Genomic DNA, 144,179 nt, shown 5'->3' with positions numbered 1-144,179 from the left:
AAATTCTATATTACACCACCTGCAATGTAGCTGTGTCTGCCACAGAGGGAATTTTAGGTATTCACTTTATTTTTGATCTTTTTAAACTGAACTATTATTATATTGTTTATTTTAATTCATTTTACAGGATATGAGCGTCATTGGCTAGGCCAGCATTTATTGCCCATCCAATTACCCTTGAAAAGATGGAGGTGAGCTGCCTTCTGGAACTGATGCAGTCCATATGCTGTAGGTAAAGACACAGTGCTGTTAAGGAGGGGGTTTCAGGATTTGGGCACTTGTGTGGCGCACTTGTTATTTCTCACTTGTCAGCCCAGGCCTCGATTATGTCCAGGTCTTGCTGCATTTGGACATGCTTCAGGTGGAGTTTATAATGGTGCTGAACATTGTATAGTTACCAGTGAACAGCTCCATTGTATTGTCTGTAAAGAACTAACAACTAATTATAATGTGTAAGTCTTCCAGGGGGCCACTTTACACAGCTGCACTTGGAGACTTGTGCATTTTTAACAGAACCAGTGCAAACCAGTCCTCCTTTTGCAAAATGCAGGATGGCAAATATTAAACATAAAGAGCTCTTATCTTTCCAAGCTTAAAGTGTGATCATCAGCAACATCAGGGATCCAAAAGACAGTGAGACAATTGACATGTGAGAGTACCTTTAAGAAATGGGTGTTTAAGAAATGTACCTTTAAGAAATGGGTGTTTATCAGTGATGTCAGAGTGTGGGTGGAGCTGGGCTGTCTGTCAGCGTTTTACTTTTGTTTTAGGCTGTTTGCTGCAGGGTGTGTTTTAGTTTAATTTTCAGAGCTGGATAGCTGCAGTCACAGCCAGAAGGTGTATTAGTCTCTCTCTCTGTAATCTAAAGACTGTAAATCGATCCTTTGGTGATTTAAAATTAATAACTGCTCTCAGTAGTGACTTTAACCTGATGTGCTTCTGTTAAAAGTTTTTTTAAAAAGTCTTATGGATGTTAAAAGGACAGCTTAAGGATTACTTAGTGTTGTCTTCTTAGGGGGTTATATTTGAATTAATGGTTGCTAAGATGTTCACTGTGTATTGCAAAAAGGTTAACTTGAGTTCATAGAATAATCATTGTTTTGCTTTAAAAAATACTTTTCCATTTCTGCTGTACCACACCTGTAGAGTGGGCCATGTGCTCCCCAAACCACAATCTATTAAAAGTTGTGGGTCAGGTGAACTCCATGATACACTTTGGGGTTCTCTAAACCTTGGCCCATAACACAACATAGCACCGATCTACATTTTCAAATGAACAAGTAATCAATATGTATCTGTGAATAAACGTGTTATCTGACCATGGAACATTGTGGAGCATGTGGTATAACTCAGCATTGCTGACCATAGCTGTGAGCAGGTGTTCGTCTCAAACCACTCATGTAGTTTGTTTGTACCCTTCACTATTAAGACTAGATGTGGAGATGCCGGTGTTGGACTGGAGTGGGCACAGTAAGAAGTCTTACAACATCAGGTTAAAGTCCAACAGGTTTATTTCGAATCACTAGCTTTCAGAGCGCAGCTCCTTCCTCATTCACCTGAGGAAGGAGCTGCGCTCCGAAAGCTAGTGTATTCTCAGAGAATTGCTCAACTCTTACCCTTTGTTCACATGTGTGAATGGGGCTAAAGGTAGACAAGTCTCCTGGACCTGATGGAATGCATCCCAGAGTGCTAAAAGAGATGGCTAGGGAAATTGCAAATGCACTAGTGATAATTTACCAAAATTCACTAGACTCTGGGGTGGTCCCGGTGGATTGGAAATTAGCAAACGTGACACCACTGTTTAAAAAAGGAGGTAGGCAGAAAGCGGGTAATTATAGGCCAGTGAGCTTAACTTCGGTAGTAGGGAAGATGCTGGAATCTATCATCAAGGAAGAAATAGCGAGGCATCTGGATGGAAATTGTCCCATTGGGCAGACGCAGCATGGGTTCATAAAGAGCAGCTCATGCCTAACTAATTTAGTGGAATTTTTTGAGGACATTAACAGTGCAGTAGATAACGGGGAGCCAATGGATGTGGTATATCTGGATTTCCAGAAAGCCTTTGACAAGGTGCCACACAAAAGGTTGCTGCATAAGATAAAGATGCATGGCATTAAGGGGAAAGTGGTAGCATGGATAGAGGATTGGTTAATTAATAGAAAGCAAAGAGTGGGGATTAATGGGTGTTTCTCTGGTTGGCAATCAGTAGCTAGTGGTGTCCCTCAGGGACCAGTGTTGGGCCCACAACTGTTCACAATTTACATAGATGATTTGGAGTTGGGGACCAAGGGCAATGTGTCCAAGTTTGCAGACAACACTAAGATAAGTGGTAAAGCAAAAAGTGCAGAGGATACTGGAAGTCTGCAGAGGGATTTGGATAGGCTAAGTGAATGGGCTAGGGTCTGGCAGATGGAATACAATGTTGACAAATGTGAGGTTATCCATTTTGGTCGGAATAACAGCAAAAGGGATTATTATTTAAATGATAAAATGTTAAAACGTGCTGCTGTGCAGAGAGACCTGGCTGTGCTAGTGCATGAGTCGCAAAAGGTTGGTTTACAGGTGCAACAGGTGATTAAGAAGGCAAATGGAATTTTGTCCTTCATTGCTAGAGGGATGGAGTTTAAGACTAGGGAGGTTCTGCTGCAATTGTATAAGGTGTTAGTGAGGCCACACCTGGAGTATTGTGTTCAGTTTTGGTCTCCTTACTTGAGAAAGGACGTACTGGCACTGGAGGGTGTGCAGAGGAGATTCACTAGGTTAATCCCAGAGCTGAAGGGGTTGGATTACGAGGAGAGGTTGAGTAGACTGGGACTGTACTCGTTGGAATTTAGAAGGATGAGGGGGATTCTTATAGAAACATATAAGATTATGAAGGGAATAGACAGGATAGATGCTGGCAGGTTGTTTCCACTGGCGGGTGAAAGCAGAACTAGGGGGCATAGCCTCAAAATAAGGGGAAGTAGATTTAGGACTGAGTTTAGGAGAAACTGCTTCACCCAAAGGGTTGTGAATCTATGGAATTCCTTGCCCAGTGAAGCAGTAGAGGCTCCTTCATTAAATGTTTTTAAGATAAAGATAGATAGTTTTTTGAAGAATAAAGGGATTAAGGGTTATGGTGTTCGGGACGGAAAGTGGAGCTGAGTCCACAAAAGATCAGCCATGATCTCAATGAATGGTGGAGCAGGCTCGAGAGGCCAGATGGCCTACTCCTGCTCCTAGTTCTTATGTTCCTATGTTTATATGTAAATATCACTGGTAAGGAAAATTAAAGGGCATTGTTTAATTTAGTCTAGACTGGATTTGCTTATTTTTCTGTCCACTTCACCAGCCTGAAAATCCTGCAGTCTAAGGAGATCCATCAAAGATGCCAAAAGACAGTACCGGACCAAGCTCGAGTCCCAGGCGAGCCACATGGACCCCGGTTGACTATGGCAAGGTCTGCAAGACATAACGGGCTACAAGATGAAGGCATGTAAAATCACCGGCTCCAATGCACCCCTACCGATGAGCTAAACACAATCTATGCACACTTTGAGCAAGAGGTCAGCGAGAGCAAGCCCTCCACCCCAGAAGCCTTGGATGAACTTGTATCTGAGATCACCATTGCAGACGTCAGAGCAGCCTTCTCGAAGGTCAACCCACGGAAAGCCACTGGCCCGGATGGGGTACCGGACGGGCACTCGGGTCTTGCGCGGATCAGCTGGTGGGGGTATTCGCGGACATCTTCACAACCTCTCTTTACAACAATCTGCTTCAGGAAGATGACCATCATCCCTGTACCAAAAAACAGCCAAGCAGCGTGCCTTAATGACTATCGTCCAGTGGCTCTGACATCCATCATCATGAAGTGTTTTGAAAGGTTAGTCATGGCACCAATCAACTCCAGTCTCCCGGATTGCCTCGATCCACTACAGTTCACCTACCGCTACAACAGGTCCACAGCAGACACTATCTCCATGGCCCTGCACTCTACTCTGGAACACCTAGATAACAAGGACACCTATGTCAGACTCCTATTTATCGACGACAGCTCAGCCTTCAACACCATCATTCCTACGAAACTCATCTCCAAATTCCATGGCCTTGGCATCGGATCCTCCCTCTGCGACTGGATCCTGAACTTTCTAACCCACAGGCCAAAATCAGTAAGGATAGGCAACAGCACCTCCTCCACGATCATCCTCAACACCGGTGCCCCACAAGGCTGTGTCCTCAGCCCCCTACTATACTCTTTGTACACCTATGACTGTGTGGCCAAATTTCCCTCCAACTTGATTTTCAATGACGAGACAGAGTACAGGAATGAGATAGAGAATCTGGTGAACTGGTGCGATGACAATAATCTCTCTCTCAATGTCAACAAAATGAAGGAGATTGTCATCGACTTCAGGAAGCGTGGTGGAGAACATGCCCTTGTCTACATCAATGGGAATGAAGTAGAAAGGGTCAAGATCACCAACAACCTGACCTGATCCCCCCCATGCCAACACTATAGTTAAGAAAGCCCACCAACGACTCTATTGTCTCAGAAGACTAAGGAAATTTGGCATGTCACCTACGACACTCACCAACTTCTACAGATGCACCACAGAAAGCATTCTTTCTGATTGTATCACAGCTTGGTATGGAGCCTGCTCTGCCCAAGACCGCAGGAAATTACAAAAGGTCGTGAATGTAGCCCAATCCATCACGCAAACCAGCCTCCCATCCATCGACTCGGTCTACAATTCCCGCTGCCTCGGAAAGGCAGCCAGCATAATTAAGGACCCCACGCACCCCGGACATACTGTCTTCCACCTTCTTCCGTCAGGAAAAAGATATCAAAGTTTGAGGTAATGTACCAACCGACTAAAGAACAGCTTCTTCCCTACTGCCATCAGACTTTTGAATGGACCTACCTCGTATTAAGTTGATCTTTTCTCTTCACCTTGCTATAACTGTAACATTATATTCTGCAGTCTCTCCATCCTTCCCTATGTACGGTATGCATTGTTTATACAGCATGCAAGATACAATACTTTTCACTGTATAGTAATACATGTGACAATAATAAATCAAATCAAATCAAAAAAGACTCAGAATTGATGGGAGGTGACTCAAGACCTGACCAAAACTTTGAATGCCAATACACACAATTAAGGGAATGATGGGGTGGTCATTTAAGTCGCAAAGCTCATGTTTTCATATATCAAAGCTGCTCTTGAGTTACCAGCTGTGTTCGGAACTTGAAAATCCTTTGCCTACTTATTACTCTATTTCTGGTTCAACATCTGTACCTCACATATACAGAATAAATGGTGAAATTCTCCGTTCTTGAGACTAAATATTGGCCCCAGGGCAGGATTCATAGACTTGCATGACAGCAAAATTGGCGCCACACCTGGAAGGATTCAGAGACCATTAAGGGGCTAGCACCGGCGCCACATGGAACACAATCAATTCCAATGAGAAATGGTGCCGGATTCGCCAGACTCATGATTGACATTCAGAAGGCTGACAAGCTGCAGCCTCATATACACACTTCACTCCCCACACACACACTCATCCCAGCCAACAAGGTGGCACTGGAGTGCGCCCATCCTGCTGATGAGTCGACTGGGGCCAGAGAGCACCGAGGGGGGGTGGCTTGTTTCCCCTGACATTTGTATTCTGGCAACTGTTCTGGTGAGTACAAGATGAAAAGTTTTGACAAAATGTCTTTTTTCAGTAATAACTAATAGCTTTGAAAGCTAACTGGTTACAAAGTCATTTTGATTGTGCCTCTGGCTTCCACCACCATCTAAACTAACAAATGGAACATGCAAACTTGCTTGTAGAATGCAGACCAGCTCAGGAGCAAATATTGCACTCTTACTTTTGCATCGTTCTTAAAATTATTCTCTCTCTCTCTCCCTGTCTGTTTCTCTTTACCTCTTTCTCCCAATCTGTTCCTCTCACCCTCTCTCTCCAAATCTGCTTCTCTCGCCCTCTCTCTCCCAATCTGTTTCTTGCTTCAGTCCTTCAGTTGCTTGTAATAGGCAGAGTTCAGACTGTATTCAACCAATCATTCCTGCAAAACAAAGCATCGACTGTTAGATGTGACTCTGCAATCTATGCAACAAACTTTCTGTAGCGACAATGGAATCAGACAGTACTGATTAAAATGCAAAACAGATTGAGTAATTTGACACATGACCTGTGGTAAATGTAACATTGAAATGGGCAAGTGAATTAGAACCTTTACTTCCTCGGGCTTTCCATCACTGGGGTTTTCGTTGTGTCATGTGTAGATCTGTTGTAGACTAATTGATGGTGATTTATTACTGTAATTAGTCAACAAGCCCATTGTCTTTTTGATCACGCAACTCGTTGGATGGGAGAAGACCAAACCAGCTAAACTTTGGTCTTGCGAGCAACACCTAAGGTTCTCTGACAGTACGCCTTTAACACTGATTACTGCACCTTTGCAATGGAAGCTCATGTCTGCTGCCAACCACCATGTCCTGTGCAGTTGACAGGCTGCAAACCTGAGTTATTGAAACTGCCCACAGTGTGAGCAGCTGCTGTTTACAAAAGTAAATGCTTGCACTGTAATTGCCAGCTACTGCTTGGAACTTATTTCATGATTTGTTTCTTCAGGCAGTGATGGTGTTGCGAGGTCTAATAATGCAATTTTAGTGCTTTCTATCACCCTGCAAAATGCAACGGGTCGGTCTCTGGACCCAGATAGTAGCAACATTCACACTGAGAATCAGCTTTTTGCCACCATTTCAAATATTTAAATCAAGAGAAAATGTTTCCAAATATTGAAGATCTGAAATATAAACAGCAACTCTTGTAAATGGGCAGCATGTCGGCCAAGAACTGTTTTCTCCTTTCTGTCTGAATGACTATTCTCCTACCATCATATGGTAATGATAAGCTAAGACATTAGACATGCACCCTCGTCCAAGGTTTCTCGATGTGGAGATACAGTGGCAACCATCAGGTTCCTGCCCTCACTAGCCAATTTGCACATGGCAACCTTGACACTGAGGGTATAAATTTAGCCGAGGCAATGCTTATTAAGAAACTCACAGGATTGAGTGGAATGCCAGTTTACACACTGCCCAGTGCGAAGTCAGCATTGCACCCGATCTGGTCAGATTCCCGATGAGAAGGTTGTCAAAATTGCCTCCCAAGTGTGATCAGGCTTGGGTAAAATTGGATTTTGCTGTCTGTCTCATCACCGAATGGCGCGAATTTCCCGTACCAGCATCCCCGAACAGGCGCTGGAATGTGGCGACTAGGGGCTTTTCATAGTAACTTCATTTGAAGCTTACTTGTGACAATAAGCGATTTTCATTTCATTTTTTCATTTTCATTTGCAGTATTTGCGCGGGAGATACAAACTGAACTTGCCACAGAAAGTTATGCCATATATACATTTTTCATTCTAAAATCACCTTTTAACAATGTGACAAGTATTAATCACTCCTAAACCAACTTCTCTGACTGGAGCTCTGTGTCCATCCCTTCTGTCGAATGGCATGTGCCTGAGGAGAAACGTTGCTACTACTGGTATCGGAGTTGCGACTAATCTCGTTGTTCCCCATCATCAGACAGGTCCAAATTGGCAGTGCTTCAACGTGCTCCCATGCTGACAGCAGGAAAGAGCAGGTCAAGCTAAGTAAAATGCAATGCAGCAAAAATGACTTCCACAAAGTTGGAAATCGGCAGTAAAGCTGTGAAAACACCTACCCAGGAGAAGTGAGCATACATCTTCCAACGAGGCACCGGAGCAGTGTGCTTACAACATTTAAAGGTTTCCCACGCTGTCAGTTTCACTGAGCAATGACCTCCTGCTGCACTCACCTTATTGACCCTGAACTGTTTCACCCACCTCAGGGAACCCGGCTTAAAGTCAGATTTGCTGTACATCCCCAAATGCGTTGCAGTCATAGCTGGAATGGACCAGACCACTGGGTCTCTGAGCCGCTGGTAGATTTTGCAGATTTAATCACTCGGTTGCACATAGTTCCACCACCAAAACCCCATTGTCCCTCCCCCGCCTTGTCAGTTCAAATTCTGCCCTTTTATTTCTCGTCCCGAACCTGATTTCACATTGCATTCACCTTCTTTTGATTCATCTCCTTCTCAATGCTTGCACCACTAATTTCACAGTCCTTCAATATGTCTAAGTAAGAGAAGGTGCAGCGTCGAATTTTCCAGGCCCGTCGAAGGGTTTGCAGTTATTTGTGTGTGTATGTGTAGGTGGCTGCTGTGTGAGAAATTCTCCTGGTTGACTGCCATACATCTAACTGATCAAAAGAAACAGATTATTTCACGTAGTTTCCATCACTCGAATTTGAGGAGACTTTCCCTTTCACTTCCCACCAGGGGATCCGACAGATGTGCCGTGGCCCCTCGTTGCTGCATGGCGCCAATAAGACCATAAGACAAAGGACCATAATACAGAATTAGGACACTTGGCCCATCGAGTCTGCTCCACCATTCAATCATGGCTGATAGTTTTCTCATCCCCATTCTCTTGCCTTCTCTCCATAACCCCTGATCCCCTCATTAATCAAGAACTTATCTATCTCTGTCTTAAAGACACTCAACCATTTGGTCTCCACAGCCTTCTGTGGCAAAGAGTTCCACAGATTCACCACCCTCTGGCTGAAGAAATTCCTCCTCATCTCTGTTTTAAAGGATCGTCCCTTTAGGCTGAGATTGTGTCCTCTGCTTCTAGTTTATCCTACAAGTGAAAACATCCTCTCCACGTCCACTCTATCCAGGCCTCACAGTATCCTGTAAGTTTTAATAAGATCCCCCCTCATCCTTCTAAATTCCAACGAGTACAGACCCAGAGTCCTCAACCGTTCCTCATATGATAAACTCTTCATTCCAGGGATCATTCTTGTGAACCTCCTCTGGACCCTTTCCAAGGCCAGCACACCCTTCCTCAGATACGGGGCCCAAAACTGCTCACAATACTCCAAATGGGGCCTGACCAGAGTCTTATATAGTCTCAGAAGTACATCACTGGTCTCGTATTCTAGCCCTCTCGACATGAATGCTAACATTGCATTTGACTTCCTAACTGCAGACTGAACTTACATGTTAAACTTAAGAAATCATGAACAAGGACTCCCAAGTCCCTTTGTGCTTCTGATTTCCTAAGCATTTTCCCATTTAGAAAATAGCCTATGCCTCCATTTCTCCTTCCAAAGTGCATAACCTCACACTTTTCCACATTGTATTCCATCTGCCACTTCTTTGTCCATTCGCCTAGCCTGGCCAAGTCCTTTTGCAGGCTGCCTGCTTCCTCAATACTATCTGTCCCTCTACAGATCTTTGTATCATCTGCAAACTTAGCAACAGTGCCTTCAGTTCCTTCTTCCAGACTATGAATGTACATTGTGAAAAGTTGTGGTTCCAGCACACGACTAGTCACTGGCTGCCATCCTGAAAAAGACCCCTTTATCCCCACGCTCTGCCTTTGGCCAGTCAGCCAATCCTCTATCCATGCCAGGATCTTACTCCTAACAACATGGAGTTTTAATTTATTTAACAGTCTCCTATGCGGCACCTTGTTAAAGGCCTTCTGGAAATCTAAATAAATCACGTCCACTGTTTCTCCTTTGTCTGACTTCCTTGTTACCGCCTCAAAGAACTCTAACAGATTTGTCAGACATGACCTCCCCTTGATGAAGCTGTGCTGACTCAGTCCTATTTTATCATGCACTTCCAAGTACTCCGCGATCTCATCTTTAATAACGATCTCTAAAATCTTACCAATGACTAAAGTGAGGCTAATTGGCTTATAATTTCCCATCTTCTGCCTCCCTCCCTTCTTAAACAGGGATATTACATTAGCCACTTTCCAGTCCTCTGCGATCGTTCCTGCCTCCAGTGATTCCTGAAAGATCACCACCAATGCCTCCACAATCTCCTCAGCTATCTCATTTAGAACCCTCGGGTGTAGTCTATTTAGTCCACCTTCAGACCTTTCAGTTTCGCCAGTACCTCCTCCATAGTGATGGCCACTGCACCCACCTCTGCCCCCTGATTCTCCTGGAGCTCTGGCATCCTACTGGTGTCTTCCACCATGGAACCTGATGTAAAGTAACTATTCAGTTCCTCTGCCATTTTTTGGTTTCCTATTATTACTTCTCCAGTCACATTTTCCAATGGTCCAATTTCTATTTTTGCCTCTCTCTTACCTTTTATATATTGAAAAAACTCTTCCTAAATTCCTTTATTTTACTAGCTAGCTTGCACTCATAAGGGGCAGCATGGTAACACAGTGGTTAGCACAGTTGCTTCACAGCTTCAGGATCCCAGATTCGATTCCTGGCTTGGGTGACTGTGCGGAGTCTGCACGTTCTCCCCCGTGTCTACGTGGGTTTCCTCCGGGTGCTCCGGTTTCCTCATAAAGTCCCACAGTCCAAAGATGTGCAGGTTAGGTGGATTGGCTATGCTAAATTGCCCTAAGTTTCCAAAAACGTTTGGTGGGGTTACGGGGATAGGGTGGAGGTGTGGGCAAAAGGGTGGAGGAGTGGGCTTAGGTAGAGTGCTCTTTCCAAGGGCCGGTGCAGACTCGATGAGCCGAATGGCCATCTTCTGCACTGTAAATTCTATGATTCAATGATTTCATCTTCTCCCCCTTATTGCTTTTTTAGTTGTCCTCTGCTCGCTTTTAAATGATTCCCAATCCTCTGTCTTCCAACTAAACCTTGCCACTATGTATGCTTTTGCTTTTTCTTTTATGCTGTCCTTGACTTCCCTCATCAACCATGGATGCCTTGTCCTCCCCTTAGCATGTTTTCTCCTCCTTGGGATGAATTTCTGTTGTGCCTCCCGAATAACCCCCAAAATCTCCTGCCATTGCTGTTCCACTGTCTTCCCTGCTAGGCTCCTTTTCCAATCAACTCTGGCCAGCTCCTCCCTCATTTCTTTGTAGTTATCCTTATTTAATTGTAATACCATAACATCTGACTCCAGTTTCACCCTCTCAAACTGCAGGGTAAATTCTATCATATTGTGGTCACTGCTCCCTTAGGATTCCTTCACCTTAAGTTCCCTAATCAAGTCTGCCTCATTGCACATCACCAAATGCAGAATTACCTGTTCCCTAGTAGGCTCTGTCACAAGCTACTCCAAAAAAACATTTCTTAGACATACCACAAATTATTTTTCTTGGGATCCACAACCAACCTGATATTCCCTGTCCATCTGCATATTGAAGTCCCCCATGATTATTGTAATATAGCCTTTTTTACATGCCTTTTCTACCTCCTGATTTATTTTCTGCCCCGCATCCTGACTACTGCTAGGGGGCCTGTACATAACTCCCATCAGGACCTTTTTACCTTTGCCATCCCTTAACTCTACCCATAGAGATGCTATGCCTTCAGATCCTATATCGTTCCTTGCTAGCGATTTAACTTCATTCCTTACGAACAATGCACCATTGCACAGAATAACCTCTTAAGATCTTGTTCATTTAATAATCTATGACAACCTAAACAAAGCAGTAAAGCATTGAAAAGTTGGAAAGAATGGTAATAAACTGCTTCATTTGCCTCCCAGCCCTTTCTTGGCTTCTGGTTAGCAGAATACAACCATTTTTATTACCTTCTCAGACAGCCATAAATATGTCAGGATTTTGCTGCAGTGGCCCGCATTTCACTTTTATGCCCTGTGAGAAATTTTCAGTAGAATTTTAATAATTCCACATATATATGTGTTTTATATTAAAAATACATCGATGTCTGTTTAATTTAAGCAGAAGAGGTGTATTTGGTTGCCTTGACTTAATTCATCAGTATTGAATGTGTAATAGAATTGCCAATGATGCCCAGTGTCTCTAGGGAGATACTGAGGGATTTAGTAGAACCCAAGCAATCAAGAATTTATCTGCAGTAATCAAGCAATCTCTCTGCTTGCTCACACTCAGCACTCTGAAGTAATGTGCATAATACTAATTAAAAGCTATGTATATGAAATCACCTTGAATCAGACAACAGGGATGTAGGAAGATTGCAATATCTATGTTTGTGGGTTAAAACAGTGATGGGGATAAGCTTTTTTATGTTCATGAGTTTTTAGAAAAGATAAAGTAAACCTTTTGTAAAATCTCTGTGCAGATGTCACATGGTAGACAACGTTGGGAATCACAGGTTTATTGGCACAGTTTTCCCTGCAATGCCAGATCTGTAGGGATAATTTTTGATATCCCAGTAATTGGGTGAGGTCAGTGGCTGTGGCAAGGTCTGTGCATTTGGAAGGCAAGTTTGTTGCATTTGTGCCCATTGCAAGAGGATTGTTCACTTGCGATCCAATTTGGACTTGAATCTATGATAATAAGACCATAAGACACAGGAGCAGAATTAGGCCACTCTGCCCATCGGGTCTGCTCCGCCATTCAAGCATGGCTGATATTTTTCTCATCCCCATTCTCCTGCCTTCTCCCCATAACCCCTGATCCCCTTATTAATCAAGAACCTATCTCTCTCTGTCTTAAAGACACTCAGTGAGTTGGCCTCCGCAGCCTTCTGTGGCAAAGAGTTCTCCTCACACCTCCAGGGAGCCGGGTTCAATTGAAGCCTCTGGTAACTGTGTGGAGTTTGCACTTTCCCCCCGTGTCTGTGTGGGTTTCCTCCGGGTGCTCCGGTTTCCTTCCACAGTCCAAAGATGCGTAGGGTAGGTGGATTGGACGTGATAAATTGCACCTTGATGTCCAAAAGGTTAGGTGGTGTTACTGGGTTACGGGAATAGGGTGGAGGCGTGGGCTTAAGTAGGGTGCTCTTTCCAAGAGCCGGAGCTAACTCGATGGACCGAATGGCCTTTTTCTGTACTGTAAGTTCTATGATTCTATAAGTGCAGTGTGACATGTGGGCTGCGAGAATATCTTTACCTCTGGCTTCATATATTACCTACCCTGGCTGGCCTTTGGCCAATACATGCCACCGCCATGCTTGTTGCAAGGAGGGTAACATTTCATTAATGTCAGAGAATGGACAATCTTGCAATTTGAAATGATAAATGTTATTAGTCTTTGTGTTGCGTTTGGGTGAAGGCTTAAGGCAGGGTCTGTATAGGGTGACAAGAGGGGAAAGAGAAAACCTTTTAGCAGTGGTGTATAACCTATGGCCCGGGGACCAAAGTGTAAATATTTCTTTTGTTTTTAACCATTTGACGTTGATGATCAGAGAATCATAGAATTTACAGTGTAGAAGGGGGCCATTCGGCCCATCGAGTCTGCACCAGCCCTTGGAAAGAGCACCCTACCCAAGCCCATACCTCCACCCTATCCTTACACCTCCGCCCTATCCCCGTAACCCCAACTAACCTTTTTTGGACACTACGGGCAATTTAGCATAGCCAATCCACCTAACCTGCACATCTTTGGACTGTGGGAGGAAACCGGAGCACCCGGAGGAAGCCCACGTACACACTGGGAGAATGTACAGACTCCGCACAGACAGTGACCCAAGCCGGGAATCGAACCTGTAACCCTGGAGCTGTGAAGCAACTGTGCTAACCACTGCAGTACCCTGCTGCCCTCTATTAATATATAAGTGTATGATAGTTCTATTAATATATAAATGATTAAGTATCTTCTGTAACTCGTTATGAAATATTGACATATTGACATTTGGCATGTATTAAAAGTATTTAGTCTCATTCATGGGGTCATGATTAGTGAACAAGCCCGATTTAAATTTTGCGGCCCATGGACATGATAGAGGGCCACCCATGTGGCCCATTCACCAACCTAGGCTGCCCATCACTGCTTTTAAGGCTGTGAGCCTGCCTTCCAAATGGCTATATTATAACAATGAACATCCCAAGATGTTTTACAAGAACATATTGAAACAACAATTGGCAATGATCTAATGGCTGAGAAAAGGGAATGGGGACAGATAAGGCCAGAGTTGTCGGAGAGTACGCCGCGCCGCATATCCCCTACCTGCAGCCATCCTGGGAGGTTTGCAGGGTTGCAGAGGGTTAGAGATGGGGAGGAATGAGGCCATGGAAGGATTTGAATGTGAGGAGGAGAACATTAAACTTGAAACTTTGGCGGACCGGGATCCATTCTCACTGAATGGCGGAATAGTTTGAAGGGCCAGACGGCCTATTCCTGCTTCTGATTCTGGGTATGTTCTTATTATTGGCAGCAAGCACAGAGATGATGGATGCATGGACCTTAGAATGGATTAAGGTAGGACAGTTGTGATTTCAATGAGCTAACATTCATGTAGGATGATAGATAGGGAGGCCAGCGTAGAGAACATTGGAATAGTTGAGGCTGCAGGCAACCTGGACATGGATCTGGTTTTCTCAATCATTAATCAATTCAATTTGCATTTGAATTTTTCTATTATACTTTACCCGTTCGCATGGCATGTTGGATAACTAGGGTTGGATTCTCTGTTTTTGGGAAACTGGCGTGAAATGGCCACATATTCCTCACCCTGCAGGGGGCCAGCAGTGAACCAGCATGAAACTCGCAGCTTTTGCTGCAGATGCGGGCCCACACACTTCCAGGTCAGAGGCCACGCATGCGCACGGCGGCGACCTCCGGCGGCCGCGCCATGCTCCATGGCAGACTCAGGCCGCAGAGCTTGACCTTAAACATAGTGCCCCCAACCCGGGCCGCCCGCCCAAAGATTGCCCAGTCCTGTATAAGGCTCCCCCTGCTCTCTGACCAGGGATGCCACGGACTGACTCCGCAGTCGCTATGCTAGTATCCCGACCGGCAGGACCATGTTAGATCCACGCCATCGGGAATCCGGTCGGATGCGGAGAATGGCAGGTGGGCCTCCAGCAATGGCCGCAGGTAGGGGTATGCTGAGAGTACGCCGCTTTTCGGGGCCCGGGGAACCGGCGCCGGTCCCAATTCCATGCGGGGAAATAGATTCTCCACCCCGCCATGGCCGCGATTTCGGCATCGGCCTGCAGAGAATCCAGCCCCCGATGTTCCTTCTGTAAATGTTGGTTTGATCATTTACCAATTTAATAAAATCAATAATAGAGAACATTACAATTCATCAACAAGACACTGGGTGAAATTCTCCAGCCCTTCCCTCTGGCATGATCTTCCGGTCCTAACAATGGTGACCCCTCACGGTGTGTTCTCCTGCAGCAGAGGATGTGGGGCACACAAAACCCCATAGATGTTTGATGTAACCCCATAGATGTAAAACTACCCCTGGATTGTAGTTTTAGGGTAAGGGAGAATGAGAGTATAGAGGTCAGGAGCACAGATTTGACGTCGCAGGAGGGGGCCAGTGTTCAGGTAGGTGGTTTGAAGTGTGTCTACTTCAATGCCAGGAGTATACAAAATAAGGTAGGGGAACTGGCAGCATGGGTTGGTACCTGGAACTTCGATGTTGTGGCCATTTCGGAGACATGGATAGAGCAGGGACAGGAATGGATGTTGCAGGTTCCGGGGTTTAGGTGTTTCAGTAAGCTCAGAGAAGGAGGCAAAAGAGGGGGAGGTGTGGCGCTGCTAGTCAAGAGCAGTATTACGGTGGCGGAGAGGATGCTAGATGGGGACTCATCTTCCGAGGTAGTATGGGCTGAGGTTAGAAACAGGAAAGGAGAGGTCACCCTGTTGGGAGTTTTCTATAGGCCTCCAAATAGTTCTAGGGATGTAGAGGAAAGGATGGCGAGGATGATCCTGGAGAAGAGCGAAAGTAACAGGGTAGTTATTATGGGAGACTTTAACTTTCCAAATATTGACTGGAAGAGATATAGTTTGAGTACATTAGATGGGTCGTTTTTTGTACAGTGTGTGCAGGAGGGTTTCCTGACACAATATGTTGACAGGCCAACAAGAGGCGAGGCCACGTTGGATTTGGTTTTGGGTAATGAACCAGGCCAGGTGTTGGATTTGGAGGTAGGAGAGCACTTTGGGGACAGTGACCACAATTCGGTGACGTTTACGTTAATGATGGCATGGTATAAGTATACACCGCAGGGCAAGAGTTATAGCTGGGGGAAGGGCAATTATGATGCCATTAGACGTGACTTGAGGGGGGTAGGGTGGAGAAGTAGGCTGCAAGTGTTGGGCACACTGGATAAGTGGAGCTTGTTCAAGGATCAGCTACTGCGTGTTCTTGATAAGTATGTACCGGCCAGGCAGGGAGGAAGGCGTAGAGCGGGGGAACCGTGGTTTACCAAAGAAGTGGAATCTCTTGTTAAGAGGAAGAAGGAGGCCTATGTGAAGATGAGGTGTGAAGTTTCAGTTGGGGCGATGGATAGTTACAAGGTAGCAAGGAAGGATCTAAAGAAAGAGCTAAGACGAGCAAGGAGGGGACATGAGAAGTATTTGGCAGGTAGGATCAAGGAAAACCCAAAAGCTTTCTATAGGTATGTCAGGAATAAGCGAATGACTAGGGAAAGAGTAGGACCAGTCAAGGACAGGGATGGGAAGTTGTGTGTGGAGTCTGAAGAGATAGGCGAGATACTAAATGAATATTTTTCGTCAGTATTCACTCAGGAAAAAGATAATGTTGTGGAGGAGAATGCTGAGACCCAGGCTATTAGAATAGATGGCATTGAGGTACGTAGCGAAGAGGTGTTGGCAATTCTGGACAGTTTGAAAATAGATAAGTCCCCGGGGCCTGATGGGATTTATCCTAGGATTCTCTGGGAGGCCAGGGAAGAGATTGCTGGACCTTTGGCTTTGATTTTTATGTCATCATTGGCTACAGGAATAGTGCCAGAGGACTGGAGGATAGCAAATGTGGTCCCTTTGTTCAAAAAGGGGAGCAGAGACAACCCCGGCAACTATAGACCGGTGAGCCTCACGTCTGTAGTGGGTAAAGTCTTGGAGGGGATTATAAGAGACAAGATTTATAATCATCTAGATAGGAATAATATGATCAGGGATAGTCAGCATGGCTTTGTGAAGGGTAGGTCATGCCTCACAAACCTTATCGAGTTCTTTGAGAAGGTGACTGAACAGGTAGACGAGGGTAGAGCAGTTGATGTGGTGTATATGGATTTCAGTAAAGCGTTTGATAAGGTTCCCCACGGTAGGCTATTGCAGAAAATACGGAGGCTGGGGATTGAGGATGATTTAGAGATGTGGATCAGGAATTGGCTAGCTGAAAGAAGACAGAGGGTGGTGGTTGATGGGAAATGTTCAGAATGGAGTTCAGTTACAAGTGGCGTACCACAAGGATCTGTTCTGGGACCGTTGCTGTTTGTCATTTTTATCAATGACCGAGAGGAAGGCGCAGAAGGGTGGGTGAGTAAATTTGCAGACGACACTAAAGTCGGTGGTGTTGTCGACAGTGTGGAAGGATGTAGCAGGTTACAGAGGGATATAGATAAGCTGCAGGGCTGGGCTGAGAGCTGGCAAATGGAGTTTAATGTAGAGAAGTGTGAGGTGATTCACGTTGGAAGGAATAACAGGAATGCGGAATATTTGGCTAATGGTAAAGTTCTTGGAAGTGTGGATGAGCAGAGAGATCTAGGTGTCCATGTACATAGATCCCTGAAAGTTGCCACCCAGGTTGATAGGGTTGTGAAGAAGGCCTATGGAGTGTTGGCCTTTATTGGTAGAGGGATTGAGTTCCGGAGTCGGGAGGTCATGTTGCAGCTGTACAAAACTCTGGTACGGCCCCATTTGGAGTATTGCGTACAGTTCTGGTCACCGCATTATAGGAAGGACGTGGAGGCTTTGGAGCGGGTGCAGAGGAGATTTACCAGGATGTTGCCTGGTATGGAGGGAAAATCTGATGAGGAAAGGCTGATGGACTTGAGGTTGTTTTCGTTGGAGAGAAGAAGGTTAAGAGGAGACTTAATAGAGGCATACAAAATGATCAGGGGGTTAGATAGGGTGGACAGTGAGAGCCTTCTCCCGCGGATGGAAATGGCTGGCACGAGGGGACATAGCTTTAAACTGAGGGGTAATAGATATAGGACAGAGGTCAGAGGTAGGTTCTTTACGCAAAGAGTAGTGAGGCCGTGGAATGCCCTACCTGCAACAGTAGTGAACTCGCCAACATTGAGGGCATTTAAAAGTTTATTGGATAAACATATGGATGATAATGGCATAGTGTAGGTTAGATGGCTTTTGTTTCGGTGCAACATCGTGGGCCGAAGGGCCTGTACTGCGCTGTATCGTTCTATGTTCTATGTTCTATGTCAGCTGGACTGGAGGCAGGCTGCCTCCACTGCGGGAATCTACCCCGCGGAGGGGGGGAAGAGTGCCATAAAATCCCATGAACTGCATATTGGGTGCAATCAATCAGCCACGTCCCACCGGAACCAGGCAGGGACGCAGCTGATAAATAGACTCATAGAATTTACAACGCAGAAGGAGGCCATTCAGCCCATTGAGTCGACACCAGTCCTTGAAAGAGCACCCTACTTAAGCCCACACCTCCATCCTATCTCTGTAACCCAGTAACCCCACCTAACCTTTTGACATTAAGTGGCAATTTAGCATTGCCAATCCACCTAACCTGTACATCTTTGGACTGTGGGAGGAAACCGGAGCACCTAGAGGAAACCCACGCAGACACAGGGAGAATGTGCGGACTCCGCATAGACAGTGACCCAAGTTGGGGATCGAATCCGGGTCCTTGGAGCTGTGATGCAATAGTGCTAACCACCATGCTACCATGCTGCCCCCCCCGGAGGAGAGGCCTCACCCGGGATTCCAGACGGCCATTCCGCCTCATGTGATCTAACCAGATTGCGCGTGATGCAGTGATCTGGGCAGGACCCAGTCTCGCACGTTAGGTGAGTTTGAAAACCCACTTACCACGCTGATGCCGGATCGAACCGTCACCAGCCATTTATCGGCCTCGCCGAGGAGACCCCCAACCCAGCGCTGATTAGTACTGGTCCCCACAAACTGGGACTAGGCATCTCGGCACTTGGAGGGGGAGGGATCTCCCAGGCAATCGGAGGTCACCGAGCGGTAGGCCTCTGGCCAGGCTAGCACCCTAACACAGCTGTTGCCACCCAAGCACCCTGGCATTGCTATCCTGGCACCCTGACAGTGCCCCTGCCTGCCTAGCACTGCCAGGGTGCCCACATGGCATTGCTAGGCTGGCAGGGCCACTGTCAGGGTGCCAGGCTGGTAGTGCCAAGATGCCAAGCTGACATTTTGTCCGCGCTGTGGATCGGGCCCAAGGGTTCCTTGCTAGTGTGTGGTGGGGTGCAGGGGGCTCGAGGATCCCCAACAGGTGAGTTGGGCATTGGGGTTCCGGGGGTTGCGCCAGAGGATTGAGAGATCATTTAAAAATAGCATCCCGATCTCTTCCTGCACTGAATCCGCTCGTTGGGGCTCCTCAGAAAAGAAAATGACGCTGAGTGGGGCCTCAGGGGGTGTTCCCCGCTTGGACCCAAAATAGCACAGAACGCCGTTAGGTAGCAATCCCGCCCAGAAAGGAATCTTAATTTATTTGGTTAGATCGTGCCCATTGGCTAAACTCAATTTGTGCTGTGGCTTATTTTTCATTTTGATTCTTCAACTATTGACTCCTCTTTCTATCAAAGACATAAGAAATATTTAAACCGTGTATTGGTTTCTGTGGTCAGTTAAATGTGAAAACTGTAAAATTACTTTCCAGATAAAATTTAGTTGTGAAGTTTCAAATTTTCCTTGCATCTTGATCTGATCCTTGCCTTCTCTCCTACTCTCCACTTCCTTCATCTCCCTTACAGCACTGTGAAACACCTCGGGACATTTTACTAAGATGCTACATTGATGCAGGTAATTGTTGGCTATGTGATTCGGATCTTCACATCTGTACCATTCTTGTTAATTTAGCATTTTAATCGAGCTATTTAACTCTTGGAATTTTATTCAAATGTTAAATCATACAGTACTATAAAAGGTGCAGAGAAACAATCTTGAGAATCACCTGGTATGATAATCTAACTATCGCAGCAAATATTCATAGAAGAGAAACATATCGTTTGACTGACCTCCTTGATTTCTTTTTTGAGGATTGACATTTCAAATAGTCTTTGAAGTAGTTGGTTGGAGGGAAAATTTTAATTCATTGTGTATCCAATTAATTGATGGGTGGGATGGATCAGCTAAATGGTCTTTATATATGTATTTATTTTGATGGCGTGCATTAGAATATTCAATAATTTGTTTCACATTTGGTAGCTATTGGCATGTAACTACAGACTATTGGACTCTGCAGATTTTGACTTATAATTTACTGGACCATTATCAAAATAAAATAGTTAACAGTTCTGAAAGTTTGTGTACATAATAGAATTGAGTTCAGGTGATAAACATTAGCTCTTGACATATTAAACTTAATTAATAATGTGATGATTTAACAGTGCATAGCTTTGCACGGTGGAATCTCTGCATAGAATAACTATTGTGGGAACCAATTTGTTCCATTTATTTTGTTTTTGTTATAAAACACACAATGTGAAGTGCAAATTCTCTTTGTGATCCCACATGTAATTGGTGGTTGAACACCATTATTGCATTTACTCTGTCAATAACCACTTTTTTTTAATGACAGAATTCTATGCTCATCAAATGTATATTAGATGTTAGGTCATGTTTGTACATGACTTTTTGGGACAATTCTGGATCAGGCATACTCCTCGGATGATCACTCTCACTTAAAGTTGAGAAAGGCAGACCTCACAGACGTATAAATGGTTCTGAATAATCGATCTAACTCTCCCCGAAGGGAAGGAACCAATAGAGAATATTACTCTCCTCCAGATAGCCTTTTTAAGTTTTAGCCATATTATAAGGGCAGCACGGTAACATAGTGGTTAGCACAATTGCTTCACAGCTCCAGGGTCCCAGGTTCGATTCCCGGCTTGGGTCACTGTCTGTGCGGAGTCTGTACATTCTCCCCGTGTGTGCGTGGGTTTCCTCCGGGTGCTCCGGTTTCCTCCCACAGTCCAAAGATGTGCAGGTTAGGTGGATTGGCCAGGCTAAATTGCCATTAGTGTCCAAAATTGCCCTTAGTGTTGGGTGGGGTTACTGGGTTATGGGGACAGGGTGGAGGTGTGGACCTTGGGAAGGATGCTCTTTCCAAGAGCCGATGCAGACTCGATGGGTGAAATGGCCTCCAGCACTGTAAATTCTATGATAAAAACCAGAATATTATAAGGGTTCAGGAATCTCCCCTCAATAATGTACCGCCCTACTGATTAGTGTATGGAGATAGGTTCATTTGTTTGGATAAATAAGAATATATATTTTTAATTTATTCATTCATTGAATGTGGGCTTCACCGGATAGCCCAGCATTTATTACCCATCTCTAATTGCGTTTGAAGGGGCAGTGAACCACATTCTGTGGGTCTGGAGTCACATGTAAGCCAGACCAGGTTTCCTTCTCCAAAGGACATCAGTGAACCAGATGGGCTTTTACAACAATCGACAATGATTTCATGGTCATCATTGGAGTTTTAATTCCAGAAAATCATTCAATTCAAATTCCATCATATGCTGTGATGGGATTCGAACCTAAGTTCCCAAAGCTTTATCCTGGGTCTCTGAGATTACTAGTCCTGTGACAATACCATGACACCACTGCCTCCCTTGAGGGAATATATGAGAGAATATATTTTCTAAATTATATAGAAGTTTGTTAAAGAACCAAACATGCAATTCACATTTGAAGGGAATGACAATCGTAAAGTTCATAGATCTAAGAAAATAAAGTGTAATCATGGGCGACATTCTCCGACCCCCCGCCGGGTCGGAGAATCGCCAGGGGCTGGCGTGAATCCCGCCCCCGCCGGTTGCCGAAGTCTCCGGCACCGGATATTCGGCGGGGGCAGGAATCGCGCCGCGCCCGTTGGCGAGCCCCCCCGCTCGATTCTCCGGCCCGGATGGGCCGAAGTCCCGCCGATAAATTGCCTGTCCCGCCGGCGTAAATTAAATCACCTACCTTACCGGCGGGACAAGGCGGCGTGGGCGGGCTCCGGGGTCCTGGGAGGGGCGCAGGGTTATCTGGCCCCGGGGCGGGTGCCCCCACAGTGGCCTGGCCCGCGATCGGGGCCCACCGATCCGCGGGCGGGCCTGTGCCGTGGGGGCACTCTTTCCCTTCCGCCTCTGCCACGGTCTCCACCATGGCGGAGGTGGAAGAGACTCCCTCCACTGCGCATGCGTGGGAAAATGTCAGCGGCCGCTGACGCTCCCGCGCATGCGCCGCCCGGAGATGTCATTTCCGCTCCAGCTGGCGGGGCAACAAAGGCCGTTTCCGCCAGCTGGCGGGGCGTAAATTCCTCTGGCGTCGGCCTAGCGCCTCAATGTTGGGGCTCGGCCCCCAAAGATGCGGAGCATTCCGCACCTTTGGGGCGGTGCGATGTCCGTCTGATTGGTGCCGTTTTGGGCGCCAGTCGGCGGACATCGCGCCGTTTCCGGAGAATTTCGCCCCATGTTTCTAATAGACAATAGAGGTATTCGGTCTAACTGATGTTACAATAAAAGATTTAAAATATCCATCAACTTTTGAAATTCTATGGCATTACCATCACTGAATCCCCCAGCATCAACATCTGGGGTTACCATTGACCAGAAACTGAACTGGGCTAGCCATACAAGAGCAGGTCTGAGGCTGGGAATTCTGCGATGAATAACTCTCCCCACTCCCCAAAGCCTGTCCACCATTTACAAGGAGCAGGTCAGGAATACTCGCCACTTGTCTGATTGAGTGCAGCTCCAGCAACACTCAAGGATCTTAACATCATCCAGGATAAATCAGCCCACTTGACTGGCATCCCATCCACCACCTCCAACGTCCAGTCCCTTCACCACTGATGCACAGTGGCAGCAAGTTGTGCCATCTACAAATTGCACTGCAGAAACTTGCCAAGGCTCCTTTGGGAGCACCTTCCAAATCCTCATACCTCTACCACCGAAAGGACAAAGGCAACAGATACAATGGAGCAACGCCACCTGGAAGTTCCCCTCCAAGCAACACACCATCCTAACTTGGAAATATATCACCGTTGCTTAACTGCCACTCAGTCAAAATCCTGGAAACCCCTTCCAAATGGCACCGTGGGTGTACCCTACACTACATGGACTGCAGTGGTTCAAGGAGGCAGCTCACTATCGCCTTCGTCAGGGCCATTAGGGATGGGCAATAAAAATGCTGGCCTAACCACTGATGCTTCCGTCCAATGCAAGAATAAAAAAAGTAGCATTTTCCTTAAATCCGTGAGCAGAAAGCCACAGAGTCCAGCAAGGTGACTCTATCCGTATTAAGTGATTATTTTCACTGAATTACAATATCTTTACAATGAGAAAAGTTGGAGTGAATGTAATGAATATAAAAACCCACTGTATGGTTCCAATATTTTACTGTTCTAAACAGTATAACTAATCTTTTTTTCACATATGGGGGTGTTATCTCTTGACAAGTAGGTTCATCCCCTTCTAGTTTTCGGTTAAAATCCAAATGATTTTATTATTTTTTATTAAAGTATCCAATTCTCTTTTTTTTCCAATTCAGGGGCGATTTAGCGTGGCCAATCCAACTGCTCTGCATATCTTTGGGTTGTGGGGGTGAGACCCACGCAGACCTGGGGAGAATGTGCAAACTCCACATGGACTGTGACCCGGGGCTGGGATCGAACCCAGGTCCTTGGCGCCGTGAGGCAGCAGTGCCACTCTGCCACCCCCCCCAAATCCAAATGATTTAATGCATAAGAAAAAGCTGACTCAGCAGGAAGCTGTGAGCACCTGAGCTTGTCAACATGCTTAGAGATAATAGGTTACTGAGAGTTGCAAATGGTGCTAACGTCCTCACCACACAGTTATGTGTGAAGATTAGCACTCAATTTCCTGAATTCAGTTGACAGGAGATAGAGAGGCATCTGTTGAAAACCAGATTATCCAGTGTTAGGATGTGGTAATTTACTATGGTTATTTACAATATCTGTATTATCAACATCCTACTCAGATTTTCAGGAGGCAATTCCTGCTTTTCAGAAACTGCCTTGTGTGTTAAGGGATGTGAGTTAGAGAACAAGAAGAGCCACAGGATGAGAACACTAGGGCGCGATTCTCTGGCCGCATTGTGAATGCCGGAAATGCCTTGTTGCTCGTTTTAGCCTTCGGTTAATTGCTCTTGTTCTATCACCTTTGCTCTTGAGTCGCCAGGTATCTTTCTGATACCGCCACGTGGTTCAAGTCCGAGTAATGATCAATAATCCAACACACCGCTTAGTAAGAGTTAAATCAATGCACATTTATTATCTACAGTAATCAATACCTATACATTAATTCTACTTTTAAGCTACTTAACTTTGGAAATGGCCCACCAGGTCAGGGAAATGAATGGCCTTTCATATGGGTTCTGAGCCTGCGGGATTCAAAGCTGGTACAGGTCGATAGTCAGGAGTGCCTATCTCGTAGCAAGCGTTGGAGTAAGACTTACTGTTTCTTGCGGCTGTTGTAGAGGGTCAGCAGAAGGGTCTCGAAGGGTGCGGAGAGGAGAAGAAGGGAAAGAAGGGAAGAAGGGCCGATTTGAACTTGGCCCCTATTCTTATAGTCCCCAGGGGCTTCCCACCTCTCAGGGCGGACCTTGTACCTGGTTCCAAGTGATTGGACTTGGTCCCAATCACTTGGTTCAATATTCTGCAATGCTGGAGCGATTCCTTGATCGAGGGGTGGTCGTTTACCTCTCTTTGTGTAAGCTCCTGCGGGCGCCGAAAAGTCTGGGTTGGCTTTGTGTTACTAATTTGTAGCATATTGTTCCCGGGATTGCTACTTACTATGCAGATGGCTGGTGTGTTGTTGTGTTGATGGCTGCAGGTATCGGTTTGGTCTGGCTTCCCCATGGGCGAATACACTGTTTTACCTGCAGCTGTCTGTTTGAGTCCTGTTGGCTGATTTTCCCATCAGCCTCTTCCGTTTGCCATTTTAAATCGGGGTTTGGCCCTTCTAATCGGGAGTTAGCCATTTTACATGGCTACAGCGTCCAGAAAACTTCCCAACAGGGTCCCCGCCTCCTGGGATTCTCTGAAGTCATGCCAGGCGTCGGAGTCGGAACCCCATCCCAAATGGGTTAGATGGAATGACGCTCGTGGAAGTAGGTCGTAAACCTACTCATGACCTACCTACATAGGATCCAGCGGCCTCCCTTGATTCTTCAGCCTCCTAAGGGAGGCTGCAGCCGGCGCCTATCAGTGCTGGTCCACAAAAATGTGGACCAGGCGGAACGGCACCCGGGGGGTGTCTCCCGGGCCACCGGAGACTCCTGGGTGGTTGGGGTAAGTGCAGGGTGGCTGCCTGGCCCTCCCACTGGAACGTGGGCACCTTGGCACTACCTAGATGGCACCTTGGCACTGCTACACTGGGTGTCCAAGTGCCAGGATAGCACTGCCAAGCGCCATGCCCACAAAATGAGTGTGGAGGGGGGAGGTTAAAAGGGTGGGCTAGTGCAGGGCAGGTAAGTAGGGGCGTGGGTGATGGGTGGGGTCCTAGAAGGGAGAGGGTGTTGTAACTCTTGGTGTGACTGAAGAGGGGAGACCCCAGGGACCCCATAGTGGGGTGTCTTCACTTGGGGGAGTGGGGTAATGTCCATATGTGTGGGGGGGTGCCATTGCCCATGGAGAATCGTGTATGCCACAAGATGTTGGTATCCCAGTACACAAGTGTGCCCAGGCATATTTATGAACTTCTTTTAATATTTCAGGCAGATGAAGCTTGCTTTTAATTTTCTAATCCCTCTATTAATTTTATAATCCTTATTATAGCTGGATTCCTTCACACCGTTTCTACTGTCAGCAGCCCCTCTGATCCATGCTAACCTGGAACAAGAGTCATAAAGGTACCTGGTTCACAATCCAGCAGAAACTAAGGAGACTGCAGGTTGCTGAGATTTACCACCTTAAATTGCAATGAGTACGATCCAATAACACAGTTTGATTATTCTACCAAGGATGAGAGGTATTTGAGTAGAATGCAAAACATAATCACCAATCTTGCCCTTCAAAGCTGTCTGTTGAGAATTAGAATATGATGCTATGGAGTAAAACCAGAAGGCAAGGTCTTGTATCCTTGTTCCCACTCTATCCAGAAAGATTCAAGATCGTTAAGCTGCACTGAAATGGGAGGAAACCTAGTGAAATAAAACTGATTGCAAATACCTGACACAGAACATCAGCACGGTAGCACAGCAGTTGTCACTGTTTCTTCACAGCTGCAGGATCCCAGGTTCGATTCCCGGTTTTGGTCACTGTCTGGTGCGGAGTCTGCACGTTCTCCATGTGTGTGCGTGGGTTTCCTCTCACAGGTCCAGAAAGACGTACTGTCAGGTGAACTGAATATTCTGAATTCTTCTTCTGTGTACCTGAACAGGTGCCAGAATGTGGCGACTAGGGGCTTTTCACAGTAACTTCATTGCAGTGTTAATATATGCCTACTTGTGACAATAAAGAATATTATTATTGGAGGACAGATACCAATTACAAATATTAGTTCAATAAATGTTGCATCAGTTCTGTTACATTTATCAGTACAGGAGTCCAAGTACTAGACCAGCTACTGGAAGCAAAAGTATAATTTGTGATGTTGTTTCCCTCATGCAAAAGCTATTTGAGGCCAAGAGTTTGCACTGGGCAGTGTTGCCACCAAAAGATAGGCTTGGTTAATACCTTGCATCCTATTACAATATCCTTGACGATATTGTCAATATTCCAAAAGCTTCCCAGTAGGTTGTTCATTTTGTTGAAATGCTGATATCTTGAGTAATTATATTTTTCTGGAGGTATTCCATCTTTAATGAGATTTTTCTTAGGTTTTTGGTCTGCTGGCATAGAATTAAAACTTACTGTGATGTCAGTTGCCAATGTGAAAGAACTTCAATTCCTATCAATTATCAATTGCACAATTATTATGCAGGTGTCAAAGAAATTCCTCACTGGCATGTTCAGTCATATTGGGAGGTAAATACTCTCCAAGAAGACTGCCCTTCATAGCTTCATTTGTGAGAGGTTTATCTATTGAACAATGTCATGATTACTCATTTGACAACCTGAGATCAAAGTTGAGTTTAGCTCATTAGAATAGCATTACACAAATTTCGAAAGACTATTTGGGAATGCAATTTTGGTTTGGATTACTAAAGAAGTTGTTTTATGCAGTGGTCAATATTTTCTGTTGAAATTGTTCCTGCATTCGAAGACTTATGGCTGCGATTTAGTGGCCACATTAGCCACGGGCGCAAATCCTGTAATGGCCGCTAAATCTCGCAAGGGGCCAAAAATGGGATTTGTGCAGGCGAGGTCTTCTGGAATGCTATCTTCCCAGATCCTTTCCGATGATGCAATCAAGTTCCTTCCCTGGAGCGTGTGATCCTGAATAGCATGCATTAGCATTTCATTAGCGGGCGACACAAAGCAACCTTCGGGCCAGATATATCTTCCCACCCAGCAGCCGTGATATCACGCTGATGCAAATTACTCCATATGCTTCACCCGATTCTATGTCTACGTATTTACATTTGTATTTATCATATGTCCTATTCTTTTCATCTATGGAGTGATCTGCTGGACTGTACGCAGAACAATACTTTTCACTGTACCTCGATACACATGACAATAAATCTAAATCAAATTAAATTACGACTGATTTTTAAAAGTGGGAACCTGTTGCCATGACTTCCGAGAGGGAGATTGGAGTTACCTTTGGCGGGCATCCTCTGAAGTGACAGGACCTGGAGGGCCCTGGCTTACTTGCGGATGGCACACGTATTGCTGTTCCACCTTGTTCTGGCCACTGTCCTGGAGATGCCTGGTCTCTGGCAGGGGGGATTCAGATGGACTGGACACTCCCAGGATCGCCTGGATGGGATGCCCCAGGCTGTGCACTATGAGATCCTCCTCCCTTTAGATGCGCGTGGGCCCCTGAGCTGCTCCAGGGGATACAGGGCATCTGGAGTGAGATCCAGAAGCCCTGCCATCCTCTGGCATTGTCACACATGGATACCCACCAATGTCTGCACCACGCAGTTGATGACCTGAATCTTCAAGTTCGTTCGCTATTCATGGTTTGAACCATGGAGTTCATGGATTGAGCCACGATTTGAACACCTTCTGCCTTGGATCTGATGTTCAGCCCTACTGCAGAAGCCACCCTTGTGCAGTGTTGGCCTGGGTGCCTTGCAAGAGAATGCTTTGAGACTCCTTCAGTTGACCTTCCAATTGCTGGAGTCTCCCTGACACCCCTTCCTGCTATTCCCTACTCTGCTTTTTCATATCCAGCAGCTGAGGGACAAATGATGCCAGAGGCATGGCACCTGGCTGGGGCACAGCTGTGTCCTGAGATTCTGAAGACCTTCAACTGTCTGATCCCTGAGACGTTCCTGTCGCCACCTGATGTGGATCCGGAGCAGCAAGGTGCTTACCAGGTAGTGACCCAGAAGCCTATCTGCTAAGGTCACCCATCAATGTATGTGTCTGCGCTGGTGGAGGGTGCAGGTGGTCCTTCACCGACATTTATTTGGGAGAATGTTCGTGAGTTGGCACTGGATCCTGCTGGCGGATGGGCCAGGCTGATCTGGGAATTTTCCTGCAAGGGAAGAGACATCGTATTAGTGCATGGCAAGGATAAAGGTTTGGGAGATACAGAACTCACGGGGGTTTGATCAGGTGGATGAAAATGCAGAGACTCCTCACTTTTCTCTCTCCTGCCCACCTCACTCCCTGCACAGACCCGCTCCTGTTCTTCTCCTGCCAGCCCCAGTGCTCGCGCCTCTAAAGGGGTCAGGAACCTCAGGTCTGTCATGCCATGCCCGTCTTTGCCCCCTAACGGTGGTTATGAGCCAGCTTCTCATGCAGGGCTACAGATGGGGATCAGGCCATGTGCTGGGTCAGAGGGTATGATGCCTAGAATGTGCTGGCCCTGTGTGCTAGCAGGGAAGAATTGTGAGGCGACGAGTCTTGGGGAGATGAGAAAGCGTGTGGGAGGTTGGGCGGTGGGGCTCAAACAGATGGCAGCATGTGGGGTTCATGTGTTACGGTGAGGGGTATCTGAGAGGGAGAGTGGTGAGAGAGGACAAGAAGCAAGAAGCACTTACCCTGGCAGCACAGTGGACGTCATCCATTTTCTTGCGGCACTGAACCCCCCATCGACTTCTGGAGGTTGCTAGCGCCCACCAAAGCGGCTACGGTTTCCCATGCAGGGTTGGTGACCTTACTGGAGTGTATCCAGTCCAACAAACAGTTGAGGGCCCCCTCTGTAAATCGTGAAGCTGGCTTCTAGGCTGCCATCCTCATGGCTTGACTGTGATTAATCCCTGTGGAGCCGTTTTAATGCAGCACTGCCTTGATTGCACTGCTCAGATTTCCCCAGAGCGGGACAATCATATGTTTTGTGCAACAGGTGTGTCGTTTTCCACATGGGGAATTTTTGTTCCCTCAAAATGCCGAATGATTGTAGTCCAGATTACATCAATGGGGCCGGTGGGGTTTGCATCCTTTTTCGTGCTAAATTAACATTTAGCCTAATTTCAGGAAAACTCCCACCTAAAAAATACTTCAGGTTCTTTCTCACACGGTTTGCAATATGAGATACCCAAAATATTTTTGACAACAGTATTTGTATATGAAAAGAAGGCTGAGAAAAATTAATCGGGCCCAACAACAATATTTGTCTTGCACGCCATGCAGATGTTTCTGTAACATTCACTGGGCTATGGGGAAGGAACGTAACTGGATTACACTTTAAAATAACTGGCACAGGCTGAATGGGCTGAAAGGCCTCATCTGCTTTGTATCATAAGACCATAAGACATAGGAGGAGAATTAGGCCACTTGGCCCATCGAGTCTGCTTCGCCATTCAATCATGGCTGATATTTTCTCATCCCCATTCTCCTGCCTTCTCCCCATAACCCCTCATCCCCTTATTAATCAAGAACCTATCTATCTCTGTCTTAAAGACACTCAGTGAATTGGCCTCCACAGCCTTCTGTGGCAAAGAGTTCAACAGGTTCACCACCCTCTGGCTGAAAAAATTCCTCCTCATCTCTGTTTTAAAGGATCTGAGATGGTGTCCTCTGGTTCTAGTTTTTCTACAAGTGGAAACATCCTCTCCACGTCCACTCTATCCAGGCCTCGGAGTATCTTGTATGTTTCAATAAGATTCCCTCTCATCCTTCTAAACTCCAACGAGCACAGACCCAGAGTCCTCAAACGTTCCTCATATGACAAGTTCTTCATTCCAGGAATCATTCTTGTGAACCTCCTCTGGACCCTTTCCAAGGCTAGCACATCCTTCCTTAGATATGGGGCCCAAAACTGCTCACAATATTCCAAATGGGGTCTGCCCAGAGCCTTATACAGCCTCAGAAGTACATCCCTGGTCTTGTATTCTATAGTATCATTCTATGATTCTATACTGGAGACTGGAAGCCAGATTTCCATGGCACCCATTGTGGTGAACCACTGTAATAGGAGATGTAAGGTAGGACCTACACTACAGGTTCGCCGGTAGCTCCTGCCGGCTGGCTCCGCCCACAGAGTACTGTATAAATATGCATGACCTCCAGTGCCCTGCCATTTCGCCAGCTGCAGCAGGAGGCCACGCATCTGACTGTAATAAAGCCACAGTTGTACCCAACTTTAGTCTTTGCGCAATTGATCGTGCATCAATTTATTACAGTCAGAGTTTCCACAGAATGGATATCCGAATTAAGCACGATCGCCTGCAGCTGGATCCGCACTCGCCCGACGCCAGGAAAGACTTTGCTCACTGGCTAGCATGTTTTGAGGCCTACATCAACGCGGCGGACCCCGTGCCAACGGAGGCTCAGAAGATAAACGTCCTGGACTCCAAACTGAGCTCCAGCGTGTTCCCGTTGATCCAAGACGCCACAAATTACACAAAAGCAATGGAACTCCTTAAGGAACATTACGCGCAGAAGGTAAACACGCTCTTCGCCAGGCATGTACTTGCCACCCGCTCACAACTACCTGGTGAGTCCATCGAAGACTTCTGGCGGGCCCTAATTCCACTCGTCCGTGACGGTGACTGTTGGGCCGTTACGGCCGCTGAACACGCACATCTCCTCATGCACGATGTCTTCGTGACGGGGATTGCATCGGACCGCATCCGAGAACGATTACTGGAAGGGACCACCCTCGAACTGGCGGAGACGAAAACCTTGGCACTCTCCATGACTGTCGCATCCCGGAATGTACAATCGTACCCCTCCCATCACGCTGCCCACCCTTCAACTCCTTCCTACCCCTCCTGGACCCCGCCGACGACCTCCTCAGCCAGGGCCCTGCCTTCCCAATACACCTGCGCCCATCCGCGCACCCTGGGGGGTCCCCACTGCTACTTCTGCGGTCAGCAGAAGCACCCCGCCAACACTGCCCGGCCCGCACTGCAGTTTGTAAAGCCTGCAGTAAAAAGGGCCACTTTGCGGCTGTGTGCCAGGCCTGCGCAGTCGCTGCGATCGCGCCCGCTATCGCCCCACGCCAAATGCACAATGGGAACCGCCATCTTGTCCCCCTTCGGCAATGTGCGCCCCATGGGCGCCGCCATCTTGTCCCGACCCCGCAATGTGCGCACCATGGGCGCCGCCATCTTGTCCCGACCCCGCAATGTGCGCACCATGGGCGCCGCCATCTTGTCCCCCACAGGGTCTCCGGACATCCCAACATCGGAACCGCACATGCTCGCCACCCGAAGCATCTGATGGCTACCCACAGCTCGCTTCGATGACGCTGGACCAATCTCGCCCGCACAACCTGGCTACCGCGTTGACGATGATTAACATCAACGGCCACGCGACCTCGTGCCTGCTGGACTCCGGGAGCACCAAAAGCTTCGTTCACGCAGATACGGTAAGGCGCTGCTCCCCGCGGTCCACCCTGACAATCACAGGATCTCCCTAGCCTCCAGATCCCACTCCACCCCAGTCCGAGGCTTTTGTACAGTCACCCTCACGGTCCAGGGCGTAGAATTTAGTAACTTCCGACTCTATGTCTTCCCTAACCGCTGCGCTGCCCTCCTGTTGGGCCTGGACTTCCAGTGCAACCTCCAGAGCCTCACCCTCAAATTCGGCAGGCCCTTACCCCCCCTTACCGCTTGCGGCCTCGTGACCCTCAAGGTCGATCCCCCCTCCCTTTTTGCCAATCTAACTGCGGATTGCAAGCCCGTTGCCACTAGGAGCAGATGGTACAGCACCCAGGACAAGGCCTTCATCAGTTCCAAAGTCCAGCGGCTGCTTAAGGAGGGTATTATCGAGGCCAGCAACAGCCCCTGGAGAGCCCAAGTGGTTGTGGTTAAAACTGGAGAGAAACACAGGATGGTTGTGGACTACAGTCAGACCATCAATCGGTACACGCAGCTCGACGCGTACCCCCTCACACGCATATCTGATATGGTCAATCAGATTGCGCAGTACCGGGTCTTCTCAACAATTGACCTGAAATCCACCTACCACCAGTTCCCCATCCGGAAGTCAGACCGGCAATACACTGCCTTTGAGGCGGACGGTCGCCACTACCACTTCCTAAGGGTCCCTTTCGGTGTCACAAATGGGGTCTCGGTCTTCCAAAGAGAGATGGAGGGAATGGTCGACCAGTACGGTTTGCGGGCCACCTTTCTGTACTTGGATAATGTCACCACCTGCGGCCATGACCAGCAGGACCACGATGCCAACTTTGATAAATTCCACCGCACTGCCACCCTTCTCAACCTGACCTACAACAAAGAGCACGACCCGGTTAGCCATTCTCGGCTATATAGTCCAAAACGGACTTCTCGGGCCCGACCCCGACCGCATGCGCCCCCTCATGGAACTTTCCCTCCCCCACTGCCCCAAAGCCCTCAAACGCTGCCTGGGGTTCTTTTCCTACTATGCTCAGTGGGTCCCAAACTATGCAGACAAGGCCCGCCCACTCATTCAGTCCACCCAATTCTCCCTCGCGGCCAAGGCACAACACGCTTTCACCCGCATCAGAGCAGACATCGCCAAGGCCGGGATGCATGCAGTGGATGAGCCACTCCCTTTTCAAGTAGAAAGTGACGCTTCAGACGTCGCCCTTGCCGCCACTCTAAACCAGGTAGGCAGACCCGTGGCATTCTTTTACCGCACCCTTCATGCCTCTGAAATTTGACACTCATCCATCGAAAAGGAGGCCCAAGCTATCGTTGAAGTGCCCATTCACTCTCCTTATGGACCAACGGTCGGTAGCCTTCATGTTCAATAACACACAGCGGGGCAAGATCAAAAATGATAAAATCTTGCGGTGGAGAATCGAGCTCTCCACCTATAATTACGAGATCTTGTATCGCCCCAGTAAACTCAACGCGCCCCCAGACGCTCTCTCCCGGGGTACATGTGCCAGCGCACAAGTGGACCAACTCCGGGCCCTACACGACAGCATTTGTCACCCGGGGGTCACTCAATTGTATCATTTGGTCAAAGCTCGCAATCTGCCCTACTCCGTCGAGGAAGTAAGAACAGTCACCAGGGACTGCCAGGTCTGTGCGGAGTGCAAGCCGCACTTCTACCGGCCCGACTGTGCGCGCCTGGTGAAGGCTTCCCGCCCCTTTGAACGCCTCAGCGTGGATTTCAAAGGGCCCCTCCCCTCCACCGACTGTAACACGTACATTCACAGTGTTGCCGATTAGTACTCCAGATTCCCCTTCACCATCCCATGCCCCGATATGACGTCTGCCACTGTCATCAAGGCCCTCAGCACCATCTTCGCTCTGTTCGGTTTCCCCGCCTACATCCACAGTGACAGGGGATCCTCATTCATGAGCGATGAGCTGCGTCAGTTCCTGCTCAGCAGGGGTATAGTCTCCAGCAGGACGACCAGCTACAGCCCCCGGGGAAACGGGCAAGTAGAACAGGAGAATGGGACGGTTTGGAGGGCCATCCAGCTGGCCCTACAGTCCAGGAACCTCCCAGCCTCTCGCTGGCAGGAGGTCGTCCCTGACACTCTGCACTCCATCCGGTCACTATTGTGCACCGCCACTAATAACACACCCCATGAACGTGTTTTTACCTTCCCCAGGAAGTCCACATCCGGGGTGTCGCTCCCGACTTGGCTCGCTGCTCCAGGACCGGTCCTTCTCCGTAGGCACGTCCGACCAAACAAGGCGGACCCCTTGGTGGACAGGGTTCACCTGCTCCACTCCAACCCTCAATATGCCTACGTTGAGTTCCCCGACGGCCGCCAAGATACTGTCTCACTCATTGACCTGGCAGCATCTGGTTCCACCCCAATACATCCCCCCACCAATGCACCCCTCCCCCCCCCACCTCCCACCGCGCAGCCAATATTGACCCCACAAGACCACTCCCCCTCCCCTTTTCCGCACAGGAGGACAAAGAGGAATTTGGCATGCTCCTGAGGTTCCCCGATGACTGGCCAGCATCAGCACCGCCATCAGTGCCACCTCCACCACCGCCAGCACCGACTTCGCCGCCACCGTTACGCCGCTCCCAACGAAGCACCAAAGCACCGGACCGGCTGAACCTTTGACGGACTCCGGACCGTCAACATGGACTTTTCTTTCCCTACCACTATACATAATTGCACTAATTGTATATAGTTTCACGTCACCCCCGCCGGACTCATTTTAACAGGGGGTGAATGTGGTGAATCACTGTAATAGGAGATGTAAGGTAGGACCTGCACTACAGGTTCGCCAGTAGCTCATGCCGGCTGCCTCCGCCCACGGAGAACTGTCTAAATATGCATGACCTCCAGTGCCCTGCCATTTCGCCAGCTGCAGCAGGAGGCCACGCACCTGACTGTAATAAAGCCACAGTTGTACCCAACTTTAGTCTTTGTGCAATTGATCGTGCATCACCCATCAGGCCCAAGTGAAGGCAGAACTAGCAACAAAATGGCTGCCGAGGTGGGGAAAAAGAACAGGCCTCAGATTAGGCTCACTCGTAATAGGAAGTCAATAAAAATACTGTGAGTTTATTAAGAGGCTGTCTCCTATAAGTATTTTTATTTTCAGGGAGGTGGCTGGACTTTAGCAGGTTTTGGGTTTTACACCAGCTGTTTGGAGGCATAAAGCACGGATTGGATGCAGGATTGTGCCTCCTTTACAATTCAGCAGCTGTATCTGTGTTTATTAAGGTGAGTCACATCTGTACTGTGATTGGAAAATGTAACTACCCATGAAACAATCTGCTTGCCAGCTCGTTACTTATGCCAACTAGCAAGCTGTCAAATAAAAGAAAAACATTGGAGATGTGGAAAAGAGTTCAGATGTATTAAAAAGATCATGAAAAGGGTCGAGTATATTTTACAGTATTACAAGCATAGCCTAGATAACAATGTCTAATTGGTAAAGTTTTTTCCATTATTTTAAGCATTCAATCAGTTGAGGTAACATCAGTTTGTTTAGTTTGGGACTTTATGGGATCTGGGCTACAATCCAGCTGTCTAATTATTTCAAAGATGCTTGACTCTGTTTGCACAGCAGGCTGGATGAGTCAGTGTGTTTACTTTGGTAGAGCTGTGGGCTATTCAATGGCATCCAAGTGAGATTGAGAGAGGTGAGGGTGGGTGTTAAAATGATCAGAAGATATATAAATTTCTATAGATTGATTGGTCTTTCCAATAAAGTTTATTATTAACTGCTGGTTCTATTGGAAGGACAGGACCGATGCTTCTTTGGGAACAGAAATGGAGCTTTTAACCATTTTGCCTTTAGTACCTTCGGACTGCTGTGGCAGGCAGAAGGCCTTTTCTCAGGCCAATTAAAGTGACAGTGGCAGGATAAGTACTGCCATCTGATTCCCAACTCCAAACTGAAAATCAGGCCCCAGGAGTACAAATTGTTTGAATGCCTTTGAACTCCATTACTTCATATGGGCAGCACGGTAGCACAAGTGGATAGCACTGTGGCTTCATAGCGCCAGGGTCCCAGGTTCGATTCCCTGCTGGGTCACTGTCTGTGTGGAGTCTGCATGTTCTCCCTGTGTCTGCATGGGTTTCCTCAGGGTGCTCTGGTTTCCTCCCACAGTCCAAAGACGTGCAGGTTAGGTGGATTGGCCATGCTAAATTGCCCTTAATGGTTAGGAGAGGTTATTGGGTTATGGGGATAGGGTGGAAGTGAGGGCTTAAGTGGGTCGGTGCAGACTCGATGGGCAGAATGGCCTCCTTCTGCACTGTATGTTCTATGTCTATAAGGTGGAATCTTACGCATGGCAGCGTTTCCTATCCAGTCACCTGATGTATTAGCGGGGAACTTTAATTGGCTGGAGGTGATTTCAAACCCAGCAGTCAGAAAGAGGTCTAGTCCCAGAAGTGTTACGAGGAGCACTGGCCACTGCCAGTCCCACCAGTCCGAGTGCCTGATCCAATGGGATGAGGTAGGTGCAGAGTCTCACGGCAGGCATGAGAGAGGAGGTTTTGAGGAGATGGCGCTCTTGATAGAGAGGACAGGCAGAGAGGGAACCCCTGGGCGGTAGAGGGTGGGTTGTTGTGGTGTCCAAACTGGAAAGGGGATTAGTGATGGGGGCTCCCTCCTCACCTTTTCACACAAGGCCTCAGCAGGATGATCTGCTGGGCATGCCTCCGTCCCTGAACTCTCTCCCTGGCAGCTGAAAAATTGTGTCATTTCAGGGCTTCAATTGGAGCAAGGGCCGATAGGCCACCTAGGCCTCACCCACCTTTTGTAAAATTGTGCACAGGTCAGGGAGGGAAGGTGGCAGGGAAAAACATGGGGAAATGTTATGGTGCCCCCCTTCCACCCCACCTACGAACCTGCTAGCAGGGGACAATAATTTTATGCCCATTTGACTTTTTCCATGTGGTGGAACTTTTTCGTCTTTTAAAACAACAGAGTATCCATTAGAACGTTTCCTTGGATTAAAGGCAGAATGCAAATACACCAAGTCTTTGCATGACAGCTGACTCCATGTGGATGGACAGTAGTTCTATAACAATGATTGTACTGACTGCTGTAAGGTCTCGGCAGCTATGATGCTGCACTCTTCTTGAACCTTTGGTAAAGTGTCTGCAATACTGGAGCACCACGGAAGTTGAAAAGTTATCAGGGGAGGCAGTGGTGTAGTGGTATTGTTACTGATCTAGTAATCTAGTTAGGGAAGGAAATCTCCTGCCCTTAACTGGTCTGGCCTATATGTGATTCCATATCCACAACAACGTGGTTGATCCTTAAATGACCCCTCAAGGCCAATTAGGAATGGGCAATAAATGCTGGCCCAGCTAGCAAAACACACACCCCATGAAAGGATAAAAAGAAATTGACAACAATTTTCAGGATGAAGTTTATGCAATTGAGCAGAGATAGTCTAAATAGTAAACAGATGTATGTTGGGTATTCAAATGATCCAACTGGATGCCAATGTTAATCGTTTGCAGAAAAGCTGTAATCCACCACAACTGGCAGTTTGAAGTCTGATGCTTGATAGTCTGCAAAAATCACAATGAAATGGGCCCGAATTTACTGTAGTCAATATGGAACCATGCCGCGGAAACATTTGACTTGCCCTTATCTGTTTAACTTCCCTAAGACCATCAGCAGGAGTTGCCGTATGTTGGAAATGGGAACAGTGTGGTACCCTCTACAAGGCATCTGCGATCTCGGTGAATAGGGCAAGCAACTTTGTGTGTCCTTAACCAAGCAGATTGAAGTTATTGTAAAACAAACAGTGGAGTCCAAAGGAGCAAGTGTAAGTTAGAATGATACATTCAATGTCAAATTGGATGCAGAAAGAGAATTAAACTGAGGGAAGGAAAGATTGGCTTAAAAGACAGAGAAAAAAAGAGACAAAGAGAAAGTTTAAAAACTAAAAGAAAATGTACATTTTTAAAAATCTCCAAAAATTAAAAGCTGAAAGAATGAGACTACACAGTTGGAATAGTTCATTTTAATTGCCAAATAAATTGTTTGGCAGTAATGAACACTTCATAGAATCCCTCGTGCAGAAGGAAACCATTCGGCCCATCGAGTCTGCACCAACCCTCTGAAATGGTAAGATGTTAAAACACGTTGCTGTGCAGGGGGACCTGGGTGTGCTGGTGCACGAGTTGCAAAACATTGGTGTGCAGGTGCAACAGGTGATTAAGAAGGCTAATCGAGTTTTGTCTTTCATTGCTAGAGGGATGGAGTTCAAGACTAGGGAGGATATGCTGCAATTGTATAGGGTGTTGGTGAGGCCGCATCTGGAGTATTGTGTTCAGTTTTGGTCTCCTTACCTGAGAAAGGACATATTGGCACTGGAGGGAGTGCAGAGGAGATTCACTAGGTTGATCCCAGAGTTGAGGGATTAGAATATGACGAGAGGTTGAGTAGACTGGGACTGTACTCATTGGAGTTTAGAAGGATGCGGGGGGATCTTATTGAGACATATAAAATTATGAAGGGAATAGATAGGATAGATGCGGGCAGGTTGTTTCCACTGGTCGGGGAAAGCAGAACTAGGGGGCATAGCCTCAAAATAAGGGGAGGTAGATTTAGGACGGAGTGTAGGAGGAACTTCTTCACCCAAAGGGTTGTGAATCTCTGGAATTCCTTGCCCAGTGAAGCAGTTGAGGCTCCTTCTTTAAAAGTTTTTAAGAAAAAGATAGATGCTTTTCTAAAGAATAAAGGGATTCGGGGATATGGTGTACGGGCCGGAGAGTGGAGCTGAGTCCACAAAGATCAGCCATGATCTCATTAAATGGCGGAGCAGGCTCGAGGGGCCAGATGGCCTACTCCTGTTCCTAGTTCTTATGTTCTTATGAAAGAGCACCCTATCTAGGCCGACGCCCCCATCCTATCCCCGTAAACCCCACCTAACGTTTTGGGCACTAACAGGAAATTTTGCATGGCCAATCCGCCTAACCTGCGTATCTTTGGACTGTGGGAGGAAACCAGAGCACCCGGAGGAAACCCATGCAGACACTGGGAGAACGTATGAACTCCACACAGACAATCATCCGAGGCTGGGATTGAACGCGGGCACCTGGCGCTGTGAGGCAGCAGTGCTAACCACATTTTATGCCAAGTTTACTTGATAGAAACAGTACAGGAACTTGACATTGTTCAGTGCTTTAGAATGGTGAGTCAGACAGTGAGATTCTCTGTTCTCATTCAGCTAATGGTGAGTGGGCATGTCTTGGACAGCAACTCCTCAGCTTTCATGCTTAACTGTGCATATGCCCTCCACTAAATAATGGAGAGTGCTGTCAGCCAAACAGTTACTTTTGCAGTAAATTCTGGTCCAATGTAAATTCTGACCATCTCCTAAATAATTTTGGTTGCTTGGACCATTTCATTGCATTTATCTTTCAAGAGCATTCTATGTTGGCGTCCTTTGCTCTTCATTGAGGATTGCTGTTGGATAATTCAGCTCCACGTAAGGTTTACTCCCAACAATGAGACGGGAACAGAAACTGTCTCAATGTCCTCGCTCCCTCCGCAATTTCTGGCTGGACTGAGGTGGACAGCCTCAATGTCTATGAGCTCCGTCAATCTCTCGTCCATTAGCTGGCAGTATCTATTGGGGATTGCTAGCTAGCCAGCAGGCCAGCTAAGCATGGATTTCAAATGGCAAAAGGCTGCAGCTGGCCATCCCGAGCAGCCAGGTGTGTGGCTAGAAATGTGGGAGGTGTTGAGGGGGATGGGGGAGTGGCGAGTGTCTCACCATCAAGGATGGGGCTGGGATCCTTTCAGCAGGGGACGGCAAATACCCGTCGGGTGTGTTCGCGCTCTGAATATGAATTTCACCAGCATGGCTTGCCAAGTGAATCCCAGTGGCTTCCCTCAGATTTCCGCTTCAAATTGCATTCAGCCCCAATCCCTCTCTCTTCTTCTCTTTTCAGCTGTCCCTCAAAAACAGAGAATGGATGCTTCTACTCCGGTTTGATGGATAATGAGATAGTTAAGTCCAAGGCACAATCTACAGACTCTGCCACATGCAGGCCAGCTTGTAGAGTTGAGTGTATGAGCTGTTTGGATTCCCTCTGATGCCTTGGCTTCACTTCTGCACCTTCATGGCAAAGTTTTTTGATGTGTTTGTGGTGCCTTCCCAACAGGCCTTCTCCATTTTGGTCGGCTACAAGCCAGGGCCTCCCATGAGTCGGCAGAAATATTTGATGTTTCCAGGGACGCTTTGAGGACATCCTTAAAGTGTTTCTGCTGCCTGCCTGGGAGTCTCCTGCTGTGACTAAGCACCGAGAAGAGCAGGTGAAGTGGGAATCTGGTGTCAAATGAACGAACCAGCAGATGAAAATGAAATGAAATGAAAATTGCTTATTGTCATGAGTAGGCTTCAATGAAGTTACTGTGAAAAGCCCCTAGTCGCCACATTCCGGCCCCTGTTTGGGGTTTGAGTGATTAGTATCTCAATGCTGGACAAATTGGCTTGGACAAAGATGCTCCAATTGGACTGCCTTTCTAGCCATCGGATAAGGAAGGTGATGCCACTAGAGCCTTATTTGCGTAATTAAAGAAGGATCACACCGAACCAGGGGATGTCCCATCCAACTCCTCAGAACCATAAGATTAAAATTGCAACCCATCAGAAATCTGTGGGATCAATGTACATCACCAATAATGGCTTGGTAGCACCAGTACAGACTGAGCTGGTGGAGTCCTAAAGGACATAGCTGCTAGACTGGGTTTGCGACAGGTCCAGAGGGAACCAACAAGAGGGAAAAATATACTTGACCTCATCTTCACCGACCTGCCTGTTGCAAATGCGTCTGTCCATTATAGTATCGGTAGGAGTAACCACATCACAGTCCTTGTGGAGACAAACACCGGTCTTCACATTGAAGATACCCTCCGTTGGGTTGTGGTGGCACTACAGCCTTGGTTCAAACATGGCAAAAGAGGTGAGATGAGAGCGATTGCTCTTGCTAGTAAAACCACTTCTGGTAGAGTTGACATCAAGGAGCCTTGGTAAAATTGGAGTCAATGGGAATCGGGAGGAAAACTCTCCACTGGTTGTAATCATACCTGGCACAAAGGAAGATGATTCTTGTAGGGCATCATTGTAGGAGTTCCTCAGGGTAGTGTCCTCGGCCCAACCATCTTCAGCTGCTTCATAAATGACATTTGTTCCATCATAAAGTCAGAAGTGGGGATGTTCGTTGATGGCTCACAATGTTCAGCACCATATGTAACCTCTCAGACACTGAAGCAGTCCCATGTCCAAATGCAACAAAACATGGAATACATACAGGATTGGGCTGACATCGTCAAGTAACACTAAGGGCATTCAAATGGTCGTTGGATAGACATATGGACGATAAGGAAATAGTGTAGATGGGCTTTAGAGTGGTTTCACAGGTCGGCGCAACATCGAGGGCCGAAGGGCCTGTACTGCGCTGTAATGTTCTATGTTCTATTTGTGCTACACAAGGGCCAGACAAGGACCATCTTTAACCAGAGTTGATCAAAGTATTGCCTCTTGAGTTTCAATAGCATTACTATCGCTGAATCCCACGCTATCAACATCCTGGAGGGGGGGGGGGGGTTACATTGACTAGAAACTGAACTGGAATAGCCATATAAATACTGTGGCTTCAAAAGCAGGTCAGAGGCTAGGAATCCTACGGCAGGTAACTCACTTCCTGACACCCCAAAGCCTGTCCAGTCTACAAGGCACATGTCAGGGGTGTGATGGAATACTCTCCACTTGCCTGGATGAGTGCAGCTCCAACAACACTCAAGAAGCTTGACATCATCCAGGACAAAGCAGCCTGCTTGATTGGCACCCCTTCCACAAACATTCACACCCGCCACCACTGATACATCGTAGCAGCGTGTACCATCTAAAACATGTACTGCAAGAACTCACCAAGGATCCTTGTACAGGACCTTGCAAATCTAGAAAAGCTACTATCTAGAAGAACCATGGCAGCAGATACATGGAAACAGCACTACCTGGAAGTTCCCCTCTAAGCCACTCATCATCCTGACTTGGAAACATATCGCTGGGCCAAGATTCTGGAACTCCTTCCATAACAGCACTGTGGGTGTACCTACACCACTTTGACTGAAGAGATTCCAGAAGGCAGATCACCACCATTTTCTCAAGGGCAATTAGGGTTGGCCAATAAATGCTCGCCCAGTCAACAAAACCCACATCCCTTGAATGAAGTTAAAAAAGTAGCCAAAACAAAGTTTTCAACATTGCTATGAGCATTAATTCCATCCAACCCTCGCCGACCCCACACTAATTTGGTCTCTTGGATGGGGGGGGGTTGTCCTATGATGAGAGGCTGAGCAAAGTGGATCTTTTTGTCTCTGATGCATGATCAATTGCACAAAGACGAGAGTTGAATACAACTGAGGCTATTGCTCTAAGATGTGTGGCTTCCCACAGCAGCTGGTGAAATCGCTGCTGCATGGAGGACACACATATTTATACTCCACCTACTGGGTGGAGCCAGCAGGAAGGGACTACCTTCGTACCTGTAGTACAGGTTCTTCCATACATCACCTAATATAGGTGCAACAGTGCTTTACCACAGTCTCTGAAGTAGAAAAACGCCAGGTGAGCTTATTGAAAGATATGAGATGTTGAAGGGGCTTGATAGGGTAGATACTGAGAGATAGTTCCTGCTAGATGCTGTCTAAGGATCCTTGGTGAGTTCCTGCAGTAAAACATGTGGGACAACGGACTGATCATTTCAGACTGAGGTGAGGAGAAATTACTTCACTGAAAAGGTGTTCAGTCTTGGAGTTCTCCAGCACAGAGACTTGTGGATGCCCCATTGTTGAATGCATTTAAGGTGGAGTTAGATGGGTATTGGTCTCTCAGAGAATCAAGGGATATGGGGAACGAACAGGAAGGTAGAGCTGAAGGCCGCAATCAGCAATGATGGTATTGAATGCCGAAGCAGCTCGATGGGCCGTGCGGGATACTCCTCCTATTTCCTGCATTCTCGTGACATCTCTGGACTAAAACCTGATGTTCAATTAAAGAGAAGTAAACACAAGATTTAGCTCCTTTTGATTTTCACGAATGGGTGGTGAGGACGACATTACCCTTTTTTGAACCAGCTGAGCTATGAAGTGAAGGTACAGAAACAGCACCTGACTTTTGATGGCAGGCAGTGAAATCCACGCTGATTATATTGAAAATGAATGTAGAAGGGAATTGTCCAGTTGCTTCATTTTTTTTCACTTGATGAGGCCGCATTGATGCAATTTCTTCAGTACTAGGAACATTCTGCAGAGCACTGTTCAAGTGATGCAGTACCTTTCTTGTCCAGGAGATGGAATATGAGACTAATGATACATTTTTACCTTCAGCTTTCAAATGCAGTACGGTACATCTGCAAAGCAAAATTTGCATTTCTTGTGCCCGGTATAGGTTGGATAATAGGTGACTGTGAATTTACAGGGTTGTAGTTCCATTGGCTGGTTCTGATGAAAGATGGCCCAGATTTATGGATAGCAATAGGCCTGTAAATTAAGTTGCTCTTTATAAGCTCACTGCAGTATCTCCTTGCCTTACTTGTCAGCACTCACAAATCTGAAGATTGTGCATTCAAGCTCCACTTACAGGACTTGAGCTTATGGTGAAAGTTGAGTCATTCACAGAAGAATTAGGAGCAGGAGTAAGCCATTCAGCCCCTCGATCCAGTTCCATCATTTGATCAGATCGTGGCTGACTTGATTGCCTCAAGAGAAGGACTGCTGCATTGTTGGGGATATGTATCCCTCAGACCAAGGCATCAAAACCATCGCTCAGATGGCTGTCAAAGCTGCTGCAGTACTTCTCACAGGAGAATGGGAAATTCTCCTGGTTTCCAGGTTATTATTCCTCCCTCATTAATAACAGTTAAACTGAATTAGTTTCTATACATGCCATATGACTAACTGCTTCCAATAGGTTGATCATTACTATTAACAGCTTTGACATCTGTAAAAAAAAGTAATTACACTGAATGTGGAATTGGATGAAGGCTTGTGAATTCAGCTGGAAAGATACTCAATAACTATTCTCACAGTCACAGTAGATAATGTTGGCAGAATAAAATACATTAGGCTGGATTCTCTGATTTCCAGACTAAGTACTGACGCGGTCATGGGAATAGTGGTGTTTTACGCCAGCTGCACCGATTCCGGGACCGTTGTGGGAGGGGTGGGGGGCGGCTAGGGCGGCTAGCAGCCGCACAGGGCTAAGGTCTCAGCTCCCATGCCAAAAACGGCTGGAGAATAGCCGGGTCCATGGTTGCACATGCGCACCAATTATTGACCACTTAAGGACAGATTCCCGACCAGCCTCGATTTAGACTGGCGGGAGGAGTTTCCAGGTGCGGGGAGAAGTCCCCAAAAAATTGTGTTTAGGTCTTGGGCACGAAGGCTGGGATCGGTGGGGGGTCGGGGTGGTTTCCTCCATCAGAAGGCATTTTTAACTTTGGGCATCCTCACCCCCCTTAACTCAATCCACCCTCTCCTCCGACACCCCAATCTCTCAGTGCCACCAGCCCCAGGCCTCCGCACCCTGAGATCCCAAAAACATATTTTTTCTTGGAAGCCTGGGGTTTGGATTAGAAGGAAGTGCTTGCCGTCTCAAACCTGGTCACATCAGTTTTTGGTGCTGAAAGGACTAGAGAGCTGCCGGCCAGTTAGATTGACCAGTAGCTCTCTGAGACAGGACATCCTCCCAAGTGAGGAGCGGGTGTCCCAGCTACAGCCAATTAACAGCCATTGGAGCATGAGATAGCAGGAGTAATGGGGTGGGAGCAGGCAGTGTCGACAGGCAAACCATGCCATCCTAAAAATCCTGACTTAATTAATTTCATTCCTGTCACTGTGCAAAAAATAATGTTCTTCAGTTGTGGAGTGCTAGTTGAGTACAATTCCAAGTTTCTTTCATCACTACGGATTGCGCATTCACACTATGCAAAGGACTGTATGTTACTTTATTTTAGATTTGCTTTTGATTTGGTAGCGTAGACTTCAATGTAGACTTGTTGGCATAACTTACTAATCAACAACCCACATAATTTGCTTTAAATATATTTGGCAGCTGTGTTGACAGAACAGGATATGGCTCTGGTTTGTATTTAGTTGGTTGAGCTTAGTGCCTCCAGTTTAGGTAAGAAGAAAATAGTTACAGATTGGGAAGGGAGAAATTGTTTGGGATTCTTCCTGCCTGATTGCTAGGAGTTTCAATTTTCATTGAATATGTGGAGTTCAGGCTACAATCATATCGGCTCTGATGTCTTCAAATGGCAGAGCACACACACACACGATGAACCAAATGACTTAGTCCTGCTCCTGTTTATTATGATCAAGCCCATTTGGATATTGATCTGTGGAGGAATCAGTTCAGGATTGCTAATCATGATTACTGTCCGCTGAGCACTGCTGGAAGGTGTGCTTGTGGTCATCAGGTGAAGATACTTGTGATGGTCAAGATTGATTGGAAATCCCATCACTGCTGCTATCTACCTGGCTCTCTTGTGAAGAATGACCACGTTGGTGAGCTTCTGACATCTGTACATCTACACCAGAGCTTAATGTTTTATAGAAGAAAGAATAGAGGAGAAAAAAAGTAAAGAAAACCAGTCAGCAGTGGCAATCAGGTTCACTATAGTTGTCCATTTTCTAATCTGGGGAGCATGGGGATGTCTACCTGTGTTAATAGTAGCATAGTAACATATTCAGGAGATTGGACAGTATTAGCTGAGAGAAACAGAGTTTATAGTTTCAGGATAATTACCTTTTTACTTTTTTACGTTTTCCAGTTCTGATTAAATGGTTTTAAAGCAAGAACTGGGATAGAAAAGATCAAGGACCGAGGCATGGGGTGTAGTTTCGGGGTGGTTGGAATCAAAAGGGACAGTGTGATGGGGTGACTGGCAGGGAGTCCAAGCCATTCAATACGGCCATGACCTTGTCCACCTGAGGGAAAGGCAAGGCCTTGGTTTTTAGGGACAAACGGCTCAGCCCGTCTGCATGTGCTATGTGGGTCTGCGGCCGATGTTCAAAGGGTACTCATATGCAGCCAGTAGTAGTACCCAGTGCTGGATGCATGTCGACACAATGGGTGGGATCGCTTTGTCACCATGAAGGATGTCCAGTAGAGGCTTGTGGCCCGTAATGATGTTAAAGTTGGGACCATATACGTACTGGTGGAATTTCTTATCACCAAACACCACTGCCAGACCCTCTTTCTTGGTCTATGTGTACCTTATGCTAAGCTGCAGTCAGTGTCTGGGACATGAAAATGATCAGTCGTTCTCTACCATCTGGCATCCGATGGGCCAAAACGGCTCCAATTCCACAAGGTAACGCATCGCAGGTGACGACTAAAGGCTTGCCTGAGTCGTCGTGCATCAACACACCGGAGCAAGAATCTGTCTCTTGATGCGCCAAAAAGGCGCCTCCTGGGTCGCACCCCAGACTCAGTCCTGGTGCTTCTTTAGGAGCAGGCGCCAGTAGGGCTGCAAGGTTTGGGAGAAATTTCCCGTATACTTCACCAAGCCGAGAAACGAGCAGAGTTCCGTCGGAGCAGGGGTCAACTGAATGACACGTCTCTTTTCCGCCACTAGATGCAACTCATCACGGTCCACATGACAACATAAATGAACTACTGCTTTGGCCTAGAACACGCACTTTGCCTGACCCAGGCGGATGCCAACCTCCAAAAGCGATTGCAGCACTGCCTCCAGGTTCCTTAAAAGCTCATGGTTGGTATCTCTCGTGACCAGGACATCATTGAGGTAGATCGCAACACGTGGCAAACCTCGCAGGGTATTTTCCATGATGCCCGTAAAAATTTCACATGCCGTCGAGACCCCAAAAGGCAATCGAATATATTCATAGAGGCCCCGTTGTGGCCCCTCTACATCCACTCCGAAAGAAGCACCAGGACTGAGTCTGGGGTGCAATCCAGGACGTGGCTTTCTGGCGCATCAAGAGACAGCTGTCATCCTCCAGTTTTGAGGCACTATGACTCAGACAAGTCTTTAGTCATAAAGAACAAAGAACAAAGAAAAGTACAGCACAGGAACAGGCCCTTCGGCCCTCCAAGCCCGTGCCGACCATGCTGCCCGACTAAACTACAATCTTCTACACTTCCTGGGTCCGTATCCCTCTATTCCCATCCTATTCATGTATGCACCTTAAATGTCACTATCGTCCCTGTTTCCACCACCTCCTCCGGTAGCGAGTTCCAGGCACCTACTACCCTCTGTGTAAAAAAAACCTGCCTTGTACATCTACTCTAAACCTTGCCCCTCGCACCTTAAACCTATGCCCCCTAGTAATTGACCCCTCTACCCTGGGGAAAAGCCTCTGACTATCCACTCTGTCCATGCCGCTCATAATTTTGTAGACCTCTATCAGGTCGCCCCTCAACCTCCGTCGTTCCAGTGAGAACAAACCGAGTTTATTCAACCGCTCCTCATAACTAATGCCCTCCATACCAGGCAACATTCTGGTAAATCTCTTCTGTACCCTCTCTAAAGCCTCCACATCCTTCTGGTAGTGTGGCGACCAGAATTGAACACTATACTGCAAGTGTGGCCTAACTAAGGTTCTATACAGCTGCAACATGACTTGCCAATTCTTATACTCAATGCCCCGGCCAATGAAGGCAAGCGTGCCGTATGCCTTCTTGACTACCTTCTCCACCTGTGTTGCCCCTTTCAGTGACCTGTGGATCTGTACACCTAGATCTCTCTGACTTTCAATACTCTTGAGGGTTCTACCATTCACTGTATATTCCCTACCTGCATTAGACCTTCCAAAATGCATTACCTCACATTTGTCCGGATTAAACTCCATCTGCCATTTCTCCGCCCAAGTCTCCAAACAATCTAAATCCTGCTGTATCCTCTGACAGTCCTCATCACTATCCACAATTCCACCAACCTTTGTGTCGTCTGCAAACTTACTAATCAGACCAGTTACATTTTGCTCCAAATCATTTATATATACTACGAACAGCAAAGGTCCCAGCACTGATCCCTGCGGAACACCACTAGTCACAGCCCTCCAATCAGAAAAGCACCCTTCCATTGCTACTCTCTGCCTTCTATGACCTAGCCAGTTCTGTAACCACCTTGCCAGCTCACCCCTGATCCCGTGTGACTTCACCTTTTGTACTAGTCTACCATGAGGGACCTTGTTAAAGGCCTTACTGAAGTCCATAAAGACAACATCCACTGCCCTACCTGCATCTTCTTTGTGACTTCTTCAAAAAATTCTATCAAATTAGTGAGACACGACCTCCCCTTCACAAAACCATGCTGCCTCTCATTTGCTTCCAAATGGGAGTAGATCCTGTCTCGAAGAATTCTCTCCAGTAATTTCCCTGCCACTGACGTAAGACTCACCGGCCTGTAATTCCCTGGATTATCCTTGCCACCCTTCTTAAACAAAGAAACAATCTGAGTGTGAAAGTGATGCCTGTTTCCCACCGCACCAGATATTTTATTGAATTTAAATTTCACCATCTGCCCTGCTGGGATTCTAATCGGGTCCCCAGAGCATTACCCTGGGTCTGTGGATTACTAGACCAGTGATAATCCCCCTACGCTACTGCCTCCCCCCACTAAACATCATCTGAGATTTGTCACCTTCTGGAATTGGGGCTGTTGTGTTTTAATTATGACATATTGGCAAGAGGACCTGTCGAGTTCTAGTTGTAAATATGCATTGCTCATGTCCAGCTTGATGAAGGAGCACCCACCAGCCAGCTTTGCATACAGGTCCTCTATACGAGGCTTGGGGTAGCAGTCCATCCTCGAGGTGGTATTTACCGTCAGCTTGTAGTCTCCGCTAAGGTGGACAGTCTCATCAGGTTTCAGGACAGGGACACCGGCGCTGCCCAGTCGGTGATGCGAATGATGTCCAGACTCTCCAAATGGTCGAGTTCAACATTCACCTTGTCTACCAAGGCTTGGGGAACAGGATGCGCCAAGAAATTGCGCATCTGAGCTGCCGGGTCAACCTGCATTTTAGCCACGGCACCTCTGAGCGTGCTGGAAATTTTCTGGAAACTTCTCAAGTACTTTGTTCAAGCCACCGGACCTTACCTGCAGAATGCGTTGCCAGTCCAGGGGCAAGCAGCGCAACCAGTCATACCCCAGTAGGCTGGGGCCGTCCACTTGAACTAGAATAAGGGATAGTTGGGTCAACTGATGGCCATAAACAATGGGGACCAACACCGCCCCTATGATCTGTAGTCCTTCCCTTGGCCCTTTTTAGGTCCAAAGTTGGTTCAGGCAGCAATTTCCGCTGGGTGGCCATGTTGTTGATTCCGCACACAAGGTAATCAACATCCCCGGTAGGGATGGCCCGTAATCACAATACTCATCCAGCGTGTGTAGGTGTGCCAGAAACTCTGTGACAGACTGTCCTAGGATTCTCTTGGCTGTATTGAACCGGTACATTTGGATAATGACCGACGGTTTGGGGTCATAGTGGTCCACCATGAGCGGCACCAATTTGTCAAACGTCTTGGAGTCTGGGGCTGCGGGGGGAGATTAGATGTTTTATGATGCTAAAGGTAGGGACCCCAGAGGAGGTGAGGAGTATTACCTTCTAGTGATCATCCCCTAAAATGACATTTGCCCTGAAAAGTAATGCATCTGCTGTGTGTACTGGGCCCAATTTTCTGCACTCGCGTCAAAAGCATTGAGTCTCCCGAAGAGCGGCATTTTCAAATCTATTCTAATCTTGCTCCTCTGTAGCGATATGCAGCATTCGTCTGGATGTCCAGCAGCATCGCCTAGCGTTCAGTTTTGTCCTCGTCTCCAACATAATAATCGCTTATTGTCACAAGTAGGCTTCAATGAAGTTACTGTGAAAAGCCCCTAGTCGCCACATTCCGGCGCCTCTTCGGGGTGGGTGGTACGGGAATTGAACCTGCGCTGTTGGCCTTGTTCTGCATTACAAGCCAGCTGTTTAGCCCACTGCGCTAAACCAGCCCCTAAACATAGTAGTCAAGTGGGGTCCTGAAAATGTTAGTCTAAATAGTTTTCTTTCCAACACAAAGTAAAGCCACAAAGTGGCAGGGAGCACAACTACTCCCAGTCGGGACCCTCCGAAGATGGTGGTTCCCTTCTGGGCTGGCTTTTGTTGGGTGAAATTGGCGAGCCCTGTTGTTGGGCCTCTGCCGCGTAGCGGGGAAACTCCTATTTCACAAGCGCCATGGGGAAATCAATCGGGTCATCCACGTGGGTCTCCTGGGAGCTACAACTGTCACCTAACAACCACATAGGAGGTAGTCTTGAAAGAGACCAAAGAGAAGATTGCAGAGCTGCAGGCATAAATTAAGAAATGCACAGCCCCCAAGAGTGGAAGGTTTATGAACAAATGGAGCATCAGTTATTGAAAGAATGTTTGTTTTCCTTTGTTATGACATGACCTGCATATTCCTTCAGGAAGGTTAGGAATGGACTGTTGATAAAATAGACAAACAGATTTCTACTTTGTCAATAATTCTGGAGCAAGCTTATTGGTTAAGAACACCATTATTCTGATAAAATATATGTCCCACTAAACTAACCTGGTTGTGTATCTTAATGTTACGAGTCTATCTCTTCGGAGCTTGATGATGCATTGGGTTAAAACGTGGTCCTTACGAGGGACTACAGAAGGTTGTGTCAGCAACCATCCAGCACCTGCAGGTGCAGGTGGAGGAGTCGAACCACCTGTAGGAGCAGGAGGCTGTGCCAACCATGAGTGCTACCTAGGCCAACACTGAACAGGTTGCGTCCGCGGGGGAAGCTGGCTGAGAAGATATTGGCCATGGGTCAGAATGTTGAAGGCCTGATACACAGTGTGCAGGCGGTGGCTGAGATACAGGACAGTGTGTCCCTGTCACAGGCAGCCATGTACCAGGGCCACATGGATATTACTCCAGAGCGTGGCCCAATGACAACGGGCCATGGCTGCGAATGCTGAGAGACTGGGCTGGGCATTGCCTGGCCTGAGCCAGTCATAGAGGGACATGGCACTGTCGCTGAATGACCTGGCACAGTACCAGAGGGACATGTGCTCCATGACCGTGGACATGGAGACTCTGGTCGACACAAGAGTGGGCCTCCAGGACTGGCAGAGCCAGCGACGACAATGCCCCTGCAGCTCTCTCTAGCTGGAACCCCATCCCAGTGAGTAGCCTGGGGGCTCTTGGGCACCCCAAAGGAGGAGGAGGTGGTGAGGCCCATGCCAGTGATCCTGCAGAGGAGGTGCCGGTGCACCGCAAAGCCTCTGAATCCCCCCCACCTGTCCCTGGCACATCCAACGGGCAGTGGGAGAACAGGGTGGCACCATACCACCTCTGACGCCCGAAAGACTGCCGGGCTCATCGAGGTCTAACGGCTCCAGAGGACGGCTGCCTAAGAAGACCGAGGTCACAGAGCGGGAAACGCAGCAGGCCGCCTTCACTTCTCATGTACTGCCTGGGGTGATCTAGAAGGAGGTTCGGCCACGTAAGGTTAGAAAGTTAGACACCAGTTAAATTGTCATGGTTGCAGCACATAGGCCCAATGCATAGTTATTCAACATATAATTCTCACCAATATATTGATTTACACCATCCGTCCGAACCGCCTTGGCCCTCTGTCCTCAGGGTGTAAGTGATAGGCTGAGCGCAGAGGGTGTGCCAGTTGGGTGTGAAGGGATGGGGGTGGAGACCTGGGCACAGATGCTGGTGAATGGCACAGGCCTGAACCTCCGATGACGGGACCTACCCGCTGGGTGACCCACCAACGCCCACTGCACACCTCCCCCCTTGGCCCAGCCCCACCCTCCGACCCCCAGATGGTTCTGTGGGCCCGTGCAGTGGGTTGGCTAGCAGGCATGCAAGGATCACTCGGGTGGAATATGACGCTTGGGCGGGTGTCCAACGATGGTAGACGTTGCAGATCACCAGAGCTCGTGGATTCATAGAATCTACAGTGCAGAGGAGGCCATTCGGCACATCACGTCTGCACCGGCTCTTGGAAAGAGCACCCTACTTAAGCCCAAGCCTCCACCGTATCCCTGTAACCCTTTAACCCCACCTCACCTTTTGGGACACTGAGGGCAATTTATCATGGCCAATCCACCTAACCTGCACATCTTTGGACTGAGAGGAAACCGGAGCACCCAGAAGAAACCTGTGCAGGCACGTGGAGAACGTATAAACTCCACACAGACAGTGACCCAAGCCGGGAATCGAATCTGGGACACTGGAGTTTTGAAGCAACTGTGCTAACCATTGCAGAGTGGATCATCATCATCCTTCACCCCGGTGGGGATGGCGGGGGGGGGGGGGGGGGGGGGGGGGCGGTGCAGTGGATAGGATGCAGGGTGGGTGTGGGGATGTCCATTGAGCGGAGGGGGGTGGGGGGGTGTTGTGGAGGTTTGACGGGATGTTGAGCTTCCAGGCCCCCTAGTTGGTGAACCTGGAGGAGATCAGGTTGTCCCTTGTGCGACAGCCCTGGCGTGCACCCTGAGCTGCTTCCCGTACGGACAGCACGGTGGTACAGTGGTTAGCACTGCTGCCTTACAGCACCAGAGACCCAGGTCCAATTTTGGGCTTGGAGATTGCATGTTCTCCCTGTGTCTGCGTGGGTTTCCTCTGTGTGATGAACGGTTACTGCCTTATCATCATGTAAGGTGATGTCCCCTTTAAGACCGGGCTTGGATTCCTGGGGACTCCGCCTCTGGCTCCGCTCATCTGTGAGCCATATATAAAGGGCTGCCTCATGGGCTGTGCAGCAGTCAGCTCATGTCTCAGCTCTAGCATAGTTCTTAGTCGAATAAAGCCTTCTTTACCGTTTACACTTTAAGCTCCGTTATTGAGGGTACCTCAATTTATTAGACTAAACTAGATTCAGGATGGACGCAGGCCTAAAACCAGAGAAGCTCAATCTGGAAGCACGGACACCGGAGGCGAAGGAAATGTTAAAATACTGGCTGCGGTGCTTCGAGGCCTACCTGGACCCCGCAGAGACTCCCATCCTGGGGCCACGCAAGCTGCATCTACTCCACGCCCGGGTGAGTCACAGAATCTCCGCCACGCTCGAAAAGGCGACGACTTATGAAGAGGCGGTCGAGTTACTCCGCAAGCGGTTTGTCAAACCCATCAACGAGGTACACGCCAGGCATCTGCTCTCTGCCTGCCGGCAGCGCTCGGGGCAATCGCTAGACGAATTCGTCGAGAAACTCACCACGCTTGCCAGGGACTGTGACCATCAGGATGTGACAGGGGAAGTCCATATGAACCTGCACATCAGAGACGCTATCGTGTCCGGCATCCGCTCGACCTACATCCGGCAGCGGCTGCTCGAAAACGGGGCAAAAGACCTCCAGGACAAGGTAACGCTCGCCTCCTCGCTGGAGGTGGCCCGACATAACTTGGGTACGTACCCCGCGGACTCTGCGAGCCCCCCCGGACTTCCTCAGACTCAGCCGTATTACAGGCCTGCGCCACGCGGTGACCCGCTCACCATGGGGGCACACCGTGCTACTTCTGCGGGCAGGGCCAGCACCCACGCCCACACTGCCCAGCCCGCTTAGCGATCTGCAGCGACTGCGGGAAGAAAGGGCATTTTGCGAGGGTCTGCCTGGCCAGACCCAGGGGCCAGAATAACAAAGAACAGCCGGCCCAAAAATCAGGCTCTCAGGCCCGCAGGCCTCGCAATGCTGCTGCGCACCGACCCGACACGCCCCCTTCTGACGCGTCATCAGCCTCATGCAAATCATGGAAGTGGCCATCTTGTCGGCGGCCATCTTCTCGACCCGACACGTGCGACCGACGGCGGGGGCCATTTTACGAGTCCGACTCGGCTGAGAACTCCGACTACCCGCGAGTGGGTGCGATCACCCTCGACCAAACTCGGCCAAAACACCTGCAGAACTCTATGATGCAGGTCCAGGTCAACAGGCGCGACACTGCATGCCTCTTCGACTCCGGGAGCACGGAGAGCTTTATCCACCCTGAAACGGTAAGTCGCTGCTCCCTACGCACCCATCCCGCATCCCAAACCATAGCCCTCGCATCCGGGTCCCACTCGGTACAAATCGAGGGGTACTGTATTGCGGATCTCTCGATCCAGGGCGCCAAATACACCCGTTTCAAATATTATATCCTCTCTCACCTCTGTGCCCCCCTGCTGCTCGGAGTGGATTTCCAGTGCAGCCACCGAAGCCTGACACTGAAGTTCGGTGGACCCTTGCCCCCCTCACGGTATGCTGCCTTGCGACACTGAAAGTCGCACCCCTCGCTATGCGCGAACCACACTCCCGACTGTAAATCCGTCGCCACCAGGAGCCGGCGCTACAGTGCCCAAGATATGGCTTTTATCAAGTCCGAGGTCCAGCGCTTGCTGGGAGAGGGGGTCATCGAGGCTAGCAACAGCCCTTGGAGAGTGCAAGTGGTGGTAGTCCGGTCCGGGGAGAAGAAACGGATGGTCGTGGATTATAGCCAGACCATAAACCGATTCACGCAGCTTGATGCGTACCCCCTTCCTCGCATCGCGGAAATGGTAAATCGGATCGCCCAATACCGAGTCTTTTCCACGGTCGACCTCAAATCCGCCTACCACCAGCTCCCCATCCGACCAAAAGTCCGCCCCTATACTGCCTTCGAAGCAGCCGGCCGGCTCTTCCACTTCCTCAGGGTCCCCTTCGGTGTCACAAATGGGGTCTCCGTCTTTCAAAGGGCGATGGACCAAATAGTGGACCAGTACGGTTTGCGGGCTACATACCCGTACTTGGACAATGTCACCATCTGCGGCCATGACCAGCAGGGCCATGACGCTAACCTCGAAAAGTTCCTCCAGACCGCCCGTGCCCTTAACCTGACCTATAACGAGGGCAAATTCGTTTTCCACACCATCCGGCGAGCCATCCTCGGCTATGTCGTGGAAGACGGGGTCCTAGGTCCTGAGCCCGACCGCATGCGCCCCCTTAAGGAACTCCCTCTCCACCGCAGCCTCAAGGCCCTCAAACGGTGTTTGGGGCTTTTCTGTTATTACGCCCAGTGGGTCCCCAAGACAAAGGCCGCACACTCATAAAGACCACCATTTTTCCCCTCTCGGCTGAGGCTCAATTGGCCTTCAACCGCATCAAGGCCGCTATGCACGCGGTGGACGAAACCATCCCTTTCCAGGTAGAGAGCGATGCATCAGACATCGCCCTGGCTGCTACCCTCAATCAGGAAGGCAGACCAGTAGCGTTCTTCTCCCGAACCCTCACCGCCTCCGAGGTTCGACATTCTGCAGTCGAAAAGGAGGCACAAGCCATTGTGGAGGCTGTGCGGTGCTGGAGACACAACCTCGCCGGTAGGAGGTTTACCCTCGTCACCCACCAACGGTCAGTCGCCTATATATTCGATAACACGCAACGGGGCAAAATAAAAAACGATAAAATTTTGAGGTGGAGGATCGAACTCTCCACCTACTCGTACGATATCAAGTATCGTCCAGGGCAGCTCAACGAGCCCCCAGATGCCCTGTCCCGTGGCACATGCGCCAGTGCGCAGGAGGACCGCCTGCAAGCCATCCACAATGACCTCTGCCACCCGGGGGTTACCCGGCTCGTCCATTTTATCAAGTCCCGCAACCTACCTTACTCAACCAAGGAGGTCAAGGCCATGGTCAGGGCCTGCCAAGTCTGTGCGGAGTGCAAACCGCACTTCTACCGGCCAGACAAGGTTCAGCTCCTGAAGTCCTCGGGTCCCTTTGAGCTACTGAGCGTGGACTTCAAGGGGCCCCTCCCATCCATCAATCGTTATGCCTATTTCCTCACCGTGATCGATGAGTTCTCCCGTTTCCCATTCGCCATTCCCTGCCCTGACATGACCTCAGCCACTGTGATTAAGGCACTGCACAGCATCTTCACCCTGTTCGATTTCCCTGCTTATATCCACAGTGACCTGGGTACATCGTTCATGAGCGATGAACTGCGTCAGTATCTGCTCAGCAAAGGCATCGCCTCAAGCAGAACGACCAGTTATAACCCGCGGGGAAACGGGCAGGTGGAGAGGGAGAACGCGACAGTGTGGAAGGCTGTCCTCCTGGCCCCGTGGTCAAGAAGTCTCCCAACCACCCGCTGGCAGGAGGTCCTACCCAATGCCCTACACTCCATTAGGTCACTCCTCTGCACGGCCACGAATGAGACCCCTCACAACCGATTGTTTGTCTTCCCCAGGAAGTCTACCTCCGGGGTCTCGCTTCCACCTTGGCTGATGGCTCCGGGACCTGTTCTTCTCCGGAGGCACGCGAGGAGCCATAAAACGGACCCCTTGTTCGAAAAGTTCCGACTGCTCCACGCCAACCCCAGTTACGCCTACGTTGAGTACCCCGACGGCAGGCAAGATACGGTTTCCCTCCGGGATCTGGCACCCGCTGGATCCCCCACCACAGACGCCCCTTCCCGCGCCGCTCCCCTGCAGGACCCGGCGCCCCCTACAACACACCCCCTTCCGGCCCTACCCCCCGTTGGTGAGCACCTACCGCGCCCTTGCCCCCCCTTTACACACCCCACTGGCGCCGGCACCGCTACCCGCTACCCCCGCCCCTGCCTAGTCCCCCTGCCCCGACGTGGACCGAAGCTCCGATCGCTGTGCTCCCGGAGGTGCCCTCAACCGGGACATCCGTGCCCGCTGCACCACCGCCCGAATTGAGGAGGTCGATGAGGATGATCCAGCCACCGAGACGGTTGGACCTATGATGGCACTTCTCCCCCGCCGGACTCTTTTTAAACAGGGGGTGAATGTGATGAACGGTTACTGCCTTATCATCATGTAAGATGATGTCCCCTTTAAGACCGGGCTTGGAACCCTGGGGACTCCGCCTCTGGCTCTGCCCATCAGTGAGCCATATATAAAGGGCTGCCTCATGGGCTGTGCAGCAGTCAGCACATGTCTCAGCTCTAGCATGGTTCTTAGTCTAATAAAGCCTTCTTTACCGTTTACACTCTAAGCGTCGTTATTGAGGGTACCTCACTCGGTGCTCTGGTTTCCTCCCACAGTCCAAAGATGTGCAGGTTAGGTGGATTGGCCATGATAAATGGCCCCTTAGTGTCCAGGGATGTGCAGGGTATGTTATGGGTCTAGGGTGAGATGGATGGGTTCGTGGACATGGATATGGTTCGAGTCCTCTTTTGAAGGATCGGTGCAGGCTCAATGGGTCGAATGGCCTCCTTCTGTGCTGCAAGGATTCTATGATTCTATATTCTACCTGCCCGGGCCCCATGTCCTGGCCATCCTGGCCTTCCTCCGCGTCTTCCTCGATGGACGAGGCATACTGTTCCTCCGCCTTCTCCTCCAGGATGTCGTGTCTCTGCTGCACAATGTTATGGAGGATGTAGCAGGTTGCCACAATGTGGGAGACCCTCCAACGCGTATGCCGAAGGACCCCTCCAGATCAGTCCAGGCACCTGAACTGTGCACCGCTTGATCATGTCCCTGGTCGCTGCATGGGTATCGTTGTAGCGGCTTTCTGCATTGGTCTATGGCGTCAACAGCCATAGTGGACAACCCCTGTCGTCCGGCCTAGCGTCTCGAATGGGCCTGGTACCGACGAGTGCGCCAGGATGAAGGCGTCGTGCACACTGCCCTGGTATCAGCTGCAGAGGTGCACAATGTGCATGCGGTGACCAAACACCAACTGCACGTTGAGGGGGTGGAATCCCTTCCTATGGATGAAGGGCACCCCCTCATGCACTGGTGTCTGTAGGGGGACATGCGGCCCATCAATCACCCCCTGGACCTGGGGCAGGTCAATGAATCATGCTGCCCGAACCTCGTGGGCCCGGTCAACATCAAATGTGATGTAATGCGCCACCCGCAATGCAGGCATAGGTCATAGCGCAGATGCACGGGGGACTGGGAGATACCTGACCGGTCCCTGCTCGGCACCTGGAAGGACCCCATTGCGAAGTCATTTAGGGTAACTGTCACTTTGACCAGGAGCAGCTGTCGTCCCCCCCCATGCCCCTGTAGTGTAAGATGCAGCATCACCCGGCACAGGTGATCCACAGTGTCACGGCTCAGCCGGAGTCATCGGTGGCATGCCTGGTCTAGCAGGCCTCGAACGACAGGGGCTGCAGGTATATACAAGGCCTGCTGTGTTACCTTCATTCCCACCTCCTCCTCTGCCTGCTGGACGACCAGCTGTCCATCATCACCGACTCGCTCCTCTCCCCTGGGGCAGGCTCCTGTTCTGCAGGGTCCTCCCCGAGAAGCTGCTGCTCCTCCAGCCTCATGGTGTCTGCCATGGCTGCAGTGGCAAGGCAAAATCCATTCTCTGCAGAGGGTAGAGGCCAGACATATGGGCATGGTGAGTACATCCGTGCCCAGTCAGGTCCAACGGGCTACGCGGTGGACCTGGCCTGCACTGCGGACATAGCATTTCCTAACCATCCCATACACTCTCCCCTCCCAGTCCTAGCCTTACCCCCGGTTGTTGCACCCGCACTGCGCCCCTGGCCCCACCGGTGCTTGCCACCGGGTGGGCCCCAAGCCTCACTACCCGCCCCTGCCAGCATTACACTTAGTGGCCCCCGTCCCTCGCTCTCCTGTGGAGTCTAACGTGGGTGCTCCCCTTAGGCCGTCCCCGTGGTACGCCGCCAGCTGGGTCCTTGGGGACCGTAGCTCTGCTATGCAGTCAATTCTGCGTGCGGCACACCGGTTGTGCCATCCTGTCCTAGGGCAGGGTGAGCGGGAGCAGGGGAGCAGTGGGTAGGCAGGGCTTCCTGCGGGGTGGGATAATCGGTGGTGCCACTGGTGCGGTGGGGCACCCATGCACCCGGTGGCGTTCTGCACATTTGCAGGACACAGATGGCTGCCTTGGCAATGACGCCCATGCCCGCCCATCCCAGTCCTGGGGGGTCACCTCAAACCCACGGCCATCACATGCCGTTCCCCCGCAACTCCCCCTGGCCCTGGTAGACGCCCCTCCAGCTAGTGGCATGGCTGGCAGTCCACGGTTGCACCTTTGTGAACAAGGCTTACCTCCTCTCACACCCTCAGCAGCCACGGCACTCACCTCCCGATTTTACAAACCACAAGTGACCACGCCGGTGTCGCTGGTGGAGACGGAGCATCGTGGGAGGCCAGAGACCACCGGGTCAGGCCCGTAATGATATGCTAACAGCCGTTACTGTACGAGTTACATTTCCACACCGGCACGCCCCTGTTGGGCGGCCGACGACGGCCTCATTTTTTAGCGGACGTGCTATTCTCCACCCAATTGCAATTCGTGTTTCCCCTGTCGCTGGATGGAGAATTCAGCCCTTCGTTTCAGCCCAGGGGGGGTTTCTCTCCTGGCTAGCCCACAAAAAATATTTTTTATCATCGTCGAACTGAACTCACAGGCCAGAACGGCTCCTCAGAGATCCGGCCACCATTTTGAAAGGGTGCCGTATCTCTAAATGGGCTTGTGGGATCCCCCACTCTGGCAGTCCCAACCTGGAACCTGGGCACCTTGGCACACTCGCAGTGCTCCTATTGGCTTTGCAGTGCCATCTGGGCACCTTGGCAGTGCCACGGTGGCAGTGCTAAGGTGCCTGCATTCAAGGGAGAGTGCCGGGGGCCACCCTGCCCTGTCCCGGACCACCCAGGGGGTCTCTGATGGCCTGTGAGACCTTCCGGGTGTCATTCCTCCTTGTTCACATTTGTGTGAGAGGCAGGTAGATGTCTGGGAGCCTGATAAATCCCAAATCACAATGCCTAATCAGGTTTTAAACCTACTTATGTGTGTGAGGCTTGATCCCGCATTTTTTCGGCAGGATCCTGATCGCAATGCCTTGCAAGATCTGGGTCGATCTCATGAGGTGTACTGGCTATCGGAAGCCTCTCCCAGTATCTACGGGCAACATCGTGCTCCCATTCGGGCGCAACACGGTCGGTAGGTCTCAGAACGAGACAGTCCCAAGTTTGCAAATTTGCCAGGGAGGGAAGAGACCAGCCAAAGTTATCAAAAAGCACACCATGATTCATATAGTACAGCTCAATCATTTATGGTAAATGATACCGTACGCGTGAGAAACCGGTCGTGGATCAAGTTGATTCGCGGGAATTATTGTCGTTAAGATCCCCTTTCATACCAAGTGGACGTGGAGGGATCGATCATTCATAAACATGTGGGCCAGTTGAGGAGTAGAAAGATGCTCCATAAGTCAGTGCCATCAAGAAATATTTTTAAACCCGTAAGCACTGAAGTACCTGCTCAGCCTATTAGCGATATAATTGGTGTCTTCATGGAAGCAAATAGTGATGAATAACTTGTGCCATTATTGCAGCTCCTGTGGATGCACCTCAGACAACAGAATTACGCCACTCTACAAGAAACAGTAAACCCCGTTGAAGACTCTGTTTATAATTGTCCAACTCGTATAATTGTTTAGTTAGTATTTCGGATGGAGTGAATTAATTCTGTTCAGGAGTTAAAGGGAGATGTATGTGGTGATGGTCCCTTTAAGAGCAATTCAGCAGAGTAAAGGTCAGCTGGTCTAGGTGACCAGTCGGGACTCAGAGTGTGGAATCACCCATGGTGAGTATCACACCTAGATAGACATTTTGGGAGTGGCTGCTGTACATTTTGTTTTGATAAATTATTACGTTTTGTGTGTACTAATAAAGTCTGTGAAAGTGCATCTTTAGAGTTTCCAACCCTGTGTATGGTTTTCTGCTTTATGTTTCGGTCCAAATGTTATCTTGGTTAATACCTTTAATTGGCGTTTGTGGAAACCTCATTGACCTTTCCAACTGATTGCCTGCCTCTAATGGACATGAAGGGACAGGTGACTGGTTGCTGGCAGGTAAAGGTAGGATGGCCTGGAAACTACCTTCTGGCACTTGGCTAATTTGCAGGTTGGCGTTGGGTGCAGGGTACAGGATGATAGAAACCTAGATTCCCCTTATAGGGCCAGCAAAAGAATATTATTTATTTCTAGTTTTGGGGCCGCTCGATTTTTAACACCCATTCCATCTGGTTTTTCTAGGTGGAGGGGGTCAAAATCTTCACATTGGGTACTTTGATTCAGGTTTCTTTGGAAAAAGTAAAGTTGTATTTAATGACAACTGTCCTTGTGCGATATGATATTTTTTGTTCTTTACAAATTCTGAGTAATGCTATTTATTAGTTGGCTCCAGCAACGAAGAAGATTCGATTTGTTAATCAATGTTATCAACAATATAAACCACTTAAACATTTGAGTATCGCTGTTCAGCTCCAGAGGGAGATTAGTAATCCAAAGGGGAGGTAGGAATATTTCCATTTTGCCCATAATCAATATTACATCACTTTGAAAAACTAGAAAATTGATCACAAATGAATACAGGGTCCTTAAGCAATAATTCTATCTTGGCATGTTGTGCTAAAACTGTCCTTCATATAATATTTTTTTAAAAAAATTTAGTGTACCCAATTAATTTTTTCCAATTAAGGGGCAATTTAGCTTGGCCAATCCACCTCGCCTGCACATCTTGGGGTTGTGGGGCGAAACCCATGCAAATACAGACCTCTACAGATAGCAGCTTCAGGGAATTGGTTACACCAAAGATTGGAGATAGATGGGTAACTGTAAGAGGGACTGGGAAGAAGCAGTCAGTGCAGGGATCCCCTGCGGTCGTTCCCCTGAGAAACAAGTATACCGCTTTGGATACTTGTGGGGGGGACGACTTACCAGGGGTAAGCCATGGGGTACGGGCCTCTGGCACGGAGTCTGTCCCTGTTGCTCAGAAGGGAAGGGGGGAGAGGAGCAGAGCATTAGTAATTGGGGACTCGATAGTCAGGGGCACAGATAGGAGATTTTGTGGGAGCGTGAGAGACTCACGTTTGGTATGTTGCCTCCCAGGTGCAAGGGTACGTGATGTCTCGGATCGTGTTTTCCAGATCCTTAAGGGGGAGGGGGAGCAGCCCCAAGTCGTGGTCCACATTGGCACTAACGACATAGGTAGGAAAGGGGACAAGGATGTCAGGCACGCTTTCAGGGAGCTAGGATGGAAGCTCAGAACAAACAGAGTTGTTATCGCTGGGTTGTTGCCCGTGCCACGTGATAGTGAGATGAGGAATAGGGAGGGAGAGCAATTAAACACGTGGCTACAGGGATGGTGCAGGCGGGAGGGATTCAGATTTCTGGATAACTGGGGCTCTTTCTGGGGAAGGTGGGACCTCTACAGACAGGATGGTCTACATCTGAACCTGAGGGGCACACATATCCTGGGGGGGGAGATTTGTTAGTGCTCTTTGGGGGGGTTTAAACTAATGCAGCAGGGGCATGGGAACCTGGATTGTAGTTTTGGGGTAAGGGAGAATGAGAGTATAGAGGTCAGGAGCACTTGACGTCGCAGGAGGGGGCCAGTGTTCAGGTAGGTGGTTTGAAGTGTGTCTACTTCAATGCCAGGAGTATACGAAATAAGGTAGGGGAACTGGCAGCATGGGTTGGTACCTGGGACTTCGATGTGGCCATTTTGGAGACATGTATAGAGCAGGGACAGGAATGGATGTTGCAGGTTCCGGCGTCCAGGTGTTTCAGTAAGCTCAGAGAAGGAGGCAAAAGAGGGGAGGTGTGGCGCTGCTAGTCAAGAGCAGTATTACGGTGGCGGAGAGGATGCTAGATGGGACTCATCTTCCGAGGTAGTATGGGCTGAGGTTAGAAACATGAAAGGAGAGGTCACCCTGTTGGGAGTCTTCTATAGGCCTCCAAATAGTTCTAGCGATGTAGAGGAAAGGATGGCGAGGATGATCCTGGATAAGAGCGAAAGTAACAGGGTAGTTATTATGGGAGACTTTAACTTTCCAAATATTGACTGGAAAAGATATAGTTCGAGTACATTAGATGGGTCGTTTTTTGTACAGTGTGTGCAGGAGGGTTTCTTGACACAATATATTGACAGGCCAACAAGAGGCGAGGCCACGTTGGATTTGGTTTTGGGTAATGAACCAGGCCAGGTGTTGGATTTGGAGGTAGGCGAGCACTTTGGGGACAGTGACCACAATTCGGTGACGTTTACGTTAATGATGGAAAGGGATAAGTATACACCGCAGGGCAAGAGTTATAGCTGGGGGAAGGGCAATTATGATGCCATTAGACATGACTTGGGGGGGATAAGGTGGAGAAGTAGGCTGCAAGTGTTGGGCACACTGGATAAGTGGAGCTTGTTCAAGGATCAGCTACTGCGTGTTCTTGATAAGTATGTACCGGTCAGGCAGGGAGGAAGGCGTCGAGCGAGGGAACCGTGGTTTACCAAAGAAGTGGAATCTCTTGTTAAGAGGAAGAAGGAGGCCTATGTGAAGATGAGGTGTGAAGTTTCAGTTGGGGCGATGGATAGTTACAAGGTAGCGAGGAAGGACCTAAAGAGAGAGCTAAGACGAGCAAGGAGGGGACATGAGAAGTATTTGGCAGGTAGGATCAAGGAAAACCCAAAAGCTTTCTATAGGTATGTCAGGAATAAGCGAATGACTAGGGAAAGAGTAGGACCAGTCAAGGACAGGGATGGGATGTTGTGTGTGGAGTCTGAAGAGATAGGCGAGATAATAAATGAATATTTTTCGTTAGTATTCACTCAGGAAAAAGATAATGTTGTGGAGGAGAATGCTGAGACCCAGGCTAATAGAATAGATGGCATTGAGGTACGTAGGGAAGAGGTGTTGGCAATTCTGGACAGGCTGAAAATAGATAAGTCCCCGGGTCCTGATGGGATTTATCCTAGGATTCTCTGGGAGGCCAGGGAAGAGATTGCTGGACCTTTGGCTTTGATTTTTATGTCATCATTGGCTACAGGAATAGTGCCAGAGGACTGGAGGATAGCAAATGTGGTCCCTTTGTTCAAAAAGGGGAGCAGAGACAACCCCGGCAACTATAGACCAGTGAGCCTCATGTCTGTAGTGGGTAAAGTCTTGGAGGGGATTATAAGAGACAAGATTTATAATCATCTAGATAGGAATAATATGATCAGGGATAGTCAGAATGGCTTTGTGAAGGGTAGGTCATGCCTCACAAACCTTATCGAGTTCTTTGAGAAGGTGACTGAACAGGTAGACGAGGGTAGAGCAGTTGATGTGGTGTATATGAATTTCAGCAAAGCGTTTGATAAGGTTCCCCATGGTAGGCTATTGCAGAAAATACGGAGGATGGGGATTGAGGGTGATTTAGAGATGTGGATCAGAAATTGGCTAGCTGAAAGAAGACAGAGGGTGGTGGTTGATGGGAAATGTTCAAAATGGAGTTCAGTTACAAGTGGAGTACCACAAGGATCTGTTCTGGGGCCGTTGCTGTTTGTCATTTTTATCAATGACCTAGAGGAAGGCGCAGAAGGGTGGGTGAGTAAATTTGCAGACGATACTAAAGTCGGTGGTGTTGTCGATAGTGTGGAAGGATGTAGCAGGTTACAGAGGGATATAGATAAGCTGCAGAGCTGGGCTGAGAGGTGGCAAATGGAGTTTAATGTAGAGAAGTGTGAGGTGATTCACTTTGGAAGGAATAACAGGAATGCGGAATATTTGGCTAATGGTAAAGTTCTTGGAAGTGTGGATGAGCAGAGGGATCTAGGTGTCCATGTACATAGATCCCTGAAAGTTGCCACCCAGATTGATAGGGTTGTGAAGAAGGCCTATGGAGTGTTGGCCTTTATTGGTAGAGGGATTGAGTTCCGGAGTCAGGAGGTCATGTTGCAGCTGTATAGAACTCTGGTACGGCCGCATTTGGAGTATTGCGTACAGTTCTGGTCACCGCATTGTGGAGGCTTTGGAGCCGGTGCAGAGGAGATTTACCAGGATGTTGCCTGGTATGGAGGGAAAATCTTATGAGGAAAGGCTGATGGACTTGAGGTTGTTTTCGTTGGAGAGAAGAAGGTTAAGAGGAGACTTAACAGAGGCATACAAAATGATCAGGGGGTTAGATAGGGTGGACAGTGAGAGCCTTCTCCCGCGGGTGGAAATGGCTGGCACGAGGGGACATAGCTTTAAACTGAGGGGTAATAGATATAGGACAGAGGTCAGAGGTAGGTTCTTTACGCAAAGAGTAGTGAGGCCGTGGAATGCCCTGCCTGCTACAGTAGTGAACTCGCCAACATTGAGGGCATTTAAAAGTTTATTGGATAAACATATGGATGATAATGGCATAGTGTAGGTTAGATGGCTTTTGTTTCGGTGCAACATCGTGGGCCGAAGGGCCTGTACTGCGCTGTATCGTTCTATATTCTATGTTCTATGTTCTAAACACGGGGGGAATGTGCAAACTCCACACGAACAGTGACCCAGAGCCGGGATCGAACCTGGTACCTCAGCGCCGTGAGGCTGCAGGACTAACCCAATGCGCCACCGTGCTGCCTCCTTAATATAATATTGAGTGATCGATTTATTTTTAAGAGGTAAGTCACTTGGAGTAGCAAAGTGGTTTCAATGTACAATTCGTAACTTGGAAAGAAAGGCTCACCGTACCCTCTCACTCCCCTCCCCGCACCCCTCCATGCCAAAACAAAAGCACGGCTGTTCGATTGGCAAATCCTCTGGCAGCACCCCAAACCTTTGTGCAGCTTATTGTGCAACAAGCCCTGCTCATGAAGCTTTGGATAGTGCGTTCGCTTCCTATGAAAAGAATCAGACGGAAATCTTTCCTTGTTGTTTCTCGATTAAGGCGACTGGCAAACAAATGCCATTGCTTTATTTATTGCACAGCAGCAGCATTTTTCTAACCGGGAAAGATGGTTAGGTTTCTGACTTCTCATTTGTTTTTACAATCCCTCATAAAAGTTAGTTTGGGAAAATGCACATATGTTTGAAGTCTCCTTTGTAAGAATCCATTCTGTGATGTTCACCTTTGAAGCTATTTCCTATATTACATTCATCAATGATATCCTAATGTAATCAGTGACCTCCTTTTTCAGTGTATATGGATTGATATTGATGTTCAGCCAAAAATCTAATTTTGAAACGAAAAATGTTCCTATCTCTGTGCCCAAGGAATTGTTTTGCGAATAAAACAGGTAGACCTAGGGTTCGGACAGAGGAGGGAGGCAAACACAGGAAGTTAATTAGTTCCAATCCTTCAAAAGAATCCCCCAGATGTTCTGTCCCACTGGGAATGATCGACCAAAAAATCTTTTGACCTTTCCTCCTGTTGGCTTGTATATAAGTTGGGTTTGCCATCTGTTTGGTTTCACACCAGCTGTCCGAACATTTCTATCATGCAAATGGAACACCAGAAATCCGTTTTTAAAAAAAAAATAGGAACCCTTCTTTCTGCCCATTTGAAAAACTGATGTCAGAATGTTGAGCCACGATCCCACCCATCCTCGCTCCCTCCACTCCAATCACCAAGACTCTACGGGCACCTTGTTTTTGGACTTGACATGATTTCAGCAATCCTGACTTTATTGATTTAAAAAGTGGGAATCTACATATTGTATGAGGAGGTGCTGTAAAAAGGATCACATTTTCTGGCAATCAACGCTTGGACCACAGCCTTCAAGAATAAAGGCAGTTGATATTGTTGAACGAGACCCTGCTCGATCGGCTTAGACAGACACAACAGAGACACCTGAATTTCATACATTATTCAGAATAGCTAGCTTAATTGCAATTCCTGAGAATATAGTACAGGGATGACTCAGACTCACGACTGAGATCTCGGTGTTACCCATGCTAGTGAAGGAGCTGGTCAAACTGCGATCACTCGATGTGGATGTCTTCTTCGCCGAACCGACAGCTCAGGGTCCCTCTCCTACGATGGTTGCTCCCGGGTTCCCAGGTTGCCGTTGCCGATGTGTTCCGATGTCCCATCTTTTATCTGCTCGTGCTGAGCCATGATACACACATACCTGGCGTGAGTTCTATTGTCTCATCCAGACTTAAACTCATTAATAGAAATAAACAGTATACTCCTGTTTAACCAGGGTTATTTAATCAAGATCCATTGTCCTCTGAAACACTCATGTCTGACCAGCTATTAGCCCATGATGGAGTCTGATGGCCTCTGTTCATCGTTCATCCTGCTGCACAGTTGATCACTGCTGTCTCAAAATTACTTACATATTCTTTTGTCCTTTTGTGTAAACATGATAACTACTGAAAGTGGAGAATCACAAAGTTTCACATAGCGCTAATGAGTTTCTTTGTTGACTTGAATGGCCAATATTGATTCCAGCCAGGGCTGTTTTTGGTAGGCACAAAAACAGAAAATGCTGGAAAATCTCAGCAGGTCTGGCAGCATCTGTCGAGAGAGAATGGAGCTAACGTTTCAAGTCTGGATGACTCTGTCAAGCCTTATTTGTTAGTTCCTGTTTTCGGCATATATGTTTTTTCCCCTCTGCCAGCTTGTCCCTAGTATCATAATATGTAGGTTGCAATCAGATGCCCAATGCTCTGCATTTACCAAATGTGCCTGGACAACATCTTTGATTCCTCGGACTCAAGCTGGAACTGAAATATGAAGCATGGTCAGGGAATGGGTCTTTCAGGAAGTGTCTGATACTTGGAGCTAGATTAATTTAAAAGTATGGATGACAGCATCAATAATGGAAGCAAAAATATTCAACAGGCATTGCGAACAGAAGGATGACTAACGTGTGCCTAGACAGCTCAGCACCATACCCTGCAATCTTTTTTTTCCAGCTTTGTTTCACATTGCCTTCTGATTTCATCATATCTTGCTTGTTCCATTGTATAATGAATACTCTTTATTGCCTCACCCAAGAGATACATTCTTAGGAATATAGGACCAGGAGTAGGCATTTAGTCCTTGGGGTGGATTCTACAATTCACAAAGATCATGGCTGACCTATGGCCAAACTCCATATAACCAATTTTGCCCCATTTCTCTTAATACCTTTTAGCTAACTAAAATCTATCCAACTCAGATTTAAAATGAACAATGGATCCAGTATCAATTGCTGTTTTTGGAAGAGCGTTCCAAAAGCTTATCATCCATTCCATGAAGTGTTTCCTCATTTCATTCCTGAAATGTTTAATTTTAAAATTTTTAAATATCTAATTTATAAACTATGCCCCCTAGTCCAAGACGCCCAAAAAGCAGAAATAGCTTCTCTCAATCTACTCTATCTATTCTCTTTAATATTTTGAAAACTTTTACCAAATTAGCTTTTAGCCTTCCAAATTCCACGGAATCCAACTCTAGTTTGTTTAATATCGCCTCATAGCTTAACCCTCAGATTTCCTTTGAAAGTCACAGTGACCAGCGACAGGCCATTCAACAATTCTATCATCACTCAATTGTTCACGAACATCGGAATTAGGAGCATAAGTAGGCAATCCAGCCCCTCAAGCCTGCTCTGTCATTCAATCAGATCATGGCTGATCTCTTCCTGGTCCTAAATCCACCTCCCCATCTTTTCCCCATATCCCTTTAACCCTCTTTCAAATCAGAAATATATCTATCTCCTTCTTGAAACCATTTAATGACCCAGTTCTCAGTTCCACCTCATCTCAGTTCTTGGTCTACAACCAAGAAAGCACAACAACTCCTTTACTTCCTCAGGAAAAAAAGGAAATTTGGCATGTCCACATTGACTCTTCCCAATTTTTACAGATGCACCATAGAAACCATCCTATCGACGTCCGGGTGCGGCGATGACCAGCTGAGTCGCACGTTTTGGCAGCTCCCGGTGGAACGGACTTTTGGGCTCTTGATAGGAGCCCCAACGGCAATTTTAACGGCTAAAAACACTGTGCGGTAAACCGGAAGGAAGTTCCCCCTGGACACGGATGGAAAAAGGAGAGGAAAGTGGCCGGATTGCGGAGGATCCTCTAGAGCAGCGGCAAGGAAGGCAAGCACAATGCAAGATGGCGTCGGAAGGTGGCCGTCTAGTATGGGGCCCTGACCAACAAGAGTTCCTGCGGCGCTGTGTGGAAAAACTTAAAAAGGAGATGAAGAAGGAGCTGCTGGCCCCAATATTACAGGCGATTGAAGGGCTAAAGGAGGAGCAAAAGACCCAGGAGCAGGAGCTTCGGGTCGTGAAGGCAAAGGCCGCTGAAAATGAGGACGAAATACAGGGCCTGGTGGTGAAGACAGAGATGCACGAGGCACAACACAAAAGGTGTGTGGAAAGGCTGGAGGTGCTGGAGAATAATGCGAGGAGGAAGAATTTAAGGATTCTTGGTCTTCCCGAAGGTGCAGAAGGGGCGGACGTCGGGGCATATGTGAGCACGTTGCTTCACTCGTTAATGGGATCGGAGGCCCTGACGGGCCCGTTGGAGGTGGAGGGAGCTTATCGAGTTATGACGCGAAGACCGAGGGCTGGAGAAATACCTCGAGCCATAGTGGTGAGATTTCTCCGATATAATGACAGAGAGATGGTCCTTAGATGGGCGAAGTAAACTCGGAGCAGTAGGTGGGAGAACGCGGTGATCCGCGTATATCAAGATTGGAGTGCGGAGGTGGCGAGAAGGAGGGCAAGTTTTAATCGGGCCAAGGCGGTGCTTCACAAAAGGAAGGTCAAATTTGGAATGTTGCAGCCGGCAAGACTGTGGGTCACACACCAAGGGAAGCACCACTACTTTGAGACGGCGGAAGAGGCGTGGACATTTATCGTGGAGGAGAAGCTGGAATAGGCGGGCCAGAAAAAGAACGTTTGGGACAAAGTGGTGGGGTGATTACGTGGGGTGAAGGGGGGGAAAAAGGGGGAAGGGAGGATCTCTCAAGTTGTTAATCTTGCGACCCTGTAACTTTTCTCTCTTCCCCATGTCGTGGGGGAGAGGGGGGAGGGAGGATGAGGAATTGTGGGCGCCGGCCATTAGGGGTGGGGCCAAGTGGGAAACGCGGACTTTGTTCCCGCGCTATGGTAATCATGGCGGGAACAGGGAAGCAGGAAGGAGGGGGCCTCGCACAGTGGGGGCCGAGGTCACGGGGGGAAGCCGAGGTCAGCCGGAGTTTGCTGACTTCTGGGAGCAATATGGGGGGTGCAATTACGCTAGAAAAGGATCTAGCGGGGGGGGGGGGTTGGGGGTTAACTGGGTTGCTGCTGCTGGGAGAAGGGGGAGCTGGTACGGGGTGGGGTGGTCGAGGCGGGAGGGCGCCGTCGGGGGGAGATACGGCTACGTGGGAACCGGGTGAGGAGCTGGATTAAAAAAGGGGATGGCTGGTCGACAAGGGGGGGGGGTAAAGAGCCCCCCAACCCGGCTGATCACGTGGAATGTGAGAGGGTTGAACGGGCCGATTAAAAGGGCACGGGTAATCGCACACCTAAAGAAATTAAAGGCAGATATGGTTATGTTGCAGGAGACGCATTTGAAACTGATAGACCAGGTCAGACTACGCAAAGGATGGGTGGGGCAGGTGTTTCATTCGGGGTTAGACGCAAAGAACAGAGGGGTGGCTATATTAGTGGGGAAACGGGTACTGTTTGAGGCAAAGACCATAGTGGCGGATAGTGGGGGTAGATACGTGATGGTGAGTGGCAGATTGCAAGGGGAGGCGGTGGTTCTAGTGAACGTATATGCCCCGAACTGGGATGATGCCAATTTTATGAGGCGTATGTTGGGACGTATCCCGGACCTAGAGGCGGGAAAGTTGGTAATGGGGGGAGACTTCAATACGATGCTGGACCCAGGGCTGGACAGATTGAGGTCCAGGGCCGGGAGGAGGCCGGCTGCAGCTAGGGTGCTCAAGGACTTTATGGAGCAGATGGGAGGAGTAGACCCCTGGAGATTTAGCAGGCCTAGGAGTAAGGAGTTCTCGTTTTTCTCCTATGTCCATAAAGTATATTCACGGATAGACTTTTTTGTTTTGGGAAGGGCGCTGATCCCGAAGGTGACAGGGATGGAGTACATGGCTATAGCTATCTCGGACCACGCTCCACATTGGGTGGACCTGGGGATAGGGGAGGAAAAAGAACAGCACCCGCCCTGGAGAATGGACATGGGATTATTGGCAGATGAGGGGGTATGCTTAAGGGTGAGGGGGTGTATTGAAAGGTACTTGGAGCTTAATGACAATGGGGAGGTTCAGGTGGGAGTGGTCTGGGAGGCGTTGAAGGCAGTCGTTAGAGGGGAGCTGATATCTATCAGTGCACATAAAGGAAAGCAGGAGGGTAGGGAAAGGGAGCGGTTGCTGAAAGAACTTTTGAGGGTGGACAGACAATATGCGGAGGCACCGGAGGAGGGACTGTACAGGGAAAGGCAAAGGCTACATGTAGAATTTGACTTGTTGACTACGGGTAATGCAGAGGCACAATGGAGGAAGGCACGGGGTGTACAGTACGAATATGGGGAGAAGGCGAGCCGGTTGCTGGCCCACCAACTGAGGAAGAGGGGAGCAGCGAGGGAGATAGGGGGGGTGAGAGATGAGGAGGGAGAGATGGAGCGGGGAGCGGAGAGAGTGAATGTGGTGTTCAAGGCATTCTATGACAGATTATACAAAGCTCAGCCCCCGGAAGGGAAGGAGAGAATGATGTGCTTTCTGGATCAACTGGAATTCCCTAAGGTGGAGGAGCAGGAAAGGGCGGGACTGGGAGCACAGATTGAGATGGAGGAGGTAGTGAAAGGGATTGGGAGCATGCAGGCGGGGAAGGCCCCGGGACCAGACGGATTCCCGGTGGAATTTTATAGGAAGTATATGGACTTGCTGGCCCCGCTTCTGACGAGAACCTTTAATGAGGCTAGGGAAAGGGGGCAACTGCCCCCGACTATGTCAGAGGCAACGATATCGCTCCTAAAGAAGGAAAAAGACCCGCTGCAATGCGGGTCCTATAGGCCCATTTCTCTTTTAAATGTGGATGCTAAGATTCTGGCCAAGGTAATGGCGACGAGGATAGAGGACTGTGTCCCGGGGGTGGTTCATGAGGACCAAACTGGGTTTGTGAAGGGGAGACAGCTGAACACGAACATACGGAGGTTGCTAGGGGTAATGATGATGCCCCCGCCAGAGGGGCAAGCGGAGATAGTGGTGGCGATGGATGCCGAGAAAGCATTTGATAGAGTGGAGTGGGATTATCTGTGGGAGGTGTTGAGGAGATTTGGCTTTGGAGATGGGTATATCGGATGGGTACAGTTGCAGTATAGGGCACCGATGGCGAGTGTGGTTACGAATGGACGGGAGTCTGATTATTTCCGGCTTTACAGAGGGATGAGGCAGGGGTGTCCCCTGTCTCCGTTATTGTTTGCACTGGCGATTGAGCCCCTGGCCATAGCACTGAGCGGTTCCAGGAAGTGGAGGGGAGTGTTTAGGGGAGGAGAAGAACACCGGGTATCTTTGTATGCGGATGATTTGTTGTTGTATGTGGCGGACCCGGTGGAGGGGATGCCAGAGATAATGCGGATACTTGGGGAGTTTGGGGTTTTTTCGGGGTATAAATTGAACATGGGGAAAAGTGAGTTGTTTGTGGTGCATCCGGGGGAGCAGAGCAGGAAAATAGAGGATTTACCGCTGAGGAAGGTAACAAGAGACTTCCGGTACTTGGGGATTCAGATAGCCAAGAATTGGGGAACCTTACACCGGCTTAATTTAACACGATTGGTGGAACAGATCGAGGAGGACTTCAAGAGATGGGATATGGTGTCCCTGTCACTGGCAGGTAGGGTGCAGGCGGTTAAAATGGTGGTTCTCCTGAGATTCCTCTTTGTGTTTCAGTGCCTCCCGGAGATGGTCACGAAGGCTTTTTTTAAGAGAATCGAGAAAAGCATTATGAGTTTTGTGTGGGCCGGGAAGACCCCGAGAGTGAGGAGGGGGTTCTTGCAGCGTAGTAGGGATAGGGGGGGGTGCTGGCACTACCGAGCCTAAATGATTATTACTGGGCCGCCAATATTTCAATGGTGTGTAAGTGGATGGGAGAAGGGGAGGGAGCGGCGTGGAAGAGATTGGAGAGGGCGTCCTGCAAGGGGACCAGCTTACAAGCAATGGTGACGGCACCGTTGCCGTTCTCACCGAAGAAATACACTACAAGCCCGGTGGTGGTGGCAACATTAAAAATTTGGGGGCAGTGGAGACGGCATGGGGGAAGGACAGGAGCCTCGGTGCGGTCCCCGATAAGAAATAACCATAGGTTTGTTCCGGGGAGAATAGATGGGGGATTTGGAGCATGGCAAAGAGCTGGGGTAGTACAATTGAGAGATCTGTTTGTAGATGGGACGTTTGCGAGTCTGGGAACGCTGACGGAAAAATATGGGTTGCCCCAAGGGAATGCATTTCGGTATATGCAACTGAGGGCTTTTGCGAGGCAACAGGTGAGGGAATTCCCGCAGCTCCCGATGCAGGAGGTGCAGGATAGAGTGATCTCAGAGACATGGGTGGGGGATGGTAGGGTGTCGGACATATACAGGGAAATGAGGGACGAGGGAGAGATCATGGTAGATGAGCTGAAAGGGAAATGGGAAGAAGAGCTGGGGGAGGAGATTGAGGAGGGGCTGTGGGCTGATGCCCTATGTAGGGTACACACGTCGTCCTCGTGTGCCAGGCTAAGCCTGATACAATTCAGGGTTCTACACAGGGCGCATATGACTGGAGCACGGCTCAGTAAATTTTTCGGGGTAGAGGATAGGTGTGGGAGATGCTCGAGAAGCCCAGCGAATCACACCCACATGTTCTGGTCATGTCCGGCATTACAGGGGTTCTGGGTGGGGGTGGCGAAGGTGCTTTCGAAGGTGTTGAGGGTCCGGGTCGAGCCAGGCTGGGGGTTGGCTATATTCGGGGTTGCAGAAGAGCCGGGAGTGCAGGAGGCGAGAGAGGCTGATGTTTTGGCCTTTGCGTCCCTAGTAGCCCGGCGCAGGATATTGCTTATGTGGAAGGAAGCCAAACCCCCGGGGGTGGAGACCTGGATAAACGACATGGCAGCGTTTATAAAGTTAGAACGGATCAAGTTCGTATTAAGAGGTTCGGCTCAAGGGTGCACCAGGCGGTGGCAACCGTTCGTCAACTACCTCACAGAACGATAGAGGGAATGAAAAGGAAGAAAGACAACAGCAGCAACCCGGGGGGGGGGGGGAGGTTTGTATCTTTGGAGAGTAACTATTTTTGACAAGGCAGTTGCCATTTAGTTCTGTTTTTGTTCCTGTTTATATATTATTTATTTATTTGTTTAAAACTGGCCACTGTTATTTATATTGCTTTATTGTTGTTTAAAAGAAAAACTATGTACTGTTATGTTTGGCCAAAAAATCTTGAATAAAATATATTTTTTTAAAAAGAAACCATCCTATCTGACTTCATCACAGCTTGATGTGGCAACTGCTCGGCCCAAGACCGTAAGAAACTCCAGAGAGTCGTGAACACAGCCCAGTCCATTACACATACCTGCTTCCCATCCATTAATTCTGTCTACACCTCCCGCTGCGTTGGGAAAGCAGGCAGCATAATCAAAGACCACTCCCACCTGGGTTATTCTCTCTTCCAACATCTTCCATCGGGCAGAATATCCAAAAGCCTGAGAACACACTCTAAAAGATTCAAAAACAGTTTCTTTCCCTGCTATTACCAGATACCTGAATGACCCTTTATGGACCGAACTGATCTCTCTCTGCATCTTTTCTACACTAAACTCCATATGCTTCACCCAATGTCTATGTCTTTGACTATGTATTTACATTGTGTATTTATTGTATGTCTGTAATTTATTTATTGCCTGTAATTTCCTGGATTATCCTTGCTATCCTTCTTAAATAAAGGAACAATATTAGCTATTCTCCAGTCCTCTGGGACCTTACCTGTAGCCAGTGAGGATACAAAGATTTCTGTCAAGGCCCAAAGAATTTCCTCCCTTGCCTCTCTCAGTGTTCTGGGGTAGATCCCATCAGGCCCTGGGGACTCATCTTCCTTAATGTTTGTCAAGACACCCAACACCTCCTCCTTCTTGATATTGACATGACCCAAGTATTCTACACACCCTTCCCTAGACCCTTAATCCACTAAGTCCTTCTCGTTGGTGAATACTGATGCAAAGTACTCATTTAGTACCTCGCCCATTTCCCCTGGCTCCAAGCATAGATTCCCTCCACTGTCCTTGAGTGGGCCAACTCTTTCCCTGGCTACCCTCTTGCTCTTTATATAAGGAAAAAACCTTGGGATTTTCCTTAATCCTGTTTGCCAATTACTATTTGTGACCCCTTTTAGCCCTCCTGACTTCTTGCTTAAGTTCCTTCCCACTTTCCTTATATTCCTCAGGGGCTTTGTCTGTTCCCAGTCTTTTAACCCGTACAAATGCTTCCTTTTTCTTTTGGACTTGGCTCAAAATACTCCTCATCATCAAAGGTTCCCGAAACTCACTACAATTATCCTTCCTCACAGGAACATGCCGGTCCTGAATTCCTATCAACTGACATTTGAAAGCCTCCCACATGCCAGATGTTTATTGCCCTCAAACATCCGCCCCCAATTTAGATTCTTCAGTTCCTGCCTAATATTGTTATAATTAGCCATCCCCCAATTTCTGACCTTCACCCGAGGAGTACTCTTATCTTTATCCAACAGTACGTTAAAACTAACTGAATTATTATTTTTTTTAAATTTAGAGTATCCAATTCATTTTTTCCAATTAACGGGCAATTTAGCGTGACCAATCCATCTACCCTGCACATCTTTGGGTTGTGGGGGCGAAATCCGCACAAACACGGGGAGAATGTGCAAACTCCACACAGACTGACCCAGAGCCGGATCGAACCTGGGACCTCAGCGCCGTGAGACAGCAGGGCTAACCTACTGTGCCACCGTGCTGCCCAAAACTTACTGAATTATGGTCACCGTTCCCGAAATGCTCCCCTACTGAAACTTTGACCACCTGGCGGGGCTCATTCCCCAATGCAAGGCCCATTACAGCTGCTTCCCTAGTTAGACATCCTTGGACAGAACCTTTCAAATCCACGAGCACTAGCATCTAGAAGGACAAGAATAGCAGATACCTGAGAACACCTGGAAGTTCTCCTCCAAGTCACTCCCCATCCTGACTTGGAAATATATCACCGTTCCTTCACCGTCGTTGGGTCCAACGATGTGCAGGTCAGGTGGATTGGCCATGTTAAATTGCCCCTTAGTGTCCAAAAAGTACGGGGATAGAGTGGAGGCATGGGTTTAAGTAGGGTGCTCTTTCCAAGGACTGGTGCAGACTAGATAGGCCGAATGGCCTCCCTCTGCATTGTAAATTCTTTGATTCTATGAAATCCAGGCCTGGCCAGTGAAGCTCTTGAATGAATAACAAAATGTGTGTCATCATTGCATTCAAGGCCAGGGTCCTGTAAAAGGTAGAGGTCTTTTAAAACAAATGTTAAAGAAAGCTGCCCCTCAACAATTATAAGGAAAAGCTTTATCCTTTCATCCTGTCAAGGTTGTGTGTGATATTAAAGGATCTGCCAAAATGAATCATACGCCATGATTCTTTGTTAAAATACCTGACCTGACACCAGCCAAACCACGAATAAATCATCTTGATTTGATCAATTATTAATTATGGTAGAGACAATCAGGGCTGCAATCTAGGTGTTGTTTGAGTGCGCATCACCGGTAAATGTGATTTCACATTTACTTCTAATAGTTGCAAGGTTTTTTGACAAAATGCTTTAAGGGGACATCGAGGTTAAAGCTGGTTGCAGGTTATAGGCCTCCAGCTGGTTTGTAACCTTAAGCAGGCTGAAGAACAACTTTGTAATATAACAAAAAAACAAAAGCTGTCACCATGAACTCAAAAATGTGAAAGATTACAGGAGAAATATTTTTGTGAGACTGGAGGCGTTACTAACTGAGGCAGAACTGCTACTGTCTATGCTTTAGTGGTGCTGCCTGCTTTTTTACAAATTAATGGTGAAAGAAGGTAGCCCCAGGTGGTTGGGGGAGGGGAAACATCACAACGCAACGCGAGAAGCAGAAAAAACAATTTGTTGAAACGATTCTGCATGCTTAAAGCTCTGGAATCAAATTGTATTCGGAGGGAGAATTGCGGTATAGGTTAAATGTGGAGTCCTGAATGGTATTACACTGCATTGTAATCATGATCAAATGTTAAGCTAGTGGGCGGCATGGTAGCACAGGGGTTAGCACTGTTGCTTCACAGCGCCAGGGTCCCAGTTTCGATTCCCGGCTTGGGTCACTGTCTATGTGGAGTCTGCACGTTCTCCCCGTGTCTGCGTGGGTTTCCTCCGGGCGTTCCGGTTTCCTCCCACAAAGTCTTGAAAGGCATGCTATTAGGTGAATTGGACATTCTGAATTCTCCCTTAGTGTACCCGAGCAGGCGTCGGAGTGTGGCGACTAGGGGGACTTTCACAGTAACTTCACTGCAGTGTTACTGTAAGCCTACTTGTGACACTAATAAAGATTATTAGTATTATTATTCACCCAGTCCGTTCACAGTAGAAATAGTGGCCTTTAGCTAACCAACACACATACACAATGGCAGTTAAATCTATCTGGAAAGATTGACTGCCATTGACAATTGTCTGTCTAATCACTGAATCATCAAATCATTCATAATGAGCATTTTTCTAGCCTTTGTATTGTAAACAATATAAGGCTTCAGCCATATACACATAGCATTTCCTTTGATGTTTGGGAATGAATAAAGCCATCAGGTTACAAGTTAGTAACAGAAAAATAACTGCAACATGACCCATGAAGGTATAGTTGGCCATTTCTGCAATTTTTACAAAGTCCTGGAGTCAATCGCCCGCAAAATGCAACAGCATATATTTATTCACCAAATTTCATATGTGTCCCAAGGCACCTCACAGGAGCATTATCACATAATGTTTGACACTGAGTTACATATCGAGATATTAAGATATTAAAGACAAGTAACTAAAAGCTGATTCAAAGAGATAGAAGCAACTTAAAGGAGTAACAGGGCACAAAGAGGCCATTTCTAAATGCATTTGTCTTTTGACAGGTCTGTTTGTTAATTAATTGTTGTGGAATTTCTGAGTTAAACCAGACTCAAAGCACTTTGAAGCAAAGGGCACGATTTAATGGAGAAAAAAGAGAGTCTCATTTTGGGCACATTGAATAGTGTGTTTCTCTGTACTTGCAGCACCGATAATGAGACCGCCATTAAATGGGACTGCTTCATTTTTGGGCGTCGGTAAGAATGTCCCGCCAAAGATGCACTTAGGCTCATTTCCTGCACTAATAAACTCTGCTCGCCAGTGCAGGAAGATATTGACGGACTATTTTAAAATGACGCCAGATCACTCGACCCCCCTCAGACTCCCCACCGTGGCCTCTAGACCCCCAATCCCCTGCAATGCCCCAATGTCTCGATTCCCCCCCCCGTCCGTATCCTACCACATAAGTGCACCCCAGGTCAGATACCCAGCATGGGCAAAATGCAATCTGGGCACCTTGGCACTGCCAGTCTGGAACCCTGGCAGTGCCCGTGCTAGCCTGACAGTGTGACTGGGCACCCTGACAGTGTCAGGGTGGCACTCAGGTGGCACTTCCAGGGTGCCAGGATGGCAGTGCCATGGTGGCATCAGAAGTGGCAGGTACCACCTTGCCCAGAGTCCAACCCCCCAGGTGCCCCCGATTGCCTGAGAAACGCCCACTCACCAAGTGCCGGATCTGGTCCACGTTTGTGGAAAACCGTGCTAAACAGCGCCTGGCCTTGGCCTCTGAGGCAAAGCTGTTTGACCCCACCCCTTTTGTAACTCCAGCATAGACATATTCAAGTGAGACTAGCTACTCACTTGAATATGCAAATCTGGATCACACCAATTGAGGGCGAGATTCAGATCATGATGCCTTACGAGATCCCGTTAGAACTCAGGAGGCATAATGAGCATTGTAAATCTTGTGAGATGCCTCTCGTGTGATTTAACTGCCTTGTCGCATCCCGGGGTGGCACAAAGTGTTGTAGGAAGGCTCACAACATCATGAGAGGAAATTTTGTGTGAGCTGCTGTTCCTTAAATTAGGTTATGTTTTGATCAAATGTTGTGTTTATTTTCTCATTACCTTCTTACCCTTTGACAGTGACAATAAGGTCATTCTTCATGACCTTTGTGTTGCTATGTAGTCAGCAGATCAAATCCTTCATCCTTTGCCCATTTCCCCAAACATCTTCCGTCAGCCACCCCCTACCCCCAACCACCCTCCCCTTTTCCCAACCATCCCCGTCCCTTGGCATATGGACTGAAGCTGAGATTCAGTTACCAGCTGTGATAGGCAGCTCTGGGATTTGAACTCTCAGCTCTCTGTTATTGATGCTGTTGGTTTACTAAATGTGCTCCCAGGCAGATCCCTGTCTTGCGCTCTTAGTGAAGCTTGAAGGAATCCCTTGCTATGAATGTAATATCATCTGCCTGCTTGTGACACAGCAATAGTTAACCGTAAATTCATCTGAGGTTGAAATGGCTTAGCTGTAGTGGTGTGAAGATTACAAAACAGATTAAGCACCTGTGTCAGTGGATCTGGCGCATGCATGTGTGCAGGTGTGTCTAAGATGTGCATGTGTGCTTGCACACATAATATCATGTGTAATATTAGCGAATCTCCAGTAGCATTTTGTGAGATAGGTCAGAAGATATGCTGTTGTATAATAAAAGGCATGTTCAGGGCATGTACTGGATAAGATCAGAGCCACTGATTTATGGTGATTGAAAAAGTCACATTTCAATTTAACAGGTAGCAGTTGACTGAGATTTTCCTGATTGAATTCCAAACCTCTTTCCAGCATTCTGTGAAAAGTGTAAATGGGTGGTCTTTTTTTTTGCACATTTGTCAGTCACATATGGTATTGACAAGGGAAGTCACTAGCAGTTTTAATGGCTTCACACCGGTGGGATATTCCGGTCCCACGCCAGCACACGGTTTCCTGGCGATGGGGGGGTTCAGCCACCGGGAAATCCCATTGACAACGGTGGGGTCGGTAAATCCCGCTGATGGGCCACCTCCGCCGGCGAAAAACACCCGGTGGGTTGGTCGATAAATCCCAACCAATGTTCACGTGAACCAAGGATCGAAGACTAGGGGGTGGGGGGTGATAATTTGACTTGGGCATCAGAAGTAATCCTGTCCCCATTTTAAATTGAGACCATCTTTATTTTACATAATACTTAGATTTTATATTATTTATAGCTAAAAATCAAAAGTATCCAGCAATTTGAGAAACAAAATCAGTTTAGTTGGTGCATAGGTGTTGTAGCGTGCCTGTATACACTGTCAAAGGAGGAGAGACATGTAGCAACATGGTGAGGAAATTGGCACAGTGGCAGGAGACAGAGAGCACGAATATTGGGCAGGTACTCTAATTGTCAGGATGTGACTCGTGGTGGCTTGTAAGGATCTGTGTTAGGGCCTCAACTATTCACCATATTCCTGAATGACTTTGAAAATGGAACAGAAAGCCATGTATCCAGGTTTATCAATGGCACAATTATATGTGGCATTGTAAGCAGTGTAGGCTAAAGCATAAAATTAGAAAGAGACATTAATTGATTGAGTGAATTGTGGCACATCTTGGGTATCTGCAAGCAAGAACCCAAATGAGAAGGTTCCTGTCAGGGAAGGAGTCTGGGGTTGTGTTTGTCGGGGGTGGGCGGGAGGTGGGGTGGGGTGGGGTGGGGGAAGCAAGAAGTCCATGACCATACCAGTTGATGTGTTGGGTGCTCTGGATCCGTGGAACACATGCAGGCCACCAACACTTAAAATAGTACACACTATTTTATTAAGCTAGAAACTGTTGAACATACTTTCACTGTGGGTTAGCACGATGTTAGATTAAACTAAAGACCTATGCCTGTCCTAATCAGTCTATGCACTCAGCACATGGTGAAGGTCTGTGCTGTAAGCTGTAAGCTCTGTCCTTCTGAGAGGCTGCACCCCGAATGAACGGGAACTCTGATGCCCTCTGTCTTTATAGTGAGTGTGCTCGAACTGGTGATTGGCTGCGGTGTTGTGTGTGTTGATTGGTCTTGCTGTGTGTCGATCAGTATTTGTGTCTCCGTGTCTGCGTGGGTTTTCTTTCTGTGTCTGCGTGGGTTTCCTCTGGGTGTTCTGGTTTCCTCCCACAGTCCAAAGATGTGCAGGTTAGATGGATTGGTCATGCTAAATTGCCCCTTTGTGTCCAAAAGGTTGGGTCCGGTTATTGGGTTACCCACTTAGGGTGGAGGCGTGAGCTTAAGTGGGGTGCTCTATCCAAGGGCTGGTGCAGACCCGATGGGCCGAAAGGCTTCCTTCTGCACTGTAAATTCTAAGACCTATGCTCTATGTCCAGCTTGCATGCCAGATATCAAGGTGAGGGTAAGCTAGGAATTTTGAAGGAGAATGCAGCAGAAAATAGCCTTACTTCACAATGTCAAAGGCATGGATGCTGTGTGCTCTGAGAAAGCCGATACCATGATGCAGAGAACCTTCTCCTCTATAAGGCTTAGGAAATGCAGGCGTCCATGCTCATTACTGCTTCTGCTCTGTTCCCTTTAATTTGGGCCACATTTTCCTTCAGGAAAGAGGACAGGATACTGGTGGTTGTGTAGCATTGTAGTTGGATGGTTTGTCTGCCATTGTTGAATAGCTGGAGGTTATGCGGAGGCACTGAAAAAAGGGTATTAGGGTAGGCGTATGAGGCTGAATTGGAGCATCTGACGTTTAGGTGAGAGCCCTGAGTCCCAGGGAGTGCTGGGCATGTGATGCATTGAGTCGTGTGAGACGCTGATAATGTGGTGGACAGGAGATGCAATTTGAAGATGCATTCACTGACATTGACCACTCACATGAATTTGTTTGACCACTTGTGGTACTGCTGCCAGGTCCCCAAGTCTAGGCTGCAGTTGACCAATTCTGAGGGTAGCCTTTGATGACCTCATGTCCTCCACTTCCACTGTGTGACCACAGCCTCTCTCATCTTCTCCACCTGAATGATTAATGCCTCCAGTGCCACATTTGTCATTCTGGGTCCCTCTGTATGCCCTCGTGTTTAGTTTGCCACAGCTTACATTGCAGATATGTTTTTTGACTTTCCCTTTCAGAGGCAGATTCTTTTCTTCATAGCTGTAAGCCTTCCATGATTCACAGCCAGACATACAGCAAGGTACTGAGAAGACGGGCCATATAAACCATCAACATAGTCCACTGTGTCAGCTTGGTGTTATCTTATGCGAATCAAAGATGGCAGCTGTTTTCACGTTTTGCACGAAAGGACAGATGAGGGAAACAGAATTTCTGACCACGTCCAGCAGGGTGTTACTGAGTTATTTAGTGTGACCAAGGGCAGAGATACAACACTTTTCTCCATAACCATGGTTTCTTTGATAGCATAATTATCGTGAGGGAGAACAACCTGCAAGCATGGGAGAGACAGTCCATGAGACTTCGTAGCTGAGCTTCAGTGTGGGCAACTAGCGCAGCATCATCAGCATAGAGATGTTTGCTGTTGTGTCTTTACTTTCAGTCTTGATAGATTGTCGGGCTTGTCATCTGGTCGAATTGGAGCATGTGTTCAATTGAAGACAACATACTTCAGGAAGGATTTCCAACCTTTTGAGGGTGCAGAAGAGATTGACTTGAATGATATTGAACGATTTACTTTGATGAAGGACTTCAGTTACATGGAGAGACTGGGAAAAACTGTATATTTTCGCCTTAGCTGCAGAAGGCAAAGAAGAAATTTGATCGGGGTGTTCGGTGTCATGACTGGTTTTGTCAGACTAAATAAGGAGAGACTGGTTCCAGTGGCTGAGGGGAAAGTAACGCGAGGATACGGATTTAAGATGATCGGCAAAAAAAACCAGAAGCAACATGTGACAATTCTTTTTTAAGCTGAGAGTTGTTATGATCTGTAATGCCTGAAAGGATTGTAAAAGGCGATTTAATTTAAAAAAAAATTAAATTGGATAAATGCTTGAATGGTTACATTCATAGGATTATCAGGAAAGAGCAGTCAAGTGGGATTAATTGGATAGCTCCAGTAAGAAATTGGCACATGCACAATGAGCTGACTGGTCTCCTGCCATGCAGTATCCAACAACAAAATATTGTGATATTATGTATGTTTCTCAAATCCCTTTCAACACTTGCTATTCAATCTACTTCCTCTAACATTTCAGGCAAGCACTTTGAAACTCCACTGAAATGCAATTGTTTTCTTAAAGTAATTGAGATTTCTAGTGGCTGAGTTAATGTACTTAAACTCTCGATAAATATATCGGGAGCTTTTGCCTCAAAACCGTCAGTATCTAAGTATCCCATTGAGTCCTGTAATATTTGTATATTTGCTTTATCTTGCTTTAAAAAAAAGATGTTATATTGAATTGAGAGAAAATTTGGTGTCTGCCACCTGGTGAGATTAAGTATTAGATTTCCTCTGGAGCATTCTATCAGCCGAGTTTGTGATGTTACGCTTGGCTGCACAAGAGCGCTGATTATTACCTACCCCATCAGTAAGGGTAGATGAATTGAAGGCTATAATATCACTCAATTTTAATTCCCTCCTTTACAATTCGTTGAAGTCTTCTGAGAGCTGGTGCAATGGCTTGTATTTTCAATTAGTGTCAAGTCGTTCCCGTGATTGTGCAATGTGATCGTAGTTCTGTCTATTAAAGGTGAAGTGTATGTATTCCTGGTGGAAACTTTAATGGTTTCAGAAATATTCCCAAGCCAAATAATATGTTTTATTTTTATTTGCTACGTTTGCTCTTGCTGTTTGATTCTTACCTCGTGCAGCTTGTACAATTCTGGACAAACAGATTATTTTTCATGCATCTAAAAAGTGAGGAAAAACAATTACATGTTGCATTATAAAATTCCAAGGGGCGATTTGATTTGGATGCAGTGCTTTGTAGAAGCAAATGGTAGATGGGGCTGGTTATCAAAAGAACAAACTTGCTTTTATTCTGAACCTTTCATGTGCTGTGATCATCTCAAAGGCTTTTGCACGTAATCAATTTCTTTTATTAAAGTGCAGACATTGTTTTGGGATGTGCTGTGTGAAAATTGTCAACCAAATGGGGCCATTTAGTCCTCAAACAAACATCTTCAGAATCAGGTTATCTGATCATTTGATTTGTTATTATTTGCAGGACATTGTGTGTGAAAATTGGCTGCCTGTTTTCACACACAATGTCCTACAGATAATAATGAATTAAATGACGGGCTAACCTGCTTGTTAAGTGTTTGGCTGAGGATAGAGAAACCCCTCAGAGGCGAGGGCCTCAAGTTGAACCTTTGATCCAAAATCAATGCCTTCAACATGTGCAGCATTCTATACCGCACTGAAGTGTCAACCTATATTATGTTCTGATCTTGCCTGGTCATTATCACATCGCTGCTTGCAGAACCTTGCTGCGTGCAAATTAGAACAACAAACAAAGAACAAAGAAATGTACAGCACAGGAACAGGCCCTTCGGCCCTCCAAGCCCTTGCCGACCATGCTGCCCGACTAAACTACAATCTTCTACACTTCCTGGGTCCGTATCCCTCTATTCCCATCCTATTCATGTATTTGTCAAGATGCCCCTTAAATGTCACTATCGTCCCTGCTTCCACCACCTCCTCCGGTAGCGAGTTCCAGGCACCCACTACCCTCTGCGTAAAAAACTTGCCTCGTACATCTACTCTAAACCTTACCCCTCTCACCTTAAACCTATGCCCCCTAGTAATTGACCCCTCTACCCTGGGGAAAAGCAATTAGCTGTCGTATTTTCTACAGTGGCTACATTTCAAAATTACTTCACTGGCTGCACAGTGGGACCTCTTATAATAGTGAAAGGTGCTTCAGAAATGAAAGTCTTTCTCTCGTTCATTCAGGGGGTTTGAACCCACAACTTTCTTGACTCAAGGCAGTGAACTGAGATGGACAACGAGTCACCCTTATCTAAAGTCCTGATCCTCATTTATATATTTTGTTTAATACAAGAATGCATATATATAGGGCTGAATATTACGGTCATCTGCCAACGGCGGGCTCTGCATTCGGAATCTGGTGGCATTCTGACTTCTGGATCAGGCATTGCTGCATGCCTGACAATATGGTAATTGCTGCCAATCAATGGCAAGGCAGGGTACAGGCCATCAACCCGCCCAATCAATACTGGAAGGGTGGGATGTCCAGTCTCCGAGGCTGCAGGCCGTGCCCAAGAATAAGGGGCGCGTTTCTCTGCTCCTGTGCCGTTTCAGAGAATCGCCTGGGTCGCCAAATTTTCCCACGACGCCGATCCGACGCCCTCCCGCGATTCACGGAAGCGGCCAGATCGGCACAATCGCGTTTTGCGCAGCGCGGTCCAGTGAATCGCCCGAGACAGCCAAAATGGCAATTCACCGGTACCCCCGCGATTCTCAGTGCCGGATGGGCCGAGCGGCCTGCCCAAAACGGCGGGTTCCCCCCGGCGGCATCCACACCTGGTCGCTGCCAGCGGGAACAGCATGGGAACACTGGGGGGGCGGCCTGCGGGGGGGGGGATCCTGCACCGGGGGGGGGGCATCAAATGAGGTCTGGCCCGCGATCGGTGCCCACCGATCGTCGGGCCAGCCTCTCTGAAGGAGGACCTCCTTTCTTCCGCAGCCCCGCAAGATCCGTCGGACATCTTCTTGCGGGGCGGACTCGGGGAGGACGGAAACCACACATGCACGGGTGACGCCAGTTGTGCGGCGCCGGCCGCGTCATGTACGCGGCGCTGCCTTTACATGGCGCCAAGGCCTGGCCACGTAAATGACGCGGCGCCGCTCCTAGCCCATGTTCGGGCCCTGAAACGGTCGGGATAGGGGCCGTTTCGCGCCGTCGTGAACTTCGACGGCGTTCACGACGGCGCGAACACTCTGTCTCCATTTCAGAGAATCCGCCCCGTGTACTTTAAAGGGCTCTCTGGCATGAGACAGTGTCAGGTCACCCGTCATGTTATCAATCCAGGTATGTACTAGATATAGTGAAGATTTGGGCTTTTTCCAGCCTGGCCCAGTAAGCCAAATAAAATTTTAGCTCATCTCTGCCAACCACTGCTAAACTTCATAAGTGGCAGAAATGTTAAAAATCAGCAAGTCTTCCACCACTTGTCATTGAGATTTTGGACGCGATTTCCGGGCCGGGTCCCACCGGAGACGGGAATATGGCCGTAGATCCCGTGAGACGAGGATTCACGGTGCTTGTTACGTACCGCGAGATCTAACAAGACCTAACGGGATCCAGACTTTCCAAGCTAAGTGAGTTTAACTGCTCACTTAACTATGCCTACGCCAGATCTAACCGGCCCCTGGGATCTATCAGCCTCACCCAGGAAACCCCTGGCAGGCGCCATTTAGCACTTGTCCCTACAAATGGGAACCAGGCAGAACGGCACTTGGAGCGTCTCTCATGCAATCAGCGGCCCCGGGATGGTTGAAATCTGGGCAGGTTTACTCCCTGGCACTGCTGATGCCACCCAGGCACCTTGGCACTGCCATCCTGGGCACCCTGACAGTGCCATCCAGATGCCAGCCTGGCACTTCCAGGGTGCCCAGGTGGCACTGGCAGGGTGCCAGGCTGGCAGTGCCCAGATGGCATTATTGCCAATGCTGGGCATTGGGCCCGGGATGCCCTGCCCATATGATGTGAGGTACAAGAGAGCTCGGGAATCCCCCGACAGTTGAGTTGGGGCGTTGGGTCCTTGCTCTGGGGTGGAGGAGGGGGGGAGGTATGCCGGGGGGGGGGGGGGGCGCAAGAGATCCGGCACCCCGATTCCTTCCTGCACGAGTGAGTGTAGCTCCTCAGAGCAGGAAATGTGACTGAGTGTGGCCTCGCCAGGGCATTCCCTGCCGAGGCCTAAATTAAGAACAGAATCTTGTTTGATAGCGTCGGGAATGACTCCATAATCCCGCCAAAACGGGACTTTTTTTTCAGTATATTGTGCCCGTTGTATATTTATTATATACTCCCATGCATAGTTATCTGCGCCATCAGGGTGACTGGGTGAGGTGTTCTAGAAGGAGCAAAGCGGCCCAGATTCAATTGGGCTACCCATGGTGCTATCCTGGGTGCAGCGTATGATTGGGCTGATGAGCTCAGCCCAAGCGCTGGGTAAAGGAGGGACAAGAGTTTACCAAACCTTTCTGTAGCAGTGACAAGACATACCATAGAAACCTTTGCCATATTAAGGTATCCCTGACGTCAAGGCCACCCACTTGATCACGACCAGGACCATCAGCAGTAGCATCGGCCTGGTCCCTCAACTCATCATCACCCGCATCCTCTCAGGGCATCTTCTCTTTGGATGGCAATATTATGGCGTGCACAGAAAACCAGGACCATCAGTCTCCACTGTGGCCCTGGTACTGGTGTGGCTCTCATTGTACCTCTTCTCTGTGTTAGGTCTGTCATTAGCCATCATTTCTGTGAATACCCACTAAAAGTAACCATCCCTCTCAGAAATCCAGGCCAACGGAGAGGTCTGGAATGTGTGAGTCCTGATGTATGAGTCATGCCTGCTGCCCAGTACCTGGCACACACCTGCATGACCCATCTCTCATGGTCACACACCAGCAGCACATTAATGGAGTGGAAGCCCTTTCTGGTTATGAAGGTGCAGGACTGTCCAGCAGGTGTCTCAATGGCAACATGCGTGCAGTCAATGGATTCCTGTGCTCTGGGGAAACCTGCAATTGCTGAATATCCTCAGGCTCTATCCATTTTCGTTGGCAGTCTGCCTTAAGGAAATGGGGGGGCGCGATTCTCCCAAAGGGAGACAAAGACCCGATGCTGGAGTGAAGGCCGCTCGGCCCATCCGGGCCGGAGAATAGCGGGGGTACCGGAGAATCGCCATTGTGAGTGTCTCGGGCGATTGTCCGGCTGGCGCGCCGCAGAACTCGACGGGGCTGTTCTCGCCTGTTGGGAGAATGGCGGAACGGCGTCGGACCAGCGTCGCGATATAATGGCACGGCCGGCAATTCTCCCAACCGGCGTGGCCTCGGAGAATCGCCCCCCCCCCCCGGGTTCCCGCACTTTAGACCATTACATCTGTGAACACCTTGATGCAATCCCCACAGGTTGCCTGGAATGAGCCTGTTGTGAAGCACAGTCAATCCTGAAAACCTGGTCTTCTCCGGCACTGAGTTTCGCTCAATTGCAGGTCACCATATCTCTGCCTGTACTCTAGGGGCAGCATAAAATCATCTGTGTCTCTGACAGGGGTTTCTGGGTTGCTCCTGATCCTCAGAGTCTGACACGACTTTGTCCCCTTCCCCGAAAGACCACAGCATCCTGAGCCTCGCTGTGTTCCCTTTTTCCTCTCACCCTCCTTACCCTTCTCTCCTTACTGGAGGATTTGTCTCCAACTGAGAGCACATTGCCCATCTGTCTTACCCCTGGGTAATGGACAGGAGAATAATCAATCAAAAGATCCCTCTGAATCAGAGAGTCTTCTTGATGAAACAACTTTCAAAAGGTTCCTCCACTCATCACATGAACAGTCCCTGCCGGTAATGAACCGTTAACGGTGAAGCTGAGACTGATCTCAGCTGCAGCCTTAAAACCCGCTCAAATAAGCTTACCCATTCAAAAATGGATTCCCCTGCTGTCTGGATTCTCACCATCAAGTTGTATTGTTGCCTTCTCAATCTATTATAGCAGCGAGTTGGATTGTTAATGACCTGAATTAGCTTCTGAATTATAATTTAAATAATGCAGGCGGGTGTCTGACTCCTTGACCCACCCATGTATCATATTGTCACAAACTGGCATGATGATGTTGTAAACAACACCCGATGCCATTCCCACCCATAATTTGCTCTGTGAAGTGGCAAACGCTCCCAATCTAGGAGCCTCTTGTTCAGCCCAAATTTATGTAATTTTAAATCTAAAAGCCAGAGGCTTACGTTCCTTGGACGGGTGAGCGCCTGAAGAGGAAGCGCATGAAACAACAGAAAAAGACGTTGGGCGCATGCCCCAACATCATCATGCATTCATTTAATATTTTGGTCGGCGGGTACGTGTGATAGTCAGAAATTCAACCACTAACAATCAACTACATGCAACTTAGCCAATTAAGGGACCAATTGCACACAATTTACAGGGGCCAGCTACTTCTACGGTTGGTGGGCGGGATAATTAACCAGGCGGCCTTTACATTTAAGCTACAACCTCGATCCAGGGCGGGATGAATTATCTGGGCTGAAATAAAACTTATTTAGGTGTCTGGGGACTGAGGTTTGGCTTGTGTGTGCTGCCTGGACACTCTTTACATAGTTTTCCCGTCGCTATTTATTTTCCACAGGTCTGCAGCTCCCTGAGACAGCTCGGCAGCAGCTGTCCTCCTGAGTGAGCACTTTGGAAGGGCCACAACTCTCACCCTCCCTTTTATTGGTGCCCAGCCTTTTCCTGCTCCTCCCTGGAAGTGCTGAGCCTTTCACAGTGTGCGTTTCACGCTGGCTGCCCATAATTTGTCCGATCACGGCCGTAAACGTGTTTTGCATCCGTTTCTAGGACCGCAAAGTGCGTGCACCTGACGGACAAAAAACTCAAGCCAGAAACTGACCAGTGCAGAATCATGAGCATTCGGACTCTGCCGATGTTATAACCTGCCTACTTACCATTGGCTGGAGACTAATGACAATCCCACAATCCTGTGGGAGTATGAGCTTCCCCAACGAGGGGGGCGGAGAAACCATTAGTAAACTCCTAGTATAAATAAAGCTGGCCAGTTTAGGAACCAGCAGGAAGGAGTGTGCAGCAAGGGAAGTTGCTGCTGCTGCTGTTATATATATAAATATATATATATGTTATTGTAAATAAATGTTATTACTTTGTATCCTTAAAACTCGTGCTGGATTCTTCGTGGCCCTCACAAAACTGGCGACGAAGGTTAAAGTGAATAGCTGTCTACACTGGTGAAGCCACCTCCCTGGATTTTTTTTGGATACAGGTTGGAAGCTGTTTTCTATTATACCATGCCTCTGTACAGACGTTTGGATGTTTTTGATGCTGCGCTGGAAAGCTGGAACCAGTACATACAACGGATGCGTTACTATTTCCGGGCAAACAATATTACCGAAAACGAGCGCCAGGTGGTCATATTGCTCACCGCCTGCGGCCCGCATACGTTTGGGGTGATTAGGAGCCTTACGTACCCAGCTGCGCCGGACACCAAAACGTTTGATGAACTTGTGAATATAGTAGGGCAACATTTTAACCCAACCCCGTCCACGATAGTCCAGCGTTACCGGTTTAATACCACTGAGAGGACCCCTGGAGAATCCCTTGCTGATTTTCTATCCAGGCTACGCAGGATTGCGGAGTACTGTGACTATGGTGAGACCTTGTCAGAAATGTTACGCGACCGTTTGGTTTGCGGTATTAACAATGCGGCCACCCAGAGAAAGTTGTTAGCTGAGCCAACATTGACTTTTCAACAGGCCATTCAAATAGTATTGTCCCGAGAGAGCGCAGAACGAGGAGTGCAGGAGCTACAGGGAATGGAAGTGCATGCCTTGGGGTGCAACCCCTTCCGTCCGAAAACGTCCTCCCGCACTCCTGCGGTACCTTGGGCGAGGCAACGTCCGGACCGACGCCAGTGGCCGTCGGACATTCCTCCCCGAAGGGAGCCTTCTCTAGAACCAATGGATGAGGAGCCATGTCCGTGTCAGACTTGTAGGCGCCGACCCATCGCGGACGGCGGTCCTGGGGGCGCCAGAGGCGCCGTCGTTCCGACCGAAACTGGGACTAGCCCAGGGGCCGTAACTGGGACCAGCCCAGGGGCCGTACCTTCCATGTGGATGAACCTGCGGCGACTACTCCCGAGGACGTGGAGACGGAGGACGACTGCCTGCAGTTGCATTGTGTGGCAGCTCCCCGTGTGGCCCCATTAAGGTGACAGTACGGGTCAATGGCCACCCGCTTGAGATGGAGTTGGACACTGGCGCAGCGGTCTCCGTGATCGCCCAGAGGACATTCGACCGCATCAAGCAGTTTAGGAACCAGCAGGAAGGAGTGTGCAGCAAGGGAAGTTGCTGCTGCTGCTGTTATATATATATATATATATATATATATATATATGTTATTGTAAATAAATGTTATTACTTTGTATCCTTAAAGCTCGTGCTGGATTCTTCGTGGCCCTCACAAAAGCCTTCAACTGAGATCCAACACTAGCTGATGGATGAAAGCAAATCCCTGTCTTGAGTTCAATTGTGACACCCAGCTACTTGCCCAATCGAGATCAGCTGCATCAGCATGGAGCAGGGAACAAAATCTGCCACCATCTGGCCTGTATGGCTCAGTGTCACATTACATCGCACATTGGCCCATTACGTCATTGAGGTAGCTTGCAGAAAAAAGGACAATAGATGTTAGAACAGGCAGCATTATAAAAATTATATCAAAGTATTCCTCCTGTTTTTAAAATTGAAGTTCTGATATTTCCTTTTGTGAAAGTATCAAGAATTATGCCTTGGAAACAAGAAAATAAATTTCATTAATGTTGTGTCTTTTAGGATTCCCCAAAGCACTTTACAGCCAATTAAGTGCTCGAAGTGGAGCCACTGTTGTAACACACAGACAGTGGATAATTCACATAAAGCAAACTCCCAGAAAACACTGCGATAATGACCAATCATTTGTTTTACACTGATCTTCGTTGAGGCATAAGCATTAGCCAGCATATCAGGGAGAACTCGCCTGCTGCTCTTGGAATAGCGCCAAAAGAACTTTTGTGTCTACCTGAGGCAAAGGGGCCTGGGTTTTTAAAAATTCATTTGTGGAATGTGAGCATCACTGGCTAGGCTAGGATTTGTGCCAACCCCTAATCGCTCTTGAGAAGGTAGTGGTGAGCTGCTGCCTTGAACTGCTGCAAACCATGTGGTGTAGGTACAATCAAAGTGCTGTTAGGGAGGAAGTTCAAGAATTTTGACCCAGTGACAGTGAAGGAACCGCAATATATTTCCAAGTCAGGATGGTGAGTGGCTTGGAGGAGAACCTCCTGGTGGTGGTGTCCCCATGTGACTGCTGTCCTTGTTCTTCTAGATGGTAATAATTGTGCGTTTGGAAGTTGCTGTCTAAGAAGCCTCAGTGAGTTTCTGCAGTGCATCTTGTAGGCAGTACACACTGGCCACTGTGTGTCGATGGTGGAGGAGGGAGTGATTGTGGAAGAAATGCCAATCAAGTGGGCTGATTTATGCCTTGCTTATTGTCTCATCCCAAAAGACAGCACCCCCAGCAGTGCAGCATTCCATCTGCATTGCACTGAAACGTCTGCCTGGATTGTTTCTTAAGTGCCTGGAATGGTTCTTAAACCCCGCTGATACTAACTGAATTTTCGACGTTTAAAGCGCAGAAACAGGGGGTTGGTGGGAGACAGATTGCAGAAAAAAATTGAAGTTATTTTGAAGAAAACAATGAGAAAATCTCAGTGTTGACTGTCTTATGCTGGCAAAAGGGTGTCGTCACATTCAACTTGAGAAATTCTTCAGCAAAGTGCACAATTGAGTTCTTATATGTTTGAAGTGTGTCACAGAAATCAATTCTGCCTCTCTGCGGAGTTCAGTCTAATCTTTGTCGACATTGTCAAACAGGAGCTGAGTCAGCTGAAAAGATGAAGCTATTGTTGGTACTCTATAAGAAATAATTTGGAATGAACACCGGCAGACTTTTCATTGGATTTTACACTTCATTTTTAACTTCTGCAAATTAAAAATTTCTGCAAATAAAACCATTAGAGACAAAGTTGGACAAGGTACTTGATATTCTTATTTTAAAAAGAACAGTAGCTCACTATTTAATCCCTAATATATTTCTGAACCCACATACGTTTCTGTAAAGACTACGGGCTGGATTCTCCGCAACCTGACGCCGGAATCGCGGCCAATGCTGGGGCAGAGAATCCAGTTTGATGCTGTAATCGGGTCCAGTGCCTGTTCGGCGATTCTCCGGGCACCGAAAATCGGCTTCACCGCGGAGTGCGTCGCGCCGCCGGGTGGCCATTGCCAGAGGCCCGCCCAGCAATCCTCTGCTCCCGACCGACCAAGTTCCCGAATGCGTGGAACTAACCTGCTATTGCCGGTCGGGATGCTCGTGTGGCGGCTGCGGACTCAGCCCGCTGCCGCCCTAGTCAAGGGCGGGCGGATCGTTGACCAGGGGGGGCCTTATAGGCGGCCGGGGCATTTATGTGCGGGGATTGAGGCTCGGGTGTACAGCCGATTTGGGGGTCTCTTTCTTCGGTATGGCTCCGCGGTCCAAGTCCGCCATGGAGCACGGCATAGCCGCTGGACGCTGCCACCGTGCACATGCACGGCCTCTGACCCGGAAGTGCAGGGGCCTGTATCTGCAGCAAAAGCTGCGAGATTTACCCGTTTGGTCACCCAGGCCATGTGACTCTTATTCTGCTGTGTTGCCCTTAAAGGGACTACACCCCGGACTTCCGGGTGCGGCGATGACCAGCTGAGTCGCACGTTTCGGCAGCTCCCGGTGTAACGGACTTTTGGTCTCTTAATAAGAGCCCCAACGGCAATTTTAACGGCTAAAAGTACTGTGCGGTGAACCAAAAGGGAATCCCCCCTGGATACGGATGGAAAAAGGAGAGGAAGGTGGCCGGATTGCGGTGGATCCTTTAGAGCAGCGGCAAGGAAGGCAAGCAAAAACCAAGATGGCGTCGGAAGGTGGCAGTTTAATATGGGGCCCTGAACAACACGAGTTTTTGAAACGCTGCGTGGAAGAACTCAAAAAGGAAATGAAGAAGGAGCTGTTGGCCACGATATTACAGGCGATCGAAGGGCTAAAGGAGGAGCAAAAGACCCAGGAGCGGGAGCTTCGGGTCGTGAAGGCAAAGGCTGCCGAGAATGAGGACGACATACAGGGCCTGGTGGTGAAGACGGAGACGCATGAGGCACATCAGAAACGATGTGTGGAAAGGTTGGAGGCACTGGAGAACAACGCGAGGAGGAACAACCTAAGGATTCTTGGCCTTCCTGAAGGTGCGGAGGGAGCGGACGTCAGGACATATGTGAGCACGATGCTGCACTCGTTAATGGGAGCGGAGGCCCCGGCGGGTCCGCTGGAGGTGGAGGGAGCATACCGAGTGATGGCGCGAGGACCGAGAGCAGGAGAAATTCCAAGAGCCATAGTGGTGAGATTCCTCCATTTTAAGGACAGAGAGATGGTCCTTAGATGGGCAAAGAAAACTCGGAGCAGTAAGTGGGAGAACGCGGTGATCCGCGTATACCAAGACTGGAGTGCGGAGGTGGCGAGAAGGAGGGCGAGCTTTAATCGGGCCAAGGCGGTGCTTCACAAAAAGAAGATAAAATTCGGAATGCTGCAACCGGCAAGACTGTGGGTCACATATCAAGGGAGGCACCACTACTTTGAGACGGCGGATGAGGCGTGGACTTTTATCGTGGAAGAAAAATTGGAATGAGCGGGTTATTAAAAAAAAGAACGTTTGAAACAAAGTGGTGGGGCGAGTATGGGGGGCGAAGAAGAGGGGAAAGAGGAGTTTTATGTTATTAATCCTGCGATGTGGTAACTTTTCTCTCTTCCACAGGAGGTGGTGGGGGGAGGAAAGGAGGTGGAAGAGATGGGGCGTTGGCCATTGGGGGCGGGGCCAAGGGGGAAGCGCGGGCTCGGTTCCCGCGCTATGATAATCATGGCGGGAATAGGGAAGCAGGAAGGAGGGGGCATCGCACGGTGCGAGCCGAGGTCACGGGGGGAAGCCGAGGTCGGCCAGAGTTTGCTGACTTCTGGGAGCAACATGGGGGGTGTAACTACGCTAGTGGGGGATCTAGCGGGGGGGGTAAGGAGGGGGGAATTATTGGGCTGCTGCTGCTGGGGAGAGGGGGGAGCTGGTATGGGGTGGGATGGGTGGGGGAGACGGTGGTTTTGGTAAACGTATATGCCCCGAACTGGGATGATGCCAATTTTATGAGGCGTATGCTAGGACGCATCACGGACCTAGAGGTGGGAAAGTTGGTAATGGGGGGAGATTTCAATACGGTGTTGGAACCAGGGCTGGACAGGTCGAGGTCCAGGACTGGAAGGAGGCCGGCAGCAGCCAAGGTGCTTAAAGATTTTATGGAGCAGATGGGAGGATTAGACCCGTGGAGATTTAGCAGACCTAGGAGTAAGGAGTTTTTGTTTTTCTCCTATGTCCACAAAGTCTATTCGCGAAAATACTTTTTTGTTTTGGGAAGGGCGTTGATCCCGAAGGTGAGGGGAACGGAGTATACGGCTATAGCCATTTCGGATCACGCTCCACATTGGGTGGACTTAGAGATAGGGGAGGAAACAGAAGGGCGCCCACCCTGGAGAATGGACATGGGACTAATGGCAGATGAGAGGGTGTGTCTAAGGGTGAGGGGGTACATTGAAAAGTACTTTGAACTCAATGACAATGGGGAGGTCCAGGTGGGAGTGGTCTGGGAGGCGCTGAAGGCAGTGGTTAGAGGGGAGCTGATATCAATCAGGGCACATAAAGGAAAGCAGGAGAGTAGGGAACGGGAGCGGTTGCTGCAAGAACTTCTGAGGGTGGACAGGCAATATGCGGAGGCACCGGAGGAGGGACTGTACAGGGAAAGGCAAAGGCTACATGTAGAATTTGACTTGCTGACAACGGGTACTGCAGAGGCACAGTGGAGGAAGGCACAGGGTGTACAGTACGAATATGGGGAGAAGGCGAGCAGGTTGCTGGCCCACCAATTGAGGAAAAGGGGAGCAGCGAGGGAAATAGGGGGAGTGAGGGATGAGGAAGGAGAGATGGAGCGCGGAGCGGAGAGAGTGAATGGAGTGTTCAAGGCATTTTATAAAAAATTATACGAAGCTCAACCCCCGGATGGGAGGGAGAGAATGATGGGCTTTCTGGACCGGCTGGAATTTCCCAAGGTGGAGGAGCAGGAAAGGGTGGGACTGGGAGCACAGATTGAAATAGAGGAAGTAGTGAAAGGAATTAGGAACATGCAGGCGGGGAAGGCTCCGGGACCGGATGGATTCCCAGTTGAATTTTACAGGAAATATGTGGACTTGCTCGCCCCGCTACTGATGAGGACCTTTAATGAGGCAAAGGAAAGGGGACAGCTGCCCCCGACTATGTCTGAGGCAACGATATCGCTTCTCCTAAAGAAGGAAAAGGACCCGCTGCAATGCGGGTCCTATAGACCTATTTCCCTCCTAAATGTCGACGCTAAGATTCTGGCCAAGGTAATGGCAATGAGGATAGAGGATTGTGTCCCGAGGGTGGTCCATGAGGACCAAACTGGGTTTGTGAAAGGGAGACAGCTGAATACGAATATACGGAGGCTGCTAGGGGTAATGATGATGCCCGCACCAGAGGGGGAAGCGGAGATAGTGGTGGCGATGGATGCCGAGAAAGCATTTGATAGAGTGGAGTGGGATTATTTGTGGGAGGTGCTGAGGAGATTTGGTTTTGGATTTGAGTATGTTGGATGGGTGCAGCTGTTGTATAGGGCCCCAGTGGCGAGTGTGGTCACGAATGGACGGGGATCTGCATACTTTCGGCTCCATAGAGGGACAAGGCAGGGATGCCCTCTGTCCCCATTACTGTTTGCACTGGCGATTGAGCCCCTGGCAATAGCATTGAGAGGTGCCAAGAAGTGGAGGGGAGTACTTAGAGGAGGAGAAGAACACCGGGTATCTCTGTATGCGGATGATTTGTTGTTATATGTAGCGGACCTGGCAGAGGGGATGCCAGAGATAATGCGGACACTTCGGGAGTTTGGAGAATTCTCAGGATATAAGCTGAACATGGGGAAAAGTGAGCTGTTTGTGGTGCATCCAGGGGAGCAGAGCAGAGAAATAGAGGACTTTCCGCTGAAGAAGGTAACAAGGGACTTTCGTTACTTGGGGATCCAGATAGCCAAGAATTGGGGTACATTGCATAGGTTAAATTTAACGCGATTGGTGGAACAAATGGAGGAGGACTTCAAGAGATGGGACATGGTATCCCTGTCACTGGCAGGGAGGGTGCAGGCAGTTAAAATGGTAGTCCTCCCGAGAATCCTCTTTGTGTTTCAGTGCCTCCCGGTGGTGATCACGAAGGCTTTTTTCAAAAGGATCGAAAAGAGTATCATGAGTTTTGTGTGGGCCGGGAAGACCCCGAGAGTGAGGAAGGGATTCTTACAGCGTAGTAGGGATAGGGGGGGGCTGGCACTACCGAGCCTAAGTGAGTACTACTGGGCCGCCAATATCTCAATGGTGAGTAAGTGGATGGGGGAAGAGGAGGGAGCGGCGTGGAAGAGATTGGAGAGGGCGTCCTGTAGGGGGACTAGCCTACAAGCTATGGTGACGGCCCCATTGCCGTTCTCACCGAAGAAATACACCACAAGCCCGGTGGTGGTGGCGACTTTGAAAATTTGGGGACAGTGGAGACGGCATAGGGGAAAGACGGGAGCCTTGGTGGGGTCCCCGATAAGAAACAACCATAGGTTTGCCCCGGGGAGAATGGATGGGGGATTTTGAATATGGCAAAGAGCAGGAGTAACGGAACTGAAAGATCTGTTTGTGGATGGGAAGTTCGCAAGTCTGGGAGCGCTGACCGAGAAATATGGGTTGCCCCAAGGGAATGCATTCCGGTATATGCAACTGAGGGCTTTTGCGAGGCAGCAGGTGAGGGAATTCCCGCAGCTCCCGACGCATGAGGTGCAGGACAGAGTAATCTCAAAGACATGGGTGGGGGACGGTAAGGTGTCAGATATATATAGGGAAATGAGGGACGAGGGGGAGATTATGGTAGATGAGCTGAAAGGGAAATGGGAAGAAGAGCTGGGGGAGGAGATTGAGGAGGGGCTGTGGGCGGATGCCCTAAGTAGGGTAAACTCATCGTCCTCGTGTGCCAGGCTAAGCCTGATTCAATTTAAGGTGTTACACAGGGCGCATATGACTGGAGCACGGCTCAGTAAATTTTTTGGGGTAGAGAATAGGTGTGCGAGATGCTCGAGAAGCCCAGCGAATCACACCCACATGTTCTGGTCATGTCCGGCACTACAGGGGTTGTGGGTGGGGGTGACAAAGGTGCTTTCGAAAGTAGTGGGGGTCCAGGTCGAACCAAGCTGGGGGTTGGCTATATTTGGGGTTGCACAAGAGCCGGGAGTGCAGGAGGCGAGAGAGGCCGATGTTTTGGCCTTTGCGTCCCTAGTAGCCCGGCGCAGGATACTGTTGATGTGGAAGGAAGCCAAGCCCCCGGGGGTGGAGACCTGGATAAATGACATGGCAGGGTTTATAAAGCTGGAACGGATTAAGTTCGTCCTAAGGGGATCGGCTCAAGGGTTCACCAGGCGGTGGCAACCGTTCGTCGAATACCTCACAGAAAGATAGATGGAATGGAAAAGAAGAAGGCAGCAGCAGCAGCCCAGGGGGGAGGGGGGGAGGAACCAGAAGGAGTCTCAGGGTTATTAATATATATGTATAATATGTATAGGTCGTTGCTATAAATAATTGTATATTGGATTGTTAAACCATATTTTTGGAGAGTGTTTATCTGAGACAAGGCAGTTGCCATTTAGTTTTAGTTTTCGTTTTTGTTATATATTATTTATTCTTTGTTTATAAAACAGGTCATTGTTATTTATACTGTTATATTATTGTGTAAAGGATACACAATGTACTGTGATGGTCGACCAAAAATTTTCAATAACATATTCTTAAAAAAAAAAGGGACTACACCCGAGGGTTCTAAATGAGATAGCTGAGGAGATTGTGGAGGCATTGGTGGTGATCTTTCAGGAATCACTGGTGGCAGGAACAATCGCAGAGGACTGGAAAGTGGCTAATGTAATATCCCTGTTTAAGAAGGGACAGAGGCAGACGATGGGAAATTATAAGCCGGTTAGCCTGACTTTGGTCATTGGTAAAATTTTAGAGACTGTTATTAAAGATGAGATTGCGGAGTACTTGGAAGTGCATGTTAAAATAGGACTGAGTCAGCGCAGCTTCATCATGGGGAGGTCATGTCTGAAAAATCTGTTGAGGCGGTAACAAGGAAGTTAGACAAAGGAGAAACAGTGGACATGATTTATTTAGATTTCCAGAAGGCCTTTGACAAGGTGCTGCATAGGAGACTGTTAAATAAATTAAAACTCCATGGTGTTAAGGGTAAGGTCCTGGCATGGATAGAGGATTGGCTGACTGGCAGAAGGCAGAGAGTGGGCATAAAGGGGTCTTTTTCAGGATGGCAGCTGGTGACTAGTGGTGTGCCTCAGGGATTGGTGCTGGGACCACAACTTTTCATAATGTACATTAATAATCTGGAAGAAGGAACTGAAGGCACTGTTGCTAAGTTTGCAGACGATACAAAAATCTGTAGAGGGACAGGTAGTATTGAGGAAGCAGGTGGGCTGCAGAAGGACTTGGCCAGGCTCGGAGAATGGACAGAGAAGTGGCAGATGAAATACAATGTGAAAAGTGTGAGGTTATTGAGGGAAGTGTGAGGGGCTGTTTAGCACAGGGCTAAATCACTGGCTTTGAAAGCAAACCAAGGCAGGCCAGCAGCGCAGGTTCAATTCCCGTACCAGCCTCCCCGAATAGGCGCCGGAATGTGAGTCCTCTGTAATATAACTCAGGTGCCACCTCACCCTCCCAGGGGTGTTTTAATTTCTGATACATATGGATGATATGTATTCAACACTAGAGTTCAGGATGAAAACAAAACCAGAGCATAATACATGACGGCAGTAATGCAGCTGGAAAAGTCATGTGAATTCAGATATCTAATTGATGATATAATTAAAGCTGGATTAGCCTTAGGTGTGAGAGACCTCTAGGTGAGAGCATGTCGACGGACAGAAGAGAAATTGAAACTAAAGAATGTTATAGACATGAGTTGAAATGTGGAAGCTCTGAAACATCTGCTGGAGCTTCTGTGTTACACAGCAATCCAGGAGATACATTATGCTGAGAGACAGTCCAAGCCGAGTGGATAAATCACAAAGAGCAGGATGCAAATACTGTAGGGGACAGCATGAACAAGAAAAGGAGAATTGTCCAGCATGGCAAAAACAAGAAGCAGAAGCTAGTAAGTAGCAAAACAAGTTAATACAGATGGCAATGGGAGAGATATTGGTAGATAGGTGTGATGAAGAATTATACATGATACAACAGGTTGATTCAGTCAAGTCTATAGGGGACAAATGGCCTGTGACTGTTACAAAGATGACCATAGAGGGAGAGCATGAAATGAACCAAAAGTGCCAGATAGACACTAGTGCATCATGCAACATAATGACCTTTACAGATCAGTGTGAAGTAGCTAAATATGAAGATCCAAAAATGAAACCTTCGAAAGTAAGATTGAGGCTATAAGATGGCACAAAACTCATATCGAGAGGACAAATTAGTCTGACAGCCCAACGTAACGGCAAGAAGGAAGATCTTGAGTTCCAAATCATAGATGGGTCACAACAGCCATTTATTTCAGCTGAATCAAGATTGGGCTGCGAACCTCAAACATGCCAACAGAGAAAGGGCAACAATAGACCCCAGAGAGAGGGAAACAATATTCAAGTAAACCACAAGGTGGCTGCAGACCACGACAACACAACAAAATGCACAAGCTGAAGGTAAATGAAATAGTTCCACAGAAAAATGTTAACGTCAGAGTTGAACTGAAAATTTGAAGGGCAAGATTCCAATTGATTTGGGTGGAAATGCACAATAAACTGAAATCTCCAACGAGCCAAGCTGTGCGAGATCAAAACAAACAAATTTCAGAGACAACATAAAGGTGGAAAGAATGACCCACAATTCCACAGTTGGCAACTCAAAGTGGGAGGTGAAAAGACTTAGACAGATATATCGGCTCAACCATCGGCATCTACGCTTAACTAGTGAAACTGCTCCTTCACCATAATCGGCGAATCAAGAGAAAGGATTCTCAGCAACTGTACTGAGTACAGAACTAGCATCAATCCCAGACGTCCTAACACCTGCAATGGAACAACAACGGTCACCAAGACAACAGGTGCCTTGGAAGTGGCAGTTGCTGGACAAGTAACATAGCCCAGAAGTACAGCCCATGTCAACGCACACAGATCATTAAGAGACCTGCACAATTTAAAGACTACAGGCAGAGTGATCAGGTTACCATTTTCAAAGATCTCTGATATAAAACACGGGAACCCTCTCCCACAGGTACACGGAGCATCATCTCCACCCCACCACGGACATGGGGAAACCCCTCATGCACAAAGGGAACCCCCCTGCACACATACACGACGGGTCCTCCCCAGCCAGTGAGGTTCCCAGTGGCACTGACCCCTGGCTCTTCCCCCTGGCACCCTGAAGCCCCCCACCCCCCGCAGCCCCCTACACCGCCCAGTCAAAAGCACTTGTAAACCTCACCATCATGATGTCATGTTAGCGAGGGTGAATTCCAAATGTGGGGGGGGGCAACATGGTGGGAAGCCTGCTAATTATATTTAAATTTATTGGAATATGGGGCGAGATTCTCCGACCTTCCACCGGGTCGGAGAATCGCCGGGGGCTGGCGTGAATCCCGCCCCCTCCGGTTGCCGAAGTCTCCGGCACCGGATATTCGGCGGGGGCGGGAATCGCGCCGCGCCAGTTGGCTGGCCCCCCCGCTCGATTCTCCGGCCCGGATGGGCCGAAGTCCCGCCGCTAAAATGCCTGTCCCGCCGGCGTAAATTAAAGCACCGACCTTACCGGCGGGACAAGGCGGTGCGAGCGGGCTCCGGGGTCCTGGGGGGGGCGCTGGGCGATCTGGCCCCGGGGGATGCCCCCACGGTGGCCTGGCCCACGATCGGGGCCCACCAATCCGCGGGCGGGCCTGTCCCGTGGGGGCACTCTTTCCCTTCCGCCTCTGCCACGGTCTCCACCATGGCGGAGTCGGAAGAGACTCCCTCCACTGCGCATGCGCGGGAATGCCGTCAGCGGCCGCTGATGCTCCCGCGCATGCGCTGCCCGGAGATGTCATTTCCGCGCCAGCTGGCGGGGCACCAAAGGCCTTTTCCGCCAGCTGGCGGGGCGGAAATTCGTCCGGCGCCGACCTAGCCCCTCAAGGTTGGGGCTCGGCCCCCAAAGATGCGGAGCATTCCGCACCTTTGGGGCGGCGTGATGCCCGTCTGATTTGCGCCGTTCTGGGCGCCAGTCGGCGGACATCGCGCCGTTTCCGGAGAATTTCGCCCATGGTTCCCAGCCTTCTTGGGTGGGGAAACTTGTTGGGCGGAATTCTCCGACTCCCCCCCACCGGATCGGAGAATTGGCGCGGCACCATGCAAATTGCGCCACTCCGCCCCGACGCCTGGATGCAATTCTCGGCGCCATCAGCACGGTGCCAGTCGGGGTATGCGCCGATCAGTACAATAAAGACTCTCACTGAGACAAGTCACTAATGAAGGATTTTTGTCCTTCTACATGAAACAGAGGGAGTGGGGGAGCAATAGGTTCCTGCTTCCACCAACAGCAGATTTTAATTCAGAAGAGATTCTGAGATGAGGGAGAAGTGAGATGTGAGATGGAGGATATGGGAGTTACCAGAATCTTCTATTATTTCAGCACTGCCTCGGTCCAATGGCCACTCAGCAATATCTGCTCCAATGATGGTGAGTCCCAGACATACATGCCTCCGGATGGGGCCGGCGTGGTCGGCGCGCCGATTCTCCGGGCCGGATGGGCTGAGCGGCCGCCAACAAAAAGCCGAGTCCCGCCGGCGCCGTTCTAACATCCTCTGAGCCGGCGGGACTTTGGTGTTGAAGGGTCCGGGTGCGGCCTGTGGGGGGGGGGGTCACTGACCCCAGGGGGTGGGGGGCCTCCGTAGTGGCCTGGCTCGTGATCAGGGCCCACCAATCGGCGGGCCGGCCTTTTTGCCCACCGACCTCCTTTCCTCCACGCTGGCTCCTGTAGCTCTGCACCATTTGGCGTCGGGGCTGCCACTAGGAAGAAGGCCACTGCGCATGCGCTAGTTGCCGCTAGCTCAACAGCGCATGTGGGACCCCGCGGTGCCAGGTTCAGGCCGGGATTGGCAGCTGGGTCGGCGGAGGCCTCTCCAGTGCCATCCTAGCCCCCTGTGGGCCACAGAATAAGGTCCTGGAACAGGCACCGACGTCGGAGTAAAACACTCCCGTTTTTACTCCAGCGTTGACACTTAGCCGTCCGTTGGGAGAATCCCGCCTGTTATGTCACCGGCAGGGAGAATTGGAAAACAAGACCTTATCGACGAGATTCTCATTTTCCGAGTCTCACGATAGAACATAGAACATAGAACATAGAACATAGAAAATACAGCACAGAACAGGCCCTTCGGCCCACGATGTTGTGCCGAACCTTTGTCCTAGATTAATCATAGATTATCATTGAATTTACAGTGCAGAAGGAGGCCATTCGGCCCTTTGAGTCTGCACCAGCTCTTGGAAAGAGCACCCTACCCAAACTCAACACCTCCACCCAACACCAAGGGCAATTTGGACATTAAGGGCAATTTATCATTGGCCAATTCACCTAACCCGCACATCTTTGGACTGTGGGAGGAAACCGGAGCACCCACGCAGACACGGGGAGGACGTGCAGACTCCGCACAGACAATGACCCAAGCCGGAATCGAACCTGGGACCATGGATCTGTGAAGCAATTGTGCTATCCACAATGCTACCGTGCTGCCCTTAAGAACAAATAAATCTACACTATATCATTTTCCCGTAATCCATGTACCTATCTAACAGCTGCTTGAAGGTCCCTAATGTTTCCGACTCAACTACTTCCACAGGCAGTGCATTCCATGCCCCCACTACTCTCTGGGTAAAGAACCTACCTCTGATATCCCTCCTATATCTTCCACCTTTCACCTTAAATTTATGTCCCCTTGTAATGGTGTGTTCCACCTGGGGAAAAAGTCTCTGACTGTCTACTCTATCTATTCCCCTGATCATCTTATAAACCTCTATCAAGTCGCCCCTCATCCTTCTCCGCTCTAATGAGAAAAGGCCTAGCACCCTCAACCTTTCCTCGTAAGACCTACTCTCCATGCCAGGCAACATCCTGGTAAATCTTCTTTGCACCTTTTCCAGAGCTTCCACATCCTTCCTAAAATGAGGCGACCAGAACTGTACACAGTACTCCAAATGTGGCCTTACCAAAGTTTTGTACAGCTGCATCATCACCTCACGGCTCTTAAATTCAATCCCTCTGTTAATGAACGCGAGCACACCATAGGCCTTCTTCACAGCTCTATCCACTTGAGTGGCAACTTTCAAAGATGTATGAACATAGACCCCAAGGTCTCTCTGCTCCTCCACAATGCCAAGAACTCTACCGTTAACCCTGTATTCCGCATTCATATTTGTCCTTCCAAAATGGACAACTTCACACTTTTCAGGGTTAAACTCCATCTGCCACTTCTCAGCCCAGCTCTGCATCCTATCTATGTCTCTTTGCAGCCGACAACAGCCCTTCTTACTATCCACAATTCCACCAATCTTCGTATCGTCTGCAAATTTACTGACCCACCCTTCAACTCCCTCATCCAAGTCATTAATGAAAATCACAAACAGCAGAGGACCCAGAACTGATCCCTGCGGTACACCACTGGTAACTGGGATCCAGGCTGAATATTTGCCATCCACCACCACTCTCTGACTTCTATCGGTTAGCCAGTTCGTTATCCAACTGGCCAAATTTCCCACTATCCCATGCCTCCTTACTTTGTGCAGAAGCCTACCATGGGGAACTTTATCAAATGCCTTACTAAAATCCATGTACACTACATCCACTGCTTTACCTTCATCCACATGCTTGGTCACCTCCTCAAAGAATTCAATAAGATTTGTAAGGCAAGACCTACCCCTCACAAATCCGTGCTGACTATCCCTAATCAAGCAGTGTCTTTCCAGATGCTCAGAAATCCTATCCTTCAGTACCCTTTCCATTACTTTGCCGACAACCGAAGTAAGACTAACTGGCCTGTAATTCCCAGGGTTATCCCTAGTTCCTTTTTTGAACAGGGGCACGACATTCGCCACTCTCCAATCCCCTGGTACCACCCCTGTTGACAGTGAGGACGAAAAGATAATTGCCAACGGCTCTGCAATTTCACCTCTTGCCTCCCATAGAATCCTTGGATATATCCCGTCAGGCCCGGGGGACTTGTCTATCCTCAAGGTTTTCAAAATGCCCAACACATCTTCCTTCCTAACAAGTATTTCCTCGAGCTTACCAATCTGTTTCACACTGTCCTCTCCAACAATATCGCCCCTCTCATTTGTAAATACAGAAGAAAAGTACTCATTCAAGACCTCTCCTATCTCTTCAGACTCAATACACAATCTCCCGCTACTGTCCTTGATCGGACCTACCCTCGCTCTAGTCATTCTCATATTTCTCACATATGTGTAAAAGGCCTTGGGGTTTTCCTTGATCCTACCCGCCAAAGATTGTTCATGCCCTCTCTTAGCTCTCCTAATCCCTTTCTTCAGTTCCCTCCTGGCTATCTTGTATCCCTCCAATGCCCTGTCAGAACCTTGTTTCCTCAGCCTTACATGTCACCTTTTTTCTCTTAACAAGACATTCAACCTCTCTTGTCAACCATGGTTCCCTCACTCGACCATCTCTTCCCTGCCTGACAGGGACATACATATCAAGGACACGTAGCACCTGTTCCTTGAACAAGTTCCACATTTCACTTGTGTCCTTCCCTGCCAGCCTATGTTCCCAACTTATGCACTTCAATTCTTGTCTGACAACATCATATTTACCCTTCCCCCAATTGTAAACCTTGCCCTGTTGCACGTACCTATCCCTCTCCATTACTAAAGTGAAAGTCACAGAATTGTGGTCACTATCTCCAAAATGCTCCACCACTAACAAATCTATCACTTGCCCTGGTTCATTACCAAGTACTAAATCCAATATTGCCCCTCCTCTGGTCGGACAATCTACATACTGTGTTAGAAAAGCTTCCTTGACACACTGCACAAACACCACCCCATCCAAACTATTTGATCTAAAGAGTTTCCACTCAATATTTGGGAAGTTAAAGTCGCCCATGACTACTACCCTATGACTTCTGCACCTTTCCAAAATCTGTTTCCCAATCTGTTCCTCCACATCTCTGCTACTATTGGGGGGCCTATAGAAAACTCCTAACAAGGTGACTGCTCCTTTCCTATTTCTGACTTCAACCCATACTACCTCAATAGGGTGATACTCCTCGAACTGCCTTTCTGCAGCTGTTATACTATCTCTAATTAATAATGCCACCCCCCCACCTCTTTTACCACCCTCCCTAATCTTATTGAAACATCTATAACCAGGGACCTCCAACAACCATTTCTGCCCCTCTTCTATCCAAGTTTCCGTGATGGCCACCACATCGTAGTCCCAAGTACCGATCCATGCCTTAAGTTCACCCACCTTATTCCTGATGCTTCTTGCGTTGAAGTATACGCACTTCAACCCATCTCCGTGCCTGCAAATACTCTCCTTTGTCAGTGTTCCCTTCCCCACTGCCTCATTACATGCTTTGGCGTCCTGAATATCGGCTACCTTAGTTGCTGGACTACAAATCCGGTTCCCATTCCCCTGCCAAATTAGTTTAAACCCTCCCGACGAGTACTAGCAAACCTCCCTCCCAGGATATTGGTGCCCCTCTGGTTCAGATGCAACCCGTCCTGCTTGTACAGGTCCCACCTTCCCCAGAATGCGCTCCAATTATCCAAATACCTGAAGCCCTCCCTCCTACACCATTCCTGCAGCCACGTGTTCAACTGCACTCTCTCCCTATTCCTAGCCTCGCTATCACGTGGCACCGGCAACAAACCAGAGATGACAACTCTGTCTGTCCTGGCTTTCAACTTCCAGCCTAACTCCCTAAACTTGTTTATTACCTCCACACCAGGTATTTGGATATTTTGCGCCCATGACGCTGTTTGCTCCCTTGCAAATGCAACTGCAAAATTACTTGCTATTTGTACAGTGCACTTGCAATTACTGACTAGGCGAGCAAAACGTTGCTAATGCACGAGAAGAGTAGGTGTATAGTGCGTAGTTTGGGTAAGTCACAGTCACACAGAACTGTGCATGCAAATGTATATTTTTTTCACCAGCAAAAGGGAGATATTTATACCTTTGTTTGATATGAAAAGAAGAATGTTCAGGTTTTGAAATGCAAACATTCTGATGAACACATCTGGATTTCCATAGTCATGTTACTTTGCTGTGAGGCTGTCTATGGAGGTAACCTCATAAGATCAGTACAATAAAGACTCTCACTGAGACAAGTCACTAATGAAGCATTGTTATTCTTCTACATGAAACAGAGGGAGTGGGGGAGCAATAGGTTCCTGCTTCCACCAACAGCAGCTTTTAATTCAGAAGAGATTCTGAGCCTCCTATGGATAGAAGATCCTTCTATCCTTCTCTGTTTTCCTTTGATCAAGGTCTCGAGTGCAACATTGGAAAATCTTGGAGCCCGACTCCTGCCATGTTGCCACCAGTATTGCGCCTTTTCTCTATCAGAATCAGCTACAGAATGATTTCCATCACCTGTTTCAGCCATAATGTGCTTCTCTTGAAGAGGTGCTGGTTGGTTTAAGTCGTGCAGTTAGATTGAATTTGTGCTAGTCTGCCGTGATCTTTTGCCCCTTCTCAGACATGGTATCCGCTCAACAGCTCACTTAGAGCTGGCTGCACATTCTGAGCATACAAATTGACAGGCAATACAAATTGGGTTAATCCCAGTTTACGGTCCTTGTGCCTGTGTTTGTGGCTATGTAACTTAGCCCTCTAACGCTGTGGTCATTGAAGAGCTGGCTATTTGAATTGTGGGTAGGTTTCTCCAGGAGGGTGCGCTTGACCAACCAAAGGGCTTGACTCATCTGTATTTACCTTTGTGAATAATGTTAATTATGTGCCATTAAACACACATTTCACCCATTTGCCTCTTTTACCCTTCTCCCTCTGTTTCTCTTTTACCAGGCTTTCCACAGAATGTAAGCTCCCCCTGTTGCTAAAATCTTAACTCAAAAATACTACTGTGGTGTTGCAGCCACTCTGCACTACAAGAACAATTTCAATTGCCACACAATGTGATAAATCTGGTTGAGGAAGACCATATTAATTAATTCACCCAGGAAAGCACAACACTTCTCCCTTCCACCATAATCAACTTCGAATTGTTGGATTTAAGAAAATAATTCCAGGGTTTTTGCCTCATTCATTCTACCCAAAGGTTTGTTCCATGTTCATTCTGAAAGGTCTGAAGGTGGATAAGTCACCTGGACCGGACGGACTACATCTCAAGGTCCTAAAAGAGATAGCTGACGAGATTGTGGAGGCATTGGTGGTGATCTTTCAGGAATCACTGGAGGCAGCAGGGTCCCAGAGGACTGGAAAGTGGCTAATGTAACACCACTGTTTAAGAATGAAGGGAGGTAGAAGACAGGAAATTCTAGGCCGATTAGCCTGATTTTGGTCATTGGTAAGATTTTAGAGTCCGTTATTAAAGACGAGATTGCGGAGTACTTGGAAGTGCATTGTAAAATAGGACTGAGTTAGCACGGCTTTGTCAAAGGGAGGTAACAAGGAAGTTAGACAAAGGAGAACCAGTCAACATGATTTATTTAGATTTCCAGAAGGCCTTTGACAAGGTGCCGCATAGGAGATTGTTAAATAAGTTAAGAGCCCATGGTGTTAAGGGTAGGATCCTGGCATGGATAGAGGATTGGCTGACTGGCAGAAGGCAGTGAGTGGGGATAAAGAGGTATTTTTCAGGATGGCAGCCGGTGACTAGTGGTGTGCCTCAGGGGTCTGTGCTGGGACCACAACTTTTCACAATATACATTAATGATCGGGAAGAAGGAACTGAAGGCACTGTTGCTAAGTTTGCAGATGAGGGACAGGTAGTATTGAGGAAGCAGGGGGGCTGCAGAAGGATTTGGACAGGCTAGGAGTGTGGGCAATGAAGTGCCAAATGAAATACAATGTGGGAAAAGTGTGAGGCTATGCAATTTGGAAAGAGGAATTTAGGCACAGACTATTTTTTCAATGGGGAAATGCTTAGGAAATCAGAAGCACAAAGGGACTTGAGAGACCTTGTTCATGATTCTCTTAAGGTTAACGTGCAGGCTCAGTCGGCAGTTAGGAAGGCAAATGCAATGTTAGCATTCATGTCAAGAGGGCGAGAGTACAAGACCAGGGATGTACTTCTGAGACTGTATAAGTCTCTGATCAGACTCCATTTAGAGTATTGTGAGCAGTTTTGGGCCCTGTATCTAAGGAAGGATGTGCTGGCCTTGGAATGGGTCCGGAGGAGGTCCACAAGAATGATCCCTGGAATGAACAGCTTGTCGCATGAGGACCGGTTGAGGACTCTGGGTCTGTGCTCGTTGGAGTTTAGAAGGATGAGGGAGGATCTTATTGAAACTTACAGGATACTGTAAGGCCTGGATAGAGTGGGCGTGAAGAGGATGTTTCCACTTGTAGGAAAAACTAGAACCAGAGGACGCCATCTCAGACTAAAGGGACGATCCTTTAAAACAGAGATGAGGAGGAATTTCTTCAGCCAGAGGGTGGTGAATCTGTGGAACACTTTACCGCAGAAGGCTGTGGACACCAAATCACTGAGTGTCTTTATGACAACGATTGATAGGTTCTTGGATAACAAGGGGATCAGGGGTTCTGGGGAGAAGGCAGGAGAATGGGGATGAGAAAAATATCAGCCATGATCGAATGGTGGGGCAGACTTGAAGGGCTGAGTGGCCTAATTCTGCCCCTATGTCTTACGGTCTTATGGTCTTATAGTCTTTCTGTGATTAACTTCCTCACATTTGTCTCCATGCCTGATTTGAAGCTCAATTTTCTGACTTTCCAATTAATTTTTAGCTAATATATTGGAATTAGCTTTCTTATGCCATTTATTGTCTTACATAGTAGATCATTTTTCAGTTCTCCTCCTTTCAAATCTGAGAAGTACAGGGAACTCACTACTGCCTCACAGCGCCAGGGACCAGGTTCGATTCCAGTCTTGGGTGACTGTCTGTGTGGAGTTTGCACATTCTCCCCCTGTCCGCATGGGTTTCCTCTGGATACTTTGGTTTCCTCTCGGAGTCCAAAGATGTGCAGGTTAGGTGAATTGGTCATGGCAAATTGCCCCTTAGTGTCCAAAGGTTAGGTGGGGTTATGAGCATAAGGCGGGGGAGTAGGCTTGGGCGGGGTACTCTTTCAGGAGGTTGTTGCAAGCTCAATGGGCTGAATGGCCTCCTTCTGCACTGTAAGTATTCTATGATTCTATGTTAACTCCAGTCTGTCCTCTTACCTCAGATCAATGACACTTGTTATCTATTCTTGGAACTGTCTCCAGTGTTATGTGGCAGTGAGCTGAAATGCACGCAATTTTCATGGATGAGGTTTTATCAAGGTGCTATATGCAGTTTAGGCTTAATTTCCCCTGACTTCCACTCTTATGCTTTGGCAAAGTAGATGTACAGTCTCCTTATTTTGTTTATTGCTGCTGTGCAAGTGACTGGGCACAATTGTGTTTCCAATCTTTACTTAAAATATTTGGCTTTATATTGTGCTTAACCACTTTCATACTGTCTGAGAGCACTTCACACACAATTAATTACTTCCCAAGTGATGGATTAATTAGCATTTGGTTGAATATCATTTTGTTGGTTGACGGCACGGCATTGGCCAGCGCATTGGACCAACTCCTTCCTTCCTTAAACAATGCAAATGGAATCTTTAACATTTATCCGAACTACACTGAATATGTTTTAATAGGGGTGATTTCTGCAATTGCGTGCTCGGAGATATGAGATGAGCTTTCTCAAATCCGTACTCCCCACTGGGAGAGCCGGAGTGTGGAATAACCGTTCATGTCTCAACTGAAAGAATACGGATCTCTGTTGATGCAAGTACAATGTTATCCCAGTATCAGCCTGAGTTGTGAGCGCAAACCACTAAGCTGAGATCAGACTTATAGCTTTCTGACCGAGACTAATTTTAGCCAAGGAAAGATTAATCAATAGGACAGTAAATTCTCAGGCTTTAATTCTAGTGCACATAAGAGCAAATATATAAGAGCTGACGTAGACCATATGGTCCCTCAAGTATAATTCGCCATTCAAAAAGCTAAACCTCTATGTGCCCAAAAGTCAATCAATCTCCACTGAGTAATCACAGCCCTAGAGAACTCTTAAGATACACAAATCTCTGAGTGAAGAAATGTCTTCTTATCTCAGCCCCAAATGACTAATCCTTTATTTGCGTGAAACTACGATTCTGAGTTCTCAACTCTCCAGCCAGGGGAAAGAGCCTCCCAGCATCTACTCTTTCAAACCCTTGCAGGATTTTACTCCTTTCATTCTTCTAAACTCCAGTGTATGTTATTCTCTAAGTCTGAATAAAGATTTTAGACTTCCAGTTAACACAAATACTTTATTCAATGGGTTCATTCTGTTTCCAGAGCTTAACTAGATATAATACAGTCAAGAGGTATGACCAGTGAAGCTAAGGTAAACTGCCTATGCTGAGCTGTCTCTGTCTGCTGCTGCTCACTAGCCCTGTGCTTCTGAAAGAGGCGGATCCTCCCTTAGGCTGGACCCTTTATACCCGTCTCTGATGCTGCCCTCTAGTGAAGCTGTCCCTGGTGCATGTGCAGATGTATGTACAGATGTACAGATCACTACACAGTGAATATATTCTATTCAATCTCTTTCATAAGAAAGTCCTTTTTTGGCCTCCTTCTAAGACATGTGTATCCTTTAGGTAAAGAGACCAAAACTGTACAACTGTACACAATACTGCCGGTGTTGCCTTACCAGAGCCCTATATGGACATGAATCTGGTTGGGACACGGACCTACAACATTGTAGTTTCATTCTACGGCTGTCGTCGCATCTAACCTTACCAGTTCTGAAATTTAGTGATGCACGCTGTATTCAAAAATAGAAGTGATGACTGTGAATTTGTACTAACCCTGAGAAAAGCAGAGCACTGTCAAAGAACGAGACTTGCAAGCCTCCTCTCGCACTCCGTCCAGCTTGGCTGAATTTGGTGGTGCTCTCAGCCTGGCCAATAGATGGAGTGTCTACACTTCACAGGGTGGAGTTGAAAAGCAAAAAAAATGGGAACAGTCCTGCTCAATGCAGTCTGTACCTAGTGGTTGACCTTGGCATAGATTGAATACCAGGGGACGGTGAATTAGAGCACTCCTCCCTGTGGTCTGTGAGCTGTTGTGAATGAGGTTTGTATGACGAAAAGAGTTTGACAGACCATGGGCCCATTTAAAAACAGAGCTCAGTTTATTTTCAAGTGTGAAATAGTAAGCTGTGTTTTTAAGCCCAAATGAGTGAGTCTCATTTTAAATGTATGGGATGTGACCTGTTTGTGGCGCCAGTGAAGTGAACATACATTACAAACCAATGTCGTTAGAATAGGAGGAAACATTTTGTCTCACAACCCAGAGACTTTAATAGCCCCCTTCAGTTGGACATGTTTGTATGACCATGCCAAGTGTTTACAAAGCAAACATTGTGGCTGGTTTGCAGTGTAAGTTGACAGATTCTGCTCGTAAGGAAGATTAGTCTTTTGAAGCATCATTTTCAATGATACCACTAACTGAAAAGCAAAAACAGCAAATCCTGCAAGATGCTTAATTGCAGTTTGGGCTTTAATCATCATTGTTCGAATGTTGACACGGTGTTGACAAGAGATGGTTCCCTCTGTTCTTTAGTTGATAATGTGTAACAGTGCCAGTATAATTACACCCGAGATTTCTACTTGCAGCTCTGAATTCATTGTCGATAATATCTGAGCAGGTGCTAATTTACAGAAGTGGCTCATTTTGCTTTACATAAACAACTTGTGGTACTGTGGATTTCAATGTACACTAATGCCGATGTTACCTCAGCCACAAGGAGTGTGTGTTAGCTTATCAACAGGCCCGCCTCCATACCTCTGTACATTATTGAAGACTCTGTTGCCATGGCCACTGCAAGATCTCATTGGTATTCTGGGCTAGTGAGGAAGTACAGCTGCAAGAGGAGTTTCTGTGCCACACACGTAATGACTGATCTATTCTATGTGGATTTGGATGGAATAAATTTTGGCTTTAAGATCAGAACGCAGACTCTATTTTTAGATCAAGCAAGAGGGATGCTTGAAGGTATGTTTTACTGTCCTCTCTGTCATGCCAATTTATTTTCCTTTTCATACATACTGGGCTGGATTATCCGATTGGAAGACCAAGTGCTGACGCCGGCGTGGGAACAGTAACGTTTTACCCCTGAAAAAACGGCGCAAAAGCTGCAACGGGTATCCTCTGTCTGGTGTGAGGCTAGCAGGCACACAGCGTAACGCCCTTTGCTTTAGCTCCAGTTACCGCCAGAGAATTGCCGCGCCGTGCAACATGGCGCTGGCTGCGCTCGGACTCAGCCTGCCAAATAATGCCCCCTATGGCCAGGCTCGCCACTCCTGGGCCACCCCCCACCAGTGCCCCCTGCCCCCGCCAAAGCCTCCCCCCGTGCCCACGGAACGGCTCCCACCCGACTGTGGCGGCACTGGACTCAGTCCGCAGTCGCCACGCTGGGTTCACGAAAATAAAGCTGACTCAATTCTCGCACAAACGGAGATTCTCCGGCCGATCGCCGAACGCGATTTTGGCGCCGGAGTCCGGAGAATCGCGCTCACTATGTTCCTCGTCGACTAATCAGAACTGTGAGAAAATATTTTGGCAATTCATTTATGAGCTCCGCACCAAGCCGGACCGTCTGCAACTGAGCCCCCACGCGGCAAACGCTTCGGCCACCTTTGATCACTGGCTGGCTTGCTTCCAGAGCTACATCAGGACGTCCACAGACCCATCCAAGGAGGACCAAAAGTTACAGATCTGCTACTCAAGGGTGAGTCCCGAAGTTTTCCACTCATCAGGGACACGCCTAACTATGCTGAAGCTATGGCACTGCTGAAAGGGCATTATATTCGCCCGGTGAACCAAGTATATGCTAGACATCTTCTGGCCACCAGATGCCAAATCCCGCGGGAATCCCTGGACCGACTTCTACCGCGCCCTGTTAGCCCGCGGTAGGAACTGTGACTGTCGGCAAGTTTCGGCTACCGAGCACACTGAACTCTTAATTTGGGACGCCTTCGTCACAGGCATGCTGTCCACAGAGATCCGCCAGCGGCTGTTAGAAGGAGATACACTAGATCTTAAGGAGGCTAGGAGACTCGCAAACTCTTTAGAGTTGGCCTCCCATAACGCCCAGGCGTACGCCGCTGGCAGCACGGCACCCCCATGGACAGCGTGGACCCCACCTGCTTCCGACCCGATCTCATCCTCCAATTCACCGCAAGCCTGCACCGCGCGGCAGCCGGTCAACCCCGGGGGCCCAGATGCTACATTTGTGGGCAGACCAAACACCCCCGGCAAAGTTGCCCGGCCCGTTCAGCGACGTGCAAAGGATGCGGTAAGAAGGGGCACTTTGTGGCGGTATGCCAGGCCCGGTCGGCCGCCGCCGTCCCCGCACACCCCGTGGGCGACCCGGTCCCGCCACAATTCTCCCCCTCGCAAGCCATGTGCAGCCTGTGGGCGCTGCCATCTTGGACTCCGCAGGCCGTGTGCGACCAGTGGGCGTCGCCGTCTTGTCCACCGACTGCCATGTGCGACCCATGGGGGCGGCCATCTTGGACGACGCCGCAGGACCCTGACCCGACTGGCCGTTTATCGCCTGCTGCGACCTCCTTCACCGCTTTTCAACACGGGGCCTCCCAGCATCTGCTGCATCTCACCTCCATTACTCTGGACCAGTCTCGGCCACGGAACCGCACGACCACGACAACGACGGTGGAAAGCAACGGGCACAAGACGTCCTGCCGTTTCGACTCCGGGAGCACGGAGAGCTTTGTTCACCCCACCACGGTAAGGCGTTGCTCCCTCACGGTACACCCCATTAAGCAGAAAGTCTCCCTGGCCTCCGGATCCCATTCTGTGGAAATCCAGGGGTACTGCATTGCGAACCTCACTATCCAGGGCGTAGAGTTTAAAAACTTCCGGCTCTACGTCCTCCCCCACCTCTGCGCTACCGCACTCCTGGGCCTGGACTTCCAGTGCCACCTCCAGAGCCTGACTTTTAAATTCAGCGGACCCATACCCCCCTCGCCGCCTGCGGCCTCACGACCCTTAAGGTCGACCAGCCTTCCCTGTTTGCGAACCTCACCCTGGATTGCAAACCCGTCCCTACCAGGAGCAGATGGCACAGTACCCAGGACAGGACCTTCATTAGGTCGGAAGTCCGATGGCTGCTGAAGGAAGGCATCATCGAGGCTAGCAACAGCCCCTGGAGAGCCCAAGTGGTAGTTGTAAAGACTGGGGAGAAGCACAGGATGGTCATTGACTACAGCCAAATCATCAACCGGTACACGCAGCTCGACGCGTACCCCCTCCCACGCATATCTGATATGGTCTATCAGATTGCACAGTACCGGGTCTTCTCCACAGTGGACCTAAAGTCTGCCTACCACCAGCTCCCCATCCGCCCGGACGGCTGCCAATACACTGCTTTCGAAGCAGATGGCCAGCTCTTTCACTTCCTTAGGGTCCCCTTCGGTGTCACTAATGAGGTCTCGGTCTTCCAACGGGAGATGGACCGAATGGTTGACCGGTACGGATTGCGGGCCACCTTCCCGTACCTAGATAATGTCACCATCTGCGGCCACGATCAGCAGGACCACGACGCCAACCTCCGCAAATTCCTCCATACCGCCAAACTCCTTAATCTCACTTTTAACAAGAAATGCGTGTTCAGCACCGATCGCCTAGCCATCCTTGGGTACGTAGTGCAGAATGGAATAATAGGGCCCGACCCCGACTGCATGCGCCCCCTTATGGAGTTCCCTCTTCTCCACTGCCTCAAGGCCCTGAAACGATGCCTGGAGTTTTTCTCTTATTACGCCCAGTGGGTCCCCAATTACGCAGACAAGGCCTGCCCACTAATCCAATCCACAGTTTTCCCCCTGTTGGCTGAGGCCTGCCAGGCCTTCAACCACATCAAGGCGGACATCGCAAAGACTATGATGCATGCTGTCGATGAGTCCCTCCCCTTCCAGTTCGAGAGCGACGCATCGGACGTAGCTCTGGCGGCCACCCTCAACCAGGGGGGCAGGCCGGTGGCCTTCTTTTCCTGCACCCCCCATGCCTCTGAAATCTGACACTCTGTCGAAAAGGATGCCCAGGCCATTGTAGAAGCTGTGCGGCATTGGAGGCATTACCTGGCCGGCAGGAGATTCATGCTCCTGACTGACCAACGGTCGGTTGCCTTCATGTTTAGTAATACACAGCGGGGCAAGATAAAGAACGATAAGGTCCTGAGGTGGAGGATCGAGCTCTCCACCTACAATTATGAGATCTTGTATCGTCCTGGGAAGCTCAACGAGCCTCCTGACGCCCTATCCCGCGGTACATGTGCCAGTGCACAGGTGGACCGACTCAGGACCCTACATGATGACCTCTGCCACCCGGGGGTCACCCGGTTCTTCCACTTCATCAAAACCCGCAACCTGCCCTCCTCCATAGAGGAGGTCAGGAACATCACCAGAAACTGCCAAATCTGCGCAGAGTGCAAGCCGCACTTCTACCGGCCAGATAAAGCACATCTGGTGAAGGCCTCCCGCCCCTTTGAGTGCCTTAGTATGGACTTCAAAGGTCTCCACCCCTCCACCGACCGCAACACGTACTTTCTGACCATGGTCGATGAGTTCTCCCGGTTCCCCTTCGCCATCCCCTGTCCCGACATGACTGCTGCCACCGTCATTAAAGCCCTCCACAGTATATTCACACTGTTCGGTTTCCCCACCTACGTACACACAGCGATAGGGGGTCCTCCTTTATGAGTGACGAGCTGCGTCAATTCCTGCTCAGCAAGGGCATTGCCTCAAGCAGGACGACCAGCCACAACCCCCGGGGAAACGGGCAGGTGGAGAGGGAGAACGGGACGGTCTGGAAGGCCGTTCTGCTGGCCCTACGGTATAGAAATCTTCCGGTCTCCCGCTGGCAAGAGGTCCTCCCCGATGCACTCCATTCCATACGGTCACTCCTGTGTACCACAACTAATGAAACCCCCCCTGAACGTCTTCTTGTTTTTCCCAGGAAGTCCACCTCCGGGACATCACTCCCAACATGGCTGGCAGCTCCTGGACCCGTCCTGCTCTGGAGACATGCGCGGACCCATAAGACTGACCCGTTGGTCGAGAGGGTCCACCTTCTTCATGCTAACCTGCAGTACGCCTACGTGGCACGCCCCGACGGACGCCAGGACACGGTCTCCCTCCGGGATCTGGCACCTGCTGGATCCCCACCCACGGCCCCCTCACCAACCCCGCCACTTGAACCATTCTTCTCTGCTCCACCTACTTCCCCACCAGAGCACCTCACGGCAGCCCCCGCCCCAGGAGGATCTGTCTTCCCACTGGTTCCACCCGGAGGTAACGAAGCAGAGGACTGCACGCTCCCGGAGTCGAAAATGCCTGAGTCGGCACCTGCATCACCACCGAGACTGCGACGGTCGCAGAGGACCATCAAGGCCCCCGATCGATTGATTTCTTCGTTGTAATTGTTACTGTGGTTGTTATTGTTACTGTTAAAGGCTTTGCCACCACCCCTGCCGGACTCTTTTTTCAACAGGGGGTGAACGTGGTAGACCGTATTATCTGTATTACGGTACCTGTGTTGGAGGTACTACTGTATTAGAGATACGTGGGTAAATGCCTGTCTGCTGGCTCCGCCCAGTGGACGGTATAAAGAGGTGTTCATTCACAGCTGCAGCCATTTTCTGTTACGAGCTGCTGGGGAACACATCTTATCTAATAAAGCCTTCGATTATTCTCTAATCTCGCTTTCGCAATAATTGATTGTGCATCACCTCCAACTTGGATTTCAATTCTTGCTGTTTTTAACACATTCAGAACAGATTATTAAAAAGGTTTTGCCTCTTGGGCTGGGCGTCCCTTTGGTTTAAAACTCTTGGTTCTCCCAATATTCCAATCCAATTCATTTTAAGTTTACTTAGGATTAGGCTGTGTGATTTTAGGGAATTGCTTGGTTATGGAGGGAAGAATGAGAATTAGATTAATTATCCTGCACAAAATGGTGGTCATAAGACCATTAGACATGGGGGGCAGGATTCTCCGAAATCCCGGCCAAGTGTTTAAGCCAGCGTGAAAACCGGCACGAGCGACGCCGGCGTCAACGGGCCTCCAGGCCCAGGCATTCACCCTGTCCTCGGGTGCTAGAATGGTGCCGGAGTGCTGTGCGCTACTCTGGCGCCAAAAGCCGCCCACCACGGCTGGCACGGGTCCGGGCATGAATGCCACGGTCGCCTCCGCGCCGGCCCACGGGCAATATAGCAGAGCCCTACGGGGGCCCGGCGCGGAGGAACATAGCCCCCCCCCCCCGGATTAAGCCCGCCCGCCGATCGGTTACCCCCAATCGCGGGCCTGGCCACCATGGAGCCCCTCCCCCAGAGTCGGCTCCACCCGTCCCCCCACCATGACAGCCCCTGCAGCCAGAACACTGAGGTCCCGCCGGGTAGGACCCTACACAAACGACGCCGGCGGAACTCAGCAGGTACTCGGCCCGTCGAGCTGGAGAATTGCAGGTGGGGGCCGCTTTCAGTGGCCCACGACCAGCGCTACGGCGACCGCGGTGGCGCGATTGGCGCCGATTGTCCGGTTGCCGGAAAATCGGCGGCCCGGCGGCGGAGCGGCATGGCGGGATTCACGCGCCCCCCGGGCGATTCTCCGACCCGGCACGGGATGCCCGGCCAAGACCAAATTAGGCAACTTGACCCATCGAGTCTGCTCCGCCATTCAATCATGGCTGATATTTTTCTCATCCCCATTCTCCGGCCTTCTCCCCATAACCCCTGATCCCCTTATTAATCAAGAACCTATCTATCGCTGCCTTAAAGACACTCTGTGATTTGGCCTCCACAGCCTTCTAAAGCAAAGAGTTCCACAGATTCACCACCCTCTGGCTGAAGAAATTCCTCCTCATCTCTGTTTTGAAGGATTGTCCCCTTAGTCTGAAATTGTGTCCTCTGCTTCTAGTTTTTCTGACAAGTGGAAATATCCTCTCCATGTCCACTCTATCCAGGCCTCGCAGTATCCTGCAAGTTTCAGTAAGATCCCCCCTCATCCTTCTAAACGCCAACAAGTACAGAACCAGAGTCCTCAACCGTTCCTCACATGGCAAGCTCTTCATTCCAGGGATCATTCTTGTGAACCTCCTCTGGACCCTTTCCAAGGCCAGCACATCCTTCCTTAGATATGGGGTCCACACTGCTCACCACACTACAAATGGGATCTGACCAGAGCCTTAGACAGCCTCAGAAGTACATCCCTGGTCTTGTATTCTAGCCCTCTCGACATGAATACAAACATTGCATTTGCCTTCCTAACTGCCGACTGAACCTACATGTTAAACATCAGAGAATCTTGAACAAGGACTCCCAAGTCCCTTTGTGCTTCTTATTTCATAAGCATTTCCCCATTTAGTAAACAGTCTATGCCTCCATCCCTCCTTCCAAAGTGCATAACCTCACACTTTTCCACATTGCATTCCATCTGCCACTCCTTTGCCCACTCTCCTAGCCTGTCCAATTCCTTCTGCAACCCCCTGATTCCTTAATACTACCTGTCCCTCTCCAGATCTTTGTATCATCTGCAAACTTTGATGTTGCTGGCAATTGTCAGGGTGTCAACAGTCCTCTGGTACTGTCCTCTGGCACAGTGGTTAGCACTGCTGCTTCATGCCGCCAGGGTCCTAGGTTCGATTACCGCTTGGGTCACTATCTGTGCAGAGTCTGCACGTTCTCCCTGTGTCTGTGTGGGTTTCCTCCGGGTGCTCCGGTTTTCCCCTACAAGTCCCGAAAGATGTGTTGTTAGCTAATTTGGACATTCTGAATTCTCCCTCTGTGTAGCCGAACAGGAGCCGAAATGTGGCGACTAGGGGCATTTCACAGTAACTTCATTTTAGTGTTAATGTAAGCCTACTTGTGACAATAAAGATTTTTATTATAATTTGCTCATTCTTTATCTGATCTCAGGGAAGTGAGCAATGACAGTCTATCAATGGGTGGAGTGTGTCATATCTCAGCATGATTCTATCCATGCCCAACTTCCAAATGGGACGTGGGCAATGCTACATGTTATTGCCTATTTCTCGGTTTCCTGAGATCATATTGTGGGGGGTAGAGGGTTCATTTTTAAATATATTAAAAGAGTCAAGGGTATTTTGTGGGATTAGTAGGTTTTCTCCCTTGAAGAACATCCATCAGCTGCATTTTCATAGTAATTTGTATTCTGATGTCAGTTCACATATTATCGTACTGGATCAAAATCCTGGAACACCCTCCCTAACAGCACTGTGGGTGTACCTACGCTGATTCAAGACAGTGGCTCATTAGGGCAATTAGCTTCTCTTGGGCAATTAGTGATGGTTAATAAATGCTTATCTAGCCAGCGAAGCCCACACCTTGTGAACCCATGGATTTGTGATCAATTTCACATCTGGCAAAGGTTAGCAGCAATGCTTCCTCAAATCTGCATGGGTGCACAGGAGGCAGTCTCTTTAAGATGTGGAGATGTGCAGCAATATTAAAGGTACCACACTGTGCAACAAGTCAGGAGTGGGATGGAATACTCCCCACTTGCCTGGATTAGTGCATCTCGAAAAACACTTGAGCAGCTCGACGCCATCCAGGACAAAGCAGCCCAATAGATTGACACTCCGTCCACCACCCATGCACAGTAGCAGCAGTGTGTACCATCTACAAGATGCACTGCAGGAATCACCAAGGCTCTTTCAACAGCACCTTCCAAATCCACAACCTTTACCATTTAGGAGGACAAGGGCAGCAGAATCATGGGAACACCACGACTTGGAAGTTCTCTTCCGGGCCACTCACCATCCTGACTTGGAAATATATTGCTGGGTCAAAATTCTGGAACTGCCTCCATAACAGCAATTTGATCAATCTTACCAAGCCCCTAACTGAATTTGGTAGCGAGTAAGGAGGAAACCCTTTAGGTCTGTTCAGAACTGACCTTTCAGGTCAGTTCAGCTCATTATGGCACTAGGTGCCACATCATAAACAAGATTAGTGTGATGAATGTCGGAATTTCAGATGTATTGCATTATAGGTTTGGTGCAGTCAGGGTTAAAAGCCTTGTGTGCGACCGCTGCGGTCATGTTTTAAAAAGAATCCTAGTTTGAAAGACAGCAAATCTTTTGGGAGCCAGGGGTGCAATTAAGGCAGCGTAAAAAGCTTGGGCTAATTGGATTAAGTGGATTCCTGTGGAGATAATTAGACTTCAGCTTGGTAAGATGATGTCATTACTAGGTGGTGATGGATTTTCAGGCATTTTGCAGGGAAAGCGGGTCAGTGGAGTTGGAGCTGAAGCTGTGACCACAAGTCAAGCAGTTTGTTCTGTGCAGTTCAGTTAGTTGAGATGCCTGTAGACAGAAAAGCAGTGTGGTTGAAAAGGTGAACACACCAGCTTAAATTGCTTCTGAAGAGATACAGCCAGAGTTTCTGCATGGGTCTGACAGGAGTCAGATCATGGGCTGGATTCCCCATTCCTGCGTCTAAGTACTGATGCTATCGGAGAATCCGTGATGTTCCATGTCGGAAAAACAGGCGCCACACCCGTACCAATTCCGCTACCGGTGAGGGGCTAGCACCGGCACCGTGTGGAACACCCACAGAACACGCACAAAATGGTGAGGGAATTGCTGGGTCCGTTATGGACACGCACAGGGCTGACAAGCTGCAGTTGCGCATACACTATACACCCCCCACACTCGCACCGATCGCGCCCGTAAAGATGGCGCCGGTCGTGCTGGACCATGTAATCGTCCACCTCAACTCCACAGCCCACCTCCTGGCCACCCGCCACTACTCCCCCCAGCCCTGGCAGAAGCCCTCTGGCCAGCAGCATGACTGTCGGCAAAGTATGATGGTGCTGGACACTCTCTGTACGCCCCCTCTCCCTCCGCAGCCACCACGCCAGGATCATAACTGTTGAGATCACATATGGCCCGTGCCATTGAGAACTCGGCCCATTGGAGGCAAAGCATTGTGGGTGGGCCCGATAATGAGATGCGGTTGAAACTATGCGTGTTGCACATCGCAATGATGCCGATTTGGAGGGGGCGGAGCATCACGACCCTGCATCAAACATGACCTCTGCCACGATTTTGGCGTCGGGAGCTATTCTCTGCCCAATCGCCGTTCCCAATTTCAACGTCGGGTAATGGGGAATCCTGCCCAAGATGTTGGGCAGGATCCTGTGAAATGGGGGCTAAATGTTGACACGGCGTTGTCAACGGGCCGCTTGGGCCAGTGATTCATTTACCTGAAGGGGGCCAGCAGGGCGCCGGAGTGCTATGCGCAGCTCCTGCTGCCGATACGGGGCCCTGCACGTACAGCTGGTAGTCCGCACATGCGCGGGGCCGCCACGCGCAACATGGCAGACCCACACAATGGACCGGCCCCCATAAAATAGGCCCCCCTGACATCGCATGCGCCCGCCGATCGGTGGCCCCCGATCGTGAGCTTGGCCGTCCTGGAGGACCCCCCGGTGAAGGATCCCCCCGACCCCCACCAGGGCAGCCGCAGACTCAGCCCGCAGCCGCCACTCCGAGTACCTACCGGGTGGAACCATGTTAAAACCATGCCAGCGGGAACTCGGCCAGTTGCCGGCAGAGAATCGCTGTGGGGGGCCTCTTTCAATGACCTCCGACCTGTTTTGTGTCGACTGCGTGCGCGCGATTGGTGCCGATTTTCCGGTGACTGGAGAATCGCTGGAGCAGCGTTGTGTCGGATTTCGGCATCGACGCCCGTTCTCTGCCCCTGCGCCGAGCGCAATTTTGGCGCGGAAGCTCGGAGAATCCTGCCCGTTTTTTCTCTTGTTGTTTGTGTGGGGATAAAGATAGCAGTTAGAGAGTCAGAGAGTCAGAGATGTTTACAGCATGGGAACAGGACCATCGGCCCAGCTGGTCCATGCTGTCCAGTTTCTATCACTAAGCTAGTCCCACTTGCCTGCACTTGGCCCATATCCCTCTATACCCACCCTACCACTGTAACTTTCTAACTGCTTTTTAAAGGCCAAAATTGTACCCGCCTCTACCACTGCCCCTGGTAGCCCGTTCCAGATGCTCACAACCCTCTATGCGAAGAAATTTCCCCTCTGGTCTCTTGTGTATCTCTCTCCTCTCACCTTAAACCTCTGCCCTCTAGTTCTAGACTCCTCTACCTTTGGGAAATGATGTTGACTATCTACCTTATGATGCTCCTGATTATTTTATAGACATCTATAAGATCACCCCTACGCCTCCTATGCTCCAGGGAAAAAAGTTCCAGCCTACAGCCTTTCCTTAGAACTCAGACTATCAAGTCCTGGTAGCATCCTCGTTAATCTCTTCTGCACTCTTTCTAGTTTAACAATATCCTTCCTATTATAGATGACCAGAACTGAACACAGTATTCCACGTGTGGTCATACCAATGTCTTGTACAACTTCAACAAGACGTCCCAACTCCTGTATTCAATATTCTGACCAATAAAACCTAGCATGTTGAAAGCCTTCTTCACCACCCTGTCCACCTGCGACTCCACCTTCAACTCCACCTTCAAGAGCTTTGAACCTGTATTCCTAGATCTCTTTGTTCTGTAACTGTCCCCATCTCCCTACGATTAACTGAATAGGTCCTGCCCTGATTTGATCTACCAAAATGCATCACCTCACATTTTTCCAAATTAAATTCCATTTTCCATTCATCGGCGCACTGGTCCAATTGGTCAAGATCCTGTTGCAATCTTATATAACCTTATTCGCTACCACTATGCCACCAATCTTGGTGTCATCTGCAAACTTACTAACCATGACTCCTATATTCTCATCCAAATCATTAATATATATAACAAATAACAGATCCCTGAGGCACATCGCTGGTCACAAGCCTCCAGTTTGAAAAGCAACCCTCCACAACCACCCTTTGGCTTCGGTCGCTAAGCCAATTTTGTTTCCAATTGGCTACCTCGCCCTGGATTCCGTGAGATTTAACCTTTTGCAACGACCTACCATGTGGTACCTTGTCAAAGGCCTTGCTAAAGTCCATGTAGACAATGTCAATCCCACTGCCCTCATCTACTTTCTTGGTTACCCCTTCAAAAAACTCAATCAAATTGGTGATACATGACTTTCCCCTTACAAAGCCATGATGGCTTTCCTAGCCCTTGCCTGTCTAAATGTCTATAATCCTGTCCCTCAGAATACCTCCTAACAACTTACCCACTACAGAAGTAAGACTCACCGGTTGGTAATACCCGGGCTTACCACTACAGCCCTTCTTAAACAAGGGCACAACATTTGCTACCCTCCAGTCTTCAGGCACCTCACCTGTGGCTGTCGGCGATTCAAATATCTCAGCTAGAGGGCCGGCAATTTCCTCCCGAGCCTCCCACAACGTCCTGGGATACATGTCATCAGGTCCCGGGGATTTATCTATCTTGATGCACTTTAATACCTCCAGCACCTCTTTCTCTGTAATATGTACACTCCTCAAGACATCACTTTTTATTTCCCCAATTTCCCTAACATTCGTGCCTTAAGGGTATTGTATTCACTGTATTGAGAAGTATTGTTTAAGGGATAATTGTAAACTATTTCCTGGTGTGATGTTAAAGATTGTAATACTATGTTAGTAATAAAGTTTGTTTTAATATACCACATCCATATTTCTTTGTGAAATGACTCCTGGGGCGAGGTATCCTTTTCTCACAGTCAAAATTAAAATAAAATATTGGGGCTTCTGTCTGCTATCCTAGCCACTGTTGGGGTCTGGTCTGGGATTGTAATGCTAGGAGCAGTCAGTTTGAGTTTTTCTGTTAAATGTGGAACGCAAAGTGATAGGGACATAGGAATTAGGAGCAGAAGTAGGCAATTCAACCCTTCGAGCCTGCTCCACCTTTCAATCAGATCATGGCTGATCTTTTCCTGGTCTCTAAGCCACCACCCTACCTGTTCCCCATATTCCTTTCACCCGTTTTTAAAATCAGAAATATATCTATCACTCTCTTGAATAAATGTAATGATTCGGACTCCACCACATTATGGGGCAGCGAGTTCCACAAATTCACCACCCTGTGCAAGAAGTAGTGTGCCTCCTCATCTCAGTTTTAAATCTACCGCCTCTCAACCAATATCTGTGACCTCTCGCTCTAAAGTGCCCCACAAGGGGGAACATTTGGTCTACATTGACTTTATCAATCCTTTCAGTATTTTATATACCTCAATCAGATCACCTCTCATCCTTCTAAACACCAGTGAGTATAAGCCCAAACTGTTTAATCTCTCCTCTTACATCAACCCTTTCAGCCCGGAATCAAACTGGTGAACCTCCTCTGAACTGCTTCTAATGCCACCACATCCTTCCTCAAATAAGGAGACCAAAATTGTTCCCATTATCGTAGCTTTTTTTTTTTCTCCTCCCGACACCCCTATTAAAAAATGAAAAGAAAAATACAGGACAAAAAAACTGTGAGGTTTTCCACGCACTGGGCAACATGCCATTCTCCTTGAAGAAGAAACAACACTTAGAGATACATTTCTTCCCACACCAAGTGTGCCTCTTGGCAACTAATTACATTTCTTAACACTCCCAGCACTCTGGAAACAATATGCAAATCTGTGCTGATTACCTTCAAACCATGCAATGATATTTGCAAATTGCTCCGATTTTTCAATTTCGCTACCTTAGCTTTATTTGGGAAACATAACTGAGGTGCTTGCAAAAGGCATGATGCATGATTCAATTTCAAATATGAAACTTAGCCAGTCTTCACCAATTACTTTGTAGACTGATGCACAGACTTGTGTTTGGAACTGCCTGGTATGATGATAATGATGTAGGCGATGGCAATCCTTGTCCCCAGGGATAGTCCTTGTGGTGGTATGTATTAGGAGTAATACGGTACACCACGTGTCGACAGGCTATTGGTGGAGGGATGCCAGGTCCTGATAGGATCTGCCACCTACTGGACTCCACCCAGAAATGCCGGTATAAGAACCCAGCTTTTCCCTCCATTTCCCTCAGCAGCTGCATTCTGTAACCACGCTGCTGGGGATAAAGTTCTGCTTACTAAAGCCTTCAATTGACATTACCTCAACCTGCCTCGCGTCATATTGACGGTGCTACAGTCCTATTGGGAAAATCTATATTGTAGAACACATGTACGGACACAGGTGCGCTAAGCTATGAGGCCCTCCACAGCAAAATACCCTGTTGGCATTTTATGTCTTCGCCGATGCATAATGCCACCTGGAGGGACACACTTTGGCCTGCACTGCACTCTGTGGAGGAAAGCTAAGGAAAGAGAAATGCCTCTTCCCAGGAGTAAAGATTGGTTTGCCCCTGTTACCCTCAGTAAGACTACGGGTTTATACACCTCAGCTCTGGGGAAATGGGGACTCTTTTCCTTCTGACACAAAATCCTTGTCACTCTCTAGCTCGACACACTCGCGCTCACTGGTGCATCTACAGGGAGTGCTGCTGTGGCCAGCGCTACAGCCTGGACGGCTATGTTCTCTGTCTGACTCCCTTTCTCTTCACAGGGCTTGTGCGTTTCAATAAATGCTAAGGGCTTTCCCTGTAACTTCCAGCAATCAGCAAAAAGGCATCCCACCGTATGGCAAAAGAAACACACAGGCTTCCAAGCCTACCTTCTTTTCTCAGCACCATCCTTTTTGGTTTGATGGGGGGGGGGGCGGAGGGGGGGGGGGGGGGGGGGGGCGGGGGGGGAGGAGGGGGGGGGGCGGGGGGGGGGCGGGGGGGGCGGGGAGGGGGGGGGGGGTTGCTGTGTTCTTAGCTGTCCCTTCCTTCCATTGGGTACTCAGCTTCCTATCACCAGCCCACCTCCTCTTGTAATCTGTCTTTAAGGAAGAGCATCATGACACGGTAGCATTGTGGTTAGCACAATTGCTTCACAGCTCCAGGGTCCCAGGTTCGATTCCCGGCTTGGGTCACTGTTTCTCCCCGTGTGTGCGTGGGTTTTCTCCGGGTGCTCTGGTTTCCTCCCACAGTCCAAAGATGTGCAGGTTAGGTGGATTGGTCATGCTAAATTGTCCTTAGTGTCCAAAATTGCCCTTAGTGTTGGGTGGGGTTACTGGGTAATGGGGATAGGGTGGAGGTGTGGGCTTGGGTAGGGTGCTCTTTCCAAGAGCTGGTGCAGACTCGATGGGCCGAATGGCCTCCTTCTGCACTGTAAATTCTATGATTCTATGACATCATGCGAAGGGAAGTGGTCCAGTCATAGTTTCACTTTTGCTTATGAGCAGAGTACACACGCACAGCTCTGCTGTTGATGTCTTCAAGCTTTCTTCTTTTGTATAACAGTTCTCATGTTCCTAGCTTTAATAAATGAACTCACAACATGTTTAGCTAATCCCTTATGAGTGATTGGTGCCTGTAATAACCTGCACAGGACTCACCCACCTGGGGATGATTGTGCCCTGTGTTCAATTGGACTGAGTTAACCCAGCACGAGTATAAAAGGCAGGCAGCTGTAGAGCCAGCTAAAAAGGAATGAGGACCTGGTGAAAGGGAACTGGGCCCTGTGCATGTATGATGTTGTTGCTGAAATAAAGGACTTTTAAGAAGCTCGTTGGACTCCCCTGGCTTTATCAATTTGGTGACGATGATGAATTGGAACTGTCGGCGTGCTGCTTGTTCGGCTGAGCTACCCCCCGGGAATTTTAAAAAAAAAAGAGTGGACTACAGTACCGAGTTTGTTTCTGTGGGTTTTTTTTTTTTAGATCCTCTAATGTCATGGAAGGCGAGAGCCGGGTCAAGTTTTTTTTTTTTGCTGCCGGCTTGTGAAGTGTGTCCGCTGGGAGTGATTTGGAGTCTGATGTGTCCGGTGTACCAGATGCGGTATCATTCTGGTGTGGGTCGCGTAGCGTTTCGTCCATCTGTCTGCTGTTGTTTCCTGATGCTGGCAGAGTGGTCCACTGGGGAGTCCGTTCTCGAGTTGCCGCCGGCGTTTTGGAACGTTATTCTGGTCGTGAGTGCAGCGTTGTGTTTGGAAGACTGTTCTGCGGCAGCTTGGGCTGTGGCATTTGCAACAAGTGATGTTTTGCCTGCGACCTGACCGTCATTGTACGACTGCAGGTTTTGTGCCTGAAGACTCTGGTGTGGAGTTGACTGGACATTCCATATGTGACTTCTGGTCCTGTGGAAGCTTGCACGGAACCCTGCTATTTTTTAATTTTTTATTTGCACTGTGTTTATTTGCCTGTGTACTGTAAGAATGTTGGGGCGACAGCTCCCTGGGCATTTTGGTAGGTGTTTTATTTTTTTGGGTAGAATTTAAAGTGCCCAATATTAAGAATTTTTGGGAGTTGCGGGACGTTGAGGTGGATGTTGTCTTATGTTCCCCTCCCGTTCCCTCTGTGGCTGGAAGACATGCCACGCCGATTGGGCCTTGGGTTGATGGGTCCGATGCTGTGGCGCGCGCCGTCCCCGGGTTCGGCTGTTGGCAGCTTCACTCCCTGTGTGACTGGTGAGGGTGTTGGGCCGGATGTAATGCTTGGTGGAGTACACTCCTGCCCGTCCTGCTTCCCTGTTCGGTGGAGCCTTATCCGAACCAATTTTTGTTTAGGTTTGTTGTCTGGTCACTGGGGTTTGCACCTGTTTGGTCCTCTCCTATCCACTCCTCCGAAATAGCCGTCCTTGTGTGGGGTTTTGGGCTGTGGGGGGGGAGGGGTGTAATAACCTGCACAGGACTCATCCACCTGGGGATGATTGTTCCCCGTGTTCAATTGGACTGAGTTAACCCAGCACGAGTATAAAAGGCAGGCAGCTGTAGAGCCAGCTAAAAAGGAATGAGGACCTGGTGAAAGGGAACCAGGCCCTGTGCATGTATGATGCTGTTGCTGAAATAAAGGACTTAAGAAGCTCGTTGGACTCCCCTGGCTTTATCACAGTGCCTAAATCATTATAATAACCTCCTATCCTTTTTGGGTTGTTGGGATTGATTAGGGAAGGGTTTCCTTTGGGATGAAGGTTTGTGGACAAGCTGATATTCATCAGCAGCCAATCGTTGGCTGCCTGGCCCTTTTAACTCCCTATGGTCCTATCTGACACTTTTTATCTTTATTTTCCGGGCTTTGGCGTTTTAAAATTCAAGGGGCTTCTCCCTAGCCACTTCAACCCTTATGGGTTTGATAACCCAATGTAGAGCCCCAGAACCTCTCTTGCTTCCCTGCACTTCAACAGATCCATATTTGATTTCTCCAGTCTTTTTAGCCATTTCAGGGTATTACCCACCAGCCTGCCTTGGCTGACTCTACCTCCGTATAGTGCACACATTCTTATCCCCATCTTGCTGTTTTCTTTGACAAGCTTCCTCTCTTACCCTTTCATCTATCCCTCTTTTTGCCTTCTTTTCTTACTTCTCTCACTCCATCTCTTTCTCTTTTAGCATTTCTTTCCCATTCTTTCTCATTTGACATTTTTATTTCTACCTCGAATTCTATGCTTGGAATTCGAGTCTAGCCACGTCTGTTCTAGTTGTAATTTCACTGAAGCTAGGCTGGCCGCTGCGATTTTGGAATCCAATTGCCTGGCCATGAGTTTTAAAACTTCAGGGGCTGGATTCTCCACAGCTCCACTCTGAAATCGTGTTTGGTACAGGGGCGGCGAATCAAAGTTCCCGATGGAATCGGGCCGGGCACCACTCCGGTGATTCTCCGGGCCCTGAATATCCGCGTGTCCACAAATTACGCCATTGACAGAGACCCGCCCAGTCAAACCCCGCTCCCGACCGGCCGAGTTCCCGACAGCGTGGAACTAATGTGGTATGGCCGGTCGGGACTCTCGCGTGGCAGGGGGATCGAGCATCAAGGGGGCCTTATGGACGTCCGGGGCAGCGATCAGGCGGGAAGGGTCCTTGGGCGCACGGCCGATCGGGGGGGGCCTGGTTTGTTGGTCTTGGTCCAAGTCCGCCAAGGCACTCTACGCGGCTGCGCAGGCGCGGACTTGGAACCGGAAGTGCGGGGTCTGTATCCTGCATGAACCTTCCCGGGTCCCTGCTAGCCCCCAGAAGGGAGGTGAATCGACTTTTATTTTTTTGCAGCAAACTGGGGAGTGCAATGCCAGCGTTTTGCTAAATTGCCCTTAATGTCCAAAAAGATTGGGTTGGGTTTACTGGTTTAGGATAGGATGAGGGTGTGGGCTTAGGTAGGGTGCTCTTTCCAAGAGCCGGTGCAGACTTGCTGGGCTGAATGGCCTCCTTCTGCACTGTAAATTCTATGATACTCTATGATCTATGCTACTAACGTTCAATTCCAGATTTACTAATTATTCAAATTCCACCAGATGGCATGGTGGGATTTGAACCCATGATCTATGAGGGTATTAGCCTGGGCCCCTGATTTGCTAATCTAGTAACATTATCATTATACCACTGTGTCCCCAAGATCTTTTCTGAAATTCACTTCAGGGATGTGGTCGTCACTGACGTGGCCAGCATTTATTGCCCATCCCTAGCTCATAGAGTCATGCTCCGTCATTCAATAAGATCATGGCTGATCTTTTGTGGACTCAGCTCCACTTACCCATCTGCTCACCATAACCCTTTATTCCTTCCAAACAATGAAGAAACGGCATTATGTTTCCAAGTCCGGATGGTGAATGACTTGAAGGGGAACCTCCACGTGGTGGTGTTCCCATGTATTTACTGCCCTTGTCCTTCTAGATGATAGCGGTCGTAGGTTTGCAAGGTACTGTCGAAGGAGCCTTGGTAGTATTGGTGATATAAGTCATTGGCACTAACTTCATGAATCCACACCTGGGGCGGGAATCTCCCCTACCCGGCGGGGCAGGGGGTCCCGGCGTGATGGAGTGGCGGGAACCACTCCGGCGTCGGGCCTCCCCAAAGGTGCGGACGTCTCCGCAACTTTAGGGCCCAAACCCTCACCATGAGGGGCTAGGCCCGCGGCGGAGTGGTTTCCGCTCCACCGGCTGGCGGGAGAGGCCTCTGGCGCCACGCCAGCCGGGGCCGAAAGGTCTTCGCCGGGCGACGCGGTTCCGCACATGCATGGGAGCGTCAGCAGCTGCTGACGTCATCCCCCGCATGCGCAGGGGAGGGGGTCTCTTCCGCCTCTGCCATAGTGAAGACCATGGTGAAGGCGGAAGAAAAAGAGTGCCCCCCCCCCCCCCCCCCCCCCCCAGCACAGGTCTGCCTGCGGATCAGTGGGCCCCGATCGCGGGCCAGGCCACCGTGGGGGCATCCTCCGGGGCCAGATCGCTCGCGCCACCCCTAGGACCCCGGAGCCCGCCCGCGCCGCCTTGTTCCACCGTTCAAAAGGTGGTTTAATCCACGCTGGTGGGACAGGCATTCCAGCAGCGGGACTTCGGCCCATCACGGGCCGGAGAATCGGCGGGGGTGGGCCTGCCGACCGGCGCGATTCCCGCCCCCGCCGAATCTCTGGTGGCGGACACTTCGGGACACGGCGGGGCTGAGATTCACGCCAGCCCTTGGCGATTCTCCGACCCGTCTGGGGAGTCGGAGAATCCCGCCCCAGGTTTGCAATTTTGTTACATTTAATTCAAAATTCTCATTTTTCTTGATGCGAATTTTTATCTCATCTGCAATTTGATCATTTTATAATGGAAATTGCGTGACCAATCTGGGTGAAATATAGGTCTTGCATCATGCAGCTAAGAATATTGTGTGACCTTGTTTTCATGTTTTCAAATGTATCCATATATGCACAGCCATAAACATTTTAGAGGTGGTATAAGCTTACCTGCCTTATTCTTTACATTATAACGCTCTCCTGAAAACTCTCACACCTACAATGTGCCTGTTTCCCAATATTCCCAATTCACAAGAATCCGCTCATCATCTCGTCCAAATCTGGACACACAAGTCCTGAAATAAGAGGAGACAGAGCGAACCTCAGCCTTGGGACACTCCATCTGAGGCTCACAGTCTCTGAATCCTCTTTGGCACTCCCGGATCTTATAGCACCTCGCTCACATTTCACTCCCGTATGCACCACCCTCTGAGGGTTACTGCAATCCAGAAGCATCCCAGCCCCTCCTCACCATCACCACAACTCCCACTGGATCCAGACCCGCGACTCTCGCGTAAAATTGCCAGACAGCAATAGTTTTTTGATTCGCCTGCTGTCGAACCATTGTCCCACTCGCCCAACTCACAGATTCCCGCCTCAGCAATTTGTACCGCTACGTGTTTTTAAAAATATTCTTTCATGAGATGTAGGCGTCGCAGGCAAGGCCAGCATTTGTTGCCGTCTTGAACTGAGTGCCATTTTTAAGAGTCAACCACATTGCTGTGGATCTGGAGTCACATGTAGGCCAGACCAGGTAAGGATGGCAGATTACTTTCCATAATGGACATTAGTGAACCAGGTGGGTTTTTACAACAATCGGCAATGGTTTCATGGTCATCATTAGACTTTTAATTCCAGATTTTTCCTGCAATGTCAAACTACTTTGCTAACTTCCTCTAAATTCTGTACTTTATAAACAGAGATAAAATTGAGCACATAGCTGAGCAAGTATGTAATAACATTCACAGTTTACAATCTCCTCACAATTATGGACATATATTGAAGCCAGCAATATTGTTATTTATTTCCAAGAGATTGTGCAATAAACAATGCAATTTAACTCATTCACTATAAAGCGATGGTTCTGAAAATATATTAGCCGGGATTCTCCATTGGCTGATGCTGATATCGCGAAACTCGGTTGGGTGGAGAATCAGTTCTGATATCAAAATCACGGCAGGCGCTGATTTGCCGCCAAATCACAATTCTCCGTCACCTCGATGGCGGCGCCAAGGTGCTCCAGAACACACATACAAAATAAACACCATTTGCATATCATTGGCGGGCCTGACCCGGTTATCTCCGGGGCCTCTGCGATTCTCCGCCTCCGATGAGCCGAGATCCCGACGATGCAGTTCACTTGAACTTTTAAAATCGTGAAACTGCCGTTGTGGCTGCTGAGGGAGAAAGAGGTGGTGGGACACAGAGGGGCACGACTGTGGCCTGCCGCGCTGGTCACTGGCCGGGCTGGCTGGGGTGGGGGGGGTAGTGCTCTGCCGGGTGGGGGGGGTGAGGAGGGGAGGGTGGCAGGGGAACGGGCGTGTGGCCGGTGTGACCCCCCCCCCCCCATGGGACTGGTGCAGCATCGAGGCATGGACCGCCATTGCCACGGCCTGCAAGGCAGCCACCTTGCTGTGCACCCCACTGAACCCCACTTTGGCGCCTGGTTCTGCAGAGTGACACCGGCCATATGGGTTACCACAACACCCACCTGCCACGTGCTGGCGGGGCATCAGGCAGCCCACCCAAGGGCAACGGCCACTGTAGCACCTATCTGGGTGCCAGGCAGGGGCTGTGAAGCATACCCCTGGCAACGGCAGTGCCAGCTGATCGTACCCCTGATAGCAGGGACGGGCACCAGGGCAAGAGGCCCCTACTGTGCCAGGCAACAGTGGGGCCAGGGATGCGGAGATGGGGTGGTGGTAGGAGACATGACGGGCGGATCATACGATGCCAACTAGAGCCACCATGTAGTGCATTGGACCTGTTTGGGCATAGGGGTAAGCACCATGCTAATACCCCCTGCAGACAATGGATGTTGGAATTGAACCAGCAATGGTCGCCTTCCTGCTAGTCGCCACAGCCCTGAGGGTTACCCTGCAGCTGCACGAGCTGGAGCTGCTCGAGGAGGAGGAGGAGGAAGCTCCAGCAGCGAAGAGAACTGAAGAGGAACAGGAGGCAGCCGCCCAGGATGGAGTGTGAACTGCCCAACAGGCCGAGCTGGAGGATCTGCCAAGGAGGCGCCACGGTTCAGGTGCCTGGACCGCGTCTACCGGCAGTGCCTGTCATTCGAGGACCCGCCGGACCAGGCTTGCCGTCGAGGACTCCAGCTGAGCAGGGGGACAGTGTGAAATATTTGCCAGACCATGGCACACCTGGCACCGCGGGGGTATGGGGTGGACACCCACTCCCGGTGACCGTCAAAGGTGATGGTTGCCCTGAACATTTACGCAACAAAGTCCTTCAAGGGACTGAGTTGTGACCAGTCCATGATCTCACAGACATTGGTGCACAGGTCTGCGCTGTCACGGAGGCCCTATATGTCCCCTTCAATGTAGACCGAGCCCACTAGAATGCCCTGGCAGCGGGGTTAAGTGGCCATCAGCTGCGCATTATACAGTCTGCGCCTGATGCCTGGGTAGCATGCACGATGACTTCATCCTGCCATACTTGACGATTCCTGACATGTTCGAGATGCTCCCCCCTCCAACTCTCTCCCATCGGTTGGGCGGCTGGCTCCTGGGCGACAGGATTATCCATGGCGGTCGTGGCTGATGACCGACGCAGAGACCCACCACAACGATGCCCATGCAGCGACCAGGGATATGATTGAGTGGTGCTTTGGCCTCCTGAAGATGAAGATCGGGTGCCTGGACCGCTCTGGAGGGGCCCTCCAGCCTGATACTGAGAGGGTCGCCCGCATCATGGCGGCCTGCTATGTCCTTAAAACATCATGCAGCAGAGGGGTGATGGGCTGGAGGAGGAGGATGGACACCAGGTCTTGTCCGATGAGGAGGATGTACAGGAGGGGAGCATGTGCGCCAGGGCCAAACTACACAGGGTATACTGATCGGCTCTAGATCCACCAATTGGGGGTGTTGCTCGTTTTAGCCTTAGTTTAATTGCTCTAATTCTATAACCTTTGCTCTTGAGTCGCCAGGTAACTTTCTGATACCGCCACGTGATTCAAGTCTGAGTAATGATTGATAATCCAACACACCGCTTAGTAAGAGTTAAATCAACGCTCATTTATTATATACAGCAATTAATACTTATACATTAATTCTACTTCTAAGCTACTTCCTACAACTAACAGGCCAATACTTAACTTTGGAAATGGCCCACCAGGTCAGTGAAATGAATGGCCTTTCGAATGGGTTCTGAGCCTGCGGGATTCAAAAGCTGGTACAAGTCGATAGTCAGGAGTGTCTATCTGGTAGCGATCGTTGGAGTAAAACTTACGTTCTCTTGCAGAAAAGTCTCGAAGGGTGCGGAGCGGAGAAGGAGGGTCGATTTGAACTTGGCCCCTATTCTTATAGGCCCCAGGGGCTTCCTGCCTCTCGGGGCGGACCTTGTACCTGGTTCCAAGTGATTGGACTTGGTCCCAATCACTTGGTTCGATATTCTCCAATACTGGAGCGATACCTTGATCGAGGGGTGATCGTTTACCTCTCTTTGTGTCAGCTCCTGCTGGCGCCAAAAGGTCTGGGTTGGCTTTGTGTGTCTATTTTGTATCGATTGTTCCCGGGGATTGCTGATTAAAATGCAGATGGCTGGGGTGTCGTCATGTTGATGGCTGCAGGTATCGATTCGGTCTGGCTTCTCCAGAGGCGAATACACTGTTTTACCTGCAGCTGTCTGTTTGAGTCCTGTTGGCTGATTTTCCCATCAGCCTCTTCCTTTCGCCATTTTAAATCGGGGTTTGGCCATTCTAATCGGGAGCCAGCCATTTTACATGGCTACAGGGGACGGGGGAAGGGAATGGCCTGGGACATGGGCACTGCATTCCCCCCCCCCCCCCATCACCATCTGCAACTCTCTCCGTGACACATACCTTCCGCACCCTGGGTTGGCAGTAACAGTGGATCTGGTCCATGGGATGGTGGATGATGACAACCAGCTCTACGATGAGCTTGGTGCTCTGCATCATATAATGAGGTCTGATTCCTGACCACGGTAGTACTTTCCACCGTTCACCTGGGTGATCCCTGCATGCGAGCTTGCCATTCCATCACAGGGTGCCATCAGATCCTTGGGGAGACGGTGGTGGGGACAGCCAGGGGTGGGTGGGGGATGGGGAGGGGGGAGCACAGCCCAACCCACCCCTCACACCATCTGGCTGAGCACCAAAACAGGTTGTAACAGTGGTAACAGGTGTTTAATGTGACAACGTATACACAGATTTGTACCCTAGCTAAACCTATAACTAAACTGTGCCCTGCACCCATGTCAAATTAACTAGTGTCTAACGTTTTGGCCTGACGGACCCGAATGCTATAGGTGGTTTCCCAGACAGTACAGCAGGAGTGCCGACAACCTGCTGTGATGCCTGCCCTGCGACCTGGGTCCCCATTGGCGGGCATCTTCTGGGGTGGCCAGGTCTGGATGGGCCCAGCTGCTGCTCAGGTGTCCCAGGTGGCGTGGTGCTGCCCTTTTCCGCCCACTGCCCACCCAACGTACCTGTGACAAGAAGGGGGAGTACAAGGTGCTGCGGTGTTCTGGCACCTCCCCTGCGAGAGTTACCGGCATGGACCCCATCACCTCTTCCACCCTCGGTTACCCGATGGCCCCCTGGCAGATCTATCCCCTGAGGTTCCTCGCCACCTGACGCTGCCAGTCCTGGCTCTGGTCTCGACCAGGATCTGCATGCTCGTGGCCATGGAGCACAGTGGGTGGACCAGCTTCGTCTGGGACTGCGCCACATTGCCTGTTGACTGTGCCACCATCTTCTAGGTTTGTGTCACATCAGCCAATGACTGGGCCATCTCTCTCTGTGTCTGCGCCAGGTTGTCCAGCACCTGGGCAATTCTGCTGACGTTCCCAGCCATGGCCTGCTGTGACTGGGCTGTGCTGCGATTTCCAGCTGGCTGCGGCACATGCTTGCCTGTGAGGTGGCAACCCTCTCCTTGGGCCTCGGCCAGTTTCTGCAGAGAATGCTCCATGCTGATCCGTAGCCAGAACTGTCGCCCCCAAAGCTTCCACCGCGGACGCCACCCGTGCGGTGTTGGCCTGTGGAAAGCATGGCCGGTACCATCGCCTGCAGCTGCACGAAGTTGGACTTCTCCAACTGCATCTGCATCCTCTGGTGATGGATACTCGCCGACAACCCCTCATGTAATCCCTGGCTCTGACTGTATCTCCACAATCGATGGGATGTTTGTTCCAGAAGCTCGTCCCTGGGGTTGGGCCGCCCTCCGACCGTCCGCCCCCTTGGGAGTTCCTACCTCCACCTGATGTACTGGATCAGCTGTGTGGTGAGCACCAGGTAGTGTCCCAGGAGCCTCTTCACCAAAGTGCCCAACCGAGGCGAGTGTCTCTGGGATGGTGGAGGGTGTTGGAGACAGCTGTGATGGGAAGTCACTGTCATCCCCGGATTCGAGCTCCGGCTTGTCCTGAGTCTCAGGTCGAGGGCTGCCATCAGACCTGCTCTCCTCGTCGCTGCTCGGCTCTCCACTGGTTGGGGGCGGGGGACACCGGATGGACCCACCCCATCTCCAGCTGCTCCTGCAAGACACCAGTCAAGACGCATGATTAGACCACATGCCAGGGGGTGGTGGGGGTGACCATGTGGGTGGGGGTGGTGTGGGTGTGAGGGTGGTGTAGGGGTGAGGGTGGGGGTGAGGTTGGCGTCGAGGTGAGAGTGGTGTGGGTGTGGTGTTGGGGGGGTGGTTGAAACATGTGTCGCGTGGAACCGCAACTCAGCAGGGTCCTATGGACTGCTGACCACATCCAGGGCCCTCAGTTCTGCCATGGTAAGGGGGCCGGCAGACCCTCTTCTCCCGCTCCCGGCGGTTGTGGACGGCCTTCTCCTGGGGTGTGGGGAAACAGAAAATGACCGTGTTAGACAGTCCGACGCATGCAGCACAGGGGGTGAGTAGCGGGTGGCCTCAGCGGCCAGGACACCCGGCCATGGCATCTGGTATGGGTACCGGCATGTGGTGCAGGGTGAGGGTTTGGCCACCCACTGGGTGGGGGAGGGGTTTCGGGTGTGCGGGACAGGGGTTGGTGCCAGGGCACAGTGCTGCCTACTCCCCCTGAGGAGGTTGTGCTGTTTGTTCGGCACTGCTGGCCAGTCCGGACTGTGTTGCCCATGGCGCTTCAGGCCTCTGCTAGCTGCGCCCAGGCACAGGTCGAATGGTGGCAGCTGGCAACCTCCTTCCCTGCCAGGATACAGGGCCATCCACCACTGCTCCACGTCGTCCAGGTGGGTCTCAAGTTCGGCATCCGCGAAACTTGGGGCCGTACATTTTGCTGCCATCTTGTTGGCTGGGATGGTGTGTGTGGGCAGTGTATGTATGCGGCTGCAACTTGGCAGCCTCCTGAGTGTCAATCGCGAAATTGGTGAGTCCCACACCGTTTCTCATTGGAATGGATTGTGTTCCACGTGGCACCGGTACTAGCCCCTCAATAGTAGCTGAATCGGTCCAACTGCAGCACCGGTTTTGCTGTCATGGAACTCCACGAATTCTGCGCCGTCGTCAACACTTAGTCTCAGAAACGGAGAATCCCGCCCATTGTGTATTTCTTAGTGTATACGAACAGACCCTCCACCTATTTTAAACTTCTAGTATTTGCTGCAAACTGACCGATTCCAGGTTTTTCCCAGGCCGGTGGAGATGGATTTGAGTAGTGGGGAGCTGGAGAAGTTGGGCAGGATTCTCCGACCCCCTGCCGGGTCGGAGAATCGCCGGGGGGGGCGGCGTGAATTCCGCCCCTGCCGGCTGCCGAATTCTCCGGCGCCGGGGGTTTGGTGGGGGCAGGAATCATGCCGGTCGGCGGCCGCTGGCAGCGCCCCCCCCCCCCCCCGGTGATTCTCCGGCCCGAGTGGCCGCCTGTTTACGGCCGGTCCCGCTGGCGTAAATTACAACAGGTACTTACCGGCGGGACCTGGCTCCGCGGGCGGCCTCCGGGGTCCTCGGCGGGGCGCGGGGGTTGATCTGGCCCCGAGAGGTGCCCCCACGGTGGCCCGGCCCGCAATCGGAGCCCACAGAACCGCGGGCGGGCCTGTGCCGTGGCGGCACTCTATTCCTCCGCGTCGGCCGCTGTAACAGTCCGCGATGGCCGACGTGGAGATGAACCCCCCCTGCGCATGCGCTGGGATGACGACAGCACATGCTGGTGCTCCCGCGCATGCGCCAACTCGCACCGGCCGGTGGAGGCCTTTCGCCGCCGGTTGGCGCGGCGCCAAGCCCCTTCCGCGCCGGCCGGCGCAGGGCAGACTACTCTGGCGTCGGTCTAGCCCCTGAAGGTGCGGAGGATTCCGCACCTTCGTGGCAGCCCAACTCCGGAGTGGTTCACACCAGTCCTTCGCGCCAGAGTTGCCCGTCCCGCCAGTTCGCGGAGAATCCCGACCGTTATTTTTCAAATGCAATTGGGCCGATATCCTGTCATCCTTCTGGCTCCTCTGCCTTTCCCAGAAGGGGGTTGGGAGTGAAATCAGGAGTTCCGTGCAGTGGCTGAAGCAAAAAAGGAATTAAAGTATGGATTTCTCTATCCCAACAGGAAATCTGTCCAACGCTGTGTCTCTAACCCAGAAGGTTGGAGTTCAGGAGGTGGGACTTCTTACAGATGAGCTAAAAATCTTTGACCCGTGACAGTGAAGAGCTCTAGGTGTAGCCAGGCTGAAAGGGCTGCTTTAAAAAGCATTCCTCAGGTCAAAGAGTGCTATTGCTGGGTGACAGGTCATTATCAGCTCCTTGGAAGACAACTTCACCTGTCCAGTACGTCACCTTATCTTCAGCTGCGTTTCCCTCGTGCTAGCTTTCAGAGTGGTGCAGGAGCAGCTTTTTCCAGCTAGCCCATCTCCCTCTGCTGACGGTTTAAGGCAGGGGATTATTACTATAACATACTCCAGCTACAGCAAAAACAATTACAGTTGCCTTCTCCTCAGCCTTCTGCCCCTCAACAAGTAATAAGGGATGATCACTGAGATGGAGTTGGAGGGAAGTGAGATTCCAACAAAGGGTCTACAGGCAGAGGACCAGCTAATTCGACACGTGTGGGCACCAGGCCGTGTGCCTGAGACGGCTCTGGCTCTGACAGCAGGTGGCAGCTGACATCTGCTTCCTTGTGGTGCTGGAAGAAGCCGTCCTCTTTCTTCCATTCATGCTTGAGCTTGCTTTGATGCAGCCCCTTGGCTGGACCTCTTGGTAAGAGTGAGAGACTGCAGATGCCACCTTCGCTGGTCTCCTCCCATTCCTTCGGGTTCTGCAGCCTAAAGGAACCGCTCGTGAGTTTCTGCTGTCATCCCTTTGAGCAGATATCTAGCTTTGTAAATCCTGCAGGTGGCAGTGTCAGGAGATAACATTGAACAAAGGGAAAGTGAACAGTCATTGAGAGAGTGCAAATTGGAGCAACATTTGAGGGAATTCGGGGGTTAACTTTTCAAAAGTGAAGAGTTGTCATCTCTCTTTCGAGAGAGACAGAGTTTTTAATTAGATTTTGTGACTCACAGTCTTCACTGTGGGTGGTTTGTTGAAAACTCCATGGCAGGTATCTTGGTTTTATCTGCTATTTAATATGCAGCATGGTGTGTTTGACCATTTTGCCTGTTAACTCATATTTACCTCATGTTAATTCCGAATGCCAAAGTATACAGTTGTAGATTGTTTTGCTGTGCCGACTTTGTCGAGTGAAGTTTATTTTGTTTGTTAAAAACTGGAATCATGTGGCTTTATTCACCTAGTGGGTAACTGGGATTTCAAACTTTGTCCACTTTAAATAATACGTAACTGGTCCATAACCAGATACTTTGCAATACCATTAACTCCCAATCAGGTGGTCGCTGTTAGGAAAGGGTTTTAGTTCAAATGTTAGCCACCAAAATCCTATGCAGCCTCCTTAATGAATGCTGAAAGGAAAATTAAATGGTAGCCAGTTCCTTATTGATCCTCCGGGTGGCCATTCCTAATGCAAGCTTCGACTCACTTGTCATGATGGTGCCTTGTGCTAAACACAGGCCAGACTGGTAGTTTAGCTCAAGGCCCTAAATATCTAAAATACCTCGGGAAGCCTGCCCACAAAACTGTGCCTTTAACCCAGAATCCACATGAATAAAGGTTTGATTTTGTATATCTGTATGTATACATATAGGGCTGGATTCTCTGATTTTTGAGGCTATGTCCCAAACTCGGCATGGGAATGGTGGCATTTTACGACAGAACAAATGGCGTAAACCAGCCTGTGATCCTCTGTTTGGCTGGGGTCTAGCACCAAGGCAGCGAAGAGCAACCGGCTCTAGCTGCCGATATGGCCCGGAGAATTGCCGGGTCCAAGGCTATGTTATATATCCTAAACATTTCAACAGCTCTCAATCACACTCATATTCCAGAGCAACAGAGTGGCACACAGGTGGCTCTGGGCTGCCACCTGTCCCTTCTCATGGAGCTGCCAGGAGCTCAGCTCTAGACGGTTTTTACACAAGGATTAGCAACTTTGTTAACGACTGCCTGGTCTATTTTTAGATAGTTCTCCTAGAGCTTTACTTAAGCCACTGTGGAGCTGCATGTGACTCATGAGATGCTGATTGTCTACCCATGTGTTAGAACACATAGCGAAGGGATTCACGTCATTCAATAAATTGAAACACAACCATAGTGTTGAAGTGGTTAAATGTGTGAACTATTTGCGTGCAGAAAAACCTGATGCCACACTTAAAAGGTCAGGTTCTAGATATTGAATATTGGATGTCTTTAAATTCCATTACAGTAAATATTTCAGAATGTTTCTGTCGTTCTTTTTCCTGATAGTGTAACAGCTGAAAGCAGCAGCTGGCACTGGGTTAACTAGGAAGAGTTCACTTTGTAGCTCAAGATGTCCAACCTGGGGATTAACTGAAGAGGGTCATGTGAGATATGAGGGAACAATTGCACAGAGAATCTTAAACTACCCATGATTATCCATTCAACAGAAGAAAAGTAGTAATTTGTACTACAACTAAAAAATATCTACAAATTCAGATAAAACAAGAAACTGCATTTAGTCTTAATGGAAAAATATTTACTCATTTTTTCAAAACAAAAAGCAGAAAAAATGAAAATGTGAGGCTAAATGGTCCTGAAAAAATCTTACATAAGCTCCTCTCACTCACTTTGGATGACTCACGATGAATAATTTAACCAGCGCTTTAATACGAGTGGCAGTGTTATTGAGAAATCTCTTCCAGCAATACACGAGGGGGAAGATAAGACAATAAAAGCCCAACAGTCCAATCTCAACAGTGGTTTTGAAATTTTCTATGTGGAAGCTACCTCCCTCCCATTCCACCCCAACACGCACAGGTAGAGTTACCTGGGACTTGAGGCTGTGCTGGATTTCAGAACTTGCCAGTTTAAATAAGAATACCGTAATTCCAGGAATGTGGGAAGTAGGAAAACAAACTGATCTGATTGTACAGCAGTTCACAACACTTTAGGTTAATGGTCATGTCGCTGCAGGTATTAATTCACTTAATAACTCTTCCATGCCTTCCCCACTTCCCTACATCAGCGCACCCTGTTTAAAATGGGAAAAGATCAATCAAACTGATGCTAAAAAAACCTGTAGTTGACTGAAAATTGTTTTTTATTCATACAAGATTGTACAGCACTCTTAACTAACTCTCTCTCTGAACTGACTTTGGCCAACTACAGGAAGGCTACCTTCCATGGAACTTGAAGGTTTTTGGGAGTGCAATGTTTGAATTTAAGCCTTTGGACTTTTATTTGAGTGGCCTCACTGGGATCCAAACTCAATACCGTAGCAAGATAGACATATGTCCTGATCCCAAATACAATATATAGCTAAGTATTCTACCTAATTAGATTCTGCAAGAGCCCTTTGTTTTTCCTGGGAGAGTTCCATCCATCTCTGCCACGGCTGCATTGGGTCAGGGTGGGGGCAAGTGTCGTTGGAGTGAGGGAAACATCAGTCACATGAAGCTGTAAAGCGACTCCCCGAACCTTTCCGAGCTGGGTCTGGTTGGGGTCTACCTGTGTAGTCTTCTGAATAAATGCACCAGCTACTCCAACCAAAGCGAAACTTTGCAAACATTGCCCCAAATGGGTCTGCATTGCTGATAAGTCGAGAAATACAGAAAATTAATAGACATAGCATGAGAGACAAGCTCAGAAATCTTATGATACTTCGATCCCACCAGGATCCTCTTGCAGACTTTCTGGAGCCACTTGAAAATCTATGGGTTTTATTCACGATTAAAGTAAGGGCGATGGACAACAAGTCTTGATTTTGATTCTCAGACTGTTATTGCGCTGATTATTGTTCATCATGGAAAAAATGTTGCAATGAGAAAATGTATTTTGGTTGTACACAAAGGAGTTTTAGATGTGGACACACCATGTTTTAAAGGGATTATGCCAAACTTGCTTCCCTGTATATCCAGACTTTGAAACTATTTGGATCTAGAATGGAGTTATTGCATTGTTTGTCTCTGCCTTTTTAACCTCCCCAGTTTCTTCCCTTACTATCCTAGGCTGTTGACTCCTTTTGGGATAGTTAAATACAATAATTTGGGATGTGGAATTGCTGCACGGGCCTTTGCTGCAGAATCGGAAGTAACAGTTTGTGAATATTTTGTTTATTAAACAGTCAACAGTCACAAAGGTTTGAAAATCAACCACGTATCATTCACAGATCACACTAACCATTAAACTACAAGGAAATGTCACAGTTCCATACTGATACAAATACAAAGCTATATTAGCTCACACAAAAAATCAAACACAGGCGCCTGGATTCTCCAATTTGAAGACTAAGTGCTGACGCCGGTGGCGTTTTATGCCTGAAAAAACAGCGCAAAAGCTGCACCAATCCTCTGTCTGGTTGGGGGCTAGCAGGCACACAGCATAAAGCCACCAGCTTTAGCTGTGGATATGGCCGGAGAATTGCCGGGACCGTGGCCGCGTATGTGCACAGCCTGCAGCGGCCGTGCCATTCAACATGGCGCCGGCCACGCGCGGACCCTACGTGCCAAAACAGACCCCCTTTGACCAAGCCCGCCATCCCCAACCACCCCCCATCAGTTCCCCCAGCCCCCGCCAGAACAGCTCCCACCCGACTATGACGCCACTAGACTCAGTCCGCAGCCGCCACGCCGGTTCACAAAAATAAATAGCATGAGTGACCCATGCCATTGGGAACTTGGCCCATCGGGGGCGGAGAATCGGGGGAGGGCCGCAGGTGATGTCCTGAGGCCATCCCGACGGCTTGCGGCATACTCTGCGAATATGCCGTTTTGGAGGGGGCGGAGCATCGCGAAAGCGGTGCCGCCCCTGAATTCAGCACAAACGGGCATTCTCCGGTCGTTCACCGAATGCGAATTCGCCGTGGGAAACCGGAGAATCCTGCCCAGGAAATCACTGGGTCCCCTGTGTAAGCCGTGCCTCAGTGAGTAACACTCATGCCCCTGAAACAGAGGGATCTCGGTTCAAGTCTGTTATGTATCGTAACCAATGTCCTTCTTTATAGTATGTCACGTAATATATGGTGACATCACTAGAGACACTTGGGAGATTTTCTCTCTTTTTCACCCTGGACTGTAAGTAAGCAATACTCTGCAAATGATGTCTGATCACTGGTTAAGTAATCTACAGTGTGGCATGCTGGTCTCTCCACCCAGTCTGGTCTCTGTGTGACTTCAGG

The sequence above is a fragment of the Scyliorhinus torazame genome, chromosome 8 (genome assembly GCF_047496885.1).
Source record: "Scyliorhinus torazame isolate Kashiwa2021f chromosome 8, sScyTor2.1, whole genome shotgun sequence".
In the NCBI taxonomy this organism is placed as follows: domain Eukaryota; kingdom Metazoa; phylum Chordata; class Chondrichthyes; order Carcharhiniformes; family Scyliorhinidae; genus Scyliorhinus; species Scyliorhinus torazame.
This window is presented reverse-complemented; position numbering follows the sequence as displayed.